The sequence below is a fragment of the Caenorhabditis remanei genome, chromosome X (genome assembly GCF_010183535.1).
Source record: "Caenorhabditis remanei strain PX506 chromosome X, whole genome shotgun sequence".
Lineage (NCBI taxonomy): Eukaryota > Metazoa > Nematoda > Chromadorea > Rhabditida > Rhabditidae > Caenorhabditis > Caenorhabditis remanei.
The window spans coordinates 3,481,561-3,603,456 of record NC_071333.1 but is presented as its reverse complement, the minus strand read 5'-3'; the positions used below and the strand labels follow the sequence as shown (position 1 = coordinate 3,603,456).

Here is a 121,896-nt window from a genome sequence, read left to right as displayed (position 1 = left end):
CGACAAGAAGGAATTTTATTCGACTGAAAGATCCTCAACTGATATGTAGGATCGAGCTAATTCCCCTTGTCTGATTTTTATTGATGTCTAATTTGTTGCTGTTTTGGAGTTGCGGTTTCCACTGATGGCCGTGGTTTGGAAACACCAATTCTGGCGAATATCAAAAGAAATCGTGACAAGCTCAATGACAGTGTTGGTTCGATAGGTGGTCCATCGCGTGTTTACAATCAAGAAGGAAGCATGCATCGAACATCTTTCAATAGTTTCCTAATCTATCAAGAAAGTACACACCTCGGTATGGAAAGTCGCCGCCCATGAAATGTTAGTTTTTTCAAACATGTTAATTTACTGTTAGAGAAGATGATAGTTCAATGGATTATCCTAGTGGGTTCCGGTATCGGGCTCAAAAAATTTGAAAACGAATAAAAAAACCTGTGGTTTCAGAATCCGCAAACTATTTCGGAAACCTGGCAGGTCAAGTACATGCATAGAGAAGTTTATGGTAGGAAAAGTTCGAAACTCAACTAATGTCTTCTTCCGCGGTCCTCATCCAACGTATTCTCGAAAGAATTATGATGTGACATTGGAAAATCAGTATAATGTAGGTGTAGGCATAGCTCCAGGGGATCTCATAACAATTTTGATTTTCAGAATCTCCAAACCATTCCGGAAACCTGGCAAGTCAAGAACATAAATGGAAAAGTGTATGGTCGGAAAAGTTGAAACTTCAATTCGGCGGACGCTGAACAAATGCTGAGTCATATTCTCTCCGAGTTCATGAATTCTATCATCTATCAAGATACTGGAAGGCTGGAAAGAAACCTGGAAGGTTTGTATCAATATCCGGATATCCTCCCAATGACCATTTTTATTTCAGAAGGAGCAACCAGCCAGACTGGAATGCAGCAACTCTACGAGCTCTTCAATGGAAATCGAGTTGAAGTCTGGTCCAATCGAATCATCAGTTTGGGAGAAGTCACCTCAACAATCGTATTCACTGACTAGACGACTCAAGTTGCCAACCTCTTCTGGACGGTATTCAAGAATCAGTGCTCGAATAATCCGTACGAATGGGAGATCTAATATGAAATTGAAATTTTTTGAATTTTGGCTTTACTTGTTATAAAATTTTAATAAAATAAATAGTTTTTTATTTAAAAAACTAATATGTTCGTGTTTTTTTCTCCAGAATTTCAAGTTAGAGTTCTACATAATATTTTATTAAGCATTCGCTTCCAGGAAGAGTTTTCATTCATCTTGGCACGTCTTTTTCTATACTTGCAACGGGCCGGGCCGATTTGAGAATTTTCACCGGCCCGGCCCGGTCGGCCCGGGTCACAGTACAAAAATTTGAAAATTTGAATTTTTTTGAAAATTTTTTGTTTTTTTTCGCTAAAAAGTCGAATTTTCGACTATGTTTTTACATATCGATAAAACTCAAGTGTACATAGGATTTTTGACTATTTTTGATGAAAATTTTAAAACATTTCGAAAAATGTTGTGAAAAATTGTGCTCATTTTTTGACTCCGGGCCGACCGGGCCGGGCCGGGCCGGGCCGGGCCGGGCCGATATTTTGCAAGTATGTCTTTTTCCCCTTTTTCATGCATATTCAAGTAACCATCTGCGTTGAAACGATCAAACACCCCTCGTTTTGAGACGATGCGTTATGCAAATAGAGTTTATTGGGCGCGAGAGAGTATGCAAAGATAAGAGGGTGCTCTCTTCTCATGACAGTGCACCCGTGATTCCCAAAATTCCTCAGCTTCATAAAGTCACACATCAGTAGTTTGATGTGAACTTTTTGAGCAGAACACGAAAAAACTTTCGAAAATACTGACATTTCTTCATTTTCCCACTGTTCTTGGGAATTCATTCAAACGGATTTTTGATCTTCACATTCATAAGCCAACAAGGTGCAAACGCAGAGATCAATAAAAACAAAATGTCGGCCAGTGCTCTTAGTGTTGTTCTCGTCCACACACATTCCCACCTGTCACTATCTTTCTGGGAAATCGAATAGACGACGGCAAACCGACCACGACCTCCAGAATTGTTTGATTACTGTCTCATTTCTTCGAAAAATTACTTTTTCCTGACCCCTATTATTGATTCCTACTGCGGTAGTTCAGGTAAATAGCAGATTTCTTATCAGATGTAAACATGTCAACTAATTTACACATTGTCTCTCTCGGTATATTGTTTGGTACGTTTTTCTTCACATAATACAGTCTGCCACCTTATCTTCTTGGGAAATCATACCGGACGCACCCAATAGGCCACGCCCTCACGCCCGCACACATCTGCTAGTCATTCTCCCCTCAATGCGGCCTGCAGTGAGGTCTATTTAATTTCTCCACGTTTTATTCGATTGCTTATAGTTCCCCGCAACACTTTATAACATTTACTTTAAATTAAACTTTCTTTCAGCACCTCGTCCCAGCATCTCCTAGAAGCTGCAATGAACACGGCCTGCGAGACTACAATTGGATGAGTGGAAGCCTGCAATGATTACGACGGGTCGACGAATGCACCGATGGAGAGAGATGCCGACCTCGCAAAGGAAAAACAGGTGAAGTTTTCAAAATTAGGACACTCTGTATACTATTGACTTCCCCAACCATTCTTATCTGTGTCGGTTCCGGTTAGACTGATCGAGCATGGCGCTGTAATAGTCTATACTTATCCGGGCTGAAGTTTACTTCAGTAGACGCGGGTTTGAATCCTCCCGGGTTAGAAATCAATAAAATTATGATTTGAAATTCCTAAAAAAGGACATTTTTTATTTAAAAATCAATAAAATCATGATTGAAATTTTTAAAAACTGGGTATTTTTTGTGAAATTAACTTCCCCAACCATTCTTATCTGTGTCGGTTCCGGTTAGACTGATCGAGCATGGCGCTGTAATAGTCTATACTTATCCGGGCTGAAGTTTACTTCAGTAGACGCGGGTTTGAATCCTCCCGGGTTAGAAATCAATAAAATTATGATTTGAAATTCCTAAAAAAGGACATTTTTTATTTAAAAATCAATAAAATCATGATTGAAATTTTTAAAAACTGGGTATTTTTTGTGAAATTAACTTCCCCAACCATTCTTATCTGTGTCGGTTCCGGTTAGACTGATCGAGCATGGCGCTGTAATAGTCTATACTTATCCGGGCTGAGGTTTACTTCAGTAGACGCGGGTTTGAATCCTCCCGGGTTAGAAATCAATAAAATTATGATTTGAAATTCCTAAAAAAAAAGGACATTTTTTATCTAGAAATCAATAAAATTATGATTTGAAATTCCTTAAAAAAGGCCATTTTTTATTTAGAAATCAATAAAATTATGATTGAAATTTCTAAAAACTGGGTATTTTTTTGTGAAATTAACTTCCCCAACCATTCTTATCTGTGTCGGTTCCGGTTAGACTGATCGAGCATGGCGCTGTAATAGTCTATACTTATCCGGGCTGAGGTTTACTTCAGTAGACGCGGGTTTGAATCCTCCCGGGTTAGAAATCAATAAAATTATGATTTGAAATTCCTTAAAAAAGGACATTTTTTATTTAAAAATCAATAAAATCATGATTGAAATTCCTTAAAAAAGGACATTTTTTATTTAAAAATCAATAAAATCATGATTGAAATTTCTAAAAACAGGGTATTTTTTGTGAAATTAACTTCCCCAACCATTCTTATCTGTGTCGGTTCCGGTTAGACTGATCGAGCATGGCGCTGTAATAGTCTATACTTATCCGGGCTGAGGTTTACTTCAGTAGACGCGGGTTTGAATCCTCCCGGGTTAGAAATCAATAAAATTATGATTTGAAATTCCTAAAAAAGGACGTTTTTTATTTAAAAATCAATAAAATTATGATTTGAAATTTCTAAAAAAAAGGACATTTTTTATCTAGAAATCAATAAAATTATGATTTGAAATTCCTTAAAAAAGGACATTTTTAATTTAAAAATCAATAAAATTATGATTTGAAATTCCTTAAAAAAGGACATTTTTTATTTAAAAATCAATAAAATCATGATTGAAATTTCTAAAAACTGGGTATTTTTTTGTGAAATTAACTTCCCCAACCATTCTTATCTGTGTCGGTTCCGGTTAGACTGATCGAGCATGGCGCTGTAATAGTCTATACTTATCCGGGCTGAGGTTTACTTCAGTAGACGCGGGTTTGAATCCTCCCGGGTTAGAAATCAATAAAATTATGATTTGAAATTTCTAAAAAAAAGGACATTTTTTATCTAGAAATCAATAAAACTATGATTTGAAATTCCTAAAAAAAGGACATTTTTTATTTAAAAATCAATAAAATTATGATTTGAAATTCCTTAAAAAAGGACATTTTTTATTTAAAAATCAATAAAATTATGATTGAAATTTTTAAAAACTGGGTATTTTTTGTGAAATTAACTTCCCCAACCATTCTTATCTGTGTCGGTTCCGGTTAGACTGATCGAGCATGGCGCTGTAATAGTCTATACTTATCCGGGCTGAGGTTTACTTCAGTAGACGCGGGTTTGAATCCTCCCGGGTTAGAAATCAATAAAATTATGATTTGAAATTCCTTAAAAAAGGACATTTTTTATTTAAAAATCAATAAAATCATGATTGAAATTTCTAAAAACAGGGTATTTTTTGTGAAATTAACTTCCCCAACCATTCTTATCTGTGTCGGTTCCGGTTAGACTGATCGAGCATGGCGCTGTAATAGTCTATACTTATCCGGGCTGAGGTTTACTTCAGTAGACGCGGGTTTGAATCCTCCCGGGTTAGAAATCAATAAAATTATGATTTGAAATTCCTTAAAAAAGGACATTTTTTATTTAAAAATCAATAAAATCATGATTGAAATTCCTTAAAAAAGGACATTTTTTATTTAAAAATCAATAAAATCATGATTGAAATTTCTAAAAACAGGGTATTTTTTGTGAAATTAACTTCCCCAACCATTCTTATCTGTGTCGGTTCCGGTTAGACTGATCGAGCATGGCGCTGTAATAGTCTATACTTATCCGGGCTGAGGTTTACTTCAGTAGACGCGGGTTTGAATCCTCCCGGGTTAGAAATCAATAAAATCATGATTGAAATTCCTAAAAAAAGGACATTTTTTATTTAAAAATCAATAAAATTATGATTTGAAATTCCTAAAAAAAGGACGTTCTTTATTTAAAAATCAATAAAATTATGATTTGAAATTCCTTAAAAAAGGACATTTTTAATTTAAAAATCAATAAAATTATGATTTGAAATTCCTTAAAAAAGGACATTTTTTATTTAAAAATCAATAAAATCATGATTGAAATTTCTAAAAACTGGGTATTTTTTGTGAAATTAACTTCCCCAACCATTCTTATCTGTGTCGGTTCCGGTTAGACTGATCGAGCATGGCGCTGTAATAGTCTATACTTATCCGGGCTGAGGTTTACTTCAGTAGACGCGGGTTTGAATCCTCCCGGGTTAGAAATCAATAAAATTATGATTTGAAATACCTTAAAAAAGGACATTTTTTATCTAGAAATCAATAAAATTATGATTTGAAATTCCTAAAAAAAGGACATTTTTTATTTAAAAATCAATAAAATTATGATTGAAATCTTTAAAAACTGGGTATTTTTTGTGAAATTAACTTCCCCAACCATTCTTATCTGTGTCGGTTCCGGTTAGACTGATCGAGCATGGCGCTGTAATAGTCTATACTTATCCGGGCTGAGGTTTACTTCAGTAGACGCGGGTTTGAATCCTCCCGGGTTAGAAATCAATAAAATTATGATTTGAAATTCCTAAAAAAAGGACATTTTTTATTTAAATATCAATAAAATTATGATTTGAAATTCCTTAAAAAAGGACATTTTTTATTTAAAAATCAATAAAATTATGATTTGAAATTTCTTAAAAAAGGACATTTTTAATTTAAAAATCAATAAAATTATGATTTGAAATTCCTTAAAAAAGGACATTTTTTATTTAAAAATCAATAAAATTATGATTTGAAATTCCTTAAAAAAGGACATTTTTTATTTAAAAATCAATAAAATCATGATTGAAATTTCTAAAAACTGGGTATTTTTTGTGAAATTAACTTCCCCAACCATTCTTATCTGTGTCGGTTCCGGTTAGACTGATCGAGCATGGCGCTGTAATAGTCTATACTTATCCGGGCTGAGGTTTACTTCAGTAGACGCGGGTTTGAATCCTCCCGGGTTAGAAATCAATAAAATTATGATTTGAAATTCCTAAAAAAAGGACATTTTTTATTTAAAAATCAATAAAATTATGATTTGAAATTCCTTAAAAAAGGACATTTTTTATTTAAAAATCAATAAAATTATGATTTGAAATTCCTTAAAAAAGGACATTTTTTATTTAAAAATCAATAAAATCATGATTGAAATTTCTAAAAACTGGGTATTTTTTGTGAAATTAACTTCCCCAACCATTCTTATCTGTGTCGGTTCCGGTTAGACTGATCGAGCATGGCGCTGTAATAGTCTATACTTATCCGGGCTGAGGTTTACTTCAGTAGACGCGGGTTTGAATCCTCCCGGGTTAGAAATCAATAAAATTATGATTTGAAATACCTTAAAAAAGGACATTTTTTATCTAGAAATCAATAAAATTATGATTTGAAATTCCTAAAAAAAGGACATTTTTTATTTAAAAATCAATAAAATTATGATTGAAATTTTTAAAAACTGGGTATTTTTTGTGAAATTAACTTCCCCCACCATTCTTATCTGTGTCGGTTCCGGTTAGACTGATCGAGCATGGCGCTGTAATAGTCTATACTTATCCGGGCTGAGGTTTACTTCAGTAGACGCGGGTTTGAATCCTCCCGGGTAAGAAATCAATAAAATTATGATTTTAAATTCCTAAAAACAGGACGCATTAGTTGTTCAATCTTTGCTTCCCAAGTAAGAGGTTCACAGAAGCTCTTCTGAAGAACGTGAAAACGGCATGCATTGCAAATATAATTGTTGGCAGCAAACTTTTTGACGAAACAAAACGGGAACTCCTCGTCTGGATTGATTTGTTCTTCGGTCATTGCGCATTGCTTTGGTGGAATTGGAACGTCCAAGATAGCAATGTCGGCCAGCGGGATCAGAGGCAGTGCATCAGATGCAGTTTCGGCGTTCGGGACCACTGAAAGATTATTCGGTGCAGCAACAACGTTCAAGGACAGCGGTAGAGAGCTTGGCACAGTTGCGGAAGTCGGAGTCAGTGACAGGAGGTTTGATGCATCTGGGATTGATGGTCCAGTGAGCATTAGCGGTGGTGGTGTCCACAGCGGTGGAGATACAATTTGGCTTGAAGAAACAGAGATTGATTGGTGTGCAATTATTGTTGTTGCCATTGAAGCCATTTTGGTTGATCCAAGAATCAATGGTTGCTTTGAAGAGGAATGCAGATTCTGAAATTTCCAAGTTTGAATGAACTCTTCACTGTTCCACTAACCTTATTTTTGTTGGTTTTTGTTTTTTCTCTTTTACGTTCGAACCACTTCTGCACCTGAAATTTTAACATTTAAAAAACTTTGGCTCTTTATGATTTAACGGGGGTTTTAAGAATTAACGGGGGTTTTAAAAATAGACGGGGGTTTTAAGAATAGACGGGGGTTTTCAGAATAAACGGGGGTTTTCAGAATAAACGGGGGTTTTCGACAAGTTATATTTACTTATACTAAAAAATCACAAAAAATGGTCAGAAATGAGTCTAATTGGTGGTTGGACTCACTAGTGAAGCGTGGAGAATTTTGAAGAAACCGTTGTTGATTTGAGACGGACTCATTGTTATGACTTCTCGAACGTTCCAGATTGGTTTCTGGATTCTGCGCATTACGGGCATCTTGAGAGTTTCCTCTGTATGCCGAATGTTCAGGTTGTTTAGAGTATTCAGTGTTAGTTGGATATCTTAGCGTGTTTCGTGCTTGTTGATTACTATAGTTGTTGGTGTTATGTGTGTTATCGAAGAGTTGTTGTACTCTTGGGTTTCGGAAGTTAGTCTAAAATTTCTTCTGGAGAAGCTGGAACGCTCACGTTCAATTCATGAAATACAGTATAGTCCGTTATAATGAAATACAGTATAGTCCGTTACCCAGAAGAAGTCGAGTCACTAGGGAGAGCTCTAGTCCAAAGCTATGTTCCGATTATTGACGAAAAGAAAGGTATCATAGCCGACCTTCTTCGTATTATAACGGACTATAATGTATTTCATGAATTGAATCTACCTTATTAATCTTCCTTTCCAGCAATCCAAAAACCCAAACAGTTGGACGACCATATGATCCCGATTATATTTCGCCCCGTTTCGTCGATTTCAAATGTAGAGCAAAAGAAGAAGGAGGACAATTATTAAACTTCTCTGATCAAAAAACAATGCGACGTACAAAATAGATAAATAAATGAGAAAATGCAGAAAAAACAAAAAAACCAAAAAATTGGAAAATCCTATGAAAGAGGAGGGACTGTAGTCATTTCTGACCATTTTTTGTGATTTTTTAGTATAAGTAAATAGAACTTGTCGAAAACCCCCGTTTATTCTCAAAACCCCCGTTTATTCTGAAAACCCCCGTCTATTCTTAAAACCCCCGTCTATTCTTAAAACCCCCGTCTATTTTTAAAACCCCCGTTAATTCTTAAAACCCTCGTTAAAGAGCCAAAACTTCCATAATTTTCGTTAAAACAGAATTTATTTGCTCACCTGGTGTCTCGTTTCTTTTAACTGATCAACAAAATACTTCAAGTCGTCTTCTGTCACGTATGGTCCACATTTCTTGTCCAGAAGCTGTTCGAAGACCTCGTTCATGATGGCAACGCTTCGCTCAGAAAAACGAAACGACTGAAAAGTTATAAATGAGTAAATCATATGCGCTCGGGTTTTTTCACAACATATTCAAGTCCGTATTAATTGGAAGGGCACTTCTAAGAAAACAGTCAATCTCGGAAAGTTAATCTAAATTATGAAAAGCAATTCACGAATTCCTTTCTTTGGGAAAATGTGATTCACTTTTTGCCGAATCAGTTGGTTTCTATGTATGCGCTATGACGCTATTAAATTTAGGAATGCATTTCAAACTCGTGAAATAGTTTTTATAATCAGTCTCTCTATAGAAAAAACGCTTCTATTTAGGCAGAGTTTTCTTTTTTTTTTAACCATACATTGATGTTTCCTGCAGTCAAACATTTGGAATTGCTTGGCAGGTGACCATTCTTATTGACTGCATCCTCAATGATTTTTCGGACGACGGATTGTGGATCGGCATCAATCATAATTTTATTGATTTCTAACCCGGGAGGATTCAAACCCGCGTCTACTGAAGTAAACCTCAGCCGGATAAGTATAGTGTGAAAGGGTATTCGGCCTCTTGGTCGTTGGTCCCTTTCTTATTCTATCGCCCGAGTCTCCGTCACTCTTGTGGCTCTTCCATCTTGCGGGTGGTCACATGAGTGAGAGGGACAAGGAGGAAAAGGCACGCGGAGCCACACCCACGAGTATTCTATTCTATTTCATCAGTAAGACTTAGGACACACTCTCTGTGAAACTCGAGCATGGCGATGTACAGAAAAAAGTCAAACCGGTTTTTTTGAGTTGGTATTATGCATAGGTGGTACCTAGACAACTAATAACACATTGGTCCATATTTCATTTGGCTCCGCCCCCTACCGTCTAAAATAGCCCCTAAGGGAAGTGAAAATTCTAAAAAAAAAATCTGAAAGTTTTTTCGATTAAATTTTAACGGGAACGAATAAAAAACGTTAGTTTAAGCACTTTTTGTGTTTATACCATATTTTTAGCACCTCATTTTCACCGAGAAAAAATGAGGGGTGAAAATTCTTTTAAAAAATCTAAAAGTTTTTTCTTTTCAGATTCGGAATCTACATAAAATTTGGAGTAATATAGGCAGTGTCCGGTTAAAAATCTCGGGGTACGTATTTTTGCTACAGAGCAAAATATGCGATTTTTTGAAAAATTTCAACGTATCCCTACTCATGAAGCAAAAATTCAATGTCGCCAAATCGTTTGAGATTTTGTCAGAATACTACACCATATGTGATCTTTTCATTCCCAAAATTTCAGCTTATTCGGTTTGATCCCCGCCTCTCAAAGTTGATGGAATTTGTTCCGGTTGGAACACTAAAAATTGACATAGCGATTTTCAAAAAAGCTGCGGATCAAACCGAATGAGCTGAAATTTTGGGAATGAATAGATCACATATGGTGTGGTTTTCTGACAAAATCTCAAACGATTTTTGCTTCATGAGTATACGTACCCCGAGATTTTTAACCGGACACTGCCTATATTACTCCAAATTTTATGTAGATTCCGAATCTGAAAAGATCTCACCTAAACAAATAATGTTTTTTTGGGATATAAACAAAAGTTTGAAAATATTCCGAAAATTTCATAAATATGGCATTTTTTCTCGGTGAAAATGAGGCGCTAAAAATATGGTCTGAACACAAAAAGTGCTCAAAATAACGTTTTTTATTGGTTCCCGTTAAAATTTAATCGAAAAAACTTTTAGATTTTTTTAAAGAATTTTCGGCTCTATCCTAGTTTACAGGTCCCATGGGAGTTTACAGGTCCCATGAGAGTTTACAGGTCCCATGGGAGTTTACAGGTCCCATGGGAGTTTACAGGTCCCATGGGAGTTCACAGGTCCCATGGGAGTTTACAGGTCCTATCGGAGTTTAAAGGTCCTATCGGAGTTTAAAAGTCCCATCAACATGCGGAGTTCGCAGATATTCTGTTAAACAGCGCGCGTCATTTTTTATCAATCATTCATTTACTTTGGATAATTAAGAAATTATTTTATTTTATTTTATGCCCAACTGCCTCCTCCTCCTCTGTCCGCCTTTTTTCCACGATTTGAACGTGGTGCATTATTGCGGCCACGGCCACGTCCACGCCCACGCACTGGTTGTGCTGATGACCCACGACTGGAACGACTGCTGCTTAAGGATCTTCTACTGACAAGGGCATCATTTGAAGAGGGGGCTGGAAATTAATCGGATTTATAAAATGGAAAATGAACGAATTACCTCTGCGATGTTGTCTACTAGCTGGTGACGAATGGGTGCTGTGTCGCCGCCATCTTCCGTGACGGGCGCCCATTTTTTCTTCTTTTTTGTTGATTCTTTCTTCTTCTTCATCTTTTTCTTCATCTTCTTCTTTTTCTGTTTCTCCTTCATCTTCTGTTTCTTCTTCGTCTTCATCTCCTTCTTCTGTTTCTCCTTCATATTCATTTTCTTCTTTTGTTTCTTCTTCATCTTCATCTTCTTCATCTTCTTCTGTTTCTTCTTCATCTTCATTATTTTCTTGTTCTGTTTCTCCTTCATCTTCTGCTTGTTCTTCCATAGAAACAGTTGCACTATCGAATTCACCAAAAAGGGTGTCTATAAAGTTTCCGACATCTTTCATCATAGCTTCTCTGTGGACGTTTTCCTTGATATAATGAGTTAACTCCTAAATGAAAACTGCATTACGATGAGCATTTTTTAATGAAAATACATTGAATAAAAATGTGCATTGAATACTTACATCTATCAAAAAACTGGTCACTGCGGCTTTAACAGCAGCAACAATTGGATAAAATGCGCTTGCTCGTGAAGCGAATAATAGCAGAGTAAAAACAGTAAAGATCTTCATGCTCAGTGTTCAGAATGAGAAATATATCCAAAAATGTTATGATTTACTACGAATATGTTGTTTAAGATAATGTTGTTTTACTATCTTATCTATCTTATCTGTTGTGTGAGATACGATAGCTTTTTTTTCGTACGTGTGGTCTGCTCAAGCATTTGATTAGATACCATTTTCGCAAATGAGATAAGATAAGATAGTTAGCGGTATATATAGAATTGCATGAGCATTTTTGTTACCGTTAACTTTTGATTCTATGAAGTGGATATTGCTATTACTCTGTTGTTTTGGCTTCGTGACGACGAAGCCACGTCAAAAGTTTGAAATCGTTCCACAGCAAAATGTGGAAGGAGTGGATGGATTATTGAGCTTGGAAAGTTTAAACTCTCATAACTTGCACCACCATATCGGACAAATCGACGATTCTTCGACTAAGGGAATGGAGTTCCTAGCTAAGTATGCAAGTTTATTTTTTCTTCTCAAGTGTTTTCTAATATTACAGATACGGATTAATCGAAAATACTCGCACATGTGGCTATTGTCCCACTCCAATGTCCCTCGTCAGAGACACAGCTTTGAAATCCGATTTCTACGTTTGGCGCTGCGCCGGATGCAAGAAAGATCAATCAACAAAAAAATTAACAGTCAAGTAAGTTGAAACAGAAAAATTAATTGTTTAAAATTATCAAATTAAGAGCTGGATCTTTCTTTGAAGGATTACATTTGTCGGTTCAACAAGTATTATATGCTGCTGCTGACTGGCTCGAAAATCCTTCAAAACCGGTACTGGACGCTTCGAGAGATTTGAAAATGGATAAAAACACGATAGTAAAACTACAAGAATGGTTTCGTCAGATGACGAAACAATGGTTTTACAGAGAAGGAAGTCGTGACCCGAACATGAAACTGGGAGGCCGAAGTACGTTGAACACGTTGATAAGAGACTTTAATTTAAAAAAACCTTGCAGATAAAATTGTTGAAATTGACGAGACACTCATGTACCGCGCCAAGTACAACAGAGGCAAAATGCTTACGAGACGACAGGTGTGGGTATTTGGGATGATCGAACGAGGCACTTCGAAAGTGATTGCTTAGTTTTGTAGCATACATTCAAAACAGAACTTTCAGGTTATCATGTTCCGCGTCCCAAAACGTGACAGCGCAACACTTCTCCCCATCATTCATAAATATGTGCTCCCAGGTAAGTCACTATCAAGAAAACTTAATAACATAGCATGTTGTTTTTAGGGACTACTATTGTGTCAGACGGCTGGAGAGCATATGGAGGGATTGGAAGAATGCAGTCCGGCTACCATCATCTATTCGTCAATCATAAAACTATTTCGTGGATCCAACCGACAGAAGCGTTCACACTCAAACCATCGAGGCCACTTGGGGTGTTTTGAAAAGGAAATTGAAATCCAGATTTGGAGACCCAGAGCACAGACTCGAGGGACATATGTTTAATTATATGTTTAGAAGATTTCACGATAATTCGATGTTGCTAAATCATCTCATTTACGAGATGAAATATTACAGACGCAGCGAAAGCCACGAGGATAACTATGATTTAGACCTTGCTTGCTCTCACGATAATGACGACGATGAGGACATGGATGATGATGAAGGTGGCTCAGATCCCGACGACGACGACGACGAAAACGATATGGATGATGGAGAAGGTGGCTCAGATCCCGACGACGACGGCGACGATATGGGTGATGAGGAAGGTGGCTCAAGTTCCGACGACGACGAGATGGACGATGGCGAAGGTGGCTACGATTCGGACCACGACGTCATGGATGATGAGGATGGAGAGGAACAAAGTTTTCAAGGTCAATCACGTTCGAGTAGACAAGAAGAAGAAGTTGAAGAAGACCAAGATCACCATAACCTTCATGATGAAATCATGTCTGCCGCGAGAAGTGTTTCAGACGCAATAGCTCCTACTTCTAGACGCTCCTCACGTATTCATTCGTCACGAGCTAGTAGACAACACCGCAGAGGTAAGTGTGTTCATTTTTCATTTTATAAATCTGATTAATTTCCAGCCCCCTCTTCAAATGATGCCTTTGTCAGTAGAAGATCCTTGAGCAGCAGTCGTTCCAGTCGTGGGTCATCAGCACAACCAGTGCGTGGGCGTGGACGTGGCCGTGAGCATGGACGTGGACGAGGATTTGGGAATGGACTCACTAAAACACCAAAAAATGCAGGTCAGTATTTAAGTTGAACTCCAACATATCAAGTGTTCTCACTTTCAGTAGTAGTTCCCACCACTCGGAATCCCGTCACAGCCGTTTCACCAACACACTCACCAGAAACTGAAAGTGGACGTGGACGTGGACGTGGACGTGGACGTGGACGTGGACGTGGACGTGGACGTGGACGTGGACGTGGCCGCAATAATGCACCACGTTCAAATCGTGGAAAAAAGGCGGACAGAGGAGGAGGAGGCAGTTGGGCATAAAATAAAATAAAATAATTTCTTAATTATCCAAAGTAAATGAATGATTGATAAAAAATGACGCGCGCTGTTTAACAGAATATCTGCGAACTCCGCATGTTGATGAGACTTTTAAACTCCGATAGGACCTTTAAACTCCGATAGGACCTGTAAACTCCCATGGGACCTGTGAACTCCCATGGGACCTGAAAACTCCCATGGGACCTGTGAACTCCCATGGGACCTGTAAACTCCCATGGGACCTGTAAACTAGGATAGAGCCGTTGTCTGGGTACTCACTATGCATAATACCAACTCAAAAAAACCGGTTTGACTTTTTTCTGTACAGTGGATAACAGCTCGGTGCTCGAGTTTCACAGAGAATGTGTCTTAACATCTGGCCGGAGAGAGGTCGGTCCATCTGGACCTCTCTGCGCTTACTCAATAAACATGGATCGATTCTTAATCATGTTTTCTATATCTTATGGAAAAGATATGGGCAAATATCTAACCCATCACATGGAGATTCCCACCTCGAGATTGAACTCGAACTCTTATCTTCATATAAGAGTTCCTGGTCGTCTAGCCCGAAATTTTATCTTTTTGCCACTGCACATGATCCCACCGCAGTAGATAAAATTCCGTAAGCTAGAAGGAGTTCTGAGTGTGCCCTACCGCTACACCATGGCCCACCTATTATTCCTATTCTCCCATCCCCTACAATAGGTTGCGGTCATGTCACTTGCTTTAGTGCGGATTTTGGACGTCAATCGTCATGTATCGTTGAATTTCGACATCAATGCTGAAATGGCAAACAACTGCGTATCCAGATGAACCCGTGATGGTCAAATATGGTATTTAATTGGATGATAATTGTTCCTCTATATTGAGTGATTTTGTTCCTACGTTGAATTTTAAGCCATTGAGAGTGCTTTTCCGTAGTGATTTGTATAAGAGCGTTGAAAATTCTGCCTTGATTCAGACATCCCCCTCCTCACCCTTACCATATTTTAATTGCAGTTAACTAATCTCAACGACTAAATTTTCTTTTTCTTTCTTTTGAGAAGTAAGACCCAGATAGAAGCCGCCAAAAATAGTCTCATTCTCATTGTAGGCCCCCGCAGCCCCCAGCGCCGTCGTTCTTAAAATTCCGGTAAATAGAGTAAGACTGGGCAAAGAATTTTTGAGATGAATCTGTTTGAACTGTATTTTATGCTAGAATCAGTTTGAATATAAGGGCGACCGAGTCATTCCGATAGACAGTCTCCTAGAAAAAATGATGTTGCCCTCTTTTTCCACACTTTCTCACCCACCAAAGCGGAAGAATATCGGGCCGTTTTCCGAAAAAAGAAAACTTTTTGCACCTCAGTCAAAAAGTCTTCTTTTTGTGGAAAAATTCGAATTTCCTACCAAAATTCAAATTCACATTCTTTTCTATGTTTTTCAAATTTCCTTTTCAAATTCTATTTTCAAATTTCTTTTTCACCTGAAAGAAAGAAACACAATTTTTACCACCACAATAATTTTATTATAATAAACTATTAAAAAACAATTAAAAAACTATTAAAAAACAATTAAAACAATTAAAAAAATATGAAAATAAGTAAAATAATTAAACAATAATTAAAACAATTCGGCTGATGAGTACGGTGACGGCGATGATGAGTACGGTGGCACTGAAAATGTGTATTATTGTAAAGTATTGTTTTCTCTATCTATCTATCAACTTACCTGTCTGTTGGGTGGTGATGGCTGTTGGGTGGTGGTGGCGGCTGGGGTGGGATGGTGGTGGTGTGATGGCCTATACGGCAACTACAACCACTTCCACCGGGTACATGGACCCTGGGTCCTCCGCCAAGTGGTGGACCCAGACCGCATGGGCCTGGTGGAAGTGGGTGGCCACCGTGGTCCAGCGGCTCCGTGGGCCGAAAGCCATAAATGAACTAAAAGAATAACCTCTAGATATGTATAAAAATAGTAAACTCACTTATAAAAATAGTAAACTCACAAACGTGTAAGTTGCAGTTTGGAGCTCTGAAAAATGATGAATAAGTTTGAATTTCAGGTGTGGCTCCATGAAAAAGCTGCCGAGTCAATCATCCCCAAAAATCCCAACAACGAGCAGGTGGAAGGGTTCAACAATTGGGTATGAGTAGTATGGGGATAAGAAGAAAGGAAGGGGGGTCCCCTAACAGCTGTTCCCCGCACGACACCTCCCAAAGTCTTCTTTTTGTGGAAGAAATTCAAATTTCCCGCCAAATTCAAATTCACATTTTTTTCTATTTTTTTCAAATTTCCCACCAAATTCTATTTTCAAATTTATTTTTCACCTGAAAGTTTTAAACACAATTTTTACCACCACAACAATTTTATTATAAAAATAATTTAAAAAATTAACAAACAATTAAAAAACAATTATAAAAGTCTTCAAACTTGTTGTAGTTGTGATGGAAGCGGTGATGGAAGTGGTTGTGGCGGTGGTGACGATGGTGGTGACGATGGTGGCTGAAAATATGTATATTTGTAAAAGTTTCTTGGGTTTTTGACAACATTTTGCGCTAAAAAGAATTATTTCGTGTTTTAAACGTAATAACTCACATTCAGTCAATTATCACTGAAAGTGATTTTTTTCTGAAACATTGAACGGAAATGTTGCCGATTTTTGACAGAAAACATAATGTTTTTGTATTTTTAGAGAAAAAACTCACAGCAGATAAATCCTCCAATGGGCGAGGATATACGCAGAAGCTTGAAGAGCTGTTCGTGACGCAAACACCTTTTAGCTCTTTGCAGGGAGCACATTCGGCCAGATTGATCGGTATGAGCTGGAAAAAAGTATTGAAAATTGGTTAGACATACAGAAAAATTACCTTAGACATGATTTTTTATCGATAAATCACCGATTTTTCGGAAAAAAAACCGAAAAATGTGACAGGAGAGAGAAGAGAATGATTTGATGACGAAACTGTTTTTCGATGCATTTCATTTGACGCGCAAATGCACACTGCACAGTTTACGAACTACAGTAACCCGAAAATGTTTAAAACTTTCAGGTGTAAAAAGAAAATTTGAAAAAATAGAAAAGAATTTGGTGGGAAATTTGAATTTGAATTTGGTGGGAAATTTGAAAATAGAATTTGAAAAAAATAATTAAAATTTTTCAAGTTCTCAGCTCAAAATTTGGACATAGTTTCCCCTCAATTTTCCATTTTTCAAAAGTTTTGCGGGCGGGGTTGTGGAACGTGCATCCCCTCTATGAGTCATGTTTTGAAAGTGAAAGCTTACCAGCTTTTCATCGACCTCCTCCTCCTCATTTCCAAGAATGTATTGTAGTCGGCGGGCGTGCTCCTCTCCATAGGGTAGACATCTTTCATTCTTTCATCAATTTCTTCTGGTCGGTCGAGCGCCGTTTTCTGAAAATTTTCATGAATCTTGATTTCGTTATATTTATGGAAATAACTTACCTCATCATCGGTTCCTATCCGCCAGTCCTCATTCTCCATCACCTGTTGAATCAGATCTTCAATAATTTCAGTAAGATCAGCGTCCATTCTGGAAAAATCATGGTTATTCATCCGTCTACACCAAAGAAGATTATGAACGCGGATGGGTCTGACTACATCTATCCTACGGAAATTGTTGAACAGCTTGACACGGTAAATTTGAGTGGTCTGGCAAAATCGAAAATTTGACTTCAGACTTCTCCTTGTGGACTGGATCAGTACTTTTACACTCCTCAAGCCCAGATTATGCCCCCGCCTATGCCTCAAACTGCTCCTCACCCCCAGAAGCTAAGAAGAAGCCTGATACGTTCATTTTCAACTTTGCCAAGGGGTCGACACCAACTATCCAAATATTGCAAAAATGAAACTGTGATGCTCTGTCATCTATTGTTCTCGCTCCTCGCCCCAGTTTACACCGTGTTCCCCTTCGTTTCCCCCCCCCCCCTTTTCTCGAAATTGTGTGTTTCTTGGGGGAACCATCCACTTTAGTGATGACTCATAGGGTGGCGTCCCCCACTATATAATGAAGTTTCAGCCCTGGTTGTTCATTTTCACTTTTCACTTTTGGCTACCTGTTGACTGTCTTCACAATTTTAGCCCAGTATTTCCAGAAAAATGTCCGTATCTCACTCTGATTCATCCTCCATGTTCAAGTCTGACAAGACCAAGACCTGGGGGGCTCGTGATTCTTCGAAGAGACAGTTTATGGATGACGTGGATGAAAAGACTAACCATGGAACTCCGAGGAAGTTGATGAAGAAAAAGGATGCGTCGTCTCTCCAATCGGTAGTGGATTCATCTTCGGCCAAACGTGTAAGTTGGAGTTTGGAGCTCTGAAAAAATGATGAATAAGTTTGAATTTCAGGTGTGGCTCCATGAAAAAGCTGCCGAGTCAATCATCCCCACTGAGGAAAATGCCAAAATCATTCCTGAACGTCTCTACAAAGGTTTGGACCCCCTCATTGTCCACATGTGCGTCCCATGCAAAAAATTCAACTCGACACGCGAAACAACTGAAATTGCTGAAGGAATGGTCCAAATTCGTGAGTTTACATGGTGAAAAATTGCAAACTTCTAAATTTCAAATTTCAGCTCTCGCTCTCTGCACTGTGTGCCGTTCCCATCTCATTGCCCAGAAGAACATGAAATTCTTCCAGCATGACTGCCCAGCGCTCAAGAAGATGCTTGGACTTTAATTTTCTGAATTTCTATGTCTGTGGTTCTGTTGATTGTCTATCCCACAATAAACCTGATAGATGCACTTGTGTACACATTCCTATCTTCTTTCCAAAATCGGGCATTGTTTGGGGACTGATGACTAGATTCGTGATAGTCGTCATCACTTGGCCGGGTGCCAGAGACAGGTTGTGACACCCTGTACCGGAATGTTTGCTTGTTCTTCTTTTTCTCGGGTTAGGGGGGGGAGTCCTCCTCGTGGGCGGCGTGACGCTTCATTCACTGCTGAAGTTGATGGTAGGGAACTTTGACCCGTGGTGTGACTCTGTAAATTTTCAATTAATTTTAAGCCGAACAAGAAGCCGTTCACACGTATGACGGCCGTCCAGATTGCGGTCATGAGGAAGGCTCTTCAACATTTGAAGGTGTTGATTATTGACGAGATCAGCCTCGCCACCGCAACGCTGATTGCTCAGCTAGATCAGCGTCTGCAGGAGGCTTTCGAGACGGATGAAGTGTTTGGCGGTGTCTCCATCGTTGTGTTTGGGGACCTTTTACAACTTCCACCCGTGCCCACGGTCAAAGGTGGAAAGGAATACACCTTCAGAGGTAATTTTTAGGCTCGGGGTTGGTGAAGTTTTATAAGTATTCGTTTAGGTATTCCACAGGAGTATGCGGTGATTCGCCGAGTTGTGACGCCAAAGTCACCCTTCTCGCTCTGGGGTTTGTTTGAGCTCACTGAGCTCACTGAAAACGTCAGAGCTAAGTCCTCTGACGATGCCAGTGTTCTTGCGGCAATCCGTCAGGGTGAGAGGACAGTGAAATTGGTGGACTACTTGGTTAGCCAATGCTCTATGGAGGGTGATCGACCAGCGGATATTTTCCGGAAGTTGCGCCGACTGCGCCACAAAAATCCGGCTGGGAATTTCATCGTGTTGGCGCCAAACAACGAGCAGGTGGAAGGGTTCAACAATTGGGTATGTGAACCAAAATGAAATACTTACTTTTCTTACACGAACAATTTTTCAGATTGTGGAGCACTCCAAGGACGTCATAACTGTTGAGCCGCTGAGTACATGCCCACCATCTTGCCCGATTACAGCGTACGCCCGGATCCGATCGGAACGAGAGTCGTTGCGTTTGGCAGTCGGAAAACGGATCATGATTACGGATAATATTCTCGATCGAACCGATAAGTCCTTGGTGAACGGTTTGATGGGCACCTTGATCAACGTCACCGCTGATCATGTCGAGATGAAGAGGTAACAATATTTACTCAGTGGTTGTGAAATTTTTAATAACTTGAATTTCAGGCTTGACAATGGTAAGCTGGTAATGATCAAACACTTACCGTTCAAGCGTCGTGATGGAGTCGGAGGTGTTTGGTTCCAGTTCCCTGTAGCGATGGCCGAAGCGATCACCGTCAACAAGGCACAAGGGATGACGTTCGATGGGGTCGTGATGATATCGGAGCACATGAATCGATCAGGAAGCTTCTACACGGCAATCAGTCGTGCGCGATCCTTACGGACGGTGAAGATCACCAACGTCGGAAGTGTGGTGTACCGCGCCTGTTCAGCGGCCAAGCAGGAGTTGGAAGTCATGAGAAGGCGGACAGCAAGATTGGCGAGCCTAAATGTTGTATAATGTGATTATGATTATCAATAAATACGGGTACTTGAAGGTTATAAAATTCAGTGACTTGTCTCAATAAAAACGGGGTCTTGTTTTTGGGTGGGGTGGAAATCGATAATATGGTGTGCATAATGAAGGGGACTTGGTAATAATGAAGGGGACTTGGTAATAATGAAGGGGACTTGGAGAGCGTGGTCATTGAAGAGAGGGGTGAGAAAGGGGTGTTGTGTGTCCCGCTTGTCGTCTTCCTCCTCCTAACACCCTTCGAGATGTATGTCAAACACCTGCTGGTTGTCTTCATAGTGTACACACTTGGCGGTGTGGTTGTGTGTCCATTCGTAATGCTGGAAACTCTGAGTTCGACTCCTGTTGAAAATTTCTAGACTTTGACTGTTTCCAAAATTTTTTCCAAACTTTCAGAAGTTCATGGGTGGCTGAAATTTGGTTCAAAGTGCTGTAATCATGGTGGCCGAACATTTGCATAATGGCCGAGTTTTCACATTGCGGTCTGAGTACTGTATTCATGTTTGAAATTCTGTCATGTCTGAAATTCTGTCATGTCTGAAATTCTGTCATGTCTGAAATTCTGTCATGAGCTCGGGATTTTCGAAATTTTTCGAAATTGATGAAGTGCATAATGAGTCATACCGATGACGTCATAGAAATGAGAGAGTGCAGGTGAGAGAGTGTGTGAGAGAGAGAGTGGAGAGCGCAGACGGTTAGAGTGTTTAAAGGCGCATGCTCCATTTCACAAAAATGTCCTAACAAGCTGGATTGTGCCTCGGATGGCACGCAGCCCGCCACCCCGGCCGGTACCTCAAACGTACGAGGCCCCAGGGCCCGGAGGGTGGCGTTGAGAGCCACCAGCTCTCCTAGCCGCCAGTCCTCGGCCACAAAGGTCAACACATTATTGAGCTCCATCTCTAGAAAAATAGAATTTACTAAAAACTAATTTAAAAAAGATCTAGAACTGAATGAAGCTAGAAAGACCCTTAAACTAAAAAAAGAACTAATAGAGCTAAACTTAAAATAACTACTAAACTAGAAGAATCTAAAAAAAGAGAAAAAAATGGCTGAACCAGGAAACAATGGTACAGAGGTGGAAACAATGTCTCATCTCGGTTTTGGCCCCTTTTTATACTCATGGATCCATGGGCGGAGTCGTGGATGTGTTCTTGGGAGGCGTATCTTACCGCGCCACCATTTTGTTTGTAAAGGACTCTTACATGACATCTTTGTGCATCAATATGTAAGTTTACACATCCTTCGACCCCAATCCTTTCCCCTCCATCGATCCTAATCTTTTCCCACCTTTGATGCCAACCCTTTCCCACACTTTCTTGTTGTACACAATTCTGTGCACACAACCAACATACATCCATTTGGGTAACACAACCAAACTGTGAGTTCTTGTCGAATCATAAAAATACAGTTTCAAAATCTCTTCTTTTTGTTTGTAACCAACGATTGAAAGTTTATAATAATATCGAATGTTACTTACCGTCCCTGGAGTATTTTTTCGGCCTTTCTCAATATTTTGACGTCCATCGCACAGAGTAAAAGCATAACAAAATAGGGAAAAGAGAACGGGGGTAAGAACTAGAATTTAAGAAAAATCAATATAAGACCAGCCATTCCGGTAGGCAGTCTAGAGGATAATGAGTAATATGGGTCGGTTCTTTTCCTACGTTAAACACAAACGCAGGAAACAACGCGCGTTCGTTGCGAGACCCATATTTGCACTGCCTCCGGGGAAGGTTAGCGCGCGTTCTGAACCTGTTGGAATGGAGCTAGTGCGCTCTATTGATGAACGCACCAGCAGTAGGCATCGAGGTCTATTGACACTCATCAACATGTCTCCTGAAAAGTTAGGAACCGTAAGGCAGTAGCGACGCAATGCGGTCGGATTGGGGTACCGACGACACAAGAAAAGTAGGAAAAACTATTGATCAAACGACTTGTACATGTTTTTGAAAAACCATTCCCTATTTCGTTGGCATGAGAAAATTTTCTCCTTTTTCCTGGAGCGGTTTTCTGGAAAATTCAAATCGTCATCTTTTCATTTGATGCACATAGAACTTGTTTGATCAACAGTTATTCCTACCTTCCTCGCAATAATGTTACTAACTTGCTTGAATGAAAAGAAAAACGTCAAAAATCAAAATCAAAAAAGATTTGCTATCATCAGTAGTCAAACCCCGGACGTCAATTTAGTGCCGAAATGTCAAAAACAAAAACAAAACATTTTGACACATGTGGAGGTCAAACGCTGGTTGTTAGATTGGTACTAAAAACCAAAATTAAAAAAGAAACCATTTTCAAGCAGTCGGAGTCGAACTCCGAACCGTTGAAACCTCATTACAACCTTCTTATTTAAACAAATTTCACTAGTTTTTCAACTGTGCCGTAATGTCCCGGACCCGCTCTCTAACTGTCATCAAAATAAATAAATGATTGATGCAGCTCTTCTCAGGATTTTTTTGCTGCGGCTCTCTCTGTTTCAAATTGAAACTGTAACTAAGCTTATTCTAAAAAAGCATTCACAACAATTGTGTGGGTGTTGTTATGACGCACTGGGTGTTGTTATGACGTAGCGGCCTCATCCACTGGCCATATTTCCTAACAGTCACAGGGGGCAACTGTATGGGGCAACGAAGACTGAGAGAATCTAAATTACTGTATTTGCGTAGAACATTTGTAGTCTTGGCGACATGGCAAAGCTGCAAACTCAAGGCCATGTGTGGTACGTAGTGCAATTTTCAGTTTTTAATATATTTTCTGAGAAAAATGTAAAAATAAAAAACTAATAAAGAACAGTTTTGTTGCTCTAATCCAATCTGGCCACACAATCTTTTGAAACTATGACGGGTGTTTGAGAATCACTGAGAACGCGGTCATAACGGCTAGTATAAGACTGAGAAATGAACATTTTTATCATTGTCTTCGTTCTACATTTGACTGTTAATCCCTTTATCATCACCTTATTTTTAATTCTAACCCTTTCCTTTCTTATCCCAGCTGTAATTCAAGGAATATAATAATTTGTTTGTTCGCCATGTATTTGTTAATTATTTGTTATTCCCGTCTCTTCCCTTAACCGTTCTTCCCACAATTTCCATTACTAACCCTTCACCTACTCTGTTCTCTCACCCCTATTTGTGCTCTGGGAAAAATTTTACGGGCGCTCTCTCTCTCTCTCTCTCCCTCTACAGATTTATTGTGGTGCGCGCTCTCTACTTGTGTGACGGTAAGCGCGTTCTACGGAATGGCAGATGGCTGCGCAAGCACTTCTCAACCTGTGCGACTGCGTTCTTGGTCTTCGATAGGCGAATGAGTAAGCAGTATTCAGTCATCCCACCCTCTCTCATTGAGATTGGTCGTTTTTTCCTCTTCCCTCGTTTTCCTTTCCCCCGCTGTTCTTCTCTAATTTTGCGTCTCATCTTTCTTCTTTTAATAACTACCCTCCTAACTGTTCTTTTATTTCAGAGTACGGTCATGTCGGACATGACAGTCTACGTCGGCAACTTGCCATCGGATGTTCGTGAAAAAGAAATAGAAGATATCTTTCACAAGTATGGAGAAATCCGGAACATCGATATCAAGTCTCGGTCAAGAGATTCGCCTGCATTTGCGTTTATCCAATTCGATGATCGCCGCGATGCGAAAGAAGCCGTCCGTGCCCGTGACGGGTATGAGTTTGATGGAAAACGTCTTCGTGTCGAGTTCCCACGTGGCCAGGGTCCTCGTGGTCCAGGTGGTAGGCCTACCAGAGACAATGGATCCCGTTTTGGACGAAATGGTGGTCCTCCGAAACGTAGCAACTACCGTCTGATTGTCGAAGGTCTTCCAAGAAGTGGATCGTGGCAAGACATCAAGGATCACTTGAAGCAAGCCGGCGAGATTTGCTATGCCAATGTGCACAATGGAGAGGGTGTTGTAGAGTTTGAGAGATATGAGGACCTGGAGTACGCCATCCGCAAGTATGATGATACCAAATTCAGATCTCATAAGGTAGGGTATTCACAAAATAACAAATATTCGTAACCTAATACGAATCATTTCCAGGGAGAAACCGCTTACATTCGTCTGAAAGAAGACAAATCGGAGTATGCCAAAGAAAACAAACGTCGCACTCGCTCGATCTCTCGCTCCAAGTCTCCAAATCGTGGTCGTTGCTCTCGCTCGTCATCCCGCTCCAAGTCTTCAATACGTGGACGTCGCACTGGTTCTGCGTCCAAAAGCAGAAGCCGCTCCCCGGTCTCTCGTCAACACCGGGATCGATCGGAATCCGGATCTCCAGCACGACGTGTTTCAAGAAGCCGCTCCCCAATTTTTCGCCAACGTCCTGCTCGTTCCGAATCTGGAACGCCAGCTCGTCGCGCTACAAGAAGCCGCTCACCGGTCAAACGTCAAAGTCATGATAGATCTGTATCTTCAGTCTGTCGTGCCTCCAGAAGCCGCTCCCCACCATCACGTGATGCCTCCGTTGCTCCATCTCGTGACGTTTCGCCAGACCAATCTCGTCGCAGTTCACAAGATGGCTCCCCACGTGACGATTAACTATTTTGTCTCATATTGTTGTTGTGGTTTGCGAATGAAATTGAATTGAAATATATCTTGTTGTGCTTTCTTAATGTTCCTGCAATGCACTGTGACTTCGTGGTCAAGTGAATAATGTGTGAAATGAATGCCAGAAATGAATATGACCAACTTTGACCAGAGAAACATCACCCATCAGCTTCTTGAAATTCAAAAAATTAACTAAATTGAAGACATCCATTTTCCCAATTTTGACCGGAAGGGAAGATGATGTTTTGACCTGCTGCGTCCCGGTCTCTTCTTTTTCACAATTATGAGGTATGTTGATGAGTCTCAGAAGACATTCCATCCTACTGCCGGTGCATTCCTTCTTTCGTTCTCTCTGCTTGTTTGTCTTACTGTTCCTTCTCATTTCTCCCATCTTCTTTTTTTCCAACGGACGGTCAGGAACGTAAGGATGGTTCTTAGTCTCTCCCCATCTACCTTCTTCATTTTCCCAACGGACTTAAAAAAATTTCCAAAATCGCTCAAATTTTAGTTAAAAAATTATTTGAATTTCCAACGGCGGGCTGAGAAAAATTTCGCCACGGCCCGTGACTCAAGGAATTTCATTCTTTCCATTCTGCTCCATCAAATTTGTGAAAAAAAAAGTGTCAACATTATATAATTATGTGATGGTATTGAGATAGAACGACACGACAAATTAAGGCCTTCCCATCAACCACGTTGCAGAGGTTCTCAAGTCGCGGTTCTCATTTACGTTAGGACGTTGCTAGGTCTCCTCGATCGCAAACCGTAAAGACGTGTATGAACAGGAACGATCCCTTTCCTTTCCCATACGATTCACATCTGTCTTCCCAGAAAACACTTCCCAGAAAACAGGCGCAGAAATGCAGATGTGAGCGCGCGTTGTCAGATCCGATTCAACCAATTTGTTGTACATCTAGTCAGTCATCCCTTCTTCGTTTGCTCCTCTCTGGTTGCCTGTCTTACTGTCCCTTCTCATTTCCCCGTCCTTTTTCCAACGGGCGGTCTGAAATCTTAGGACGGTTCACAGTTGCCCCCCCCCCATCTACCTTCTCCCTTTTTTTCCCAACGGACTTGTTCCTGTGAGCCATAGAAACAGGTGTTTATATTAGCCATACTTGTCACGGGCCGGGCCGGGCCGGGCCGGGCCGGGCCGAAATCAGGAAAAATCTCGGCCCGGCCCGGCCCGGCCCGGCCCGGCCCGGCCCGGCCCGTGGCCCGGCCCGGCCCGCTCGGCCCGTTTTGAAACATTTTTTCAAAACATTTTGAGTTTTTGAATCTTTTTTGGAAATTTTTTGAAAAAAGTATAGTTTTCGAATAAACATTTAAAATTGAATCAAAATGTGAATATGTAATGATAATTTAAGCATTTTTACTGTTTTTTTTTCGAAAAATTTCAAAAAAAAATTGGTAAAAATGGGTACCCATTTTTGAATCCGGGCCGACCGGGCCGGGCCGGGCCGAGAGAAATTTCGGCCCGGCCCGGCCCGGCCCGTGGCGGCCCGGGCCGGGCCGGGCCGGGCCGGGCCGGGCCGACGGGCCGAGCCGGGCCGGCCCGATTTTTGACAAGTATGATATTAGCATGTCTACGTTAACCCATATGCATAATCCTGGTCCCCCATCTCTTGGTTCCTGGATCACTGTGTGTGCTGAAATGTCCAAAACAAAAAATTTTATTTCAAGTCGTAAAAGACCAATTTTCCTAGTGTAGTTTTAAGACGTTCATTATATTTCTTTTCACAGTTTCGAAAAATTTCAAAAAAAATTTGTTGAGTTATTCGCAAAAAACTTATTTTTTAGAGCATGTATTCTGTTATTTTTAAAACTTCGGTTCTTGAAACGAAAATCCCCTTTCGCCAAACTCTAATTTAAATAAAAGCCTTTTAATTAGTCATAAAAATAAAGAATATTTTGAATGAATTTTAAATTATTTTCAAAGCTCGAAAAGTGTCCATGTAAACACTCAAATTTTCAAAATTGACGGTGAGCCAATTTTCTTGCGCTCCACTGATAAACGCGACCATTAGGGCCACGGTAGGCTATTGGCACAGTACCATGTCAGTGACTCACAAGCTCATTAAGACACACGACCCAACCGCAACTTCTCTAAGCCGCCTAAAAGCTAATAGACATTTCCGGTGGCGGTGTATATTGAAATATTGAGTTTCAAAAATCAATACTTTCTCATTTCGCTGTCATCTCAAATAATAATATCGATCGTTTTCCCCCAGAAAACTGTTATTTTATGACCATTGAGGTTACTGTCGCGCAGTTAGCTGGCCGATCTTTATCATATGTAGAGTCATTCATCATTTTCCTCTCTCTCTCTCATATACGTCCTGTTTCTTTCTTCCCGCTCAATTTCTCGCTAAACTCATCTATAGCCAAGCGTTATTCCCAGGAGCGAGTCCTGTTTTATGACCCAAAAGACCCTTGTCAAGTTATTTGCTTCTTTCACACTACACATCTCGTTGCTGTACTTATTCTTTTTCTCTCTTACTACCACCCATCCTCTTATTTTTCAGAAATGTCATCATTAGCTAACGATTTTGAAAAAGTTCTTCGTGAATTTATTCCGAAAGAGGTAGGTCCCAGAAATCAAAAAAACAACTTTAAAAAAATGTATTATATTTCAGCTGATTCCGGTGACGTGGAAGTTTGACGAAAAGAAAAGACGTGTGGAAAACATCCAATCCCTCATGAAATGCGGTCAACTTGGGATAGTCAAGTCAGCCGAACAGCTAAATAGGGATATCGGCAGTTACATGTGTTTTCCGGGCAGCACTCAACATTTCGAAATAGACCCAGTGGTTGCACCGTCTCCTGATGATTACACAAGTTTGAAGAATACAATGTATATTTACAAAAAGGATTTGTTTTTGTTGTTCGATTTCAAAGATATTTCTTCACTGAAAGAATGCCAGAGGGAAGAGGTCGAATGGGTTCTGAATGATTGTTTGCAACAAATGGATTTTGGGAGTCACCATGAGATGATCGTGAAACCGGACATCAAAACAATCATTAAGGACGGCGAGGAGGTACTGAAAAATGTGATGCCGTTTCTCGAATTATCGAAAGATTGTGAGAAAATTTATGAAGACTCCAAAACACGGTTCATGGAAACGTTACATGTTGATATTAGAGAGACCGTTTCGGATTGTTTGGAGGGCATAATCGTGGATCACTCAACCGAGAAGTATCATTTCGAGCTATTACTAATCATTAATTGGATCGGATTTATTATGAAGGGAATTGAGAATTTTGTTAAAAAAGAATCCATCCACTTGCCACCACTCAATTCAGTATCCCTGACAATACCAATCATCCGACTCTTCTCCATTGACAAAAATCACTTTGTGATGGCTGACGAATTGCTCAAAACTTTGAAGAAATGTAATATGGATGTGTCTGGATTCGAGGAAGAAGTGTTCGGAATGAAGGAAATTGTCTACATTCACTTTCAGAGAAGTTTCTCAGAAAGTCGATAAGGATGTTATGAAGAATCTGGAATTTGTGAAAATGGACGACTTTCGTTTGATTTTTGCACAGACGCCAATCCCGACATGCGATGGAGGGTACTGTAACCTTGCAGTGGATGTTCTCCGTGATGTTCTGATGGATATAATTGTCGCAAAGAAGGTGTTTCAGACAACTAAAGAGAAGAATTGGATTCATATCAAGAAGTTTTTCAAGTCAGTTGAAAAATACTTTGATCGGACCAGAGGAGTTTACTTCATTGATTTGAAGAATGTCAAAACAATCAAGGAGTTATGGGAAAACGAATACAACTCTCACTTGAAGCATTCCTTGTCGAGCTCAAAACTGATGAAGACTTCAAAAAAGAATCTAGCAGTGGTGCAGTGCCAAATCAACAGTCTTGTCAGAAAAGTGCCAACGCTATTGGAATTCATTCATAAACAAGGAGCATGTGACAGGTTGAGTATCGTGGGATGTGAATTGTGTGATGGGAAAACACTGACTGAGGATTCTGCTCAGCCCCAAGGATCTGAAAAAAAAGAAGATGCACTGCAGAAGAAAATGAAGCCGCAATCATCAAAAGAGACACAGTCAGAACCTGAAAAATTGAATTCGGAAGTAGCGAAATCTGATGTGACCATTGAAAAACCATCAACTGAAGAAAAGCCATCCCAGAAAAAGAAAATGTCAAAAAAGACTAAACAACCCAACCCACCTGAAGAAGCCAAACCAGAACCGAAAGAATCGAATGCCTGTCCAAAATGCGAACGAGCTGGAAAATTCACGCGAGAAGCCAATGAGAAGTTGAGACTTTCGAAGATTGAAGTGAAGCAACTGAAGAAGGATCTTATCAGAAATCAACTGGAAAACGAGGAAATCAAACAAAAAGTGATGGACAAGGATGAGAAAATTCGGATGTTGGAGATACTTCTGGAAGAGAAGGATGACGTCATCAGGGAGCAGGAGGAAAAGTTAAAAGAACAAGCGACAATAATTCAGAGGTTTCAGAGAGTTGAAAAGGAAGACGATACTCAAACTGTATTCGATGAGAAAATTGAAAAGATCAAAAGTGTCCAATCCAACCTGCTTTCTATCAAAGAAACACTGGAAGTTGAAAATCCGGTATTTAAGTGTGCTGAACTAATGCACCGATTCATCATGAACACCGAAAATGAGGAAACAAAACAAATGGCAAAAATGGAGATGAGAAGATTTGAAAAGGAGGCTACAGAATATACAGAAGCTGTGGAAGATCGACTTGCCATGATTCAATGCAATCAATTCGACGCAGCCGAAGAAATCCCCAAACTATCGGAGTTCCCTGTATTCTCTCAAGAATTTCGAAGCACATTTGAAAATATTATGAAATCGAGACCGCCCGTGATTTGCCTACAACTCCTATCATCGTCAGAAAACGCTTCAGATGAGTTAGAAGACACCGAGTGTGTGATCTGTCTTAACAACATGGACATAGAGAATGATACTACGAAATGTGTGTATTGCAAGAGGAGATATCACAACGGATGTATTCAAGATTGGCTGAAAGTGAAGATGATTTGTCCAACTTGCGATTCAGGACTTTTGGATGAGGAGGAGTTCCCAGTGTTGGTCTAATAATTAACTGATGTTTTAATTGTTGATAAAATATAATTTTTAAAGGTTTAAATGTTCATTGTATGATTTTAAAAAATTGCCAATCGCTCTTTGGTATCCAATTGAAGCTTTTCAATAACATATAGAAAAAAAAAGTCGAATTCTTTTATGAATTTTACACTTTGGCATTACTCTTCAGAAAACTCCATGTAAAAAATTGTCTGAAAACTAAATTAAAATTATACATCAGCCTAATAAGTTCAAAAATTTGGAAATTTTTGAACGACTGAAATCTTTTAGCTGAAATAACGCATTTGTTGCGTCTGGGGCAAGCCGAGAAGAACTCAGAATTCTTTGAGCACTGTATTTCTTTAAGAAGAATCCGTGGTTATTTTTTGAAAATGATGGATTTGAGAATTTCAAATCGATAGAATTATTAAAAAAAAAAGTTAAACAGACAGTGGACAAGCATTCAAGGCATTCCGAGCTCCTCAACAATCATAGTAGAAGACGTTCCTTGACGTGTACACTGTACAGGCTTGGTCGGAAAAAACTTTTCGGGAAAATCGGGAACAAAAAAATTTCCCGTAATTTTTTTTCGGGAAATCGGGAACCCGAAAAATTTCCCGAAAAATTTGGAAATCAGGTTCCCGGTTTTTTATTGAGAAGATGCAGTCATTAACTTTAAAGTTAAAATTAAAACCTGAAACTTTGGGAAAACAAAAACAAACAATTAAGGGAAGAGAAAACCAAATTCTGTAGCGCAACGACTTCTGTGAATGCGTCAGAGCTAACGCAAAGTTGTGTATCACAATTTATGCCTTACCATGTCTCAACAGTATTAATTTTGAAAATCATGATTTTGAGAAGAAAATGGTAAAATTGTTTCACTCAAAAAACTTTGGTTTACTTTTACAAAAACTTTCAAGTTTATTGGGTAGAATAAAATAAGAGTAAAATCAACTATGGCCAATGCAGATTTTTAAATGAGCAGTGGATAGTAAATCACTTGCTTTCCTTTCTTGAAACGGCGATTGCGTGGACATTCTCTTACAATAGGCCCACTGATCTTCTTCGAACTGGAAGTTTCCTCATAACCTTCCGAATGACTTGTTCCATCCGCTCCGGTGAAAAATAATTATTGAACTCTAGTGACGATGATGTAGAAAGACCGGTAGAAATTTCAACATGTGTATTCTTGGCTGGAGTTGATTGAAATACAGTCTCAGTTTGACGTTTCCTTGGAGTTGATGCCATCGATTGAGAATATCGAATCCTGCGTTGTAGGTGGGGTTTCTGACGTCTTCAATACGCTCATCTCTCCAATGTATTCACAAATATGTTCTTCTTTCTACTGTTTCCGCTGTCTTCATTCCAAATCCTCGTATCGCATCCAAACAGAAACACCAAGAGACTCATCGGCTGGCCTCGTTGGAGTTGACATCTCCAAGAGCATTCACACGCGTTGGAACATTCAATTACAGCTCTCTCATTGTAACTGTTGTGACCCTTCAAATCCGAAATTCCATTTTTGTCGTATTGTCGATTCTTTGGGTGATGAGGATGTCTTGGTGCACTCGAGGTTTGAAGAGTTCGTGGAGCTGGAAATGCATAATTATTTTTCTCCAGCCATCGAAGACTTACCCTGTAGTTGCACCTTCTAATTTCTTCGGAATCCCCATCGTTTTTGATTCCTCACAGATTTTCTTCACGATTTGAGCATCCCAATAGTCGGCGAGGACCAGCACCTTTTCGACATTCTCATCAGTGAGCACTTTATGGACACCAACTGTGAGATCAAGGAATCTTTGAAGGGATTTCTCCGCAACGTCGCCCACTTTGATCTCGTCTCGGCGAGACTCCTCAAATCTTCCAAAAAACATCGCGTTGAGCATTGTGGAGTGACGGGCGAGGTTTCTTTTGTCAACGTAGAATCTCCGGCCATCTGCTACAAGGACCAAATCGGAGAGGTTGGGGTCCGCGTTGGAGGTGAAGTCCACGTAACAAATGTATGCTGGTGGGGTGGTCTTGTAGAATGCACCCTCCTCAATGTCTGAGTCTTGAGCAAGAATTGGTCGATGAGATGGTCCAGCTCCGGGCCTTGCATCCAATGGATAATCAAAACGTGATGGTCTCTTTCGACCACTAACCATAGTTGCATTTGCGTTTGGCGTTGAGACTTTGAACGAGGTCTAAAACTTGAATAATTAAACCCGGTGCAACTACGGGGTACTGTAATTTCAGAAGTTTTAAGTGTAATACTGGTCAAAAGATTATGGACTTTGATTGTTTTCAGTTAAAATAGTCATACTTTGAGAGGGTTATCCCGATCGTCGTTTCAAATAGATTTTTTCAAACATACAGAACAAAGGTAGATCACCATTTTTGTGATTGATAACTTTTTTATACGAGCACTTTCTTATTTTACTTGGCTTAATGGAGGTTACAATTGAGTGGTAAAAAGAAACCAATGATAAATGTGCCTACATCAAATATCACATCCAGGAGGCAATAAAGTACATTCCATGTAAGATGTACACAGATCTACAGTTAACTCACCTTTCACACAGCAATCTTCTGTTGCTTAAAGAAATCAATAATAAGAGGGGGAAGGGTATTGGAATTCTAAAAGAATCAAGAGGGGACCAGCCATTCAGTAGGCAGTCTAGAAGGCAAAATGAGAATAGATGATCGAGGATTCTATGAACACACTCAGACAGACGGTGTACGCAGTCACATTTCCCGCCATTTCCCAGGAGGGTACGCGCATTCTTAATGTGACTGCGTACACCATCTGTCTGAATGTGTCCTCAGAATCCTTGACCATTTTTTCTTATTCTGCCTTTTGACTGCCTACTGGATGGCTGGTCCGCTCTTGATTCTTTTAGAATTCTAATTCCCACCACCCTCTATTATTGATTTATTTCCAACAACCAAAGATTGCTGTGTGAAAGGTGAGTTAACTGTAGATCTGTATACATCTTACATGGAATGAACTCCGACTGGCTCCATAAAATTTGCGAAGTTTGTTCAGATGTCCGAAATGTGTTTCTGTCTGACGTTTTTTTTGAGATCTTCCAGAGTCAACTCCAATCGAAAAGTTGCGAAATCCGGAAAACGTCGTTCCGAGGAGAGCCAACCGTGCTGCTCATCATTTGTAAAGAAAGCGCCTCGAGGAAAGAAGAATGAGAAATCGAATGAACCCGATCTGAAAGATGAACTGGAGAAGGATATTGAAAGAGCTCAGAAACAAAAGGAAGAGATGAAGAAAGATGTGAAAATGGTTCTTGAGTTAGAAATGGGTGCGAAGAAGGGGAGGAAGAGAAACAAGAGTGTATGAGTCTCTGCATCTCTATTGAATTGTTACTTCTAAAGTATATCTTATCGGACTGTGCACTCTGTATAAAAGGCTATGCGGTCCGGAATTTTTTCATGAGTATCATTATTATTCAAATAACCTCTATGAAGGTATTCTCTTGGCTCACTCTTTTTCTGCTTCTTCTGTCTTCGCCTGTCAACAGTCTTCCTTTTGCCGCTATTGCATTGCAAGCGAGAGCCAGCGTATTTGTGAGAGAGGTAAGTGGCGCATATAATGTTTTAGTATATTAACCATGACATTGCTGCAGCAAATTATTGACTTTCTCGTCAAAAAGTCGGAAAACCTCTGCTGCTAGAAGTCAGAAACTTCGTCGACGAAATTATCGACAAAGCTCTTTTAAAAACGGACGCTTCGGAGAACAACGCAGCGGAGTCGACTAAAGCAATAGAGGAGAAACCGATCGAGAATGGAACGGAGGATGCTTGGGAGGATGTTGGGGAAGATGCTGGGGAGAACAACCCACCAGAAGACGACCAAACCGCACGTGTTCGTGGTGGAGGAAGAAGTGGATCGTGGGGGCGTGGTGGTCGCAGGCATAAAGGTTTTTAATTAATGTAAGATATTGCACATCCTTTCTTTGGCATCTGTAGTTAAAATCACTAATACAGTACTACTATAATTTTAGAATTTTTAATTTGATAAAGGATACCTCCTTTGACCGGTAACGCACCCGATGCCTCTAAGATGAGAGGAAGACAGTTCCTCCATTTGTCCAGGACAGGCCAGCGGCATACTCCGCGGCAGCCATGCTGTTTCTAAAATTATTTCTTACAGAAGCAAATCATCTTCACCACCAAGAGACCCACACGTTTTTTAAATTTGTTTGTCTTTATGTTTTATAAAAATACGCTCTACTTCTCTACGGATATATACTTATATGTTTTAATAAAAACATAAAAAGTTAATGAAATTCAATAAAAACATGAAAATTTTAATGAAATTTACTAAATAACATGCGCGCAGCTGAATTGCTTTTCAAACAATTCTGATTCCGCATTAGAGCACTAAACTTGTTATGAAGCCTTTAAAATCTTGTGCGACCCATAAAATCCTATAGGGACCACTAGAATTACATAGGACCCTTAAATTCCCATAGGACCACTAAGTAAAATCACTTATTATGACCATCAAAATCCGTTAGGACCATTAATATCACTTGGGACCATTAATATCACTTGGGACCATTAATATCACTTGGGACCATTAATATCACTATGGGACCATTAAAGTAGGATAGAGATAAAATATCTTATAAAAATTGGCATATTGTCAAAATAAATAAAGTGATATCGAACCCCGATTGTCAGATTGGTACCAAAATGTCAAAAACAAAAAACAAAAAAGTTTTGGCACGAGTGGGGATCGAACCCCGGTTGTCAGATTTGTACCAGAAAACAAAAAACCAGCAAAACTTTTTTCAAAAACGACAAAGTTTTGCAACTTTAAAAAAAAAGCCGCGGCTTTTTCATTTTTTCTTCTCGCGGCCGGCCGAGGCCGCGGCCCTACCTCGCCCGGCCGTGCGACAGCCTTGATGACATGTACATATGCAAAGAACTGCTGCTGATATAGCTAACTCCCATTCTTTGCGGCTTACTTCGATTTCACCAGACTTGTCAAAAATCGGGCCGGCCCGGTCGGCCCGGATTCAAAAATGGGTACCCATTTTTACCAATTTTTTTTTGAAATTTTTCGAAAAAAAGAGTAAAAATGCTTAAATTATCATACATATTCACATTTTGATTCAATTTTAAATGTTTATTCGAAAACTATACTTTTTTCAAAAAAGTTCAATAAATTTCCAAAAATTTCCAAAAAAAAGTTCAAAAACACAAAATTTTTTGAAAAAATGTTTCAAAACGGGCCGAGCGGGCCGGGCCGAGATTTTTCCTGGTTTTGGCCCGGCCCGGCCCGGCCCGTGACAAGTCTGGATTTCACTCATGTTTGGTATGGCTAATTCCCAAATATGTATCAGATATTCCCTGAATGTGAGTATACTCATGTATCAATTTTTCCAATGTCCCTTCCTTATTCCATTAAAAAACAAATCACACTGACAGCATTTATTATTGATAATCAATATTATTAACCAATCAAATCAATATTACGCATTATTCTTCATCAATCTTGGGGAATCCGTTGGGATCACCTCGTCGTATCGTGCATTGCATTCCACGTAATAAACCACAAAGTGGAGTATTCCATCCACTACTCGCTCTCCAACAATTTTTGCTCTGTATTTTCTACCTTTGTGCCTACAAATGCACATTTTCCCGATTTCGAATCGGGGCCTGAAAAATTGAATTACATAAATACTGGTTCATGAAAATCGATAGTTGTATACCTTTCCTCCTCATCTGGCGCCACAGTTGGGTTTTTCGATAGTTGAATGTTATTTAAGACTAAATCCATATGTTGCAGTACAATTATTTATTCAAAAAATGTGGAGGAAAAGTTGATTAATAATATCATACAATCATTATGAATATTCAGTTGTGGGTTGGGATTGTGGTTTGTGAATGACCCGGAAGTAGATTTATTGAGATTATTAAAAACGTGAAAAGCGGTTAGGGTACTGAGCTTCGATTACGATCCGTGCCGTACTTGTGTTCTAGCCGGCAATTTTTTTTTTGAAAATTGCTTTCCCAGTACTAGAAATTCAACGGAAATTTGCCAGATTTCAGCCAAAATGTTTCGGTGCTCTTTTTCATTTTCTGAAAATCTAACAGATTTCCCAGTGTTTAGTCCTATACTCATGTCTTAATTTTTTCATTGTTCCTTTCATTATCCCATCAAAAAATAAATCAGACTAAAACATTTTTATTAACCATTATTATTAACGAATCAAAGCAACATTAAGTATTACTCTTTTGCAATCTTGGTGAATCCGCTGGGATGATATCGTCGTAGCGGTTGTTCCATCCGATATAATGAACGACAAATTGGTCCGTACTTCCACTTCTTGCTCACCAACAATTTTTGCTCTGTATCGTCTGCCTTCGTGCATGCAAATGTACTCTTCCCGATTTCGAATCGGGGCCTGAAACATTGAATTACATAAATACTGGTTTATGAAAATCGATAGTTGTATACCTTTCCTCCTCATCTGGCGCCACAGTTGGCTTTCTCGTTTTCTGCGATTCGTTCCAAATCGAACTTTGTAATAACTTATTCCGTTTTTTCTACTATTCCCAGAACTCGGGTTTTCACAGGGTGATAGCCGTACCTTCACACATATAACTTCCTGCTGGACGGATTCGGCAATTCGTTTTCCACAACATATACAGTTTGTGGCACTGTATTTGTGCCGGATGTCCACTGTGAAAACTTCATTTTTCCAGCCTGAAAATCATTAAATTGATAGTGAGCAGATTGATGGAGCTTCCCGTTGAATGATGAAGAGATACTAATGATACATGTTCCTCCCCGAAATATCACATCTAGGAAGCAATAAAGTACATTTCATGTAAGCTGTACACAGATCTACAGTTAACTCACCTTTCACACAGCAATCTTCGGTTGTTTGGAAGAAATCAATAATAATGGGTGGAGGGAATTAGAATTCTAAAAGAATCAAGAGGAGACCAGCCATCCAGTAGGCAGTCTAGAGAATGAGAATAGATGGTGGAAGATTCTAAGGACATACTGAGACAGATGGTGTACGCAGTCACATTTCCCGCCATTTCCCAGGAGGGTACGCGCATTCTAAATGTGACTGCGTACACCATCTGTCTGAATGTGTCCTTAGAATCCTCGACCATCTATTCTCATTCTCTAGACTGCCTACTGGATGGCTGGTCTCCTCTTGATTCTTTTAGAATTCTAATTCCCTCCACCCTCTATTATTGATTTCTTCCAAACATTCGAAGATTGCTGTGTGAAAGGTGCGAATTTATTAGCTTATGCCTTTGAAGACGCCTTCGATCTGCTGGAAATGGACGAGAATCTCTCAATTCCTCGGAGCCAGCTGCGGCTCCAGTTGATGTTGCCCCTGCTCCATCGACCAGAATGAACCGAAACTCCAACAAATCAAGAATAGCCAAAATCAAGGTAAGTAATTATGCATTTCTGGTCAAAAATAATAACACTACTATCCGTGATGACTTCTAGAGGTTGACTTCTACAGTAATGTTAAAACAGAAAAATTTTATAATTAACCCATCCCAATTTTCAGAGCACACGATCTAGAGACTCTGCTGCTGTCCCGTCACCAAGAACTGAGCGTGATCGACACACCCATTTGAGAGCTAGAAATGGACCAGCTGTGAATCAAAATACCCACTATGCTCCTATTGTTTCACCAGCCGGAAGAAAGAATAGACGTCAAGTTCAACAGGAAAGAGCAGCGAATGCACGTAGAGGTCTACGAGAGAAATATAAAGATAGACAACGTGCTGCCGCCAATGTTCCAGCAAATGTGGCTCCAGCAGCTCCTGCGGCTCCATCATCTCATGCGGGTCAATCAGTCGCCGATCCCTCGATTACTCGACGAAGACGTGCCTCTGCTCTACGGTCTCCGGTGGCTCCAGTTTTGACGCGTCGTCGTGCGACATCTCGGCCAGATCCACGCTCAGCTTCACGCTCCACTCCACTGTCGGCTCCACGGCCAGCTCCGGCTACTGCAACTTCCCGTCCATCTGCCCCTCGTCGTTCGGCTCCAGTTCCATCAGTTCCGCCTACAGCCCCTGCACCACCAATCGCACGACAAACTTCTATGGGCGATCAGGAGGCGATGATTGCACTCATCGGACAATCTATGCATCCCACACGAGCAGCTGTCAAACAGCTAAGGGTAAATTCTTTCTTTTTGAGTCCAAACTAATATTACAATTCAATTTTTTAGGTCAAAACAACAAATGGAGGACAGGGATCGACTTCTGATGCGCCAGCCCCCAAAAAGCCACGGATGACTGCAGTACAGCAACAGTCAAAAAAAGACAGAGGAGGCAAGAAATGAATGTTTTAAATTCAAATTTTCGATTGAATCGCTGTTCCAATTATCTTCTTTTTGTTGTTTTTTATTTATTTATTTGTTTTCTCAACGTTTTTTTTCTGAATACATAAACATACTTGTTAAAATTGGTTTCAAGTAGAGAAGTTTTAGAAAATAGTGGAAGTCTTCTGCGTTGACATCATCCAGTGTAATTTTTGATTTCTTAAATTCTTCGAACTCTACGAAAAACAGAGATTTGAAGTAAAACAATTAAAAGGCGAGGAACTGAAAACTAGGATTGGAAATTCGAAAATAAAACAGTTTGCTTTCTTCAAAAAACTTACCGCTAGGGAAACGTAGAACTTTGCGTCTTCGACAATCAGAGTCACATCTGAAATAATCTTTGTCGTCTCATCAAAATTCTTTATTGGTGCATGCGAGGTTTGAAGAGTTCGTGGAACTGGAAATGAATAATTATTTTTGTTCAGTTATCTAAGACTTACCCTGTAGTTGCACCGACAAGTCTCTGGTGTTTCACACGCTCCCAGATTGTTTGGGTCGGAGTAATTCGTTCGACTGGAGAAGAGCCTACGAATCGTCGGAGCCTTTTCGCATTGAAGGTAGGCATCGCTGTGTACGACGTTGATGATAGAGTACTGTAATGTTTTAAGTTTTAAGTACTGGTCAAAAGGTTATGGACTTTGATTGTTTTCAGTAAAAATAGTCTGGCTTTGAGAGTATGTCAGGGTCATACTGATTGTCTTATCAAATAGATTTTTTATGAATCATACACAACAAAGGTAGAGCATCATTTTTGTGGTTCACAACTTTTTGTACGAGCATTTTCTCATTTTATTTGGGTCGATGAAGGTTCCCGTTGAGTTGGGAAAAGAAACCAATGATAAATGTGCCTCCTCCAACTAGCACATGTAGAAGGCATTAAAGTACATTTAATGTAAGACACAGATCTACAGTTGAATCACCTTTTACACAGCAATCTTAGGTTGTTGGGAAGAAATCAATAATAGGAGGGGAGAGGGGAGGGGGTATTATAATTCTAAAAGAATCAAGAGGGGACCAGCCATTCTGTATATTCTACTACTGTATATTCTACTGTATATTATTCTACTGGATGGCCGGTCCCCTTTTGATTCTTTTAGAATTCTAATACCCTTCCCCTCCCTTTATATTGATTTCTTCCCGACAACCGGAAGTTGCTGTGTGAAAGGTGAGTTAAATGTAGATCCTCTGTAGTTTCCATCGATTTTTGTGTTTCTCGATAATAGTTTTTTCTTATCCATAATCATAGTTTTATTTTCAGCAATCATAAAGAACTTCCACCATTGGATTGTAAACTGCCCGTCATTCCCACTCGCTCTGATGGGAAATTGCTCGTGTGTCGATCATGTAGACAAGCCCAGAATCCGAAAGGAAAATGTACGCACACCAAGGTTTCCGAACGTATCTTGACTGGTGTTTGGTGTACGGATGAGTTTAATTTGGCCATCTCGGAAGGATACTAAATGCTCCGTTATCATGAAATCTGGCACTGGGATGAGTGGTTCCGTGGTGGATTCTTTGCAAGCTTCATGGAATCATTGTTGAAAATGAAACACGAAGCGTCCGGTCTAAATGATAACGTGGTCACAGAAGTGGAAATCGACAAATATATCGAAGAAAATTTCCAAAACAAAGGAATCAAGCTGGATATCGACAGCATCAAGAAGAATCGTGCTCTCCGAAGCCTTGCCAAGCTATTTCTCAATAATACATGGGGGAAGCTGGCACAAAACCCATGTAAAAGCGAGACCGACTTGTTCCCCATTGAGAGAGCCGTGGATGCTGTGAAATACATGTGTTAACCAGGAATAGAGCCCCAATGCTTTGAAGAATGGAAGGTCACTCATATACTCGTTTCTCGAAAACCCGTCCAAGATGCTCTCGAAACCGCAAAATTCACCAAAATCGTATACGGAGCACTCACCACGTCAGCGGCCAGAGTCAAATTGTACAAAGTCAGACTGGAGTAATTTGATTTACTGTGGTAAGTATTTTGAATTTTTTGTAGTAATTTCAATTTACTTATTTTCCAGACACAGACTCGATAATTTTCCGTCGGAGAAGTATTCGGTCAGGGCAAAAGGATTCACCCTCAACCACGAGACTTCTAATTTTGTTTAAGTTTCTAATCAAAATCTTTTTGGAATAGTAATTTTCAGAGTGTGTTCCATCATTTTGAAATAAAAAAGTACATCCCTGTTGACCTCTCTTGCCATAACACTCGTTCAAAAATTGCAAGTTTTCGCTTGTGGAGGAAGTTCAACTGTCCACTAATCCTCCAAAACGGAATCAAACACGCTCAAAAACAAAGGACAAACTAGAAATAACCAGTTCTCTTTAAAAATCATCTTTGAGCTTTTTTTTAGAAAAATTATTTTTTCGACTTTTTCGAAAACGTGTGGGTGCGTAATGTGCTTCAAGCACAATGGTATACGCGAAAAGACATACCGAAACATAGTTCTCAGAAATTTCTATTTCACTGGCCTACTACGGGTCGGATAGGGGAGCCACTGGTCGGGCCAGAATGGTTAAAAATCGCATTTTTATTTGTTTCCTTACAGTTGCCTCTAGTTGTTGTTAACAAGTAGGTGGAATTGTGAATGAGGCCGTCATACGGAGTGCTAAGAGGTCTGCAACCAGATTAGGTGTGGCCCCCCCCCATGATCGTTCATCTTGTTGTCTGCAGTAAGGTCAAATAACATCTGTCATTTATTCATTTTTGCAAAATTTTGTGAATAATCGAAGAAAAATCAATTGCATTAGTAGCATAGTTAGTCAAAAAAACAATCGGGGAGCACTACGGGCAAGATTTGTAAAAATGAAACAAGAAAAGTGGAGGAAAGATGGGGCTAAATAAAAACATTAGATTAAAAACATTGACACAAAAAATTTGAATATAGATTTGTGAGATTCAGTTCTATCTATTAGTCTGATGTATCCATTAGTGACGATGAGGGATTTTCTAAAGATTGAGATTCAGAAAATGAAGAGCTCCCCGAGGCTCGCCGGAGAATTAGGTCCTAGAGCACTGTGTTTTCCATACTTGCAATTTTTCATGCCATATTGTTTGCATTACGCGAGTTAATTATATACTTCAAATAATAACTATTGGTAGTGTAAAAACTATGTATTTTTAAAACAGTAATTCATAGACAAAATTACTATTACTAATTGAATGTTGCAACAGTTCCATCGTTTTCAAGAATATCGAATCCTCAAAAGAGCAACTCTTTCCTGAACATGCCCTAGCTATTCCCAAAAATTATTCTCGAAGATGTTCCTGGAGACAAATGACCCACCATCTGTAGAACCGTAATACATGAAATTGTCTAGATATTTATAAAATCCGTTCAAAGAGTGGTTGGCCGTCAAACGGTTTTACAGCGACATGAAATATATATCTCCAGTCTGAGATTGTTTCCTTCAATCCATCCCTTGATTATCCGGTTCAAGTCAGTCGCAGTGAATGAACAAAGTCCAATCCACATTCTGACACAGTTCGATGTCAACACACGTTCTACAGTAATCCAATTAGGTATCGAATCCATATCCTCGTTTCGGGCAACAAACTCATCCATATCCAATATGCCGGAATGGATTGGTTTCACCTCCGATGAGAACTTTTAAAATCTTCTGACGTCAGTCGTACAAAATAAAAGCAGAACCAAGGAAACGGAGAACAGGGAGGGGGGTTGAATTCAAAAAGAATCAAGATAAGACCAGCCATTCCGGTAGGCAGTCTGGGAGAAATGATGAAGGGATCTAGTCTCATCAGTCTTCTGATGATAATCGTTATCTAGACCTAGACGCGCGATCTGTGTTGGTCTCGCAACGAATGCGTCCTGCGTACTGCGTTCTGCCTCTGGGAAACGTTAAATAAGCAATTTCTGAAGTCTCTCCTCTTTTTTGAGTTCTATTGGTTTAAACTGAAATGGATTTCTTTCGTCTTATTTAAACGCCTTCAATACTGATTTATGTAGCTATAAGCAACAAAAAAGAAACAACATTTCTAGTTATCTTCCACATCTGATTTTCAAATACGGAAAATTTTTAGCTTCAATAATATCAGAATGCAAAGTCAGCAAACGCTATCTATGCATTTAATACTTAACTACCACTGTCGGAACTCTAGGGTTTCTAGAGCCTTCGTGGTATCGGCTTAAGAATAGGTTCAGTGGTTATTAAGTTTATTGGAAAGATAATAAGTAGTATAATACAAAGTGAAGAAGAGGAGGGTAAGGAGAAAGGGAGACGAAGGTTTTGGGGAATTAGACGGGGAACAAGCTTTGCTTCAGATAAGCAGTAAATAATAAAAAATACAGAAGACACGAGTATTTATAATCGTGGGAACAGGTCCCAAATTGTTGCCAAATCTTTTCCTTGCGAAGTTGTTAATGCACTTTTTTGTCCTCAAAAAACCATAAGAGGTTAATTGATATTGTCCTTGTGAAGTTGCCAAATATTGCATTTGCGAAGGTGTCAGATATTTTATTCGCGAATTTGCCAAATATTGTATTTGCAAAGTCGTTAATGGAAGGGCATGTTTCGGAAGGAAAGTGAAAGTGGTTGAAGATGGGAAGAATGACGCAACAATTATCAAACAATGATAAATCGCGTCTGCTGGGCGCGACAACCACAATGAGAAAATTGAAAAATGTTCGTAATTAGAAAAGGTCTCTCTCGTGTTACGGTTCTCTGGGAAGTTTCATAGAATAAAACCCAGTTAAGGAAAAATTCAGAGAACAGATATTCCGCTAAATGTTTCGGCTATCGAACCTCGACTATCCCACAGTCCTCCTTTAAGTGGTTGCTCATCAGTTGTCCCTGTTAATGTGCATCCCACCCGTAATTTTTTCATTATTTTGTTATGTTGTCCCTTATCAGGATTCCCCGTTTGGAAATTGTATTAAAACCTACCGATACATATCAAGATCCGGCGGTCATACAAAAACTGTCAACTTCAAAAATGTAGCCCTCTCTTCTATTCAATTTTTCATTAAAAATGACAAAATTTTGATTTTTTTTTAATGAAAAAGCATATATTGGGAATAATGTTTCATTTAAAAAAAAGAACATTGCGGTTTTTAATGCCGTTTACAGCTTTTGCCTGTGGGAAAATAAGTGTTAGGATATATCGACTATCCATCCCTCAATTTTCCCACAACTCTTTTCGTAGCGGCTGGCTGCGTAGCGGTTGCGACGCGGCAGTGCGTTCATGGTAAGCAAACACACCAAATCAATATAAACGACGTTTTCACCTCAGTCATTTCTCCATATTTCTTTTTGCCCGTCGTCTGTCTGCCCCAGTGTTTTTTCCTTATCACTTCCTTTGTTTTCCCGGATTCTGCGAGGTATTGAAATTATTGAGTATAGGTGAGAAGTGAATTTTTTATAGTCAAGATCGTCCTAATTTTACCAAAACCTTGATTTCCCTGGTTTTTTATTTTTGGGCGTCTTGTTTCTCTGCGTCTCCCCCCTTTCCCTTTTTTGCGCCGGATGCTACACACTTTAAAAGCCCTTAAAAGTTTTAATTTTCGGTGAAAATTTCCAAATTTCGCTCTAATTTTAGTTAAAAAAGGTTTTCAAATTTTCAAATCCCGTGTCGAGAAAAATTTCGAAAATGTAAATTCAAACTGTCTGAGTGAAATTTATAAAAGTTTCAACAATTTGAAGTTGGTCAATTTTTCACTAAAAATATTACTTTCTTATTTAAAAAAGCAAAAATTGGGAATGATGTTTCATTCAAAAAAAAAAATCAATAAAATTATTGATAAAACGGGTAACATGTCAGTTTTTAATGCCGTTTACAGCTTTTGCCTGCGGGAAAATGAGTGGTTGGGTAAGTTGTACTCGCACTATCAATCCTCCAACTTTCCCACAGCCCTTTTCGTATCGTCTGCGTAGCGGTTGCGGCGCGGCAGTGCGTGTAAGGTAAGCAAACACACCAAATCAATATAAACGACGTTTTCACCTCAGTCATTTATTCCTATTTTTATTCCCTATCGTTTGTCTGCCCCGGTGTTTTTTTCCTTATCACTTCCTTCGTTTTCCCCGATCGGTTCTCTGCGAGGTATTCTTTCTAAATTCTACTTTATCGAATTTGTAAGAAAAAAAATCTATCAACATCATATAATTATGTGATGGTATTGACATAGCAGTACACGACACAAGAAGACCTTCTCATCAACCGCGTTGCAGACGTCACTCGCGTCGCGGTTCTCATTCGCGCGCGTCGTCAGAGCCGATGTAACCGATTTGTTGTTAATCCAGTCAGTCATCCCTTTTTCGTTCTCTCTGATTGCCTGTCCTACTGTCCGTTCTCATTCTCTTATCCTCTTGTTTACAATGGGCAGTCTGGAAAGTTAGGACGGTTCTCAGTTTTTCTCCCATCTACTTTTTCCATTTTTCCCAACAGACTTGTTCCTGTCTTCTCATTAGTTGTCCCTGTCAATATGCATCCCACTCGTAGTTCATTTATTCATTTATTTTATTATGTTGTCCTTAATCAGAACTGGCCGTTTTAAAACTGTATTAGAACCAACCGATATCTATCTAGATTCGGCGGTTATAAGGTCGTAACAGTTCTAAGTTAGGCGATTTTTTACCGACATCCCTCCCTCTCGTTTCTTCTAATTCTCTCTCATTCCCAAGCAAAAACTTTCTCTTATTTCAGAAACCCAAGCATGACTCGTGTCAATGAAAAGGATCTCCTGGCGGTTATAATGCTCGAGACCGCCAAGACAACGGAGCCATATCCTAACAAGGATAATTTCAAGAAGTTCGCACGTGAAACAGGAACTAAAGCCTCCGCTTCTTCCTACATCAAAACATTCCGAAGAATTGTGGACACTCTCGACACAGTCCGCAACTACAGTCTGGAAGAGAAAGCGCGGATGCTGTTTATGACGAGCACTCCGGTTGACGAGAATATGCTGGAGGAAATGAGAGAAATTGCGGTTATTGAAGTAAACGAAGATAATCAAATCATGTCGTATAAATCGAAACAAGGACCGGAAGCGTTTCAAGGACAGCCATGGAAGTTAAGGAAGAGAAGGAATGGACATAAAGTAAAGAAGAGCAGGCCGCAAGCAGCAGATGAAAGTTTAGAGGAGTCCGATGAAGAAGAGGTACTTGGAGCAGTTGTGGGACAAAATGAAGATTTGAATGACTTGCAGGAGGAGCCAGAATCCGATCAGGTTGTTGAGAAAAGTGGAGATACAGAAGACGTGGAGGACCCACTGAATGAGCACGTGGAGGATTCTGAGGTTCTGGAAGGAGCTGATAACACTATCAATGTGAACTATTCGGATGATCGTCAATTGCCAGAAGAAGACTATCAAGTGGATACAGGTATGAAGGATTCTGAGGGAAAAAAAGAGATTTTTAGTAAAATTTATGAAGGTCTTGATGGCATTGTAACAGAACTTATTCCAGAGAATCTCAATGAAATTGTGGAAAAGTCTGATAAGATTCCAAAAGAAACCGATGTAGCAGTCGATGAAATTGACATGGATTTTTTTCGGAAACAGTACTATGAAGACTTGGAGGTTATGGAGTCCCTGGATCTGCATATGTTGGATGTTGATGAAGAATGCGTCAATGAAAACACTCTAAAGATTCAGAAAGAATATTTCGGAGACTTGGAAGAACCAGTAGCGCAGCACATGGAGATCGATGAGATCCTTGAAGAAGCAATCAACGAAAACAATCCGAAGCCGGAAAGAAAAGACTCATCCACACCGTCAGTCTTCTCTGATTTTCCATCTGGTAAGTAAACCAAAAGCCATACTTTCAAATAGCGCGTAACTCACTTAAAACTCAATATTATGACCTGAAATATATACCAAACTTAAGATCTTGACGAGTTCTGTGTCTGTGACGGGTAGCCACTTGTAAATTTTTCAAATTTAAATAAGGTTTTATGCCTGTATTAAAATTTTAAAACTAGTTAGAAAAATCAAGAGGTTTCCAGTCATATCAATATACGATTTGCTTGCTGTGGGCTGAACTCCAGTCACAGCAATTTCGAAAAATTGACGTTAAAATACATTGTTATATTTGAAAGCCTGAAGACATAATGATTCTGAAGCTACTTTTAAAATATTTCTTGCACAGGAACTGATTGAATTACACTAACTTTGAACATGACGTTCAATACTGGAGCATAAGTAACTTCTTTCATTTCTACCCATCCCGAAACTTAACATATTTTCAGATGACGCCACTGGGGATTCAGGAGGATCAATTCAAGAAGATATGGATTCACTAAGTGAATCACGAATTGAATACGTTGACAGTTTGGACGAAGAGTTTCTTAATGAGTCAGTAGACATGGATATCGACTTCTCATTAGGTAAGTGAATAATAAAAAATAAACAGTATTGAATGATGTTAATATTACTTATTTTCAGATGATGATATTGACTTGCTGAGCTCCTTATCAGATGAGACGAATGAAGATTATGGAAAAAATGAGCAGTTGAATCATCAAGTCGTCAGTAATCCACCCAAGAAAAATCTAAAACGGAAATTGAAATCCCAGGGAGATGGGCCAATTGCAAAAAAGATCCCAGGTGGAGAACACGAATCATGGACCACCTTTCGCTCACTTGTCAAGAATTATGGTGGAAATGAGAACCCGGAGGTGAAGGCAATATTATCGAATGAAGCCTTTCTGAAATCTATCAGCCCGGAATTTCCATATTCCGAGAGATCAATCAGGGATATGCTGTCGAAAAAGGTCCAAGTGGCAGTGCAAACGGATAGGGCGCCAACTTCTGTTCCCAGCTTCATGAGATTAAGTGGATTCCACAACGCATGGCTCAAAGCTCAAGAGCACCGAAAGAAGGCTCTAGAAGCCGTCGACGCACCACCAGCCCCTGAACCAGCTCCCAGCAATCTCTTGAAAACATCCGAAGCTCAGTCTAACTAGGGAATGATCCAGACATAATTTGGAGATCTGGGTCGAATTATATATGGATGGAAAGCTGAGAACGTGCTCTTTTTGAATATGTGTTCAAATTTTGCAGAACGATTTCATGAAAAAAGTTATGCAGGTTTTTGTGAGATTTCAGTACTAAAAATTGAAACTTTGAAGTCACGTAAATCGTCCAAATAGTGGATTCAGCGGGATTGAAATGCATCAAAATATGTTTTGAACGATGGAGAACATTTTCAGTTGTTTTTTTGAGAATTTTTTGTTTCGATGATTTTTGAAGTTTTTGGTGGCCAACCCATGGGCGAAAATTCGACCAAATTTTTTTTCGATTTTTTTCTCAAAAATTGTTGTTGTGTGATTGTAAACGTTTCAAATAGGAGTTAACAACAATTCATTCATTGAATTATCTCCTAGATGTCTTTAAAACGTGATTAGAATTGAGGTGAATTGATAACAGGATTGCTCTTTTTACGCTTCTTGTCACCGAAGAAAAGAGGAATGCAGTTGAAATGTCAAAATTCAGATGTTTTCCACTCGAAATTATCTTATTTGTTAACAGAAACCTATTTTTTGAACAATTGTTGACCTATCTACCATTTTTGTAGATTTCATACGAACACTTCTCATAAAATTTTTCAAAAAAAATTTTTCCAAAAATTACGCAATTCGACTTCTACGGTTATAAAAACTCCAAAATCATGAAGAAACGTGTCTGACGATGCAAAAAACAAAACTTTTTGTTCGCGCAAAAATAAAATAAAAACAAAACCCTGGAGAGGAACCGAACCCTCATCTCTTGATTACTAGCCCTCCCCGTTAACCCCTCGGCCATCTCACCGCTGAAAATTAGGTGAACACGAAGAAAAGAATAGAGGAATGAATCTCCAAGTCGGACTTTCATGTTCCCTATGGTTAAGAAATGGAAATCAGTGCTCAAACTTTGAGCTCATTTTTCTCGATCCCTAGAGGCGTTCTGCAAAATTTGAAAACAGTTTTGAAATCCTCAGATTTCGAACTATTCAACCATGTAGGTCTTTTATCAAAAGCTTGAATTATGTCGGGATCATTCCCTAGTAAGACAGTTGACTCGGAAAGTGCTCATCCAGCTGGCACGACGAAGCCAGAGCGTCGGGATTTAGGATACAAAGAGCCAGGTGTCAGATCTACTCACCCTCAGCCAAGTTTCAAACCGCAGTTGTTCGATCATGGAATTCCACATGAAGCTCTTGTCAGTTCTGTCGCTCCACCTGCCATCGTAAATCCAGAGCTCCAGGAGGAAACTATCGCCACTTCACCTGTGGAGTTTTCTCAATCTGAGATAGCTCCTCCAGCTGCTAACACTGAAACGGCCCGAAATGTGAAAGCGCCAGTACCGAGAGTCAGCACAAAGCAAGAGCTACCGGATCCACGCCCAACAGAGATCCTAGACCAAGGAATTCCACATGAACTTCTTGTCAGCGCCTCTGCCCCCAACGTCATCATAAAACAAGAACGTCAAGATGCTGAATACATGGAGGAGGAGCCTATTGAGCGTGTCCCCGAAAAACTGCTCACTAACCGTTTCTTCATCAAATTGGAGTCATTTTTGAATGAAATGGAATCCAATGAGTTGAGAGGTCTACTCCAACGAATAAAGGAAGTCAGAGAGAATGGAGAGACTAGTGGACTCAAGTTCAACGCAGAAACCTTATCAGTTGTTGTCGATGTCTTGTTGGCCTCTTTGGTTAAAAAGAGCATGAATGACGAGATTTGTGAACGGTCGACACTGCTCCCATTAATGGACGAAGTGTTGGATAAGTTTTTGTTTCAAATGAAAGCGATTGGATGCTCCAAAATGACACTTGATGTCACTATGCTTGTAGAGTCTGAGAAGAAGAGGATTAAGAAGGAAGTAACGAGAGTGAGCTATAAACTTATAGCTGATCAATTCTCCAAAATGATTGATAATTTGATGCCACTTTAATTGTGAAAGTTGATTTTGGTTCTTATTTTGTTTCATATTGTCCTTTTGAGTTTTTCCTTTGAATATATAAATATCAAATAAGTTTTTTAAAGATCTTAAGAGTCAATGTCTCGCTCAAGCCACCAGACCATGTTACACATGCCCAAATTTGATGCGTTTTAGCGGATTTTTTGATATTCTATTACCCTGGGAATTCTAAGATTTTTATACCATTCACCGTCGCCCTCTTTGGCCTACCGAAATTGATTGAAGTTGAAAAATGAAAATTTTACTTTCAAAATATTGGAGTTTTATTTTGTGCATTTTATAAAATAATGACTTTTTCTAGCTCTCCTGCGTCATATAGAAAAAAAAACATTTTTTTGAAGAAATTGCCAATTTTTTCATGTTTTTTTGGATTTTTCGGTTGGTCGAAGTACTGCGGTTCGAAGTAAATTTATTATGATAAGATACATATTTTTGTTGGGTATTCGAAAATATAAACAGATTTCTCAGATTTAGGTGTATAGCTGAGTTATGATCAAAAAAGAGATGAAATTCGATACATTTTTAACGTACCCCCCCATGGTAAAACATGGCTGTGTGACGAAAATCTGAAATATTTCAGAATTGACTTATTTAGAGCTAGAGTAGTACTCACATAAATGTGCAGACAATTCTGATCATGCTCCAGTGAGTTACAGACGCCTCCTTCATTTTTTCGAAAAGCTTGAGCTCTCGTAACTTTCAAGACTACGAATCAAAATCTTAGAAACTTTGAGAAAGTAGTGAAATAGACTTTAAAAACACAAATATACTGCCGAAAGTTGATTATAAAGAAGAATGCTCGTTTTTCATGCGCCAGAATATCTCACTATCGTAGACCCATGAAGCAATCAGATATGAAATGAAACGAAATTGGAACAAAATGACAGAAGATGAGGGAAATTGCGGTGATTCGAGTAAACAACGATAATCAGATCATCTCGTATAAAACGAAACAAGGATCGGAGGAGTTTCAAGGACAGCCGTGGAAGTTGAGAAAGAATAAGAACGGACGAAGAGAAAAGGAGAGGATTTGACATCTGAGTACTACGGTTTGATATCTATTCCAGAATTTTTTGATTTCTGTTTTCGAATTTTTGGTACCAACCAGGGCTGGGCATTGTTTGGGAGCTCAAATAAATTGTTTGACCAAATATTGTTTGAATATTTTTTCCAAACAATTTATTTGATCAAATAATATTTGAATTTATTTTTCAAATAATTTATATGACCAAACATTATTTGAAATTTTTTCTCAAATAATCAAATAATTTCAAATAATTTCAAACAACTCAAGAAAATGTTTTATTGCCAAAAAAGGCAGTAAAAAGAAAAAAACAGTAGGTTATATTTTAAAACATGTAAAAATCAAGGAAAAATACTATTTTTGTTAAATTTTCCGTCCTGAAAGACTTTCTCTAGTTCGAAGTAATTATTTTTCCCTAACCCTTCGGCAGTTTGAAGAGAAAAATTATCATAAATGATACAAAGAAATGGGTTTCAAATTATTTGAAAATTTTCAAATAATTTGGTTGAATAATTTTATTTGATATGAATTTGTCAAACATTATTTGGTCAAACAATTTGTTTGAAAAAAAAGTTCAAATAATTATTAGAAGAAGTTTATTTGACTTTTACCCCAAATTTCTAATAATTCAAATAATCGAACAAATAATTTGCCCAGCCCTGGTACCAACCACCAGTAGACAGTTTGTCTCTAAAAAAAGAAACCAAAAAATTTTTTTACCATTGGTTACTATCGAAAAAAGAGGTTGCAATCAGGGCTGGGCAAATTATTTGTTTGATTATTTGAATTATTTGAAATTTGGGGTAAAAGTCAAATGAACTGCTTCAAATAATTATTTGAACTTTTTTTTCAAACAAATTGTTTGACCAAATAATGTTTGACAAATTCATATCAAATAAAATTATTCAACCAAATTATTTGAAAATTTTCAAATAATTTGAAACCCATTTCTTTGTATCATTTATGATAATTTTTCTCTTCAAACTGCCGAATGGTTAGGGAAAAATAATTACTTCGAACTAGAGAAAGTCTTTCAGGACGGAAAATTTAACAAAAATAGTATTTTTCCTTGATTTTTACATGTTTTAAAATATAACCTACTGTTTTTTTCTTTTTACTGCCTTTTTTGGCAATAAAACATTTTCTTGATTTGTTTGAAAGTATTTGAAATTATTTGATTATTTGAGAAAAAATTTCAAATAATGTTTGGTCAAATAAATTATTTGAAAAATAAATTCAAATATTATTTGATCAAATAAATTGTTTGGAAAAAATATTCAAACATTTTTTGGTCAAACAATTTATTTGAGCTCCCAAACAATGCCCAGCCCTGGTTGCAATCAAACCCTGGTAGTTAAAGAGGTACCAATAAGTTAAAAACAAAAGAGAAATTTTTGGCACTAGTGGTGGTCGAACTTTGGTTACCAGATTAGCACCAAAACATCAAAAGTCGTCAGCTTGAGGACGAATGTCAAATTTCGACAATCAAAAATCTTTTTTTTTCTGATTTTGATATAAATTTTATGCGGTCCCCTCTTATGAACTTTTCATTAAAAAATTAAAAATTAAAATAATTTTTAAAGTGACCAAATTTGTTGATTTATCTGTTTTAAATGTGTTTTCAAAACGAAAAAAGTTTATTTGAATTCTGAATTGAAGATATGTTTGATGTCATCAGGTTTCAATGTATTTCATGATTTCTATGTTATCCAGAGTTGAAAAATCGCGACCAGCCGATCTGAAGTCCAGATAGGATAGACACTTGAAACTGATGTCTCTATAGTTTTCATATTCCATGTGATGGATGAATATGCGCTGAAAGAAAGACTCAAGTTATTCTAGACTCCAATTTGAGAAAAACTTACAAATCCATTTGCATGTTTCGCTGGAAAAAGTTCTTTCAAAAACTCTGAATCCTCGCATTTGTCATGCATCGAGACTGTCTCGGCGTTTTTCAGCAGGCTTCTATTAGCTAGAAACTTGTGCTCCTTGATAGAAGTATGCAAGATGTCCAGTTTGTTGACATTGCATTTGAACACCTTTTCCAGTCAATCCACAACATCGACGAATGTTCTGTGGAACCCAATCACAAATGAGTGTGGAATAATTCGGTCGACAGGTTTATTAGGTTTTTCTATTCTGAAATTGAAAAAACATTAGTCAATGAAAATTACATCATGTGTACTTACTTCGTGACTAAACCATGCTTGCCTTTTTTCCATTTTATCCTAATTTTTGGAAATGTTCGGCCAGAAATACCAGATGAACAAGTCATTATCCTCAAAGTCCATCCGGATTTCCCAATGATCCTGTAAAGCGGCACCGTAAGAAATGACATCGATAGAAACATTTGTGGAAGCAGTTATGATCTCTGTTAGCCAATTAGTAGATGTAGTAGTTAGATTAATGTTCTTTCTAAGAAAATTTAATATTTCAGTTAAATGAAAACTTCAAAAACCTGCAAATCGACTACTGATGATTATCTGAAGAAATTACAATATTTGGTGCAAATAAAGAAAAGTGCGAGTTTTTTAATGCTATTAAAACCTCTTTGATGCACACAAAACTGGCTGACAATTGTGAGATACACGTAAAAGACTTTAGACCTAAAGACTCATTGTAGAAAATAAAGAAAATGCCGAAAACGTTGATTTTAAAATGATTTACAGAGATTTTCCAGACATTTTGCTTTTGGCGAGCTGCTGTTTTGTTTCAAAACCCACTTTTAAAGTCTGATAAAATTTGGAATGAGTATATTTTTGCCTAACCTGGGTCACTGCAGGTTTAGCTAAACGTTAGTTACGGTGGTTCCACTTTTGTAATTTTTAGAACTTACTTTAGGGCGGAAGTCCTCCCTCACGGTTGACCACGACGGGTACGGTTGGCAACTGAATGGGCGGTCGGAATGAAGACACCTGAAAAAGGGTTACGGTGATGAAGAAAGAAAAGCTTCCTATATAATTTGAGCCATCCCACAAGAGTTTTTCTTTAATCATGTTCACAACACGTCCGTTCTCAGCACCTGTGTACTAAACACTTATAGCTCCCTGAAATGTTCAAGAGCAAACTGTCTTGAAACGTGGAATTATCACGGACTATCTGAATCCCACCAACTACATTACCGCTCAAAAGGTTATCAACTTCTTCTGTTTTTTGTGATAAATTACCAACTTTGATAGTGTATTCCGGTGTCACCTGAACGCCCGATAAATTTAATTTTGTATGGGTTAAAAAAGCACAACTATCACATCATTTTTGTAGTTGAAATCAGTCGGTTTCAGGCTTTCATTACCTGCGAATATCATGGTAGTGTCCCTACAAAAAAGGGTAACTACAAAAATTATGTGCTATTTTTGCTCTGTAGAAACCAATATTTCATCACAATCGTGTGGAAACCCTTTTCCACTTGAAAAAAAAAACTATTTCACTTTGTTTCGGTAGGCAAACAAATATCAAATAAAGGGAGAATTGAGTCATCTGATAGATATCATAAGAATAAAGGAGACGGAGAGAAAGAGAGGGAACGTCCTTCACGGCCGCTGTCCTATTCCTCCCGGTCACCCATTTTTCAATCAATTCACTTATGAGTATTCAAGACGTCTTATCGGAATAGATCGTCAAAATATTATTTTTTTATTATTGATTATTATTGAATTCTAAAATTATGTTCTGCTTATCGGAAGCTGTTGAGGTAAGAGGGGTTTAAGGAGATTATTTTTAAAAAATTTAGAAAAAATTCAAATTAATAGAAAAAAGTCATTATAATGTAATTTAAACTTTTTTTTCAATCGTATTTTCTCTAATAGACGGGTACTTCCGATTATTGTCTTAAATTGAAGCACTGTCTTGAGGAGTGCTGAATTTTATGATAAATTTTTAAAAATTAATATAGATTTTTGATAAATATTGCCTATTTTTCTTAAAAACGTTAATTTTCACAATCAAAATTGGTATTTTTTTTGTGAATTTGTTTTGTTTCAACTAAAATTCACATAGTCATTAACAGAAAAAGAAGAACACTTTGAAAAAAAAAATTCTCTAATTGACCACTCTGTTAGTCTAATGTTCAACTTCAATTTTCGTAACACACTTTTTATCAAACTTTTCACTGGAAAAATTCCAAAAATTTCAAAAATTTTTAGACGATTTTCCAGTTGAAAAATGTCCAGCTTTTGATTATACCACAGAATTCAATCGAAAGCTAGTCTGATTTTTCCAGATTTCGTCGCAATTTTTGATCAATTTTGTTGTTTCTTTCAAAATGTTTCATAGAAAACAACCAAATTGACAAGAAAACTACAAGCGTGGTAGAAAAGTTTGACGAAAACATTCAACATACTAACTTTTTCGAAGAAAAACTTCTAAAAAGTTCTACATCCAAAAAAATTGGTAAAGTTATCTTTGTATATGGTTATGCTTTTTCTCATGGGTTCTCAATTTGACCGGATATACGCCACCGTGCGGTTTCAAATGATTTTTTCCAGCTGCTCACCTGTGCTCGCACGTAAAAAAAGAAAAATTTTGCGTATACTATTTGCCGAACTGAAATGCCATGTAAAAAAGGTTAACCATATAAAACATTTGAGAGCTCACATCTCGACGCACAGACACATTTAGCAAGTTTTGACTTCAGAAATGAACTTCCATTCACTCTCCTGGATAAGCAGGACATCAATATATTCCACACGATGCTATCAAACAATTGTAAGAGGAATGTGAATGATGGAGGAGGAATGGCGATTTCGGTGAGTTGAATTTCTGTGTGTCTTTTTTTCTGGATGTCTGGGGGTTTCATATTTGAAAATTATTATCTAGTAGCCGAAGTAGTAGCTGAGTATCCATAGGGCAGAAAGAAATCCTGAAGTTCAAATTTTGTATGTTGTTCGTTGTAGCTTGTGTTCAGTTTAATGCCGATTCTGTGTGTCTGTTTGTCCAAATGCCCAAATTCAAGAGTTTCGTGTGTTGCATGCTGTCTCGCATTGCTTTCCGTAATGTTGTAAATCTTTGTGTCTATCTTTGTGTCTGTTTATTTTTCTCCAGCTCACCGATCGTCTATCTTTTCAGAAAAACCACCGCAAAAATCTCTACATCCGTTGCGTTCACCCCATGCTTGCCCTCTCCCCAGCATCTTACCGTGTGTTTGCGGAAGACGTGCCCCTGATCCTCAAAAAGAACAACCCGAAATTGATTGCTAAGCATATGCGTGAGTGTTATCCATTGATTCAAATACAGACAAAAGTTGGGGTTTTAGGGATTCTGAACGTTCAAAATAGGACATGGCGGAAGAAAGATGGGAAGTCGCTCAATTTCACATTGTCATTGGAGCAGTTGGACGAGTTTTTGGATCAGTTTGATTGTGACAATAATCTGCTCACGGTAGGACTGCTTAGCTAGTGTGATGTGGCTGCTTAGAAAGCTCCTAGAGGACCCATCGCCTTTGGGTGATTTCATGTAGTTTTAGAATTATTTCATTTTACTTGGATGAGTTATGTGAATGAATGTTGTGAATAAATGCCATTTTTAAACACTTTTGTTTTATCCATTTTTGAGCTTCCTTAATTGGTTTTGTGATTTTGCAGTCGAATTTGAAGAATTATTGTTTGTTTAAGGCAATACATAGTTATTTTTAATTCTTGCAGACGTTTCAGAAAAATCTCATACTTATATTAATAAATTTAATGCAGCTACAGTGATTTGTAAAGCGTTTTAGGCAGTTTTCGACGACTTCCGAGGGAGTTTTGAGGTTTTTCAGTCTGCTCTGAGCTGTATTAATCAGGCTAGATTTGATTTTAAACATTTTTTCAAAAAAAAAAGCTGCTTCTTTCAGACGAAGCATGGCGAGTGTGGAGAGTTCCGTTCTCTGACAGCCTATCTTAAGCTTTTAGATAGTTTTAAGCTTTCTCAAGAAATTGATGCTTATTTTAAGTTATTTTTCTTATTCAGTCAGCCTTTCGAGTATCAAAAACAGTTTCAGACAGTTATAAACAATTCTAGGCAACTTCACTCATATTCATGCAAATTCCAATCAAAATGAATTCAAAATGTCAGGGTACTACATTTGTTTTCTGATAAAAGCCCTATAAAAGGTATCTTATCGAGTCAATTTAGTCCAGGTCTCTTATCAGAGACTGTTATTTTCTTAGTATTTAATGATAGAATAAATCTGCATTAAATCTTGAATAAAACTCAATTATATCGCTACACTATGAACGACTTCTTTATTTAACTTTGTTGTCTTTAGACTAGAACAAACATGTGTTAAATAACAATAAAAATTTAAAAATTAAATTATTCAATTCTCCAGGACTACTACTACTCAAGGACAAAATCTCGTGAAGAATTTGTCAAGGTTCAAAAAGACTCCTGCTTCCTCAAGTACACCGTTGGTTGAATCACTCCTGACTACGTTCTGAAAGACTTCCACCCATCTTACAAATTTCCGATTTCCCATTTCTATAAGATTTTCTCCGCAATAAAATACAATTTTTTTTTCTTATTTTGACATTTTTCGCTAGAAACAATAGACAAAGAGAGTGAGACAATGAGACAGTTGGTTAAGATGTTCATAATAGATTACCTTGAAACTGTGGAAAACTTGGAATCTTGAACGGTCGGATTGGAAGTGGCACATGTCCGCCATGCCAAAGAATCAGGGAAGAAGAGAGGGACCAGCTATACAGTAGGCAGTCTGAGAGGCAGAATGGGATGAGATACTGTCTCTGCCTTACCTCAATGGGAAACACATCTGCGTCCTTTGCGTCTCGGCTCCTGGGCGCGCTCTTCCCAGAAGCCAAGACGCAAAGGACGCAGATGTGTTTCCCATTGAGGTAATCCGTAGACAATCTCCCATCTCATTCTGCCTCCCAGACTGCCTACTGTATGGCTGGTCCCCCTTCTTTCTCCCTGACTCTTATTGAAAACTAATTCCCCTCATCCTCCTGTTACCAATACTAATGCCCAATCAGGATTCTCGTTCTCACTCCCACCTTCACCAACCTTCTATTCTACAAATCCCTTGCCAAGTCGATCAACTTACTTCACGCCGTCTACGTTCGATTCCTGGCATGCATTACAGCAAGAAATAGAGTTTCGAAAGTTATCTCAGCTCCAACATTTGTAATACGGATCCAGATCATCTCTAGCTCCTGTAGACACCTCTTCTCCTCGGAAATCAGTTAATAACCCGATTTGTTAGGAAAGGGCCTCAGCTGCTCATCAAGTCCACCCCGTCATCAGCCCACTTGCCATCACTAACAACACTCTATTGGATAACGGTTCTACCAAGGATAGAAAATATATATATGGAAGTCCCCGATGTGCTCACAGATCGCATAATCTACTGTACCTCATGCAAAACGTGACTTTCGCCAATCTATCCACGAAACCGTAATCGTTCAAATGTATGGAAAATGAGTCCAAACGTTAGGGATTGAATTATCACGAGAAACTTAAACGGAAGGGGAATAAATTCATGTTTATCTCAAAGATTATTCTTTGTTCTACTTGAAAAAACTAACTTTAGACGCTTTTATATTCATACTTTCGAGAAAATTGCTTTATTTCCTCATTTGTTCAAATGTGTGGAAATTGAGTCCAAGCGTTAGGGATTGAATTATCTCGAGAACTTCTAGAAAAAATTTTGAATTTTGGCGGGAACTAAAATATTTCGATACTTTCTAGAAACTTCTAGAAAAACTTTTGAATTTCGGCGGGAATTCAAATATTTCGAAAGCTTTTAAAAACTTCTAGAAAATCGGTGAAGAACTGATTCAAATAGGATATTTCACTCTTGAAAGGGTCATACAAAAACAAGCCGCCAACCAGAAGAAACGGCCTGTTGGAAGTCCAGAGTGTGAACAAAAATGTTTCGTGATAAGAAAAACGGAGATAGGCATCAGAAAGTTGCACAAAGGTAAAATCATGCCGAGCACTTCATCTCAAAAGAAAGAAAAAGAGGACAAATTCAAAACCACGTCCAACACAGTTGAGAAAGACGGCAGTCAGCTAAAAATTGTTTGCCTCAGAAAAACAGAACGACTACGTCAACGATTTGAGCAAAAGATCTTTTAACAGGATACACTCAGTGGAAGTTGAACCAGCGTCTCTCAGAACCGGAAAAAAATAATTCCAAAAGAACATTTGTATTGATAGGAGTTGAAAGATCACCATTCTGAACCAATAAGACAGTTCTAAAAAGCTTTTAAAATTTCGCACCCAGTGGGGCTCGAACCAGCATCTCTAAGAACCAAAAAACTGTTCCAAAAAATATTTTTATCGATAGGAGTTTTAAGATCACCATTCTGAACCATTAAAACACGTGCAAAAAAAAATATCAAAAAATTTGTACTCTGTGGGTTCCGAACCAGTATCCCTTAGAACCCAAAATCTTCTCAAATATAAAAGGGTTTTTTTTCTTCTTCACCCTTATCTCCGCCGAATCCCTTTTTTCTTTAGTCGTTATTTGCTCTCTCCTCCATGGCTCCTCCTTCTGTCAAGAATTGGCTTATTCCACCAGTTGTCGTTTAGCTGGGGCCGGCCCCTGGGCTCCGAAATGACGGGGCCGACCCCTTGGAATCGATTGTCCATCCAATGACCATTCCCAATCGAATTCCTTTGGCTGCTGTGATCCATACCATCACAATTCCTCCAGCTGAAGCTTTGTTCGCCATATGTGGGGTTCGATCCTCCGATCTCCGTTCGGTGGCCGGCAGCCTAACCAGTTGAGCTATGCCGGCCACATTCATATTGAGAGTCAAAGGCGTATATGAATGTCGCCGAAAAATTTTTCAAAATTTTTTTTTCAAAAATTTTTTTCAAAAATTTTTTTTTCAAAATTTTTTTTTCAAAATTTTTTTTCAAAATTTTTTTTCAATTTTTTTTCAATTTTTTTTTCAAATTTTTTTTTTCAAAAAATTTTTTTCAAAATTTTTTTTTCAAAATTTTTTTTCAAATTTTTTTTTCAACTTTTTTTCAATTTTTTTTTTGAAATTTTTTTCCGGTCTGAGGAATGCGAGTTCAAACCCTACTGAGAACAATTTTTTGAATTTTTTTACACCTGTTTTATAGTGTTTTAACCTGACCGGAATTAAAAAACAATATTTTTCTCATGATTTTTCAGTTGTATATTTGACGTTCCCATACATTAAAGTTTGTTTTGAAAGGCGTCGTCTGTAAGATTAGGATTCCTCTTGGCACTGAAGCAAAAAGTTGTTTCAATCGAAACTCTTTTTACAGAATATGTACCCCTATAATAGTGATTTACAAAAAATAAGTCAACAGTCCCCTATGATGTCATCCTAGGAAAATATGCCCAATAATTGACTTTTCACCCAAAAATTCACAAAAATTTCAATTTTTCAAATAACTTTGGGAAACGTTCGCAACATGTTAGGAGTGTTTTTGACTACCGACACACAAATTTCCAGCCCCCCCCCCCCAGACACCCCAGAAATCAGTTCAAGTGAATTTCACTTGCATGTTTTTCTAACTTTTCTTGAAAAATCCCTCTAGAAGAACTCGAATTTCAAATGTTAATGTTTATACTTTCGAGAAAATTGCTTTATTTCCTAAATCGTTCAAATGTATGGAAATTGAGTCCAAACGTTAGGGATTGAAATATCTCGAGAAACTTGAATGGAATGGCATTAAATTCATAATTATCTAAAAGATTATGCTCTGTTCTACTCGAAAAAACAAATTTTAGACGCATTTATGTTCATACTTTTGAGAAAATTGCTTTCTTTCCTCAATTGTTCAAATGTATTGAAAATGAGTCCAAACGTTAGGGATACCCTGATGCATATCCATCGGGTCCATACCCTGATGCATATCCATCGGGTACCACGACATCTCATTCATTTGGTGCATTTGCATTTGTTCAGTTTGGTTCTCATTATTCATTGGAACCTGCACATTTTCATGAGTTTGAAATGGATATCCAGTAGTTTGAGTGCTTCCAGGTGGACTCGCTGTGGTTGGAGCATAATAGCCAGAATGTGTTGCTGAGGAGACCATCGATTGGTGGACTCTCTTGTGGCGACACCGTTTCAGATGAAAGATGAGGTGGTGACACCGAACTGGGCTCAGACGACGATGGCGGTGAGGGGAACTTCGCGGGAGACGTGGCTGGACGTTTAGTTCCACGGGACGGTTTAGCTGAGCCAGATGGTAGATCCTTACCGCGTGCGAACTTGTTCAGTTTGGTTTTCAGTGCAATAATGTCGGAGCTCTGGAATTAGGAAATGTAGAGGATAGACTGTCTCTCAAGGGAAGTCTGTAGGTACTTTCGACTATAGGGAGTCCATTTCTGTCATCAAAACCGATTGAATGTCTATGCGGGACGAGTTATGAGCTCTCAAACTTAAAGCTTTTTCACATGGACTTCCGAATCGGCAAATAGTATACGCAAGGATGTTCTTATTTTTGCAACGTACGAGCAGAGGTAAACCGCGTTGAGAGCTCATAACTCGGCTCGCAGAGACATTCAGCAGGTTTGGACCGTAGAAATGGACTCCCCGTAGTCAAAAGTACCTATGACCAAATTTACAGCCCCAAGCCGCGTTTCCTAAGATTTATCCTTGTTAGAAATATAACCAACCTGATAAGCAGTCACAGCCATGAACTCTGTGACATCCAATCGGAATCCCTCAATCTTCGAATCTCCCATCTTCTGAATCCCAACTACAGGTATAAATTTGTGCATGCTTTGCAACACAAATGTATTCGGTTTTTTGAGATCTGGGTCATTAGTGATTCTGACATGCTTGAATGAGACTGGTTTTGCCATCCAATAACTTCCCGCTCTCCACCCATCCAGATGTTGTTCCACTTTAATCTGTCGAACTTCATCGCCTTTACCAAACACATTCCACTTATTATGAAGGAAGTGATATCTGAAATTAGAAATTATGAAATTTTAATGTACTAACCACACCTCTGTAGTCAATCTACTCACTTGTTATTATCCACTCTCTCGAAGTGAATAAAGACACCATAAAGCTCATTTGGATTCAACCCTTTCAGAATGTAATTCAAATGCGGGAACAATAGACGTCCTACTTTTCTTGTCAGAACCATTTCGGTCATCGGATGAAACTTTTTCCATTGGTCTTGATTGCTCAAGGAAAGTTCGATTCCGGAAGCGGTGGTCATCTGGAATATATTTAAGGTTAGTGTTCGAATTTCAAAACACAAAAGAATCAGAAAAGGAGAGGGAGAGGGAAAATGAAGATTTGGAGAAGATAAAATCGACAACCACCAGCCTCTAGATTCCTGGTGAACACTGAAGCTCCTAGGAAGACATGAGTAACGGCATGGGTAATCGAGACGAGAGAACAATACGACCGTTTGCCACGATGCAATGGGCAATAAATGACTGAGAAAAGACATACGTCGATGTTGTGCAAGAATGTGGGCGGAGCCAAATAGACACCAGCCACTGTGAGATGGTCCCGCCACCAATGACCATCTGTCCTATGGTTACTGGCAAATGGCCAAATGACGGTAAACAATGTGGATGAAAAGGGACACGCTTATTAACCGTGATCTCGTCTTTCTAGAACATTGGGTATGGGAAGATCGATAAGTTGTGAACTGGGAAGAGGAGTGAGAATTGGAATGCAAATTAATAGTGAATAAAATTTATAAAGCCAACTATGGAAATGTTACAAGTACTGAAAATTCCTGGAAAACGGGAACAACGTGAGCAAAAATTTTGAGCATTTTGATTTTTTGTTCATTTGGTGCAGAGAGGTACATCAGCCTGGATGAAACATTTGTTGGATCAAGTATACAGAAACTGCCAAGATTTTAAATTTGCTTTTCTGTCAGTAACTTTGGTTTCAGAGAGAGAGAGTCTCAGACCACGAGAACAATTAATCTTCAACAGGAATCAAGAATTAAGACTGGAATTGAGAAGAATTGATTTTGATCTTGGAAAGGATACATGTAAATTTGCTGAACCCGTTTAGAGCTACAACATCGGCAAAAAGGTAACATGGATTCCGGATCGAGATAGAGTTACAGGTATCACTAGAACCGAAATTTTGCTCTGATTTCAAATTTGCAGTCTGTTTTTGCTGAACATCTCGTGAAAAAAGTTAGTCTCGTTTTTTGGATTATCAGCACGTTTTTGAAATCAGCGCTAAAGTTCCGTTCTAGTGATATATATCTCGATCTGTAACTTCATCTCGACCCGGAATCCCTTCCTCGTGAGTGCCCCAAAAAGTAAACTTTTACAAATCACACATATCAAAGAACGGACACTCCCTAGAGAGTTATGGTCATTTTAAAGGGGCCTGCACAAAAATCATTATATTTTTCCGTGAAATGGGACGATTTGAGGGAGAAATTACTTTGTAACTTGCTAGGGAGTGCTCGGACAAAAAATTGATCAACTACAAAAATGATGCTCTACTTTTGATCTCTTTGATTTATAAAAAGTTTACTTTGTGGGTCAATCAACGTTGGTCATTTTCAACTGAAAAAAGAAAAACGTAGTATAAATATATTTGATGGGTACTGTAGATCATAATTCTCGATTCTTCATTTGCTAAACCATTGTTGAGTCAAAAGAAGACGACCGGTGTCTTTTCGATGTTCCAAGTTTGGGATGTGTAAATGACATGAGGATTACATAAAAAGAACACACGTCATATTTGGGAGACATGGTTGGGAAGACGTGAAGAACACGGGTGACACGTGAAAAGACATGGATGGGAAGAAGACAGTGATGGAAGAGGGCAAGTGGTGGGGAAAAGACACTGGCCACACCTGGGGAATTATTGACTCTTTTGAGGGAAATAAGAATCCGTTCTAGCTTCTATATGAGTTCAAAGAATTGAGAACTTTGTAGCATCCTGTGGGAAATCAGGAAATCACCGAGGATTGAAAACGGAGTTTCAATATTTGGTAACATATGTACACTATTTAATACACCGTCTGTCAAAAATAAGAGGTTCGTCAGGACCAGTGATTCAGGATCAAGAACGACACTATTCAACGACTTATGAACTCCTGATTGATCTGCTCAAGAGGGCACAATGAAGGTAGTGGGGAATAAGCATGAACAGATTATGATCTCGGAATTGCGACCATAATCGAAACAGAGTTCTACATGAAGCTATCGGACTTGAAGACCGCCGACTAAAGTATGGCACTACTGGCACTAATTTTGATTCGGTATCTGTGGACTCGAAAGTATAAGAGCCAAATTATTGAATCGTTTGAAAGAAGATACTGCAAGGACTTTACTTGTGAGCAATCGGTTAGATTACACATGAGAAATTGAATTTTGTTACGTGAGAGGGTCACAACTTCCACCTTTTGCGGAAAGCTGCTATTAATATTTCTATTTCGACCAGAGTTCAAGGGAATGCGGTTTTTGAAAAAGCGGAAGGCGGAATAAAATTTTATTTTTTCGAAAACGATTTTGGTCTTATTTTGTTGTAACTAGCCCTTGAAAATGGTTAAATTTGTGTTAAACTTAGTTTTATTTGGTGAAAACTGATAGGTTTACGGACAAGGAACTGGCTTACACTCAGAAAAAATGAAGTGAGATTTTAATTAGACCGGAGGCACAGAATTAGAAATTATAAGCATTTAGGACAAGATATTTAGTAAGATTTATCAGGCTGATGCATAAGTTTCTTTTTTTTCAGATGATTTTTGTCATGAAATTGCCAAACCTACTCTCATTTCGAAATAGGAAATTGACAGCATGAATTTCCCGTTCTGAAGACCATATAACCTATTATCCGTAAGACTCGAGCATCACCCCTGTATGTAGGGGCGTAGCGCCCACAGGTATGATAGTGTTTACCCAGTTTGTGGGCATGTACTATGGGTCTTTGGTAACCCATATGCTAAATTTTGGTGCCCACCTAACGGTCCCTGGGTTACTATAGGTGTTCAAAGGTGCAAAAAGTTGTGCTCTATTTATTTTCATAAAGAAAATTAACTAATATTCAGTTTTGAAAATTTCAGTACTTTACATAGGCTCTTTTCGACTTCTGCGAAGACTTAAAATTTATTCAAATATGTTTTATTTGTAAACTCATCAAACGACTTTTGTTTTAAACAGAGTTTGCCGAGGGGGATTTTTGTTTTAAGAACCGAAATTTTTAAAAATACAGAAGAAATGCTCCAAAAAATTGGTTTTTTGCGAATAACTCGACAAAATTTTTTTTGAAATGTTTTGAAACTTTGCGGAAAATTTTTTTATAAACTACACTAAAAAAATTGGGCTTCTACGACTTAAAAGAAAAAATTTAAGTTTTGCACCTTTGAGCACCTACAGTAACCCAGGGACCGGTAGGTGGGCAACAAAATTTTGCATATGGGTTACCAAAGACCCATAGTACATTATAATATGAGAATCTGTATCTATGGCACGCGTTGCTCGAGTCTTACAGAGAGCACGTTATATTTAACAAATGCGATTTAAAATGAAAGCGATGAAAAGTGGGGGAAGAAGAAAATCAGCTGGGAGGGGTTTGTGGCATTATTTTACAGAAAAAAAACCGGTAAAAACGTATGACAATTGAGGGACAATATAAATTCTGGACGAAAATTGTTGCAAGAATCAAGCATTCGGCAACTTACTTTTGTGCACTCGGCCAGTGGTCGGTTTCCTAACCTTCGAAGCTCTACAATTTCTCGACCATTGCTAATCCTTCTGTAAAAAAAAGGAGTTTCAGAACTGTTGTCAAAATAATCAACTGACCTTGTTCTCCTGGCGATCGTCGAGTTTTCCTTCCACTCCCTTGCCTGTCCAATGAATTTGAGCTAAGCGAGAGCAATTGTTTCCGTAATTTTTTTTTCTTGGACATAGGGACGTGTTGGTTGACTCCAAACCAGTGCCCTCATACTTCTTGGAAAATCCATTGGACATTCCAATAAACATATACTCTGAGGAGTATATGTCGACCTCATTACAGTATCCTACTTCCGTGACTTGATCAGAATTGAGTTTGATGCGTGAGTCGAGGTACTCCTGGAGTTTGACATCTAATTCGTATTGATGAATCTCTTCGGGAGAATTGGGGAAGGATTCTGAAATTATCTTGAATTGAGTTTAGCGAAATTAAATTCTTGCGTGTTGCAAGATTTATTGTATTTGTCGTAAATCGGCACAATCTTTTTGAATGTCTACCTGAACACAAACTCTTCCAGTTTTTTGTCTTTACTTACGTCCTTCCTCCATCCCTTTGCCAGCGAACCCCTTCGGATTGCCTAGTGGAGTCTCCATTGTAGATCCCTCCTTTGTTATTCCTTCAGACAAGATTTCTTCGAGTCCCAAAGGATCTCCGAATGGTTTCGGATACAAGGAACGTTGCTTGTGTTCTTCACAGCTTCCTGAAAATAGAACGTATTTTTGAGACAATTACGGTAGCCTAGACTATTCCTAGACTTAGACAAATTTGACTCGGAGCCCATGCGACGATAAGCGGATAATTTTGTGTCGGAATTAATTGGAAAATTCACAAAATTGATTTTTCACATTTTTAAATTTAACACTCCGCAAAATTCGGGCGAATATATTGGAAAAAAACGAAAAAAAATGCAAAATTTGTCGGAAATGTAAAGAATTTGAGCCCATGCGACGATAAGCGGATAACTTTGTGTCGGATTTGATTGGAAAATCAACAAAATAGATATTTTCTGTCTATTTTATCCCAATTAACTGTGAAATTCGCCCGAACAAAATGCGAACCCTGATAAAATATTTCTCGGTGAAAAAAATTATCTTACCTGAAATTTCGGCTTCTGGGATCCCTCTCCAAATCCATTAATAAGGTGACGCGATCGTCGTCGACATCCTGGGTACCACAGTGACATCAACACCTGTAAAATAATAGTTTTATTGGGTAAAATTGCCAAAATTAGAATGAATTCGTCTTAAAACATCGAAAATATAAGAAAAAAAGAAAAACCCACTGATTATGGCAAATGGTTTTTAAAAAACCGAGAAAATTATAAAAACTGACAAGAAATTGAGGAAAATAGTATTCTCGTATTTTTCTGCGTCGGTCTGCGTCTCTCGTCGAAGCGTCGCTCTCTCGCCATTCTCTGCGTTTGTCTGCGTCTCTTGTAAGATTATAATTTCGTTTCTGTTTTATTGTTCTTTTTTTAGTTTTAAATAAAACAAAAATTAATATTTGCAGTTGCTAACGAACTTTGATTCCTGTAATGTTTAGTTTAGAAAATATCAAAAATAACAATTTTTGGGTCGGAAATAAATTTTTTTGAATTTTTGAAAAAATGGAAATTTTCACAATTTTTCGATTTTTTGAGATTGAGAATTCAGGTTTAGAGGTATGGGTTTCAAATTAGTTTCTCTTCCTAGAGAGTTTGAAGGGCTATCATCAAAACTTGAAATTGAGTCGATACCTCTGAAACAAACGGAGATCAAAACGAGATAAGGTCAGAACTTGAAAAATGATGAAATTTGAAACTGATATTTTTGGAGTTTTTTTCAGCGCCACATTGATGATCGTGTTTTGTTCAGTTTAAAAAATATATTAAAAAAACAATTTTTTGTCGGAAACATATTTTTTTGAATTTTTGAAAAATTGGAAATTTTCTCGATTTTCGACTCAAATTCAAGTTCTGATGATAGCCCTGAAAAGTCTCTAGGAAGAAAAATTAATCCAAAACCCATATCTCTGAACCTGAATTCTCAATCTCAAAAAATCGAAAAATTGTGAAAATTTTCAATTTTTCAAAAATTCAAAAAAAATATTTCCGATACAAAAATTGTTTTTTTTTTATATTTTTTAAACTAAACAAAACACGATCATCAATGTGGCGCTGAAAAAACTCCAAAAATATCAGTTTCAAATTTCATCATTTTTCAAGTTCTGACCTTATCTCGTTTTGATCTCCGTTTGTTTCAGAGGTATCGACTCAAATTCAAGTTTTGATGATAGCCCTTGAAACTCTCTAGGAAGTGAAACTAATTTGAAACCCATATCTCTAAACCTGAGTTTTTAATCTCAAAAAATCAAAAAATTGAGAAAAATTTCAATTTTTCAATTCTTCAGGTTTGACCCATATAAGGCGTGTCCACATTATTTTTCAAGTCGTGTGTATTGCTCTTTTAATAACTTGAAAAAGCTATCCCTTTTGAGTTTTTCTTTTTTAAGTGAAACAAATCATGAATAAACACGTGACAGCACTACGATTTTATCCAACGTCATTTTCTCTTCATTTCTGGAATATTTTTTTTCCCAATTTTGAATTCGACCAAAGTCGGTGAGTTTTTTTCTTTTTCATTGGAAAAAGGGGCTTGCGACTCGCAATTTCGCACTATCTTCGCCTGCTTTTCCATCTAAAAATTATTGTGGACTTCTCAAATGTTTTTCAGCGTGAATATGTCATCCAACTCGTTCTTGTCCTCGAACGACTCATTTTTAAATGAAAAACCGAAAGATATTGTATTTTTCTCGCCGCTAGAGACTTCAACTCCTACAAAATCGGTCAAAAAAACTGTAGAGATCAGGGATTTGTCGCCAATAGTCCGTGGAGCACCCACTCGTATCGAGAGATGTTTCGTGAGCTTTTCCTCCTCAGTTTTTGAGACTTTCTTTTTTTTCAGCAGAGATTTGTTCAAGTGTCTGTCGGAACCAAGTTGTTCGTCGACGACACCTACAAGTTTTTTAGCAACTTGGTTTTGCCTCAAAAGACTTCGGATCTTCTCTCCGATTCCAGTCTTGAGAGTGAAGAAGAGACATGCTCGGAGTCTGAAAGTTATTCGGAGTCAGAAGGGAGTCTTTCGTCCTCAAACAGTGATGGATATGACGCTAATGACGAAGATAGTAATTATTTGAGAGTGGAAATCGAAGAAGAGTCGACATTGTACGTCTCGATCTCTTCTGAAGAGGAAGAAGCCTACGATGCCGATAAAGAAGACGAGTAAAGAGTACTGAATTGAATTATTTTATGAATAAATGAACTATCGAATATACAATTGTTTTTCCCTATCTTAAGCATGAAAACTATATAAAAAATTAGAAATTTTGGGAAGGAAAAATTTTCAAATTTCAAATTTTTTGAGATTGAAAATTCAGTTTTTGAAATATTACTTCTGAAATAGTTTCTCTTACTAGAGAATTTCAAGGGCTACTTTTAGTACTTGAGTTGTGGACGAGACCTCTGAAACAAACGGAGATCAAAACGAGATAAGGTCAGAACTTGAAATATGCTAAAATTTGAAGCTGATTTTTTGGAGTGTCTTCAACGCCAAATTGTTGACCGTGTTTTGTTTGATCTCAAAACTATAAAAAATAAAACATTTTGGATCGGAATTGTTTTTTTTTAACTTTTAAAAAATTTGAAAAATTTGAAAAATTTTCTCAATTTTTCGATTTTTTGAAATTAAATATTCAGGTTTAGAGATATGGGTTTCAAATTAGTTTCTCTTCCTAGAGAGTTTCAAGGGCTATCATCAAAACTTGAAATTGAGTCGATACCTCTGAAACAAACGGAGATCAAAACGAGATAAGGTCAGAACTTGAAAAATGATGAAATTTGAAACTGATATTTTTGGAGTTTTTTTCAGCGCCACATTGATGATCGTGTTTTGTTTAGTTTAAAAAATAAAATAAAAAACAATTTTTTGTCGGAAACATATTTTTTTGAATTTTTGAAAAATTGGAAATTTTCTCGATTTTCGACTCAAATTCAAGTTCTGATGATAGCCCTGAAAAGTCTCTAGGAAGAAAAATTAATCCAAAACCCATATCTCTGAACCTGAATTTTTAATCTCAAAAAATCGAAAAACTGAGAAAATTTTCAATTTTTCAAAAATTCAAAAAAATATATTTCCGACCAAAAATTGTTCTTTTCTATATTTTTAAAACTGAACGAAACACGATCAACAGTATGGCGCTGAAAAAACTCCAAAAATATCAGTTTCAAATTTCATCATTTTTCAAGTTCTGACCTTATCTCGTTTTGATCTCCGTTTGTTTCAGAGGTATCGACTCAAATTCAAGTTTTGATGATAGCCCTTGAAACTCTCTAGGAAGAGAAACTAATTTGAAACCCATATCTCTGAACCTGAATTTTTAATCTCAAAAAATCGAAAAACTGAGAAAATTTTCAATTTTTCAAAAATTCAAAAAAATATATTTCCGACCAAAAATTGTTCTTTTCTATATTTTTTAAACTAAACAAAACACGAACATCAATGTGGCGTTGAAAAAACTCCAAAAATATCAGTTTCAAATTTCATCATTTTTCAAGTTCTGACCTTATCTCGTTTTGATCTCCGTTTGTTTCAGAGGTATCGACTCAAATTCAAGTTTTGATGATAGCCCTTGAAACTCTCTAGGAAGAGAAACTAATTTGAAACCCATATCTCTAAACCTGAGTTTTGAATCTCAAAAAATCAAAAAATTGAGAAAAATTTCAATTTTTCAATTCTTCAGGTTTGACCCATATAAGGCGTGTCCACATTATTTTTCAAGTCGTGTGTATTGCTATTTTAATAACTTAAAAAAGCTATCCCTTTTGAGTTTTTCTTTTTTAAGTTTGGAACACTGAAAACTGGCACACAGATTTTCAAAAAAGCTGCGGATTGAACCGGATGAGCTGAAATTTTGGGAATAAATAGATAACATAAATTGTAATATTCTGACAAAGTCTCAGCCGATTTGACGACATTGAATTTTCGCTCCATGAATAGGGATACGTTGAAATTCTTCAAAAAATCGCATATTTTGCTCTGTAGCAAAAATAGGTGTCCCGAGATTTTTGACTGGAAACGGCTAATATTACTCCAAATTTTATGTAAAATTCGAATCTGAAAAGATCTCATTTCCCGTTACGTAAGATTTTTGAGATATAAACAAAAGTTTGAAATAAACCAGAAAATTTTACAAAAATGACATTTTTTCTCGGTGAAAATGAGGTGCTAAAAATATGGTATAAACACAAAAAGTGCTTAAACTAACGTTTTTTATTCGTTCCCGTTAAAATTTAATCGAAAAAACTTTCAGATTTTTTTTTAAAAGAATTTTCACTTCCCTTAGGGGCTATTTTAGACGGTAGGGGGCGGAGCCAAATGAAATATGGACCAATGCGTTATTAGTTGTCTGGGTACTCACTAGGCATAATACCAACCCATAAAAAGTGGTTTGACTTTTTTCTGTACATCGCCATGCTCGAGTTTCACAGAGAGTGTGTCTTAATCTTTATTCAATTTCCAACCGTTTTGTGTAGCAATTGTCCTCGTTGTTTTATAACCAGTTATTGACGTGACACCGTTGTCACGTTCAATTCTGACTGGTTGACAACCGGCAAAATTTGCTTTTGCTATTTTCTTGTCTGTGTTTGATCAAATATCTTTACTATTAACAAACGCAAACGGCTGTATGTTTGTCTGTCTGTCGCCGATCCTACCGCCCTTCCTACTGAACCGATTTTCTTAGAACTTGGACCAAACGATCAGAAATTGTCACCACTTGATGCCCCACTTTTTCTTTTTTCAAAATTCTCAAAACAACGTCTTCTGGATCAAAAAAACTGAAATTCAAGCCAAATTCGAAGAGAGAAAAGGGGGAGGCGGTCGGCAAAACCCGTGAAACGTCGGCTGCTCGCTTTCCACTTCACAGAGCGGCGCCTCTTCAGTAGCGCGTGGATAAAAGGGAACGCGCCGACCGTCCGATCTGGCAAGTTAAGCAACGTTGACTACAGTTAGTTGGTTCGACTCCAGACACCAAAGAAAAGCGGTTAAATGTAACTTTAACTTTTTTTTCTTTGTGGCCAGTGGCTGCATAAAACAGTCTCTATTAACAAACTCCAGATTCTGTATGTTTGCGCGTAGATCACCGATCCTATCGCTCTCCCTACTACACCGATTTTTTCGGACTTGGACCTCAAAGAAATCCTCAAAGAATCCTTTACGCTAACACGTCAACAAAGTCAAATATCACGAATGCTCCAAAGGGTGGCACAATAGCTTGAAAGTGAAAATTTCTTTTTTTTTAAACGAATTCATTGATTTTAAATACTTATTTTTTTTCTTCTTTTCCTATTTTTCAATAGCTCCGCCTACTTCACGTGTTAAACATAGTGATAAGCGGAAGTCGTGAATAGTCCAGACATGGGATCACGTAAAACGTGAGATTTAAAACCACTGATAACTATTATTTTTCTCCCCCCCCCCCCTTATGTCGTCACTCTCGCCAACACCTGCTGCTGCTGCTCCTGCCGACAATCCACTCGATGTTCATGTTCCTGATGTTGCTGCTCCGCTTCCCGACGATGGTCCCTCCACCTCTGACCCTGCTCCTCGGTATCCAGATTCTCCGGCTTCTATGCCAAGAGATCTAGACCCGTTGGATGTAGTGGAAGAGAATGGTAGTGTGGACTGTCGTTCGGAATCAGAAATAAGCGTTGAGCTCGGAGGAATCGATGGAATTGAAGACACTCAGCTAATGACTCAGGAGTCTGTGAGGAAACGAGATAAGAAGAAGGTATGTCTCTTTTCTTCCAATGCATGCACAAATGGGTGATGACTTCAGATGAAAAAAGCAGCCGACGCAAATCGAGTTGCAGTCAAACGACAAGCAGAAAGCCAAGACGATCGGGAACACCGTCTGAAACTCGCAGCTGATGCTAAAGGAGATCTACGATCCCAACAGTCAGAAGCAAAGAAGTCTTCCATAAATAGACGCTTATCCAGCCAAAAAGCGACAAATCGGAGTCAAGAATCTGAAGAACAGAAAACGAGTAGATGTGTTACCGTAGCGTCCCGAGCGGCCTCGAGACGGTCGGAGGAGCCTGATGATGTCGTAATGAAAAGAAGGTCATCAACCCGGATTCGAAATGCTGTCAGTCGAGCAAAAGAGACGGTCGGGCAACGATTTCTCCGAAATGCTGCCAATCGAGTACGAAAATCAATGCGCCCAGGAGCTCTTCTCGGAATAGCTGCTACTGATGCACAACCAGATGCCCACTACATCGGAAGGATGGACCAAGTTTGTCCACATTGCGAGGCGCTATACTTCAAAGCTGAGTTTGACTTTCAAATATGTAATTCATCTTGGAAAAGTTGAATTTGATTCTTCTTTTTTGAATGATGTCTAGCTTCTCTAGAATAAGATTCAGAACGTTCGAAATTCGATGCTGAAATTCTAGAGTCTCATTCTGAATTCATAGACTTCCTGTGATTGTACCATCCTGATTGAGTATTGATTTACAGAAGAAACCACAGGAAAAGGAGTATTCACAGCGTGCTGCTCTTCTGGAGCGATTCGATTTGAAAATCAGAATGGACTGCCATCCTTCCTCACCAAGCTCTACGTGACTCCAGTTGAAGAAGAGCCCAACGATGACGATGAGAAGAAGAAGTTAGGAGTTGACGCGAAGAACTTTCGAGAGAATATACGTCAGTATAATAACTCAACAGCAATGACATGCATGAAAGCAGAAGTAAAATAACCAAGCGGAGGGCCATATACATATTGTGTCCACAAACAGGTCCGTACTAAATTTCTGATTCTGAATATAATTGTCAGATAGCTGTCTATTATATCAGTTTCTTCCAGATCTATCACCTGCTAGGAGATCTTCATCCAACTCCAGGAGAACCTCGGAACTTCGCTCAAATCTTCATTATTGATACGGAGCAAGCTGCTGCTGAGTTGGCCGGTCGCGAGATGAACTCATCGTGCTCAAAAGAAATATTCGAAAAGCTAATCGATATTCTGAAGCGACATCACCCGCATGCCAAGTCATTCAAGATGATGTTTGAAGTTGAAAAAGAAGAAAAAGAGAAAGCTGCTCTGGAAAAGAGGCCGGAAAGAAGTGTCAAGATGACGTTCCAGATCAGAAGTCAAGACGACCAGAGAAGGTAAATATTAAAATTCTGAAGCTTTTCCGTACTTGAAATCTTCAGATATCAGAATCCAACTGCTGATGAAGTCGCAGTCGTCTACGTCGGAGATGAAGAAGAGATTCCCGGAAAGCGAGGTCTGACAGTTCATCAGAAGAGTGGGAAGCTCCAATCCCTCCACGTCATCGACCCAAACTGCGATCCAATGACGTATCCTCTTCTTTTTCCAAAGGGCCAGATGGGATGGCATCCAAAAATTCCGTACGCCAGGAAGAAAGGAAACAGAGTCAATGTCACAATGCGAGAATTCTACGCTTTCAATCTTCATGTCCGGAAGACGTTCCGCCCACTTTTTCGAGCTGGAAAGCTGATGCAACAGTATGTGGTGGACGTTTGGAGCCGTGTCGAGCAGAATAGACTCAACTTCTATATGCAGAATCAAGCAAGTCTTCGCTCCGAGCAAATGTCTGGACTCCAAGATTACGTGGCCGGAGAAGAAAAAGGACCAGTTGGAGTACGGATAATACTTCCAGCTTCTCACACTGGATCTCCTCGAGACATGGTGCAGAAGTATCAGGATGCTATGAGTGTTGTTGCAAAGTACGGAAAACCGGACTTTTTCATCACCGTCACGTGCAATCCGAAATGGGATGAGATTCAGGAATGTTTGGCGAATGGACAAACTGCGACAGATCGTCCAGACGTCGTGGCTCGAGTTTTCAAGATGAAAATCGACGAGATCAAACGAGATTTGTTCCAGAGAAATGGAATGGGAGAGGTGATGGCATATATTTATGTCGTCGAATTCCAAAAAAGAGGACTTCCACATGTCCACATGCTTCTTATAATGAAGCCAGGCTCCAAACCACGGTTAGTTTTGAATTCCCATTTCGGCATATTTTCTTTATCTATTTTCAGAACTGCTGCTGACGTGGACCGTCTGATTTCTGCCGAGATTCCGGACAAAGAGAAGAATCCCCTTCTCTACGAATTGGTAACAACGATGATGATGCATCGTCCATGTGGGGTCCACAATCCGAGTTCTCCATGTATGCGAGGAGATGTTTGCACGAAGAAGTTCCCAAAGGAGTTCCGAGAGACAACGTCAACCGACAACGATGGATTCTCCCTCTACAGAAGACGTGACGACGGACGATTCTTTGAGTACAAAATGGGCCGGAATCGTGTGAAGCTGACAAATCAACACGTGGTTCCCTACAATTCATGGTTTCTGATGAAGTACAAGTGCCATATAAATGTAGAAGTTTGTGGAGCTATTTCTTCAGTGAAATATCTCTACAAATATGTTTATAAGGGCACCACAAGAGCTTCTATCGTCCTTCGCTTCGATGAAGCTGGAAATCCGAATCAAGTGATCGATGAGATCAAACAATTCTTGGATACGAGATACGTGTGCGCTCCGGAAGCCGCACATCATCTATTTGGATTTCCGATGTCAGAGAGAAGTGTGTCAGTCGTTCAGTTGCCAGTACATCTTCCAGGAGATCAAACAGTTCTATTCCAACAAGGACAAGAAGCTGAAGCTTTGGCCAGGGCTGAGTCCAAGAATTCAAAGTTGACCGCGTGGTTTGAAGTTAACAAAAAGTCTGCTGAAGCTGTTCAATCGGATGGAACTTTTCCACTGAATCTTCGGGACTCCAGAAGCTTCTACTACCACGAGATGCCCGAACATTTCATATTTAACTTCAAGACGGGTACTTGGAATTCCAGGAAGACGAAAGAGTTCTCGATTGGACGCATGTACTTTATATCTCCCAGGAATCGTGAGAAGTTTGCTCTTCGACAGCTTCTTCTGTATACAAAAGGATCCACAAGTTTTGAGGATCTTCGGACAGTCCAGGGCCACAAATGGGACACTTTCGTGGAAGCAGCAAGAGCATCTGGATTCCTATCTGATGACACAATTTATGAACAAACTCTCCAAGAAGCTGTTCACTTCCATTCTCCGTGTCAGCTTCGTGGGCTCTTCGTGACTCTTCTTCTCTTCGAGACAATCGACAATGCTGACGCACTCTGGGATAAGTAAGAATTTCCACTTTGAACCGTTTAAAATATAGATCAATTTCAGATTTCTTGATGATCTATCAGAAGATTTTGAACATCAAGGATACTCAAAATCTGAATCTGAAGCTATGGCCTATTTCGACATGTTCGACAGAATGGAGGCAATGAATGAGGATCTCAGAAAGTGGATCAAAAGATCGTACACCCGAGTTCATCGTTATGGACAAGTCATCGACCATGAGATGTGCAAGAAGTTAGGAGAGCAGATGAGAGAATCTCTCAACAAGGAGCAAGCTGAATTCGTGGATGCAGTTCTGAATTCACTAGATGTCGGTGGCCTTTTCTTCCTAGATGGTCCAGGAGGCAGTGGGAAGACTTATGTCTACAACTGTCTTGCTAACATCATCATGGGAATGAAGAAGAAGATTCTCACGATGGCCTGGGTTGGTATCGCGGCAGCTCTTCTTCCGAACGGCAGAACTGTGGCTTCAATCATGAAACTTGACATCAATAATGGATGCAAAACGTGCCGAATCAATCTGCGATCCGATCTGGCTAGATGGCTTTTGGAATGCGAATTTGTATTGTGGGACGAGGCTCCAATGTCCCCAAAGGCATCTATGGAGACAGTTGACAGATTTATGAGAGAAGTCACCGGAATCGATCTCCCATTTGGTGGAAAAGTTGTCGTTTTGGGCGGTGACTTCAGACAGGTCTTACCTGTCATTGAAAGAGGTGGAGCGGATGAGCAAATTGCCAATTGCATCAGTCGCTCACTTTTTTGGAAAGATTTCCAGATCTACCACCTCACGACCAATATGAGACTCACAGGAGACGCTCTCGATTGGAAGAAACGACTTCTGGAGATTGGTGATGGAAAAATGGGCGATCCTGTTACTGGAGAGATGCAGATTCCCGAAGGACTTGAATCAACTGGAGATTTGGCAGAGGAGGTTTTCGGAGATCTTCTGGAAAGTGGAGACGTGGAAAAATTGGCAAAAGTTGCCATTCTGACACCACGAAACAAGGAAGCACTGGAGATGAATAACTCAGTGCTGGATAAGATGCCAGGAGTACTCAGAAGTTATTATTCGCTTGATGAAATCTCTAACAAGGATGGAAAACCAGAGATCCGTGACAGCATGCACTTCACTACGGAGTTTCTCAATAAGATGACGCCTTCAGGAATGCCTCCGCACGAACTTCGCTTGAAGGTATTTCATTACTGAAAAAATATTGCATTTAAATTTTCCTGTTTCAGAAAGGTGCAATCGTCATGCTCCTTCGGAATCTCGACGTCAAAAACTCTCTCTGCAATGGCACGAGATTCGTTGTGGTGGAAATGGGGGATCGAGTTCTTCAATGCAAGTTTGTCAGTGGAGCTCGACAAGGACAGACTGTGCTCATCCCAAGGATCAAGCTCAACTACGAGAAGAATCTACCATTCACAATGAGCAGATTGCAGTTTTCTCTGCGTCTTTCATTCGCGATGACAATCAATAAGAGCCAGGGTCAGACATTCGACAAGATTGGCCTTCGTCTGGATGAGCCCATTTTCAGTCACGGGCAACTTTATGTTGCTCTGTCCAGGACAACAACCAGAGAAGGAATACGCGTTCAATCACCATCTGGAGTCGTCAACAACGTCGTATACAAAGAAGTTCTTCTTTAAATTGTTCCCTTTTCCTATTTGATTTTTCTAATTTTTTGTTTTCACTGCTTCCTTTCCGCTTTTTTCGTAATTTTTCGTTTAAAAATATGTTCATGCTTTAAAATGTTTCTAATAAAAATAAAAATCTAAGTGAAGGATTCCGAATGTGTCGTCTGTTTTCGGATTAATTACGATCCACTACAACACTTAGAAGGGTGGTGTTTAGAAGGAGGTTTAGTCGCCGTTAGGCGACGTGAACCGACTGGTACTATTCTATTTGAATGAATAAACGCGTGCGCTTCAAAATGTTGAAAAAAGAACATAACTTTGTGATTTTTCCTTTTCAAATTCTATAATTTTTAGCTAAAATGTAAAATTTTGATAGTTCAAGCTGCCCAGAATTTTTTAAACTAGAAATATTAGAGTAGTAATGCTTCAAAACTCAAAATTTTACATTTTAAGCTTAAAATCACCTCTCTCCGCCAAAAACTCACAAAGTTACACATTTTCAAACACTTCCGACACTTTTTATTTTCTCAAAAAATGACTGGATTTTCGCTGAAACAAAAAAAAGTGAGGAAGTTTAATAACATAGTATCAGTCGATTGATCAATTTTGAAGGCATTTTTTGAAAATGTCAAAATGTCAAAAAAGTTAAAATAATATTTTTCTATTTTCTAAAAAAATGACTGAATTTTCGCTGAAACATCTTTCTATAGTGAAAAAAGTCAAGAAGTTTATGAAAAACCACAATTCCAGTCGATTGAATCATTTTGAAGGATTTTTTTTAAATCGTCGACCATAAGTGAAAAAATAATAAAATAATTTTTTTTTAACTTACTGGATTTTTGCTCAAAATTTCCTAAAATGCACCAAAGAATTGACATCAAATAGCCTCTTGTTTATAAAAGAAACAAGTGCGCTGCCGCTATAAGAGACGCAGACAAACGCAGAGAATGGCGAGAGAGCGACGCTTCGACGAGAGACGCAGACCGACGCAGAAAAATACGAGAATACTATTTTCCTCAATTTCTTGTCAGTTTTTATAATTTTCTCGGTTTTTTAAAAACCATTTGCCATAATCAGTGGGTTTTTCTTTTTTTCTTATATTTTCGATGTTTTAAGACGAATTCATTCTAATTTTGGCAATTTTACCCAATAAAACTATTATTTTACAGGTGCTGATGTCACTGTGGTACCCAGGATGTCAACGACGATCGCGTCACCTTATTAATGGATTTGGAGAGGGATCCCAGAAGCCGAAATTTCAGGTATGATAATTTTTTTCACCGAGAAATATGTTCTCAGGGTTCGCATTTTGTTCGGGCGAATTTCACAGTTAATTGGGATAAAATAGACAGAAAATATCTATTTTGTTGATTTTCCAATCACAGCCGACACAAAGTTATCCGCGTACGGTCGAATGGGCTCAAATTCTTCACATTTACGACAAATTTTGCATTTTTTCGTTTTTTCCAATATTTTCGCCCGAATTTTGCGGAGTGTTAGGTTTAAAAATGTGAAAAATCAATTTTGTGAATTTTCCAATTAATTCCGACACAAAATTATCCGCTTGTCGTCGCATGGGCTCCGAGTCAAATTTGTCAAAGTCTAGGAATAGTCTAGGCTACCGTAATTGTCTCAAAAATGCGTTCTATTTTCAGGAAGTTGTGAAGAACGCAAACAACGTTCCTTGTATCCGAAGCCATTCGGAGATCATTTGGGACTCGAAGAAATTTTGTCTGAAGGAATGACAAAGGAGGGATCTACAATGGAGACTCCACTAGGCAATCCAGAGGGGTTCGCTGGCAAAGGGATGTACAAAAGACGTAAGTAAAGACAAAAAACTGAAAAAGTTTGTGTTCAGGTAGACATTCAAAAAGATTGTGCCGATTTACGACAAATACAATAAATCTTGCAACACGCAAGAATTTATTTCGCTAAACTCAATTCAAGATAATTTCAGAATCCTTCCCCAATTCTCCCAAAGAGATTCATCAAGACGAATTAGATGTCAAACTCCAGGAGTACCTCGACTCACGCATCGAACTCAATTCTGATCAAGTCACGGAAGTAGGATACTGTAATGAGGTCGACATATACTCCTCAGAGAATCGTCCAACATGCCTCTTTACGAAAGAAAAATCGGGTCACCCAAAGCCGTATGGATCCCCAATGGGCCTTCAAGATTTGCTCGGGGAGAAGGATGAAGACGGAGCGATGTCACTTGAGAAGTCAACGTCTGATCGCCGACTAGTTCCTATCAAAGGATCTCGAACATCGGTCAACCAACATGCTCCTATGTCCAGAAAAAGGAATTACGGGAACAATTGTTTCCGCTCTGCTCAAATTCATTGGAAAGGCAAGGGAGCGGAAGGAAAACTCGACGATCGCCAGGAGAACAAGGTCAGTTGATTATTTTGACAACAGTTCTGAAACTTCTTTTTTTACAGAAGAATTCGCAATGGTCGAGGAATCGTAGAGCCTCGAAGGTTAGGAAGCCGACCACTGGCCGAGTTCCCAAAAGGAAGTTGCCGAAGGCTTGATTCTTTCAACAATTTTCGTCTTTATGAATTTATATTGTCCCTCAATTTTCATACGTTTTTACCGGTTTTTTTAATGTAAAATGGTGCCACAAACCCCTCCCAGCTGATTTTCTTCTTCCCCCACTTTTTATCGCTTTCATTTTGAATCGCATCTGTTAAATATGGTCTTCAAAACGAGAAATTCATGCTGTCAATTTCCTATTTCGAAACTAGAGTAGGTTTGGCAATTTCATGACAAAAATCATCTAAAAAAAAGAAACTTATGCATCAGCCTGATAAATCTTACTAAATGTCTTGTCCTAAATGCTCATAATTTCTAATTCTGTGCCCCCGGTCTAATTAAAATCTCACTTAATTTTTTCTGAATGTAACGTACCAGTTCCTTCGTTCCTTGTAATAAATAAGTAAATTGTGATTAAATACTGTGTTTATATGCAATATTGCGCAGTTTTGTAGTGCTGTGATATTAAACTGTGTTAAAACCAAATAGATTTTTAGTCCGAACATAACGTTTACCGAATTTAATTTGTTACAAAATATAATAATTGGGAAAAAATGTACCAACATTAACAAGAAAATTAGCAAAAACCGCCGGGAAATAACTAAAAATGCAACCGGAATAATTATTGTTTGTAGTTAACGCGTGACTTGTTCCGCAACCTCATCGTCGATTTACTGTCTGCTGAATTTGAGTTTTCCGATCGACTGTCATGGATTTCTGGCTTGTTACTCCTGACCAATGGCATGTTCACGATGTTACGAGTCGTAATCTTCTCAGTCTTGATTGTCATTTTGCCCAGAGCCAGATTGATTGCCTCGATCTTTCTATTTTTCTCTGACTCTTCTGCAGACTCAGCAATCCATTTATGGAAGTATAAGTCTTGAGACGACGGACGTTTTGAGGGTTGTTTCTGCAGACAATCGGCAATGATAGTAGTCGCCGAAGCTGGTACTTTTCCATGCATTGTATAGGCGCCAGCACAAATCATCTTTTTGAGACTACCTTCATCCTTGTTGTCAAATGCAAGTTCTCCGGATAGTAGCTCGTAAACAATGCACCCAAAAGACCAAATGTCAACTGCATAACTCAGTTTCCGTGCCTTGATGACTTCTGGGGCCCTATAATTGAGCGTATCGGATTTCCCTTCAACTCTGAAAATAAAGAAATAAAATATAGAAAATTATTAAAAGCAAAATACCTTTTTTGGAACTCCTCCATTGCGATATCTGTGAGTCTCATCTCACCATTTTCTCCAATGAGGATGTTCCCAGGTTTCAGATTACGATGAACGACCTTTTTCATGTGAAGAAACACTAGACCGTTCAGAATTTCGGAAGAAATTTTGGCACTCTCAATTCTGATTTTGGCACTCTCAATTCTGATGGATCCTACTTTGTCCAAAAAGTTCTTCAATGAGCCGTTCACGTAATATGGCATTACGATGTGAAAGAATCCGTCTGTTTGGTAATATCCAAACAGGGGCACTATATTCCTGTTGTTCGAAAGTGTGTTGATGCGATTCTCCGTTATCATTGCATATTTCTGGAACTCCTTTCTCTGGTTACTCATTCGCTTGACTGCCACTTTCATGTTATTCGTAATGTTTTTAGCAAGAAAAACATTTCCGAATGCTCCGTGTCCAATTTCTTCTTCTTGCACGAGGTTTTGCTCCGAGAATTGTAAATGTTTTTCCATGCTGCTGCTGTGTTTTGTCAGATTACCTGAAAACAAAAGTTGATTAAAAGTTTTGAGTGAAAATAATTAAAAAATCATACGTCAAATTGAGAACATCTGGATAGAAAGAAACACAAAAATAAAGAAAAGGTATGAAGAAAAAAAAGTAGAGAGTTTTCAAGACAACTTATGTCGAAAAGCAGTCTCAATAGAGAAGAGGGTGCCGAGAAGATAAAAAAGAGAAAAAGTGTGAAAGTGTCATAAAATGAAGGAAGCAATACTTAAATTGAAAAAACAATAAGACACATTTTTGAAAACGTTCTTGTTTGTCTTCTTCTAGATTAAAAGACTACCTGTAGGGTCGGCGCGGCTGTTATCAAAAGCGGTCACGTGTGTGACTTGAAACTTGGAATTTGGTCCAAAATCTCTATCGCTAGCAGAACAACAAGCGGGTAAGAGCGACAAAAAAGAATGGGGAGAATGAGAAAACAAACGACCGATCAAGAGAGGAAAAGAGATAACAAATGGCTGAGTGTTATAAGAGGCGTTGTCAGTAAGAAGAGGATTCCTCTTGGCACAGTTGCAAAAAGTTGCTTCAATCCGAACTCTTTTTACAGCATATGTACCCCTATGGTAGTAATTTACAAAAAATATGTTACCAGTCCCCTATGACGTCATCATGGGAAAATATGCCCAATAGTTGACTTTCCACCCAAAAATTCATAAAATTTTTAATTTTCCAGATAACATCGGGAAACTTTTGTAACATGTTAGAATAGTTTTTGGCTACCTTTACACAAATTTCAAGCTTTTCAGACCCCCCAGAAACCGTTCAAGTATATTTACAACCAATTTGGGAAAAAAGGATCATTTTTTGAAGCTGCGCCTTGAAAATTTCTGAAATAAATATGATTTCAGACTAAAACATTTTTATTAACCATTAATATTAACGAATCAAAGCAACATTAACCATTATTTTTCAGCAATCATCAATCTTGGTGAATCCGCTGGGATGATTTCGTCGCAGCGATTGTTCCATCCGATATAATGAACGACAAATTGGTCCACCCTTCCACTTCTTGCCCACCAACAATTTTTGCTCTGTATCGTCTGCCTTCGTGCATGCAAATATACTGGAAGCTTCTCAAGACCAATCAGATTTTCAAGACCGGCCCTTGCGTGAAGATCATTTCATCTTCTTGGACAGAAGCGTTCGCATAGAAATATGCTTTCTCGTATCAGACTTGTCTTAAAAATCAAAACATAAGAGCATGATTTCCCGCTTGATTTTCGTACTCGTGGCATATCATTGAGAAAAATGTGATGATCGCCTTTGGTGTCCTCTGAATCACATAGATCATCCGTTGTGTGTAGCTCGTTGAGATCCCGTAACTGTTGCTTCAAATGGTCGACCACGAAGTCCACTGTCATCGTCCGCTCCGACATAAACTTGTATAACGGGCATGTATGTTTGATCTCGATTTTTTGTTGATTGTTCCGAGTTTATTGTTCTTCTTCTCTCTCGTTTTATTTCCAAAGCATTTCATACAATAGATGTCGTCATTTGGGGGATTTCCAGACATATAACTTCCTCCTGGACGGATTCGGCAATCTTTTATCTACATCATGTAAGATTTGAGGCACTCGGTTTGTACAGGAAGTCCTCTGTGCTGAAATTCACAATGGTGATTAAATCGATAGTGAACAGATTGATAGAGGTTCCCGTGGTGAAAAGAGAGCAATGACTAATGTGCTTCCTTCAAAAATCACATCTAGGAGGCAATAAAGTATATTCCATGTAAGATGTACACAGATCTACAGTTAACTCACCATTCACACATCAATCTTCGATTGTTTGGAAGAAATCAATAATAAGAGAGGGGGGGGGGGTATTATAATTCTAAAAGAATCAAGAGGGGACCAGCCATCCAGTAGGCAGTCTGAATGCAGAATGAGAATACATAGATGGTTGAAGATTCTAAGGACACATTCAGCCAGATGGTGTACGCAGTCACATTTAGAATGCGCGTACCCTCCTGGGAAATGGCGGAAATGTTACTGCGTACACCTTCTGTCACGGTGTGTCCTTAGATTCCTCGACCATCTATTCTCATTCTCTAGACTGCCTACTGGATGGCTGGTCTCCTCTTGATTCTTTTAGAATTCTAATTCCCTCCACCCTTTATTATTGATTTCTTCCAAACAACCGAAGATTGCTGTGTGCAAAGTGAGTTAACGGTAGACCCATGTCTTACATGAAATGTAATGTACTTTATTGCCTCCTAGATGTGTGTAGCCAAGGATCCCCCTTTGGGTACCCCCTTACTTGGCTACCAAAGCCAATCCGACGGTCCCCTCTGGTTTTCCCCACAAAACTAGGACCATCGGAGCCTTTTTTATTAACCTCTTATTCAATCTGTTCATTAACAATATTCTCATTATTTTTGTTATTCTCAGTTATCTGAGTTATATCAATTTATTACAAATTATTCTAAATTATTATAAATAATTATAATTCAAATTACCGCTCTAAAGCTCCAAATTCAGCTAATGCGCTCCAATAAACCCAGCACTCTCTCGTCCACCACGCTCTCTCGCAAGCAGACGCCAATGTCGTTACTCGCGAGCGGTCGCGTCGCGTGTCATTGCTCATGTTATCCTTTTTAGGCCAGAGTAATTCAGTTCGTTCGTGTTTTTCCCGCCGACGACGGTCGTTTTTCCGACCGTCATCGCACTGAGAGAGTTGTTGAGGAGATTCTGATGTTAGCACTATATTTTCCCGTGCCATCAGAATCTGGCGCGAGTTTGAGAGCTTAGGCTAAATTCTATTATTCCGGTTTTTGGGACTTTCAGTCTCTTTTTCCCGCCGTTCAGTCCCGCCGCGTTCGTCTTCCTGCCTTTCGTCGACTCATCATCTCCTCAGGACACGACGCTCTCTATTATTCTCCTTTTTATCTCCCTTTCTCTATTTTGGTTATTCTTCGAGGATCTTTCCAAGAAGAAGGTTTAATAAACGGGTCACTGATACTTTTTGTGTTCTTTCTAACATCGCTTATCTTACAAACATGCCGCATACACTTTATTTTGGGACGATTTATATTTCTTCTGAGAGGCGATCAGTCTCCGACCGCTAACTTCATTGCCCTCTCAACATGGTGCATCACGACCGTTCAATAATTAAATTTTTATTGATTTGTTGTGATTTTCCGTTCCGTCGATCTTTCCTTATCGTTCTCTCTCTTTTTTGAACGTATTTTGGTCCCGCCGCTGTTGGAGTAGTCGTTTTTTGTGGCATCCGTGTCGCAAAACTCCAGGTGGAACCAAAAAATCTAAAATTTCTCGACTCTACGAACGAAAATCAGTCCAAGAACCGCGTCGGCGTCCCAAAAAATGAAGTAAAAGGCATATAAGTGAGCAAAACTAACGTTAGAACACTAATCATACCCTGAAACACCTTTTTCTTTGTAATTTCCTCGTTATTCTTCTCAATTTTCTCGTTATTCCGTCATTTTTTCTGGACAGGCGATTAAAAACCGTCACCCAGACCTGTCATTCGAGAATTCGAGACAGAAAAAACACCTTCACGCGTAATTACTGAGTAAAACCTGATTCCTCCTCATTTTCTAATGAAAATGTGTGATACGGGTATCACATACGCTACAAAACGGTGTCAAAAATTTTTTTCCATCGTCATTTGCCCAAAAATATTCGAAAAATTTCGAAAAACCGTCGAAATCTCATCGGGGAACCTCTAAATGAGCCCCGTAAATCGACACAAATTTGAATTTGATAACGAGAGTACGGTACGCGACCGCAGGCCACACACACGGGCTGCGTACAATTGCGGACCGCGATGTACAACACTTTACGCGCACGAGTTTCGAAATTCCTTTTTTCGCTCGGGCCTAAAATTTTTTCCGCTTCTTGTACTAAATTCTCTCTCGTTTCCGTAATATTTTACTAAAATATTATAAAAAATAATTATTCTGAATATTTTTCAGACCAAAAATGTGGCATAACGACGAAAACTCACCAAACTACTCAAATCTCTACCTCCCGCCGGTATCTCAACTCCGAAACTACGTGATGTCTCAGAGTCCCGCCGATGGAGGAGCCTTCTATGAAAGAGTAAGCATATTTTATGTGAGATTTGGAAGAAATTCGAAAAAATTTCGAGAAAAATGACCAAAAATTACAAAAATCGATAATTTTACCTAAAATTTTTTCGATTCAAGACTGAAACGTAGTCAATTAGTGTCAATTCTCCAGCAAAAGTAACCTTTTGTGGCTAAAAACATCTAAACAGCTAAAATTTCGGCAAAACAAAAAGCCTTTCCGCAAAAAATCGTAAAATTTCGAAAAAATTTGCTAAAAAATCGGTACTTCGGACGAAACTCGTGTTTCCCTGGTTGTTTCTCCGGGAAATCACGGTGAATAAGCTCGAGCATCACTGTTCATGCTATGTTTACTGGGATTTCGCGAGAAAAAACCAAATTCTGCGAGCTTTTCGACCGAAACCTACAAAAAAGATGATGCAATACGCGAGTGAAGGCTACAACAGAGCGATAGCGTGGCGATCAGCTCTAATATTTTGAATTTCTCTGAAATCCAGCCTAAACATCCATTCAATTGCTCATTTCAAACAATTTCAGACAAAATTTGTTCGCTTTCGAATAAAAACAAGCTGAAATATACCGATATAGCATAAAAATTCGCTAAAAAACTCTCATTATTGCATATAAATACCAAATATGTATTCATTACAGCACCAAGTCCCGCCGATGAATTCCAATACTCACCCAATCCACTCGATTGGAGAAATCTCCACCGGCGAAGAAGAAGATAACATCTTCCAATCAGTCTCAGGCGAGTCGGAAGGAAATCAAGGGAATCCGGAGGCATTCAACAACGTGCTCCCGCACATGCCAGGTATAAAAATTGCAATAAATGTGCTCTTGAATATAAAATTTATTCAGCTCGAGCCGAGAGCCGCTTCTCCCGCCGATTCAACAACACAGTCGACAGACTCGGAAGCATGGCAGAGGAACTCATGGGATTCCAAATGGAAAATCCCGCCGTGAATCGTCCTCCCGCCGTGGCTCGCCCTCCCGCCGTCTCTCGTTCTCCCGCCGCTCAAGGCAGCAATGAAACAGCAGGTTAGAAAAACAATAGCGAATATAATAGAAATTTACGATTCCCTTCTTACAGAGGCGATCAGCAGAGAGCTGCGTGGAAATAGCCACATGATAGATCAGTTGGCAAGCCAACTCACCGCCCTGCAGATGAAAACCACCAACATCGAGAGTCGAGTCACGTTGAAATCTGCACCTCGAGGCACGGCATTCTCCATCCAAGGAGCAGCAAAGTGGTCACAGTCCCGCCGATTCATGGGAGCACACGTCATCATCTCGATGACCGGTCCCGCCGTTGCCAACTCCGCCACCTACATCATCTACAACTCATTCGCCAAGCAGGTCTTCCATATCAATGAAAGAGTTCCCGCCGGTACTGAAAAGAAAGTGAAGATGGTGAAGCATCAGGAGCAATGGATCAAGGATCACCAAGGCAATCAAGTCATCAAAGAGAGTGCGGAATTCCCACTGGTCGCAGAGACCAACACCACTCACTTCCCGCCGACTCAATGCCAATGCATTCCGAACATGCTCACCTCGTCTGTTCTTCATGACGCGGATGTACACTGCGAGTCACGCCGTTTGTTCCAACAGTTGGCTCTGGAAGTACACCATCAGTTCACGAAGCGCACACTCCAAGAGTTGAAATCGATAAAAATCGATTGGGTCCCGCCGAAGGAACTCGAAGTCTTCACCCACCGCAGAGGTTGTCCCGCCGATGGAACCCGAGCAAGGCAATGGCCGAAAAAATAAGCTGAAAAGCTAAATAACTGTTAACCCTTTTCCTTTTTTTATCATTGTTGTTATTCATTGTTGATCTCCCTGTTGATCTTTTGTAAAAATTGTTGAAAACTTTCGACTATCCTTTACGAAATTCCTCTTGTGATCCCTACAAACGGATGTTACTTCTAACCATGTGCCTCATGGCCCATCTGTAACATATAATTACAGATATCCAAGTCTAATCAGACCATCATGGCAAACGTCGAGAAGTCTCCGGCACACGGAGGCAAGAAGACAGATGAAGAAGCAGACAACTCTGATTCTGAAAACACGCCAAAAGATAGTCCCGCCGCTGGTCCATCGAAGGCTATTGTGAAGGTCCCGCGATCAACTTCCCGCCGAGATCAACTTCCCGCCGAGAAGAAGGATGACCCAGAAGACCTCATCGTGCTGAATGCGATCTTTGGACAGAAAAAAGAACCCTCCCAGGAGATCCAAGGTATAACAGTTAAAAAGCAAGCCTGAAACAAATATGATCTTACTTCCAGCCGACAAAAAGTCGAGACAAGACATCTTGGTCATCAAGACCAACGTGGAGACAATCGTCAAGATGCTAAAAGTCCCGCCGGAGTGCATCCAGAGTTGCGCTCGCATCTCTGCGGACATGAGGCAAATCGATACATCGATCAAACGTCTCATCGAATCAAGCAATTCGGTTGTGAAGGTTCTCCAAGAGCTATGCATTCGGGCGGACACAGACATCCACGGTGACCGAGAGAAACTCTGGTCGGAAAATATGAAACGTGTCGCGGAGATCAACGAGGAGGTCAGAAACACGATCAATTCCTTCGGAAGATCGATCGGACGAGTAGAAGGACTACTCACTCGTGAACAACCTCCCGCCGTCTTGCTTCCAATCCCGCCGTCACAAGGTAGACAAGATCATCCCACAAAAGGAAGCTCGGTCAACGTAAGTTGAAGAGAATCACTCGAAAAGATAACCTAAAACTGAATATTTTTCAGTCCACAACAACTGTCCAAACAAACATGTCGAATGCAGAAACTGTCTTGACACGTTCGACAGTCCCGCCGCAAGCAATCACAACCAAGTCTTCTGCAGCGTCAAAGCACCACTCAAGGTCAAAGATCCCGCCGCTCCATCCTCATCCCGTAACGGCTCCAAAAGACCAGCCGGCAAGGTACTAAATACTTGACAACACGATTGATAACAACTATCGATTATTACAGCAGCTTCACCTCCCCGGACCGGATAAGGTTCCTCGTTCCTTCTGGAACTGAATCTCCCGCCGCTTCAACATCATTATAAATGATTCCCGCCGCTGTTAAATTAATTATTTCTTATGTTGTTATCCCTAATAGGGCATGTTGTTAAAGTCCCTTATGGACTATTGTTATTTTTATTGATGATAATAGGGCCCCGTCCCATAAAGTCAATTCTGTTGTAACCATATTCCAGTATTTCCTTGTGCCATTCGGAGTTCTATTACTCTTGTATACCTGATTTCAGACAAGTCGTCATTGGGACAGTCAGAGTGATATGAGATGAGCATGAAAGCAGCCACATACTATCTTTTCGAACACGCACTACACTACATCAGTCACAACTACAGAGCAGCTTCACGAAGCACTCAAATATCAAGGGGATGATAAACCCTTATAAATTTTCAACTAAATCTGAGTGTCACGGGTACGTCCCAACACTTGGAAAAAGTAAGACGCAAGAATAAGTTCGAGCGCAAAACGATACTGAATACAGGGTACGTCCCATATTCGGTAAATTATACAAACAATTAGATAAAAAATTATCTTCTTGTCCCGCCGTTGGTTATAAAAGCGTATAATTCGAATCAAATCAATTGATTCACAAGCGCATACCAATTGCTTCACGCTTACAGTCTACACACGAGTAATACATTTTACTCTAACAGACTACAGTACATCAGAAGAGCAGAATTCGTGAAACAATCACATGCCCTGTTTCTGAAAAACAATAACACAAGAGCAGAAGCTCTAGAATCCGAAAAAATACGATACTCAAAAAGGACGCATGTGATGAAAAGTCATCATATCAGAATCCCGAGTATATAAGTCCCGCCGATGAACAAAACGCATCCAAAAGATCATGTTCAATGGTATAAACTTCTAAAAAATACAATGTTTCGAAAAGTAGACGTTCACACAACATCATGAACTACTTCAGAACAAACAGAGACATCAGATGTAACATCCCGCCGCTGTTTCAGTTGTGCGAAAAGTTACCAAGCACATGTCTTCAACACGACAAATTCTAACACACTAGAATTTATAAGATCATAACCAACTCTAGTAGAATTCAATTCTTTGAAAAGTTTTCAATTACGGTAGTGTAACATCTAAACTACTGGCATTGTATCGATTGTCCAAGTAATTCACTGTCATGTGCTGACAGCGCGAGTAAGCCCTCAATCGATCATGCAAAAATCAAACCCTCTTCACTTGCAAGAGGTGATATGTATTCTAAAAGTTAGGTTGCAGAGAAATCTGCAATTGAGAGTACAGATCGGATTCTAGAAATCGTAAACTATGGCACTGCCGCCAGCCAAAGCCAAGTATATCAATGATACTGTGGTATCTGAAAGGGCCGCCAACTCTGGAGGACCCAACCAATTATTCTATACTCCCTACATCACAGACTATGAAGTTGAAAAGATGTGTCTATAAGTGGCAGTTACAGATGGTAGCAGAATGAAAGTTGTCTGTGCCGGAAGGGCCCTTCTGGTACGTAGCGGACCCTGTAGTATAAAAAGTTGGTAGCGATATTTCGCAAAATCAGATATTCGGTTGGCAGCCGAGTACTTGGTATAACATCTCAAAATATCGCACTGCAGCGAGATATCGCGAGGCCAAGGCTCGTGACAGGGTGGCGTTTTTACCATGTTCTATTATCATATCAGTATCGATTAATATCGATTCCGACCTCTGAGAGAACACGCAGTCTAAAAAGTTTAAAAATCGTTACAAAACATTCATCGCTTGCATATAATTACGTGTAAAAATAGCAGATGCTCACGTCACAATACGTCATTGACACGTTACACTGACACGCAAACACACTGCACTACATTCACACAATATATAAGAAATCTAAAATAGCAGATTAGAATCAGTCTCATAAAAATTATACGAGCAACTCTCCAAAACATTTGGCTAGTAAGTCTCATTCTCATCTTATTCATTCTGACCGTTCCAAAGCGCTCAACGTTGTCTCAGCTCCCAACCATCGTACAAAGAAAACAATTTTTCTTTACAGATGGCTCACAGTCAGCTACGTCTTGCTCATGTGTCTTCGGATGAAGACAATAGACCACCGGACATTCGTGGTCCTGCACGTAGATTCCCGCCGAGACACGTCCCGCCGAGAACTCCTGATATCAAAGAAGTCAACATCAAATACGAGGCATTCTTCGGCGTCACCGGAGGCTTCACCTGGAATGATATCAGACGATTCGTCGTGTTAGAGTCCGATTGGCCAGTACAGATGCTTCCTCGTTCAGTCTTCGATGGATCTTCTCTTCGTCTCTTCGTCTGGGCAGGCAAAAGACCAACGCCAACCAAACATTGGGAACAAGTGGTGATTCGACTGGGACCGGCTTTCAACCACCCAGATATCCAGAGTTTTTTCCTGAGATACGCACGTGCAGTGTTGGAGCCATCGAAAAAAGGATTGTCCCGCCGCTGTCCTCTCTGTGCCAGTATGATCTTATGCTTCGCAGTATACGATCACGGAATGAAAGAGTGCCCAATACGCAAGTTGAGCACTGTGCTCAGATTTCGTTTCTTGTGCGTGAATTCCGTCGCGTTTTGCCAAAGGTGTAATTCTCGCTCAACAACCCACTACGAGTGCACCCCTCTTCCGTGCCAAAGATGCGACAGCAATCAGCACACCACAGCCACCGGATTCTGTCTACCAGACGCCCCACCGGAGCTTGAGTCAGTGGATGAGTATCGCATCAGATACAACGCCCAGATTGTCCGCAACCAACACTACACATCAGTCAGAGAGCTGGCCAGAAGTGGTCTCCTGGAATACAGATTGACGTCAGACACTCCGTACACGGAATTTCTAGGTGCTCAGCAACCACTCCGAGGAGAAATCCGAGGTCTCTATCTGTACGTAGACTCAGTCCCGCCGGAATTCCCGCCGATAGCAGATTGGTCTTACACCGATGAAATCGTGGAGTACCCAAGCATGGTCAATCCAGAATTCCACCACGACCGTCAAGACAGAATCCCACGCTTCGACTTCGAGTCAGTACGATATTTGGAAGCTATCGGCGAAGTAGTCAACGCACTCAGAGCCAATCCAGATGCCGAAAGAACGGTAAGAAGAGACTTAATAAATACTAAATGCTTAAAATACTAAATAATTTGAAAGTTCGACTGTACAAGAATACATTCTTGCAGATCCAGCTGCCCAATCCTCCCGCCGTCGACCGAATTCCCACATTCCAAAGACGCATCCCAGCTCCTCTGGAAATGAATCAAATCCCGCCGGTACAGAATCAACAACGTGTTCGTCCCGCCGTTGAGATAATGCCACATCCAGCACCAATGCCAGAGCCAGTACGCCCACCACCAGCTGTATCGCTGGAGACGTACAACAGAGATGCAGCGCTCGGAATTCGGACGACTCCAAGAAATGGAGCGAGAGATAATGGGAATGGAAGAGCAAGCACTCAACAAAGACGTCGAACCAGAACACCACCTCCACCAATGTTTGATCATCCAGACGACCAACCTTCCTCCAGTAACCAAGTCGGGTTCAGAGCACGTGGTTCAGTAAGTCTAATCAGAGATTCAAATGTTGAAAAAAGAATGATTCATATTAAGGATCTTGACATCAACCCATCTCCGTCAGCCATATTCCAACGGGAAACCTATGAGGCTACTTCGGGACAATGGTCTGATCTAATGAATCAGCGAGACGAGGAGGAGAACAGAGCTAACTCTGTACTCCAATTCAATTCGATCGCATCACAACATGCATCTTCTGAAGTCACCATTCGTGAGGTAAAAAACATTCTCAAAATTATAATAAAAATCAATAAAAACCATACAAATTATAGCCGACAGCTCCCGCCGGTCGTCAGCAAGGTCCCGCCGACATTCAAGCACTCACCGATCGGATTGAGCATCCCGCCGTTTCCATACAACAGGAACGCAGTTCCTTGGAGGTAGAATCTAGACAAATTGAACTAGAATTTATAAATCCTTCTTACAGGAAACAAACGGAAGAATCTCGTCTACATCCAATGGGTCAAACAAGACCGGCCAGAGCAGCAATTCTCAAGACTCAGGAGAAAACGCTGAAACTCAGGTAGAATAGATTCGTCTATATCTCCAAATGAACAAATAATTTCATTTCAGCTGAGTAACCAGCGCGAATCAATTCTTGAGGAAGAAGTGAAAGCCACGGCTGTAACTTGGTGTCACGAACCGATGAGAGTGAAGGGTGTACCAGTCAGACCCACCCTCCAGATCAAGGCGTTCAACAGCATTCTAGATCTTGGAGAGACGCAAGGAATCCCAGCGCTTGTCGTCAGAATCCGAGCTCTCCAGTTCGTCCTCACCGCTCAGGAGGATACAAGAATGGAAGTATTCAGCCAATGCCCCACCACCACTCTCAGAGGATACTACCAAATGTTGATCGACATCGGAAAGGCTCTCGTCCACGCACCACTAATCATCGCCAAGCTCGAGAAAACTTCTAAAAAGGATATCTTCGCCAAGCCAAAACCTGGCCGAGACATCCTGAGCATTCCATCGATCGACTTGTGGCTCAACGGAGTTGTTGCTAATACGATGAGGATAATCTCAGGCATCCACGAATTCGGACATGCCAGAGCAATCCACACTTTCCGTCCCGCCGAGATACGTGGCTGGTTCAGTCTCCCACCATTGGCGACAAACAACGGTGATTCGGAGCAACAAATTGCCGAGGAAGATCGATGCTTCCGCACATATCAACCGGTCCCAGCTTCAGTTGGCCATGATGTGGAGCAAATGATTGCGGCCGCAAGAGAAAGACTCCCCACGTCTCTCCAAGCCTTGTCCCGCCGTATTGATTGGTTGTCAAACTTCCTGTCATCTGACAATACAATGGAAAGCTACGAGATCACCAACCAAAACAAGATCAACTACGTATCCTTGTTAAGAGCTGCTCTGAACATCAAGATCTACATCCTAGTCAACCTGAAGAAAAAGGTCTCGGTCAACGGCTACTACTGTGCCCAAGAACTGGCAGCTGGAGCGGCGTTTGGACATGCGATTGTCGTTCCCACACCATCACTCTTTGCTGAGTTTCAGTGGCTACAATGGCAAGCATTCCTTCAGCTCGCATGGCAACAGGTCGTGGACATTCTGATGGAAGAGACACAAGAATGCGACTGCAACACACCGGTGCTCCAGGAGGGCCCGGCTCAATAACCAGATGACACTGTTCATCTGCAATTTTTCCCGCCGTTGTTTCTTTCTCGTCCCGCCGAATCCTGTCAAATGCTCCCCAACTCGTCTATACTGTATTCTCTATTGAAAATCAATAAATTTGAATTAAAATAAAACCCTGTTCGTCTTATTCCAAATAAATAAAAGGCAAAGCCTATGACTACAAAGATTCTAATCAAACTATACTGATCATAATAAAATCATGTAACATTTAAACACACAATGACTGCAAATTCTCTCGAATGTCAAATCGGTATTCCTAACCGCAAAAGATTGATTCTGTCAAAGAACGGTGCTAGTGTGGAGTGGAATATCTCCACATGGTCGGAAAGAAAAGGAGAGGGACCACGGCCGCCTTTGCCTGAATGATCCGCTATCGTCTCCGCGCGTTTCAATCCGGAACAGAATCGCAACTTCGCGAAGCTGCTCACATCAGTGTGACCTACGAGACCCTAACCCATTGCGAGGTTCTGTACCGAAACTCCTCGGAGTCGTGCATCCGATATACCCGGCCGAGATACCTCGGGGGGCGCGACCGTGTCGTAGAATTCAGAAAGGGAATTGCTAACCCTTTCCCCTAGTAACACAACCTCTAGGGTACTGTAGAGTGCATATCCAACGAAAGATCAAGGTTATCGATAGCTAGCAGTATCGATGATAACAGACGAACTATCACAGCGTCTATAAAAAACCCTTCTGATATGGGATTATAATCAGGCGGATTACCGGTATCAGTAATCTTAGAGACGAACTCCCAGAGCGTCTATAAAAAACCCTTCTGATATGGGATTATAATCAGGCGGATTACCGGTATCAGTAATCTTAGAGATGCATACGTATCTATAAAAAGCATTGTAACAATCCTACTGACCGCGCACGGCTATTGACCTGTCACCACAGGAATACGTAGTTCATCTGGAAAGTAGCCCCACGAAATCCGCGAACTCAATCACCAGTCTAGATCCGGTGAACTCTCAAAGTTCATCTACATGCATCTACTAGTGTATAGTTCCGGATATAACATCACTGAGAATTACAGTGCAGCAAGAGGAATCCTCTTGTACTCATCTCATGTCATTACGACGATCTCAAGAAGGCTTACATCAACCTTCACACTCACAATATTCATTTTTTTCAGTTAACTGGTCGTTGTCTTTGACAAACTCTTGTCCTTCTGAATGATGTCCGATCGCTCTTGCCGCTCGGCATCTCCCGCCGCTAGAAGTCGTCAGACTACCTCAGCTCACTCTGAGTCGGGGAAGTCTCGTAATCGATCGAAGTCCCGATCGAAATCACAATCCCGCTCGCTCAAGCGAGGGATTGTGGGGCCCACGAAAACGGTGATCACAAAAATTGTAAAGAGAGCCGGAGAACTCCTTGAGGACTCTGAAGCCGCCTTGAAGTTTTTGTGTGACCCAGATAACAAGATCCCAGAAGATATCGATCAAAATACACTCGCAGCTGCAGCCACTCTCACCTTCAACTTGAAGGACACGGCTTGCAAAATCGAGACACTTGATTCGTTTATCTACGAACAGTTTCAAAAGCCAGAGATGAAAGACTCTCCGGACAGAGAAACTTATCTTCGCGAAGTTAACGAAGCCTTCGTCGTCAGCGGTGCAGATCAAATCTTGATCGAACTCTGCAAGCGCATTGACAACATGCACGAAGCGCTAGTTAACCGCGGATACAAATTTCCAGAATACAACGACGTTGAGATTACTGATGAAAACGTGCAGAATACTAATCCCGCCGGTGATATGAATGCTATGAATGAACCAAACGACGTTCAAATTCTGAGCGAAGTACCAGCCAACGGTGATGGTTCTCAAAAATCGGCATTACGCTCATCGAGCTCCGGCCCGATCACATCGTCGGCAGCCAGAGATCTATCCCTCATGGAATACGATTACGAAGACCGCCCTCGCACGGAAACAGTAGCTCATCGAGCTCAAATCTGGAGACTCGAACAAGAAAACAGGCGTCTCGAAAGAGAAGCTGCACAGCACCTACGTGCACAGCACGAAGACACAATGCGTCGACTTGCTCAGGAAAAACAGGATCTGAAGTACAGAGAGTCTCTCCAAGCAGAGCTTATCAGAGCTGAGGCTCTGGATCGTCAGTGTGCTCGACGACTCCAACAAATGATCGTTGAAAGAGAAGCGGAAGAACGAGCTAATAAAACTCTTCCCGCCGCTCAAACAAACACGATTGAAAGAACGCAGACCACGAACGTTACACAATCAGAGATCTCCCCCCCCGGGAGCTCTCGCTCCGATCGTGACCGTTTCAAAACCGCCTGCCGAAACAGCACCCATTGCTGCACCAATCAAACAACAACAACACCGATCAATTATCAATACTACAAATCACATCAGCAATCCTATAGTCGACGCATATCACATGCACCCACAACCACCAGTCGCTACTCAGAACATTGACTTGAGACATGTGTTGAATGCAGTTAATAACATCGCTGAAGCTCAAGTGGCTTCTGAAAGAAACATTCTGCAACAAACTACTCACATGGTTCAAGACATGGAGCAAAGACTTGGTGCGCAAATTCACGAAAGAGCTGAGTCTATCCGATCCAGAGCTACCAGCAGATCTCATCCACAGAGTTCGGCATCTTCTGAATCAAGCTTCATGCGTCGATACGAGCGCAGAGATAGATCTGAATCCGAAACGGAAACGGAACGCTCTCCGCCACCTCGTAGTCAAAGATCCCGCCGCTGTAATGCTGAAAACAGAAGTCGAAGCCCGAGAAGACAGGGAGACGGTCTCAAAGTAGACACATTGATCAGATTCTTGCACAAATTCGATGGAAGCGGAGACTTAGAACTCTTTCAAACACTGTACAACAAATTCATCATGTCTAACAGAGACCTGAGCGCGGAGGTGAAATACGCAGTACTGCTGAACCACATCACGGGTCCAGCACAAAAATGCGTATCAAGAGCACAAGATACAGTTCTCGCCATTGCTATGACATTCGCATCTCTCAACAAAGTTTACGGCAAAGTGAATAGCAAGCACAACTTGCTTCAAAAACTCCAACAATTGCCATTCAATCAGTCAAATCCAGAAGCCATGCGCCTGGATGCGGCAGCCATGTCAGTTGTCATACAGCAAATGACGGACAGAGGAGTTCCCGCCGATGATTATATGACCATGTGGACTATTGCAGCCAAACTCCCAGAAGACTTGAGAAAGAGTCTGGCTAAATTCAGCATCAAAATGGGTGATTCTCTTACACACGAGATGGTCTTAGACCGTATCAGCAGAGACATCGAGATGTTAGCCATGGAACAAATCTACACCAGTCAAGTCAATCATCATCCGCTCAACGAGCTACCGACGTCATATGCGTCAGTAAACTTTACGAATGCGAATTCTAACTCGAGCTCAGTCCCGCCGAATACCGCTCAGAACAGAACATCTCATTCTCAAAATACTCAGAATCCACTAGCGTATATCCCCAGCCAGCATCCCACAGAATACATTGACCCAGTTACCAAAGCCAAACTGGAAGGCTACTATGCCCCAGGACCCAAAGGCGTACATCTCAAAGTCATTCCGCGTTCATTCCCCTACACAAAGGAGGAAGATACGAAATGTCGAGCTTGTGATGGAAAACACAACGAAATTCGTTGTACACTATCCAGCACCGAATTCAGAAGTCAATGCAAACAGAAAAACATCTGCCCCAACTGTGTCAGAAAACACGACATTACAAAATGTCGCTCACAATACCGTTGCGGATACTGTGATGGATTGCATCACATGGGAGGCTGCCCACTCAAAGAACACTACAGAAACAAGAAGAACTATCCCGCCGAAGCCAAACCGATTGAAACGTTTTTTCGTTCCAACAACTTCAACAAATCTAAGTAGAGGCATTACGGCAGGCACAGAGTCAAACGTACCGAACTCTGTGTCACAAGCTGACTTGCCAACAGCACTACTAAAAAACCCTCTTATAAAAACTTGGTCCGTTCGTTCTACTAATCCTGTTTCTAAAAATTGTTTCTCTACCACCATCCGGGGTATCGCTAATCCTAAAACTATTGAGTATTTCAAAAATTTAATTAAAAATGATTATCCAGAAGAGCCTGATTCCGATAAACTGGCGTTGTTATTGTTCACAAAATTCTTAGCAAGATCTCAACCTCATCAAGTGCATTTCACTCATGCTCGAGATGATTACGGTCGCCTTACTTTCGTCTGCCTTGAAACAGCAAGAGGACAACCTCTACTGGCTCTAGTAGATTCAGGCGCATCACTATCACTCATTCGTGAAGCATCAGCACGAAAACTGTCTTTAACCATCTTGCAAGAAACACAACTCACAGTCCAAGGTTTCAATTCTGTCTCTTCTTCTAAAACTAATATTTACGCCCTTGAATTCTCTCTCCTTGTTCCCAAGACACCACTTTCCATCATGATCGTCGGTAGTCCAAATCTTCCGAATACACAGTTCGCAGCCCCAATATTCTCTCCTGAAGATTCACTCTATCTAAAAAACTCATCCATTGATATGAGTCGAGTACTATCCAGTGTGCACCACAATGGTCAAAAGATTGACATGATTCTCGGCAATGACATGTTGTCTTGGATTTCAGCTCAACCAGATTACCATAAACACATTCTTCCCTCCGGAAGAGCACTGGAACAAAATCAGCTCGGTATCATCGTTCATCCGGTGCCAAGGCTAATCTTGTGGCACAAAAGCCAAGTCCCGCCGCTGTATGAAGAGTACCAACTATCAATCAATATAGCCACCGTGCTAATGGATAGCAGTGAACCAGAAGATGCCATGACGAAACTAACTCACCAAATTGCCCAATTCTGGAGAGTGGAAAATCTGGGAATCGAAAACGTTACAGTTTCCGAAAGTACCAAAAAAGCCACAATCGATCTCCTACAAGTATTCTATAAAACTGTAAAGTTTAACAAAGAAGGCAAGCCCGAAGTCGCACTTCCATATAATGGAAATGAGTTACGTCTCGCCGATAACTATTCGGTAGCCTACAAACGATTCATCAGTCTTGTGGCAACATTGAAAAAGGGCAAAAATCTCTTAAATATCTATAATGAAATTATTGTCGGTCAAGAACTAGCTGGCTTCATCGAGAAAGTGACAACGGCAATGCTGAAAACCAAAGGTCCCAAGTACACTATCCCACATCGTGGAGTAGTAAAAGAAGACTCTCTCACAACGAAGTTGCGAATCGTCCTAGACGCGTCTAGTCACGCACGAGGCGAACTCTCTCTCAATGACTGTCTTCACGCTGGTACCAACATGATCATTCCAATATACGGTATTCTCTTACGAATGAGATGTCCCCGATACATCCTAGTCGGAGACATTGAAAAGGCTTTTCATCAAGTGCCCCTCCAAGAAGAATTCCGGAATGTAACCATGTTTATTTGGTTGAAAGATCCGTCACGTCCCGCCGATGACGATAATATCCAACTGTATCGATTCAAAGTAATCCCCTTCGGAGTGTCAAGTAGCCCATTCTTACTGGCAGCTTACATTGTATTCAATCTCGACAACAATCCACATGATCTCAACAACGAGATCAAGGAAAACTTATACGTTGATAACTGTCTCTTCTGCACAAATGACAAGTCTGAAATTGCGTCAAAAATCAAAGGTACCAAACTCATCTTCCAAAAAATGGGTATGAACCTTCGCGAGTACATTGTAAATGATCCAGACACAATGCAGTCATTACCTCCCGCCGAAAGAGCTCAATCATCAGTTATCAAACTCCTTGGATACCGTTGGGATTCTGTGAACGATACCATAACTATCAAAATTGCCAAGCTAGACATTGACCATCCAACCAAAAGAGAAGTTGCTTCAAAACTCGCGGAAACCTTCGATCCACTCGGTCTGGTGACACCATTGATGGTACCATTCAAAAGGTTGATGCAAAAAGTTTGGTTGAAGAGTGACACGAATTGGAAAGATAAAATTCCGAAAGAACTACTGTCAGACTGGAGAGCTCTTTGTAACATCTTCATTGACAGAGAAATTGTGGTACCCAGACAGCTCACGACTCACTATGAAAACTCTGAACTGCACTTGCTCCTATTCAGCGATGCATCTCAGGACATTTACGGAGCGTGCTGCTACGCCTACTTTGCTGTGGATGGAAAACCACCAACTGTCACTCTCTTCACAAGCAAAAACAAGATCCGTCCATCAAAGAATGAGAACTGGACTATTCCCAAATTGGAACTGCTCGGAATCCAATGTGCATCCAACCTGGCTTGTGCCGTAGTAGCTGAGCTTAAGGTTAAAGTCACTTCAATCAAACTGTTTTCCGACTCGGCATGTGCCATCTATTGGATTTTATCTGAAAAGAACACCCGTCTCTGGGTAGCTAATCGTATCAAGACCCTACAAGACAATCGGAACAGAATGAAAGAATGTGGAATTGAAACCACGATTCATCACTGTCCCACTAAAGAAAATCCAGCAGATCTAGCCACACGAGGCATGTCCACTACTGAGCTTCAGAACAGCAAACTATGGTTCGAAGGACCAAGTTTTCTGAAAGAAGATCCATCAGAATGGCCGTGCATGATCGAAGGAAAGGTCACTTGTCCCGCGGAATTCCAAGAATTAGTATACGCTGAGATCATCGATCCAGTTACTAAGAAAAAGAAGAAACCGCTAATGGAGAAGAAGACTGCTCCCGCCGAAAAAGTTCCAGAGGAAATAGATCCCGCCGAAACAGTCATGGCTGCAAATGCAACCATTTCAAGACCTGGATCGTTCATTCCCTATACAGCAACTAATTCTCTTCCAAAATTGTGTAAAATTGTTGTCCAAATCTTGAAAACTTTCAGTAAAACACTAAAATCTAAATCATGGGATAGCTACGTGATGAAACAGTTCCATTCATCTGATTGCCCACTTCACCAACTAAAAGTGGCCAGATTGCTCATTATCAGCGAGCACTACAAAGACTGTGAATTCCAAGGCTACACTTTCCCGCCGGACATTGAGTACCACACTGACAATGACGGATTACGCCGTGTACACCGAAGAATTGAGTCTCCAGTGCTTCCACAAGAAGCAAGTGAACCTATTCTCATCCATCCACGCCATCCACTGGCTAAACTCGTCGCTCTTGAAACACACGAAATCAATGGTCACATGCCAGAGACATATACAGCATCTGCTGTAAAAACGAGATACTGGATCCCTAAACTTGGAAGTATACTGAACAACATCATTCGAGAATGCGTGCAATGCCAGAAAGTGAACAACTTCCCTTTCGCTTACCCATACACCAAAACTCTCCCACGTTGTCGCACCACTCCTTCCAAGCCATTCTCCAAAGTCGGTCTCGATTACTTGGGTCCAATCGTGTACAAAAAAGACGACAACAGAAAGACCGGAAAAGCGTATGTCCTCGTCTACACTTGCTTGACCACACGTGGAGTTGTTTTACGAGTAGTCCCTGATGGAACATCTCAAATGTACATTCTGACATTGAAAATGATTTTCCACGAGTACGGGGTTCCAAAGACTATCTTTTCAGACAACGCATCCACATTCAAGCTAAGTGGATCTATGATCAATAGAGATATCAGAGAAGCAACTTACAGCCACTCTCTAGTAGAGTTCTTGGCCGCCGAAGTAATCGACTTCAAATTCATCACACCTCTTGCCCCATGGCAAGGAGGAATCTATGAAAGAGTCGTGAAACTTGTCAAAATCCAACTGACAAAAGAATGCGGAACCAGAACTTACGACTACTTTTCTCTACAATATATCGTGTCAAGTGCTCAATCTATGGTGAACAACCGCCCATTGATCCCACATTCCAGAAGTCCAAAGGACATGATTGCTCTCAGACCAATCGATTTCATTGCCCCAGGCGTCATGCTTGAAGTTCCCGCCGATGAAGCAAACTCTGGAGCTCTTCCACAGAGCACTGAAGCTACTGTCCGAGCTCATTTAAACAAATTGGAACAAGCAGTAGACAGACTATGGGAAATCTGGTCGACTGGATACTTACTCCACCTGAGAGAAAACGTCCACAAGAAGAAAAGGTCGTCGTTGTTACGTCCCGCCGTTGGACAAATGGTGATCATTGTTACCAAGCTCATCAAGAGACACAAATGGCCACTGGGAGTCATCGTTCATGTCGAAAAATCACAACGTGATGGACAAATTCGCTCAGCGATTGTTAAATGCCGCGGCAAGCTATACTCACGTGCTGTCTGTCAACTGATTCCGCTGGAAATAAATCCACTGAACCGCCCTAATATCGCAGCGGAGGATGAAACAGACGACGCACAGGACGACAGTCCGCATGAGTTGCCAGCTCCCGCCGTTCTAAAAAATCCAGACATGACACACGCCCCAGAACTATTCCCCTCTAAAGACTTGCCTAACATTGCGGAAGCAGAAAATCCCATCCAAAACTCAGATCCAAATAATTCAAATCAAAATATACCACTGAACCTAAACATCGATGAACTCGAGAATCTAGATGACACAGATTTTGAATTAAACCAGTCACGACTGGTAGATGGAGGTATTTATACTGACCCCCAGACGGTCATGCCGCCTGATGTCACAGATGAGGACATTGCGGAGTTGCCGACGGGACGCGTGAGAGAATTCCTCTCCCGCAAAGCTAAATCCAAGCCCATCAACTACGTGCACGTAGCTGAAGTGCAAAGTCCCGCCGTCACCTCCCCCCCCGGGAGTGTAGCCAAGGATCCCCCTTTGGGTACCCCTTACTTGGCTACCAAAGCCAATCCGACGGTCCCCTCTGGTTTTCCCCACAAAACTAGGACCATCGGAGCCTTTTTTATTAACCTCTTATTCAATCTGTTCATTAACAATATTCTCATTATTTTTGTTATTCTCAGTTATCTGAGTTATATCAATTTATTACAAATTATTCTAAATTATTATAAATAATTATAATTCAAATTACCGCTCTAAAGCTCCAAATTCAGCTAATGCGCTCCAATAAACCCAGCACTCTCTCGTCCACCACGCTCTCTCGCAAGCAGACGCCAATGTCGTTACTCGCGAGCGGTCGCGTCGCGTGTCATTGCTCATGTTATCCTTTTTAGGCCAGAGTAATTCAGTTCGTTCGTGTTTTTCCCGCCGACGACGGTCGTTTTTCCGACCGTCATCGCACTGAGAGAGTTGTTGAGGAGATTCTGATGTTAGCACTATATTTTCCCGTGCCATCAGAATCTGGCGCGAGTTTGAGAGCTTAGGCTAAATTCTATTATTCCGGTTTTTGGGACTTTCAGTCTCTTTTTCCCGCCGTTCAGTCCCGCCGCGTTCGTCTTCCTGCCTTTCGTCGACTCATCATCTCCTCAGGACACGACGCTCTCTATTATTCTCCTTTTTATCTCCCTTTCTCTATTTTGGTTATTCTTCGAGGATCTTTCCAAGAAGAAGGTTTAATAAACGGGTCACTGATACTTTTTGTGTTCTTTCTAACATCGCTTATCTTACAAACATGCCGCATACACTTTATTTTGGGACGATTTATATTTCTTCTGAGAGGCGATCAGTCTCCGACCGCTAACTTCATTGCCCTCTCAACAATGTGGTAGTTGGGGGAGGCGCATTTATCACTGGTCTCTTTTCCCCACTCAACGGGAACCATCAGCGATCCAAATAAAATAAAGAAGTGCTCGTACAAAAAAGTTGTCAATCACAAAAATGATGCTCTACCTTTGTTCTGTATGATTCATAAAAAAGTCTATTTGATAAAACAATCAGTATTACCCTGACATACTCTCAAAGTTAATTTTTATTGAGAACGATCGAAATCCATAACATTTTGACCAGTATTGTACTTCAAACTTCAAAAATTGCAGTACTCTACCGTCAACGTTGTTCACAGCTCTGAACACGATGTCGTACTTCCAGCGAACGGCTACAGTATCCCGAGGAGACGCAGATCATGAAGTCATACTGTCATATTTTGACTGTATGAGACATGTCGGCTACGAGAAATCCCTTTTTTTGTGGATGTCCTGTCCAAGGAGATGAAATGATGTTCACATGTCACCCAGTAACGCAGAAAATTTGTCTCAGAAGAATTTGAAGCGATGCTACGAGAAGATGGTATCAACAAGACAATACATTTCTCGAGCAGCTTCCGCTTTTCAAGGAAAACGATGGAGAATAGAAGAGTGAGTTGATGTTTTTTTCAAACAATGCTCTTCTTAATCATTGATGCTCGAATAAAACCCAATTAAAAATGACTAGCGGTTTTGATTAGACACCTTTGAAACATTCAACTTTTCCAGACCGCACTCCGTATACTTCGTCAATGCAGAAAATTCAAGTTGAACGCGATAATATTTTTTTCTGATTCAATAAATTTTAATTATTGTGAAGTGCTTACTGTTCTGAGTTTCACATTGAATTACCGTTTTGAAACATCGTGTTCATTCTAATGTGTGAAGCACATTTCCATTTGTCCAGATGTCCTCAAATTTTAAAAAGAGGCACGCCGAAGGATGAACAGACAGTCAACATCATCAATTTCCCAATTCAGCCCAATCTCAAGAGTGACTGCCGCCAAGTTAATAAAGCGCTACAGGCACGCCAGCGCCACAGACATCAATTTTTGTTTATTTTATCAATTCGAAGAATGTGAAAGTTGTTCCTACTTCTCTCTTATCAAACATCCAATCCTCAATTATCTCTAGCAAAAACAACTTTCCGGCAATCATATCAGCATCGGAATGGCCAGCGTCCTCACCAGATCTCAATCCATTGAATTATACTATCTGGGGATACTTGACCGAGATAGTTTTTACAAAGAATTAGGCCAATTTGAATGCTCTGAAGGCTGCCCTTCTGAAATCGAAGGACCATCTTGCCGTTAACTATTTACAATTACAACAATGCATTTACAATTTACATCAATGCTTACAGTCACATCAATGCTAGATTCACTTTGTCTGATGCCTAAAACTGATTCTCAGCCTGCCGCAACGGTCCAAGACCGCGACTTTCAATCTGAAAATACTACATGTTATGGAGAAAAAGCCTATTCTCCCATGTAATATTTCCAAAATTCAAAGTCTGCGGCCAACAGTATATGAATTATATATTTGGCTTTAGAAATTGAGAGAATACTGTTACAGTCGACGAACAGCGGGGGGTAGGTAAATGCAGTGTCCCGACACCTTTCGAGTTCCGTCGCCCGCTATGTTTTGTGTGGGAAAAGGGGCGGGGCGTGAGAAGGCCGGTTCAATTACCCAAGTTTGAGAAAAAAATAGTATTAATTAAAAAAAATATTAATGAGTGTTAATGGAATATATTTTCTTTATTCTCTGGTGAAATCTTTATCCGGACACTGGGTTTACAGATTCTGTTTGGTCAAAATTTGTACTGCAATGAAGATCGCATTTTCTTTTCAGAAACTTCAATATTATTACAAATTTATGGAAGAAACTGTAAAATCTTGGTTTAATCTTGTACCCTATCCGCGCTCGGGAATCGAAAAAAAAACAGTTGTAGGCTGAAAATTATTGGTTTTTTTTGTTTAGATGTCCTTAATAAATAAACATCTTTTTAATTAAATAAATTTTGAAACTTACAACTTGTTCAATCGAAACTCTAACTCACATCAATTTGTGTTTCATTGTTTTTACTATTAAAAGGACGGATGAAAACTGCTAGAAAACGGAATCGAGGGTTCATAATGGTCCAAAGTTTAAAAAAATTAAAATCAACATGCATCGCAAAGTAGTAGCAAAAAAGATCTTGTAAAAATTAAAAAAAACTCCTATTTGCAAATTTCATTGATTCTGAATGAGTAGGATTTGCGGCTTAGCCGCTAATTTCTTGTTGGTAGTTACTACGCAAGAAAAAGCGCTATTGCACAACACTCTAGACGCAAGAAAGGAGAGAAAAAAGAATTCAAAATGCGACAATAGAAAAATATGCTTGGGATAAGGAGGAAAACAAGAAAGAGGGTCGAAGGCCATACAGAAAAATGTTTTATGTGTTGTTATTAACTGAGACACGGAATTGACACTCATAAACACATAAGCCATGGCAAAGGTTGTTCGGGTTAACGTAAACATAACCAGACACAAGGTCACAGAGAAAGGGAAAGAGAGAGGCAAGAGAAGAAAAGAGTGTAGAATGACAAGAAAGTAAGAGAGTGCAGCATTGTAGACAAAGGTGGCGCAATGAAGAAAAGAGGGCGGGTATTGAAAAAGGTGTAAATAGGAAACTACGGAAAGGGAATTCATACGACTCTAAGGTTTACTCCCGGATATGTGAACCCCCTCTTCTATGATTATTATTGAATTCTAATTATTTGCTTTTTTCTACAATGATGGCAGGTCAGGAGTATTGCTGCCATGGTATGGAACCCAGATTGAGAGGTTAGTTTTATAAATATCCTAAGTTTTGATTAATGAAGATGATAGCCAAGTCGACTTGCATACATTTGGTCATTGTTCATTTACAAGAGAAATTTCAGTTTGAAGGTCTTTTTCAATAGTGAAAAAGGGTCAGTAAGGTCAGATCTTTAATAGGACATTTATTTTGAGGGAACTAGTCAAGATTTTATATTTTGATGATGTACTGTTCTTTATTATCGTGCCGTCCTGTCGATTTTTCTTCTCACTAAATTTCTTCAAAAATCATTAATTATCATTTTCGAAATTTCAAACACTGAGAGACAAATGTGTTTTTGGGAATTAGCGAAATTTTGCCAAAAATTGAATTTTTCCTTAAAAACATCTAAATAACGTCAGTGGCCGAACTTTTGCAAACGGAGGCCTAACTCTCCAAAACTCAACCATCAGTTTTTTGAAAATAAAATATGATTTTTCTTAATTATTTCCTCTTCAATTCAACCATCTCTATTTCCAGATCACACTCCAAACAATCTTCGAAACGTTGCTGGGCTATTTCACGTATTACGCCTCGTATCTTGTGGCCAAATCCACACATCGCCTGAAATTAGACGAGTTGCAAGAGTTTTTGGACCGAAAGAATCGAGAAATCAATCATAACGTCAGCTTTCAAATCCACAATCCCATGGAGAGAGGATTGATAGTGGTGAGTGATGAGGGGCATTCTCACTGGTTGAAAACGATGAGGAATTTGGCACAAGTAATAAAAATTCATTGGAAAATTTGCATTTTGAGTGGTTTTTTAATTGAAAAGTAGTAACATTTTCATTTAAATTGTCAATTTTTACTATAATTTTTTAATTGAAGGTAGAAAAAAGTAGAAGTTGCTCAAATGCATTTTGTTAATAAATTAATTGTAATTCAGCGAGAAAAACGGAATTTTAGATATTTAACTTTTCAAAACTTTCCAAAATTTTACGAAACTCAACAACCTTTTTTTCAAGAAAATGTGATAATTCTTTCTAATTTTTGGCATTTTCCACAAAATGAACACGAAACGATAGTTGACCAAGTTTTTTGCAAAAGTTAGACCAGCAAATTTTTTTTTCAAACTTTTAAGTTTTTTTCCTTTAAAAAAACTAAAAAACGGAAAATGTTTTGTTTCATATTGCAGTTTTACTTCGAATTCATCCGTCGTCCACGTGTCTTCGGTCGTCACTACCAACAACGAGTCAAGAATGGAACAAGAAAACGGCACATCGCAAAGACGGAAACGAGCACAAAGACGATCGGAACACTAACTCTGTACGGAATGGTTGACTGTGACAAAGTGAGTGATGAAGAAGAGCTTAAGGACGCTGGACCGGGTCGTGGAGCTTATGGAGACTTTCCTGAAGGTAAGGACTCATCGATTGTGATATTAGAGAGATGGATATTTGAAAGAAATTGGGATGGATGACCGAGTTTTGGGAAGTTAGGTCACTAGGGTTTTTCATGAAAAATCTCAAAGAAAAAATGGTGGCTGAGTTTTAGAAAAGTGGCCATGGCTCTCAAAGTTTCCGTTAGTGGCTTAACTTTACCCGAAACACGGCCACCAACCGAGTTTTGGGAATTTAGACAACTAGTGTTTTGTTTTTCATGAAAATGTGAAAAATCGTTTTCAAAAAGTAGGTGGCCGAGTTTTCGAGAAAGTTAGGCCACCGATTATTTTTCCCCACAGATAATGAAAAATCAAATTTTTGCTCAATGGCTACATTCTGAAAATTCGGTCATGCCGTTTTTGAATTTTTCTCTCATGAAATCCCAAAAAAAGAAAAGTTTTTGGCTCATGACCCAATTTTTGCAAAAACTCGGTTACCACCAACTTTTTTTATTCATTTTTTGAGTTTTTTTGCTGAAACTTTGTGAAAAATTGAAAAATGCCCCTGGTGGTTGAGTTTTCGGAAGTTTGGCCACCAACTATTTCGTACTTAAAAAAAAACAATTTTCATGTAAATTTTCAAAAAAAAATCTTTCAAACTATTTGGGTGGGCTAAAATTCCTCAAAAACCTTACACCAATCCAATTTTCGTTTCAAATTTCTAATCTCATTGTCACTCGCCCCGCCCACTCCAGACTTACATTTGAATTTCAGAAGAAACACCTCTCGAATTTGACTACTCATCCCCTTTACAACTAATCGTCACCAGGAAAATGATTTTTAAATGATTTTAAAATGTTTTGTTAATAAACAGTTTTTAGGAAAAATCCTTGTTTTGAGTTTTTGGTAATTTCAGGTTTGCAAGTAAGAATCATTTAGAATACCACGGCGGTTTTGCGTAGTGGCGTTTTGGTTTTTCCTTCTTTTGCGTCGGCTGTTTGTTGTTCTTTTTCTCACGGCTCTTTCTAGCGGACTGTTCTCTCTCTATGGAAGATCTTCATAAGGAAACAATTTGGAAGAAATAAAAAATTAGTTTATTTTTCAATAAATTTCAATTAAAATAACAGTCTTTATTGTGTTTTCTGACAGAATGTGACTCATGTTTCATCATTGTTTTCCGAATTCACTGTGATGTAAAAGGGGGAAGGGGGCGCTTTCACTTTTTGAAAAACAAGCTGCTCTTTCTGATAGTGCCCCTAAGCATGTTTACTTTTGAAAAAAGGCGACATTCAAAAAAGTGAGTTTTGCTTACATACCAACAGATTTGAAATGGTGACCTCTCTCTGGTAGTTGTCACTGATGAATACATAAATAAGGCGGAGGTTGTTATGGTTTGCGTAAACACAAATAGGCACAAGGTTAGAAAAGAGGGCGCAGAGAAGCAAAAAAATAAATGGGTGTAGCATATCCACTTACGCAACTCTGGTAGTTGGAACTGTGTTATGAGGTTGTGAAATCAAGAAGACTGGAGAATTCCGAATTTTGGCTCAAAGAGTCTGAAAATAAATTGTAAGACATAATTCCACCACTCGGTTTCTATTCCCTTCTATCCAAACTTTTTGAAAACACCTGTACTAGCCGTTCATCTACTTCTCAAGACGCCAATTTCTCGCAAAGATACTTCTCTCGTACAGACTGACCTTTTGGTATCCTTGATAGAGGGTTGAGTCAATAACATGATACTCTCTGATGTACACAGAATAGAATTTAGTCAAGCCTCTGGATGACATCATCTCTAAATGTAAGAGAACATGAGGAGGAATCGGGGTGTTGGGAATGTGAGGCAATAAAGATGAAGGACAAAGTAGACGGAGGGGGGGCTGAATATGCAAATAATCATAATAAAGTAAAATAATAAAAAGAGTATAATCAGATTACATTTTTTCTGAAATGCCCACATATGGATAAAATGAAGCAGGGAATTTTGTGAGCGCACATGCACAAAAGTGCTTTCCATTTTGTGCAACATTTCCAGAAGGCACTGCAAGTTGCTGAGGAGGGTGTTGAAAATTAATTAAAAGTTGAGACAGATCATCAAATTGAAGTGCAGGAATTGTTCACCACAAAACCGAAAACAAAGAGAGATGAGGTGCAGTGGAGACCACTTCCATCCAATAAACTTGCCGATTAATAACTTGAAAAATAAATTTTTTATAGCATTTTAATTTTATAATCGTCGTGTAATGAGTACAAAAATGTTTTTCTTGTGCGCTCTCATAAAATGTGACACATAACTTTTTCTCCCCCACCACTAATGTTTGACCATTAAGTGTGTCATTCATAAAAGAGAGGGAGTGAGAAAGTGCAGAATTGCTAAAGAAAGCGGAGCTTGAAAACAGTATCAATAGGAAACGACGAAAAGGCAATTCATACGACTCTGAGAAACGCTACTAGTATGCGATTCACCCCTTTTATATTCCAATGATTTTTTTAATTCTAATTTTTTTTTTGCATTTGCGACAGGTTAGTTCTGGGATAAGCCCGTTTAAAATATTCCTGTTTCCTTGGGATGCCTTATGTTTGAGAGCGTATATAATATAATTTCAGACAGGGACTATTGGCGTGGTCTGGTTCGGAGTCAAAACCACGATTGGACGCACCACGGTCACGTTTGTAGGTTAGTTATTCTTAAGTATATGTATTTTGCTATGGTTAAGGAAAATGAAAATTGATATCAAAGTCCTACAGTCCTGTTGAATCTCGGCCGGGTCCAGCCGGGATTCAAAAGACCTGTACAGTTTTTTCACAAAGTTTTTCAACATTTTTTGAAGTTTTTGTCAAAAGTAGCTAAAAATCCTATGTAGAATGTGAGTTTCATCAATAAGTATTCAAAGCACAAAAATGTGATTTCGCAGAAGCTATTGAAACTTCTTTCGGTTTGTTCTATGAATTTTCAAAGCATATTTCAGTGGCAATCAAGCAGAAAACGGATGACAAGGTCAACACTGCAGTCAGAAACAAAATGATTGTGGACGACGAGAAAATTTCGATTCTGGCCGAAAACAGCAAATTGAAGGAGAGAAATATAGGTAAATTTTATTCTTCATATTTTATTCCACGCAAGTTACACATTTTTCCAGCTCTTCTCCAAGAAATGTGAAGCCCTCGAAATGGAAAACCGCAAGCTTGCTGAGAACTTCAAGAATGGAGTTCAGTTTCTCCAAACTGAACTTATGGACGCCAGTGAAAAAGAAGTGGAAGCCGCCAAACAACGTCATAAAATTTTTGACGAATCACTTGGAAAGTATAAATATTGTATTGTTAAATTTTATATATTTTACTTCTATAATAAACTCCTAATGAATTAAAAAAAACGTTTTTTGTGCGCTCTCAAAGAATATGATGAATGTGATCAAGTTTGTGAGTCATGAGTCTTATTTTTATCTCACAAAAGTTCTTCGTCGCAGAGGGGCAATCATTATAACTGTTGATCACTGCGTGTGTCATTCATGAAAGAGAGAGTGAGAGAGTAGAGATAGTCTGGCATACAAACAGTGACACGAGGTATAATGAGACAACAGTTGAATTGTTAACTATGTATTGGGTTGGTGTGTGTCTAAAAAGTAAACAAGACACGAGACAATGTTAGAGAAAAAGGGCAGAAACAGACAAAAGAGTGGGAGAGAGAGAGAGCATTGTGGAAGGAGGAGATTCTTGGGAACAGAATAAATAGGAAACGACAAAGAGGAAATTCATACGGCTTTCAGAAACGCTATCAGTATGCGATTCACCCTTTTTATATTTCTATGATTTTTTTTGAGTACTGAATTATTGCTATTTTTGCAATGGTGACAGGTCAGTTCTGGGATAAGCCCGTGTAAAATACACCAATATCCTTCGGATGCCTTATGTTTAAAAGAAGGTATATAAAAAAATTGCAGAGACCGTTGGTGTCGTATGATTTGGAAAGTCATCATCACGGCTGGAAGCGTAGCTACTGTTTTAGGTTAGTTATTTTTAAGTACATTAGGCTATGGTTAGTGAAAATGAAAGTTGAATCCAAAATCCAAGAGAATTTCGAGTTTTTGCTTCCTAGTCAATCTGAAATCTGTCGTAAATTTCCTCCTTCTTCTATTTCGTCGTTTTTCAGACTTTTAATTCTTACAAGTTTCTTTACAGGATCATGAACTACTTGTCGATCTTTATCGAATGGTTTTTCATTGTTCATACCGTTTTCAACGGATCATGGACTATCATTTTCATCTGATTGGCGAGTGACACGTGCACAGTGATTTCCATGTCAGTACTCTACTACATCGCAGTGCTTATGATTAACCAGAAATCTGACAAGCAAATTAGTTGGATGATCATTTTCGATGTAAGTTTTGTTTCGAACAATTTTTCTCTAATATGTTTATTTTAAGTACCTGCTCTGCATCACACATATCTTCATCCTCGTTAGCATCAGAATTGAAATGGAGATGATTCAACACTTCCAGCAAGATTGGTACATTTTCATCGCCTGTGCTGTTGGTATGTCATTTTTTCGTTACAAAAAAAAGTCGATTTTCTATTTTAGGACACTTGTCCCACAATTTCATGCTCTTCGGTCTGTTTCTCGTGAAAAATAACTGCCAGGAGGATACTAAGCCATTCGAGGTTCTTCAACAGGCCGATTCCGATGACACAAACAAGGAAAAAAGCAAAGTGAAGATTGCTTCAATCAAACATGTTTGAAGTGGATTGTTTTCACAATGAATGTTAACAGAATAAAAATTTTAAAGTAGAATTTTTTCGTTTCGTGCGGACTCATATGTTGATGTTTTCTTTCTGAATGCCCTTGAGCTCTTCGTTTGGCTCTCACTCATATTTCGGAAGATATTCAGGCTGCGCTCTTTTGGGGGTCTTACCGCTAATCGTGTTTGTTAAATGAAAAATAGAAATAGCGGTTTTTGTTGTTGATTCAATTCTTTTGTTTCTATAAATTCCCATCACATGCAAATATTCGTGGCCTCTACCGATCGACCTCGATAACTATATTTCTGAATAACAATACCAGCTAACAAGCTATGGCAATGAGAAATAGAAGAAAACGCGTCAACGGTACGCCAGCGCATCTCGCATTCGTTAAGTTATGGGTAGTGCGTCTCGGCTGTTTGAAGAAAGACAAGAAAGTTGTCAACAGATAAAATGTACCGTATTTTGAGATTCACATTTTTAAAATTCATGAACAAAATGTTTGTAGCTGAAAAGTCTTTAATTTTGATGTGCAAAACTATCAAAAGAGGAAACATACATTGATCTGTCAACCGGAGGCATTTTCTCTAGGAATCTTGTATTTCCTTCTGTATTTTGAACTTGAAATTACTTTTTAACGAACAACCTATGTTATTTCGTAATCATCAGAACTTTAAAGTTCTTTTTCTTCCATTTTCTAGTTCTAAAACAACACAACTTTTTTCGATGTTTTATAGATTAGTTCAATTTTACCACAAAAGCATTTCTAGCAATAGGTATACCATCAGTGCGCGTGTACGTGCAGCGCCGTTCGAAAAACTAAGGTTTCCTTTTTTTTGTTGATATAATGCGCCTCCGCAGCCCCCTTCACTATTTTCTCCGTCTCTCTCTTGCTTAGTCTCTTCTCCCCCTTTTCCTGCTGGGTCTCCGGGTACTCTATCTACCCTTTGTGTTCCTCTTCGGAGCGGCAGAAAGGGGTATACGTCTCGTTCTGCATGTTGAAAAGAGGCAAGAGCGGTGTTGATGTTTCTCTTGCAAAGGAGAAAAAAGAGTGTAGCTCTGGAGGAAGAAGAGGGAGAGAAACATAAAAGCGACAAAGACGCGCCAGATGCAAGATGCAAGAAAGATAGGGATGGGAGGGGGGGGGGGGACGACTTATAACACAGAAAACACGCCCTACTAAATAAACAAGCAAACAAGAGGAGTTCACTGGCTATAAGAACTCTATTATACACATGTGACTCGTTTCTCCCTCAGGATGGCTACTGAATGCCTTGTCCCTAATTTTTAAATGATTTTTATTGAATTCTAATATGGTGAGTGTTTTTATTGCATTTTTCAAAGCTGAAAAAAATTAAAACAGTTTTAAAACGAAAACTTTTTCAATTTTATTATTGAATTATTGATTTTTTAGGAAAAATGTTCAGCATTTGTCAATAAAAATAGTTTTTTTGTATTTTTTTTGCGGAAATACCGAGAAAATGTTGTCTCAAAATGTTCTGCGTTCCTCCCACAGAAAACCTTTGTTAAATACGCAACATCATTTAATTCCAGAAGCATCGACACGTTTGTCATGGCCATCCGCCTCCCACGTAACGAAATCTACCGTATGCAAACCAATGAGAACTCCTTCGAACTGTTCTCAGAATATGATGGTGCCAAAGGACGATACGAAAACTCGACGGAAACAACTGACTCTTTTGATCTACCGTTTTCGAAGGAGACAATTGAAGGGATGATGGCCGTGGCGATTGATCGACGGGTGTTCTTCAATATGTCTACGGAGCAGGTTTCCTTTTTTCGTTAAAACATTCTTTAAGATCTTGTTTTGCAGAAAATGAACGTGTTCAGAATGTCGAGATACTGCATTTTCTCGCATCTCAACAAGGATTTGCTGAAAATGATTGTTCTGACAGGTAAGCATCCCATCTCAGTGCCTACATAGATTCAAAATGTTTCAGCCGAGGAAAAAGACAACGAATCAATTTTGGAACTACTGACGAAGGACTTTGAAGAAGTGTGCAAGCTGATTTTAGGATATCGGTCGGATCTGTTCTTTTTCCAAACTTTTTAATAAAAGTGTTACGGGATATTGATAATTGTTGTTTTTTCCACTATTTAATTTTTTGAATAAATGTTTTGCAGAAAATTTGTTTTGAGTTTTGGTTTCAGTACAGATGGTTTCAGTTAATTCATCCGATAATTTTTTGAGAACAATAATATGCAAAACTGTTTTTTCTTCCAGATACTTTAAAATACAAAACTTTCAATCTGTTCCATCCGCGCATTCGCATGACTTTCCTTTCCCTTGTCTTTGCACACAGAAAAATAACGACACTCTGATTGTGCATTCCGGCGGCGGCTTTTTCTTAAAAATCTTCAAAAGCCGCGGCCGGCCGCGGCCTTCTACCGTATCAACTGAAAACATGACTTGATATTCTTTTGACTTTTTGGTACAAATCTGACAACCGGGGTTCGATCCCCACTCGTGCCAAAACTTTTTGGTTTTTAGTTTTTGACTTTTTGGTAACAATCTGATCACCAGGATTCGACCCCTCCGGTGTCAAACCTTTTTTCATTTCATTTCTTGCTTTTTGGTATTATTCTGAAACCATTTCAGAACAAAAAAAACATTTTTAGATTACAAGTTTATCTTTTCAAAACAGTCCTTCTCCGAAAAGGCAACTTTGGTCTTCAGATTTTTACCAAAAATAAAAATGTAATGAAAAACAGCTTTGACACCAGTGGGGTTGAACCATGATTGCCAGATTGGTACCAAAATGTCAAAAACAAAAAACAAACAAGTTTTGGCACGAGTGGGGATCGAACCCTGGTTGTCAGATTGGTACCAGAAAACAAAAAACTTGCAAAACTTTTTTCAAAAACGACAAAGTTTTGCAACTTTGAAAAAAAGCCGCTGCTGAGGCCTCGGCCGAGGCTTTTTCATTTTTCTTCTCGCGGCCGGCCGGCCATGCGACAGCCTTGGGTCGAGGTAATTTCTTGAGGGAGGAAGAGATATATACAATTGGGAAAAAGTGTACAATATGAGAAGCTACCAGTTTCTTTGAGATCACAATACGACGTGTATCTGTTTCATATGTCTTTCTCCATTCTCAATACTATCTACTCTTTTCTCTCGCATATTTCTCCTCTTCCAACACAGCACACCTCTCCCTTCTCTCTCACTAAAAATACACAGGATGCTGACGTGGCGAACACAGGCAGCAGCTGGGGTGTCTGGAGAGCTGGAAATTTGTGTAGGGGTAGTCAAAACACCTCTAACATTTACTAAAAGTTTTACAAAGTTATCTCACAAATTGAAATTTTTGAGAATTTTTGGGCGAAAAGTAAATTATTGGCCATATTTCCCTACGATGACGTCATAAGGGACTGGTGACACATTTTTTATAAATCACTACCTTCGGGGTACATATGCTGTAAAAAGTGTTCGGATTGAAACAACTTTTTGCAACTGTGCCAAGGCCCAACACAAACATTCTCACTCTTACAGATAGTCCCTCTTAAGTGTTTTTCAACATTTTGAAACCGAAAACTTAATAACTCCAAGAGAAAAACATAACGTTTTTCTTCGAATTTTTACAATTAAGATCAGAAAAAAATCGATTATCGGAAAAAAAACAGTGATGGAAATTTTTTTGAAAAACTTATTTTCTCATTGCTGAATACTTAGGCTACTTGTCAAAAAAAAGGTTAGCACAATGCACATAAACCAAAAGACTACACTACCACTATCCAAAAAAGTTTAGGATAAACGGACACGATTCAGCAGAGTTAGCTGAAACTTACTCACTTTTGAGCATTCATTCTGCAATTTATTCATTCATTTTTGACCTTTTTTTTTTCGGAAAATCAATTTTTAGAATGTTTTTAGCAATTGAATTGCTTTGTTTTGTTTTTTTTTTTTGATTTCTTGTTATTCTGATTTCTGGGTAAACTTATTGATTTTTCATAGTTGCTCAGAAATTTCAAACTTTAAAATTTTCAATAATTTTTCATGTGCAAATTTGCAGAAATCAGACCAATCCGGCTGAAATCATCATCTGAAACTGCGTCGAAGTTTAGCGCGTCAAATAAAATGCAAAGTACGCAGTGTGTCTGTCGGCAGTGCTTGCGTACACTCCAATTGTCATCCTCCAATTTTTCCCACGTCGCCCCTACTTTTCATCCAATTTCTGAGTTTTTTGACTTTTTCAGCAAAAAAAAATTGAATTCATCAAAGAAATGATAATTTTCCTCGTTTTTCAAGTCGTAATATGGTTGGTAGTGATTTTATCTGTTTTTTTGTATGAACTTTTCAAAAAAAAAAGAATTATCTAATTTTCAGATAGGAATGGATAAATTCTTGGTGGACTCGACGGTGGTCTCGGTCAATTCGGCGCAAACTCGCAGAGTTTGAATCAGGTCGACACTTGTCAAACAGTATCGCCGACGAAAAACAATGGTTCCTTGGATTAATTGATGGAAACAGTGCGTCGGACGCGTTCGTGATGCATGGAACTTACAAAAATTCGCAGGTTAGTTTATACATGCAAAGTTTTAATTGTATTATTTTTTCAGCTTGTCCTCACTGACGTCAAAAGTATGTCTGATCACAAATCCAACTATTTCCACAAGTAAAATCATCGAACCAGACGATGTTTGATATCTCGCCTGGACTCGTTCTTGCCACAGGCTACGCCACAGGAATCATGATGCTGTCTGCTCAATTTAAGTGAGTGTCAAAGAAAAAACAGCAGAATTAACTCAATGTAACTTTCAGCGTGGATAACTTCAAAAATCATTCCGAGAAGCTGAGAGCAGCGTGCCGTAAAGCGAAGAGTCGTGTGACCGATGACAAAGAGATGAGAGAACTGAAAAAATCAATGATCGATATGAAGCCGCCGGAAAGCGGACGAAGACATAAACGTCTACGATAACGACGTGAAAGAAGAAAAGTTCATCATTGGAGAGCTGTTGGGAACTGGATTGTTCGGCAGTGCCTTCAAATGTAAATCGAAAAAAAGCGACAAGGAGTTTGCTTTGAAGGTGAGAAATACTTCTGCGAACACGAATAATTTTGCATTTTTAGTACATCATGAATCAAACCAGCATACTGTCCAAGAAATTTGAAGTTGAGCAAGAAGTTCTAATTCAAAGGGAACTTCGTCACGAAAACATAGTAAAGATGTTCGCTGCTTTCAAATCAAAGGTAACATCTGCTTTGTGTTAGAATTTATGAAACAATCGCTTCACGAGGTGTTGGAAAATAAACATGTGCTGAGCGTCTAAAATATCGCGAGAATGACTGAATGTGTGGCGAACGCTCTGTCCTATTGCCACAAAAGGTGCATTATCCATCGTGATCTCAAGCCTCAAAATATTCTACACAACGGAGAAGGAATGTACAAAGTGTCGGACTTTGGAAGTGCGACCGACGAACGGTGAGGGATTCTTCAATGTGATTTTTGAAATTTTATTGATTTTCAGGCACAGTACGTTCTGCGGGACGCAGGGATACATCGCACCTGAAGTGGTCACTCGTTCGAAACAGACCACAGCCCTCGATTGTTATTCGCTTGGAATCGTCATCCATCAATGTTCTCAAGGGAAACTGTCATTCCAGCTACCGACGGAACACGTATCTGACTACATGGTCTCGAAATGCAAATACAATCCACCTGTCACGATGAACCTGAGTATCAGCGAGCTCACACAAATGCTCATCAGAAAAAGTGCGGAAGAGAGATGGACGGCTGATCAAGTAAGTTTCAAAACATTAACTGTTTTTCGTTCGAAACTTGGATTTTTAGGTGCTCGGCAGTCAGCTCATTACGGACTATCGCCATCATACACAAAATGATGTCTACAAGCGGGAGCATCAACTCATCTAAACAAGCGAATTGTGTTCACCCTTGTTTTACTAAATTTTATACATTATTCCCATATCATACTTCTAGTCCTGCCTACATTTTCTTGCCTTTTCGTGTGAAAAAATATGTTTATGCTCCTTTAGAGCCATCTTCTTCTTTTTTTTGAATCTTATCCTTTTCTCTTACTTTTTTGTTTATTCTTTCAAATGTGTTTTCTCTTTTTGTTCTCCGACTTCTTTAACATCTCTATTATCTTTATTTAACATCTATATTTTCTTTTTTGGTATTTCACATCAGTTTTTTACAAATCCTTTTTCCAATGTCATTCAATTGCTACCATACCAGACTTCCTTTGGTAGTTTTGTTTGCTACATATGTTCCCACGGTAGCAAACGAATGATTCCAATGCCCTTTCTTGCTGCCTACTTCTTCTTGCCATTTTTTGTAATTATCTTGTGTATGCTCCTTTAGAGCCACTTTACTATTATTTTAAAATATTTTCTTGTTATCGTGCTCTCTCTCTTTTTTAATAATTTACAGCTATTCAGATTTTAGAACTTTTCAGAGTCAAAAGAAGTAACTTATGGAAAAATGATTTTTTGGTATTGAAAAAAGTGAAAATGTGACACCCTTGTGACTACCCCTTCTAAGGATAGAAGGCCGCCGGTTATTAGCCGTCGGGGGTGTCACACGTCTGGGTGCTTTCCTGCTATTTCAGGTTGTTCAGTGGAACGCAGGACACAATGTACTGTTACGCGGTTTAATCATAAATAAGTTAAATATTTAGAAGAATGATTCTGTACATAGCTTCCCATGTCTACCAATGCGAAGACTAAACATGGAAATGGTACAAAAGTGTCTCTAGTTATTTCAAGATAACAAAATTTCAACATCGGTGATCATGGAATAGTCTAGAAATGACTAAAATCGAATCGAAATTGATTAGAATCCCTCGAAAGCAATAAACTCTCCTAATGATCTTTATTTTGTGTGCCTGAAATTCTTCTTCTTTCGTATTCTCCAAGCAACCATCAATGTTGAGACTCTATGTCCCTTTTCGTGTTAAGACGATACCTCATACAAAAGAAAAGAAAGAAAGAATAAGAGTTTATGGGTGCGAGAGTGTTTGCAGAGAGGAGAGGGTGTTCTCTACCTATTCGGGGGCCGATCGGAGCGGGGGTGATAATTCGTTTTATGGGGATGGGAAATCGGGAAAAAATAAAATGGTCATAAATCATCACAACGATCAAAAAATCATACAAAAAAAGCGAGAAGGTGGAGCTTGGAAACACTATAAGTAGGCAACGACAAGAAGGCACTTTATTCGACTGAAAGATTCTCAACCGATATGTAGGATCGAACTAATTCCCCTCGTCTGATTTTTATTGATGTTTAATTTGTTGCTGTTTTGGAATTGCAGTTTCCACTGGTGGCCGTGGTTTGGAAGCACCGATTCTGGCAAAGATCGAAAAAAATCGTGAGAAGCTCAATGACAGTGTTGGTTCGATAGGCGGCCTATCGCGTGTTTACAATCAAGAAGGAAGCATGCATCGAACATCTTTCAATAGTTGTCTAATCTATCAAGAAAGCACACACCTCGGTATGGAAAGTTGCCGCCCATAAAATGCTAGTTTTTTTCAAACACGTTAATTAACTGTTAGAGAAGATGATAGTTGAATGAATTATCCTAGTGGGTTCCGGTGTTGGGCTCAAAAATTCTGAAACCAAATCGAAAAACCTGTGTTTTCAGAATCCGCAAACGATTTCGGAAGCCTGGCAAGTCAAGTACATGCATAGAGAAGTTTATGGTCGGAAGAGTTCGAAACTCAACTCCTGCACTGTTTTCTTCCGCGGTCCTCATCCAACGTATTCTCGAAAGAATTATGATGTGACATTGGAAAATGAGTATAATGTAGGTGTAGGCATAGCTCCAGGGGGATCTAATAACAATTTTTCATTTTCAGAATCCCCAAAGTTCTAACTTCAATTCGGCGGATAAAGAACAAATGCTCAGTGATATCCTCTCCGAGTTCATGAATTCTATCATCTATCGAGATATTGGAAGGCATGAAAGAAACCTGAAAGGTTTGTATCAATATCCGGATATCCTCCCAATGACCATTTTCATTTCAGAAGAAGCAAACAGCGACTGGAATGCAGCAACTCTACGAGCTCTTCAATGGAAATCGAGTTGAAGTCAGGTCCAATCGAATCATCAGCTCGGGAGAAGTCACCTCAACAATCGTATTCACTGACTAGACGACTCAAGTTGCCAACCTCTTCTGGATGGTATTCAAGAATCAGTACTCGAAGAACCCGTATGAATGGAAGATCTAATATGAGTTTAAATTTTTTCTTCAATTTCTGTCTCAAAATTTTAATAAAATAAATAGTTTTTTATCTAAAAAAAAACTCCCGTGTTTGTGTTTTTTCTCTTCGGAATGTCAACTTAGAGATCTACAGAATATTTTGTTGAGTATTCGCTTCTAGGAAGAGGATATGTGGATCCTATTTGTTTTGCACATCGTGTTCCCCCTTTTCATGAATATTCAAGTAACCATCTGCGTTGAAACGATAACACACCCCTCGTGTTGAAACGATGCGTTATGCAAGTAGAGCTTATTGGGCGCGAGAGAGTATGCAAGGAGGAGAGAGTGATCTCTTCTCATGATGGGAACGCGGGGGAGGGTGATGGCGTGATGATTCCCAGTTTTATGGGGATGGAAATTGAGAAAACATATGGAATGGTCATCAAAAAATAAAGTGGCGCAATTCAGCAAACAATAATTTCGCAACAATGGAAGCAACCGGCACACGGTTTTAGTTCCGTTCAAGATAATAAAAACTGAATGATTGAGGAAAGAGATTGAGTATATTTACCGCCATCTCAACACGGTAATAAACAACTCAAAAAGAGGATCATCTTTTGCAATGAAAAAGGTTAGTTCTGAATTAGAAGAAAATCATAATCTTTGGGAGCACATTTTTTGGTTGAATGAAAAAATTCAGTTTACCTCAGTGGCCGGAGTTTGGAATCACCGGTGCGATTCGAACGGAAGTCGAGATAATTCTAATAAAATAGACAGTTGGAACTAGAAAAAAGTTGTTTTGTTTTTGTTTATTTCCGATTGCCTAGTTTGGGTAATATAACATTTATTCCCCCTTTATGATAATTATTGAGTTCTATTTTATTTCTTTGTTGAAATGGAAAAAGGTTTGTTCCGCATTAATAAAAAATCAGTATTGAAAAATTTTATGGAAATAAATTGAATTGAAAATAAAAATTTAACAGAACATGGGTTTGATCTACCCACATCATTCAAGTTGTAGACGTACTACTCGTCAAAAACATACTAATCTCTAATATAAACGTTTTGATCTACCCTTCAAAGTGTGATTCAGTTTGAACCTACCCCGCCTAGCGGCTTGGCTTTTTACACCTTCATCAACACTTTCTAAGTTGTTTCTCATCATTCGTGTTCGTTTTTCATCTATTGAGTTGTGTGTTACTTGTTTTCTCCAGTTTTTCTCTTAAATCTATGATAGTACAGTGTTCCACATAATCTTAGCCTCACCTCACGAAAAATCAAAAACTGAAATTTTCGAAATTTTCGGGAATGCATCCAAGAAGTAAAATATGGCAACTTGGGTCACAAATGTGTATACAAATGTAAATTTGATTAAAAGTTGACAAAAAATTTTAGGTTGAATTTTATGAAAAATGCGTTTTTTCTGTTCCACATAATCTTAGCCTCACCCCTCTTATTTTAACTTTTTGAATAATTTTTTGAACTTCTGGTTTTTTCTGCATGTTTTTAGGAGAAGAAATGTTGTTTTTCATAAAATGGGTGAGGGACAGTCCCTCAACAGTTACAAAAGGTGTCCCAGTAACGCCAAACTCGCACAGGGACTATCAGGCTTGGTCGGAGTCGGAGAATCGGATAATCCGATTCTCCGATTCTCCGACTTTTTTCGGAGAATTTCTCCGACGGATAATTCTCCGACTTTTTTTTTCGGAGAAATTATCCGTCGGATAATTCTCCGACTTTTCATTTCGGAGAAATTATCCGAAATTCTCCGATTCTCCGAAAA

The 121,896-nt window shown here is 39.3% G+C and overlaps 27 protein-coding genes across 27 annotated transcripts; 18 read left to right on the top strand and 9 right to left on the bottom strand.

Moving 5' to 3' along the window:
* Positions 1-750: 750 nt before the first annotated feature.
* GCK72_022681 (uncharacterized protein) lies at positions 751-1,005 on the top strand (the record flags this gene model as incomplete). Its single annotated transcript, XM_053734986.1, has 2 exons — positions 751-829; positions 878-1,005. 2 exons carry the CDS (start codon positions 751-753, stop codon positions 1,003-1,005), a joined length of 207 nt encoding a protein of 68 aa, XP_053578552.1.
* Positions 1,006-6,854: 5,849 nt separating this feature from the next.
* On the bottom strand, positions 6,855-8,803 carry GCK72_022680 (uncharacterized protein; the record flags this gene model as incomplete). The annotated part of the gene is made up of 3 exons (XM_053734985.1): positions 6,855-7,409; positions 7,454-7,507; positions 8,699-8,803. The coding sequence occupies 3 exons, from the start codon at positions 8,801-8,803 to the stop codon at positions 6,855-6,857; spliced, it is 714 nt and encodes a 237-aa protein (XP_053578551.1).
* Positions 8,804-10,821: 2,018 nt separating this feature from the next.
* Positions 10,822-11,648, bottom strand: GCK72_022679 (uncharacterized protein; the record flags this gene model as incomplete). Its single annotated transcript, XM_003105380.1, has 3 exons — positions 10,822-10,997; positions 11,042-11,465; positions 11,541-11,648. The coding sequence occupies 3 exons, from the start codon at positions 11,646-11,648 to the stop codon at positions 10,822-10,824; spliced, it is 708 nt and encodes a 235-aa protein (XP_003105428.1).
* Positions 11,649-11,898: 250 nt separating this feature from the next.
* GCK72_022678 (uncharacterized protein) lies at positions 11,899-13,049 on the top strand (the record flags this gene model as incomplete). The annotated part of the gene is made up of 6 exons (XM_003105323.2): positions 11,899-12,098; positions 12,145-12,291; positions 12,338-12,561; positions 12,611-12,726; positions 12,772-12,844; positions 12,892-13,049. 6 exons carry the CDS (start codon positions 11,899-11,901, stop codon positions 13,047-13,049), a joined length of 918 nt encoding a protein of 305 aa, XP_003105371.2.
* Positions 13,050-18,204: 5,155 nt separating this feature from the next.
* Positions 18,205-18,785, top strand: GCK72_022677 (uncharacterized protein; the record flags this gene model as incomplete). The annotated part of the gene is made up of 3 exons (XM_053734984.1): positions 18,205-18,402; positions 18,455-18,632; positions 18,682-18,785. 3 exons carry the CDS (start codon positions 18,205-18,207, stop codon positions 18,783-18,785), a joined length of 480 nt encoding a protein of 159 aa, XP_053578550.1.
* Positions 18,786-23,895: 5,110 nt separating this feature from the next.
* GCK72_022676 (uncharacterized protein) lies at positions 23,896-24,960 on the top strand (the record flags this gene model as incomplete). The annotated part of the gene is made up of 2 exons (XM_003092106.2): positions 23,896-24,411; positions 24,466-24,960. 2 exons carry the CDS (start codon positions 23,896-23,898, stop codon positions 24,958-24,960), a joined length of 1,011 nt encoding a protein of 336 aa, XP_003092154.2.
* A 2,533-nt stretch (positions 24,961-27,493) lies between these two features.
* On the top strand, positions 27,494-28,454 carry GCK72_022675 (uncharacterized protein; the record flags this gene model as incomplete). Its single annotated transcript, XM_003092114.2, has 2 exons — positions 27,494-27,550; positions 27,603-28,454. The coding sequence occupies 2 exons, from the start codon at positions 27,494-27,496 to the stop codon at positions 28,452-28,454; spliced, it is 909 nt and encodes a 302-aa protein (XP_003092162.2).
* Positions 28,455-28,485: 31 nt separating this feature from the next.
* On the top strand, positions 28,486-30,057 carry GCK72_022674 (uncharacterized protein; the record flags this gene model as incomplete). Its single annotated transcript, XM_053734983.1, has 1 exon — positions 28,486-30,057. One exon carries the CDS (start codon positions 28,486-28,488, stop codon positions 30,055-30,057), a length of 1,572 nt encoding a protein of 523 aa, XP_053578549.1.
* Positions 30,058-31,350: 1,293 nt separating this feature from the next.
* Positions 31,351-32,189, bottom strand: GCK72_022673 (uncharacterized protein; the record flags this gene model as incomplete). Its single annotated transcript, XM_053734982.1, has 2 exons — positions 31,351-31,637; positions 31,694-32,189. The coding sequence occupies 2 exons, from the start codon at positions 32,187-32,189 to the stop codon at positions 31,351-31,353; spliced, it is 783 nt and encodes a 260-aa protein (XP_053578548.1).
* Positions 32,190-33,070: 881 nt separating this feature from the next.
* GCK72_022672 (uncharacterized protein) lies at positions 33,071-33,964 on the top strand (the record flags this gene model as incomplete). Its single annotated transcript, XM_053734981.1, has 2 exons — positions 33,071-33,327; positions 33,718-33,964. 2 exons carry the CDS (start codon positions 33,071-33,073, stop codon positions 33,962-33,964), a joined length of 504 nt encoding a protein of 167 aa, XP_053578547.1.
* Positions 33,965-35,516: 1,552 nt separating this feature from the next.
* On the bottom strand, positions 35,517-35,824 carry GCK72_022671 (uncharacterized protein; the record flags this gene model as incomplete). The annotated part of the gene is made up of 2 exons (XM_053734980.1): positions 35,517-35,703; positions 35,757-35,824. The coding sequence occupies 2 exons, from the start codon at positions 35,822-35,824 to the stop codon at positions 35,517-35,519; spliced, it is 255 nt and encodes an 84-aa protein (XP_053578546.1).
* A 1,596-nt stretch (positions 35,825-37,420) lies between these two features.
* GCK72_022670 (uncharacterized protein) lies at positions 37,421-38,369 on the top strand (the record flags this gene model as incomplete). Its single annotated transcript, XM_003092096.2, has 3 exons — positions 37,421-37,462; positions 37,587-38,204; positions 38,256-38,369. 3 exons carry the CDS (start codon positions 37,421-37,423, stop codon positions 38,367-38,369), a joined length of 774 nt encoding a protein of 257 aa, XP_003092144.2.
* Positions 38,370-41,773: 3,404 nt separating this feature from the next.
* Positions 41,774-41,983, bottom strand: GCK72_022669 (uncharacterized protein; the record flags this gene model as incomplete). The annotated part of the gene is made up of 1 exon (XM_053734979.1): positions 41,774-41,983. One exon carries the CDS (start codon positions 41,981-41,983, stop codon positions 41,774-41,776), a length of 210 nt encoding a protein of 69 aa, XP_053578545.1.
* Positions 41,984-45,088: 3,105 nt separating this feature from the next.
* On the top strand, positions 45,089-47,337 carry GCK72_022668 (uncharacterized protein; the record flags this gene model as incomplete). The annotated part of the gene is made up of 4 exons (XM_053734978.1): positions 45,089-45,755; positions 45,807-46,172; positions 46,621-46,758; positions 46,817-47,337. The coding sequence occupies 4 exons, from the start codon at positions 45,089-45,091 to the stop codon at positions 47,335-47,337; spliced, it is 1,692 nt and encodes a 563-aa protein (XP_053578544.1).
* Positions 47,338-48,397: 1,060 nt separating this feature from the next.
* GCK72_022667 (uncharacterized protein) lies at positions 48,398-49,306 on the top strand (the record flags this gene model as incomplete). The annotated part of the gene is made up of 1 exon (XM_053734977.1): positions 48,398-49,306. One exon carries the CDS (start codon positions 48,398-48,400, stop codon positions 49,304-49,306), a length of 909 nt encoding a protein of 302 aa, XP_053578543.1.
* Positions 49,307-55,045: 5,739 nt separating this feature from the next.
* Positions 55,046-56,748, top strand: GCK72_022666 (uncharacterized protein; the record flags this gene model as incomplete). Its single annotated transcript, XM_053734976.1, has 4 exons — positions 55,046-55,102; positions 55,422-55,560; positions 55,609-55,733; positions 56,662-56,748. 4 exons carry the CDS (start codon positions 55,046-55,048, stop codon positions 56,746-56,748), a joined length of 408 nt encoding a protein of 135 aa, XP_053578542.1.
* Positions 56,749-58,879: 2,131 nt separating this feature from the next.
* Positions 58,880-59,101, bottom strand: GCK72_022665 (uncharacterized protein; the record flags this gene model as incomplete). The annotated part of the gene is made up of 1 exon (XM_053734975.1): positions 58,880-59,101. The coding sequence occupies one exon, from the start codon at positions 59,099-59,101 to the stop codon at positions 58,880-58,882; it is 222 nt and encodes a 73-aa protein (XP_053578541.1).
* A 1,172-nt stretch (positions 59,102-60,273) lies between these two features.
* On the bottom strand, positions 60,274-61,508 carry GCK72_022664 (uncharacterized protein; the record flags this gene model as incomplete). The annotated part of the gene is made up of 3 exons (XM_003092168.2): positions 60,274-60,585; positions 60,955-61,249; positions 61,312-61,508. The coding sequence occupies 3 exons, from the start codon at positions 61,506-61,508 to the stop codon at positions 60,274-60,276; spliced, it is 804 nt and encodes a 267-aa protein (XP_003092216.2).
* A 3,562-nt stretch (positions 61,509-65,070) lies between these two features.
* GCK72_022663 (uncharacterized protein) lies at positions 65,071-65,792 on the bottom strand (the record flags this gene model as incomplete). Its single annotated transcript, XM_053734974.1, has 3 exons — positions 65,071-65,408; positions 65,547-65,711; positions 65,756-65,792. 3 exons carry the CDS (start codon positions 65,790-65,792, stop codon positions 65,071-65,073), a joined length of 540 nt encoding a protein of 179 aa, XP_053578540.1.
* Positions 65,793-67,729: 1,937 nt separating this feature from the next.
* Positions 67,730-68,274, top strand: GCK72_022662 (uncharacterized protein; the record flags this gene model as incomplete). The annotated part of the gene is made up of 2 exons (XM_003092163.2): positions 67,730-67,909; positions 67,954-68,274. 2 exons carry the CDS (start codon positions 67,730-67,732, stop codon positions 68,272-68,274), a joined length of 501 nt encoding a protein of 166 aa, XP_003092211.2.
* A 10,182-nt stretch (positions 68,275-78,456) lies between these two features.
* GCK72_022661 (uncharacterized protein) lies at positions 78,457-79,419 on the top strand (the record flags this gene model as incomplete). The annotated part of the gene is made up of 4 exons (XM_053734973.1): positions 78,457-78,493; positions 78,538-78,702; positions 78,840-79,279; positions 79,327-79,419. 4 exons carry the CDS (start codon positions 78,457-78,459, stop codon positions 79,417-79,419), a joined length of 735 nt encoding a protein of 244 aa, XP_053578539.1.
* A 623-nt stretch (positions 79,420-80,042) lies between these two features.
* GCK72_022660 (uncharacterized protein) lies at positions 80,043-82,540 on the bottom strand (the record flags this gene model as incomplete). Its single annotated transcript, XM_053734972.1, has 3 exons — positions 80,043-80,571; positions 80,619-81,141; positions 82,447-82,540. 3 exons carry the CDS (start codon positions 82,538-82,540, stop codon positions 80,043-80,045), a joined length of 1,146 nt encoding a protein of 381 aa, XP_053578538.1.
* Positions 82,541-111,494: 28,954 nt separating this feature from the next.
* GCK72_022659 (uncharacterized protein) lies at positions 111,495-111,934 on the top strand (the record flags this gene model as incomplete). Its single annotated transcript, XM_053734971.1, has 3 exons — positions 111,495-111,575; positions 111,622-111,730; positions 111,777-111,934. The coding sequence occupies 3 exons, from the start codon at positions 111,495-111,497 to the stop codon at positions 111,932-111,934; spliced, it is 348 nt and encodes a 115-aa protein (XP_053578537.1).
* Positions 111,935-113,507: 1,573 nt separating this feature from the next.
* On the top strand, positions 113,508-114,008 carry GCK72_022658 (uncharacterized protein; the record flags this gene model as incomplete). Its single annotated transcript, XM_053734970.1, has 3 exons — positions 113,508-113,723; positions 113,769-113,850; positions 113,896-114,008. The coding sequence occupies 3 exons, from the start codon at positions 113,508-113,510 to the stop codon at positions 114,006-114,008; spliced, it is 411 nt and encodes a 136-aa protein (XP_053578536.1).
* A 2,581-nt stretch (positions 114,009-116,589) lies between these two features.
* On the top strand, positions 116,590-116,871 carry GCK72_022657 (uncharacterized protein; the record flags this gene model as incomplete). The annotated part of the gene is made up of 2 exons (XM_003092160.2): positions 116,590-116,666; positions 116,715-116,871. 2 exons carry the CDS (start codon positions 116,590-116,592, stop codon positions 116,869-116,871), a joined length of 234 nt encoding a protein of 77 aa, XP_003092208.2.
* Positions 116,872-117,235: 364 nt separating this feature from the next.
* On the top strand, positions 117,236-117,825 carry GCK72_022656 (uncharacterized protein; the record flags this gene model as incomplete). Its single annotated transcript, XM_003092170.2, has 3 exons — positions 117,236-117,375; positions 117,422-117,695; positions 117,745-117,825. 3 exons carry the CDS (start codon positions 117,236-117,238, stop codon positions 117,823-117,825), a joined length of 495 nt encoding a protein of 164 aa, XP_003092218.2.
* A 1,768-nt stretch (positions 117,826-119,593) lies between these two features.
* Positions 119,594-119,999, top strand: GCK72_022655 (uncharacterized protein; the record flags this gene model as incomplete). The annotated part of the gene is made up of 3 exons (XM_003092155.2): positions 119,594-119,716; positions 119,769-119,889; positions 119,938-119,999. The coding sequence occupies 3 exons, from the start codon at positions 119,594-119,596 to the stop codon at positions 119,997-119,999; spliced, it is 306 nt and encodes a 101-aa protein (XP_003092203.2).
* Positions 120,000-121,896: the final 1,897 nt, after the last annotated feature.